Below are 143827 nucleotides of genomic sequence, written 5' to 3'. Positions count from 1 at the left end.
TGATTCTTCCAATCCAATAACATGATATATTTCTCCATCTGTCTGTGTCATCTTCGATTTCTTTCATCAGTGTTTTATACTTTTCTGAGTACATGTCTTTTGCCTCCTTAGGTACGCTTATTCCTAGGTAGTTTATTCTTTTTGTTGTGGTGGTAAATGGGATTATTTCCTTAATTTCTCCTTCTGATCTTTCATTGTTAGTTTATAGGAATGCAAGAGATTTCTGTGTAGTACTTTTGTATCCTGCAACTTTACCAAATTCATTGATTAGTTCCAGTAGTTTTCTGGTAGCATCTTTAGGATTTTCTATGTATAGTATCATGTCATCTGCAAACAGTGACAATTTTACTTATTCTTTCCAATTTGTAGTCCTTTTATTTCTTTTTCTTCTCTGATTGCCTTGGTTAGGACTTCCATAAATATGTTGAATAAGAGTGGTGAGATGGATATCGTTGTCTTGTGCCTGACCTTAGAGGAAATGCTTTCAGTTTTTCACCATTGAGAATGATGTTTGCTGTGGGTTTGTTGTATATGGCCTTTATTATGTTGAGGTGGGTTCCCTCTGTGCTTACTTTCTGGAGAATTTTTATCATAAGTGGGTGTTGAATTTTGTCAAAAGCTTTTTCTGCATCTATTTAGATGATCATATGGTTTTTATTCTTTGATTTCTTAATATGGTGTATCACATTGATTGACTTGCATATCCTGAAGAATCCTTGCATTCCTGGGATAAATCCCACTTGGTCATGGTGTATGATCCTTTTAACGTGTTGTTGGATTCTGTTTGCTAACATTTTGTTGAGGATTTTTGCATCTATGTTCATCAGAGAAATTGACCCATAGTTTTCTTTCTTTCTTTTATTTTTTTCTGATATCTTTGTATGGTTTTGGTATTGGGTGATAGTGGCCTCGTAGAATGAGTTTGGGATTGTTCCATCCTCTGCATTTTTTTGGAAGAGTTTGAGAAGGATAGGTTTTAGCTCTTCTCTCAATGTTTGATAGAATTCACATGTGAAGCCGTCTGGTCCTGGACTTCTGTTTGTTGGAAGATCTTTAATTTCAGTTTCAATTTCATTGCTTGTGATTGGTCTGTTTATATTTTCTAATTCTTCCTGTTTCAATCTTGGAAAGTTGTACCTTTCCAAGAATGTGTCCATTTCTTCAGGGTTGTCCATTTACTGACATATAGTTGGTTGTAGTAGTGTCTTATGATCCTTTGTATTTCTGCAGTGTCAGTTGTAATTTCTCCTTTTTCATTTCTAATTTTATTGTTTTGAGTCCTCTCCCTTTATTTCTTGATGAGTCTGGCTAAAGGTTTATTAAATTTGTTTATCTTCTCAAAGAACCATCTTCAAGTTTTATTGATCTTTGTTATTCTTTTCTTCATTTCTATTTATTTCTGCTCTGATCCTTATCATTTCTTTCCTTCAGCTAACTTTGGGTTTTCTTTGTTCTTCTTTCTCTAGTTGCTTTAGGTGTAAGCTTAGCTTGTTTATTTGAGATTTTACTTGTTTCTTGACATGAGATTGAATTGCTATAAACTTCCCTCTTAGAACTGCTTTTGTGTCCCATAGGTTTTGGTTCATCGTGTTTTCATTGTCATTTGTTTCTATGTATATTTTTATGTCCTCTTTGATTTCTTCAGTGATTTGTTGGTTATTTAGCAGTGCACTGTTTAGCTTCCATGTATTTGTGTTTTTTACAGTTTTTTTCCCCCTGTAATTGATTTCCAATCTCATAGCATTGTGGTCAGAAAAGATGCTTGATACAACTTCAGTTTTCTTAAATTTTCCGATGCTTGATTTGTGACCTAAGATGTGATCTATCCTGGAGAATGTTCCCTGTGCACTTGAGAAGAAAGTGTATTCTACCGCATTTGGGTGGAATGTCCTGTAAATGTCAAGTAAATCTATCTGGTTTATTGGGTCATTTAAAGCTTGTGTTTCCTTATATATTTTCTGTCTGGATGATCTGTCCATTAGTGTAAATGGGGTGTTAAAGTCCCCCACTATAATTGTGTTATTGTTGATTTCCCATTTTATGGCTGTTAGCCTTTGCCTTATGTATTGAGGTGCTCCTATGTGGGGTGCATAAATATTTATAACTGGTATATTTTCTTCTTGGATTGATTCCCTAATCATTATATAGTGTCCTTCCTTATCTCTTGTAACAGTCTTTATTTCAAAGTCTGTTTTATCTGATACGAGTATTGCTACTTCAGCTTTCTTGTGATATACATTTGTATAGAATAACTTTTTCCAACCCCTCACTTTCAGTCTGTATGTGTCCTTAGGTCTGAAGTGGGTCTCTTGTAGACAGCATATATAAGGGTCTTGTTTTTGTATCAGCCAGTCTGTGTCTTTTGGTTGGAGCATTTAATCCATTTACATTCAAGGTAATTATCAACATGTATGTTCCTATTAACATTTTCTTAATTGTTTGGACTTGTTTTTGTGGGTCTTTTTCTTCTCTTGTGTTTCCTGCCTAGTGAAGTTCCTTTAGCATTTGTTGTAAAGCTGGTTTGGTGGTGCTGAATTCTCTTAGCTTTTGCTTTTCTGTAAAGGTTTTAATTTCTCCATCAAGTCTGAATGAGATCCTTGCTGGATAGAGTAATCTTGGTTGTCGGTTTTTCCCTTTCATCACTTTAAATATATCCTGCTACTCCCTTCTAGCTTGCAGGGTTTCTGTTGAAAAATCAGCTGATAACCTTATAGGGATTCCCTAGTATGTTATTTGCTGCTTTTCCTTTGCTGCTTTTAATATTTTTCTTTGAATTTAATTTTTGTTGATTTAATTAATATGTGTCTTGGCGTGTTTCTCCTAGGGTTTATCCTGTATGGGACTCTCTACGCTTCCTGGACTTGGCTGACTATTTCCATTCCCATGTTAGGGAACTTTTGAAATATAACCTTTTCAAATATTTTCTCAGACCCTTTCTTTCTTTTCTTCTTCGGAGACCCCTATAATTCAAATGTTGGTGCACTTAGTGTTGTCCCAGAGGTCTCTGAGACTGTCCTCAATTCTTTTCATCCTTTTTTCTTTATTCTGCTCCATGGCAGTTATTTCCACCATTCTAACTTCCAGCTCACTTATTTGTTCTGCCTCAGTTGTTCTGCTATTGATTCCTTCTAGTATATTTTTCATTTCAGTTATTGTGTTGTTCATCACTGTTTGCTCTTTAGTTCTCTTCTAGGTCTTTGTTAAACATTTTTTATATTATCACGATCCCTGCCTCCATTCTATTTCTGAAAGTTTCTGTCATCTTTACTATCATTGCTCTGAATTCTTTTTCAGGTAGGTTGCCTATTTCCTCTTCATTTATTTGATCTTGTAGGTTTTTACCTTGCTCCTTCATCTGTAACAATTTTTTTGGTCGTCTCATTTTTTTTTTGATGGGTGAAGCTGTGTTCCTGTCTTCCTGGTTGTTTGCCCTGAGGCATCCAGCACTGGAGTTTGCAGTCAGTTGGATAGAGCCGAGTCTTGGTGCTGAGATGAGGATCTCTGGGAGACCTCACTCTGATGAATATGCCCTGTGGTCTGAGTTTCTCTGTTAGTCCAGTAGTTTGGACTTGGCACTCCCATCACATGAGTCAGACCTGACCCCCGGCCTGGGAACCAAGATCCCACGAACCACGTGGCACGTCAAAAGAAAAACAAAAGGAACAGTACAGTAACAAAGAATAAGAAAATAAAATAAAATTAGAAAAATTAAAAATTCATTAGAAAAAATAAAAATATAAGTGAAACAACAAAAGAAAGGTAAAACAGAACCAAACAGCCAAAAAAAAAAAAAAAAAAAACGGGCGGGGGGGGGGACAAACCAAAAGGAGCAGAATGATAACAAAGAATAAAAAATAAAATAAGAAAAATTAAAAATTTATTAGAAAAAATTAAAATATAAATGAAATAACAATGAGGTAAAACAGAACCACAACCTCAAAAAAGAAAAAAATAGAAAAAAAAGGGCCAGAAAAGTCCTTGGCTGTGGAGGGTGGGGCTTAGGTGGGGGTGGGGTTTAGGGTGGGGGCGAGGCCTAGGCTCAGGACCCACACAGCCTGGAAAAGGCAGCATGGCTGGAGAGGGCCTCAGAGTGTGCAGTGCAGAGATAAGGCCCTAGGCGGGGATGCAGAGGTAGGGCTTAGGCCCAGCGCAGGTGGAGGGGGACTTGGAGGGCAGGGGATCTGGCCCAGGAGCTCAGCAGGCTCTTGGGGGCCCGAGTGGGCAGGGGAAATGCTGGCCTAGTTCCCTTCTGATCCTCCAGTCCCCCAAGGGTTTCTCCCTGTCCCTGCTGATCCCCTCATTGTGGGTGGGCCCCTCCTGAGCAAGGGAGTAGCTTCCTCTGCTGCTCTTCTTACCTGCAAAACAAAGCAGGTTAAGTTGCAGAACCACAGTCTCCTTGTCAGAGTGCAGTTGTGATAGTGGAACAGTCACATTGCCGAATTCCAGTTTCAGTGGGAATGTCCCTGCCTCCCTGACTTATATAGGGCTTTAAGGTCACGTGATCTCCTTGAGTATTTCTCACCCAAGGAATTTTCTCTCTCACCTTTTTTCACACCTTACATCAAAAGGTGTGAGTGCAAGTTGTGCTGTAGTGTTTTCATGCATTTTAGGCTTATCTGGACATTTGTGTCTATTTTTAGCAGTATATTTATTTTTGGAAAGAACAACTAATTTTTCTTTTTCTAGTGTGCCTATGTTTTTCTAAATTCCACAACGCTTATCATGGTAAAATATAGAGAACATAATATTTACTATTTGAATATCACTTGGAGTGTATTTCCTAGGGCCTCCCTTATCTTCGTATATTAGTGCAAACAGCAACATCACCGAAGTACTAAGCTCTAACGGCCACACATACTCTCCATAGAGAAGAGAAAATGAAATAGAATTTTTATTCAGTAAAATGGCAATCATACAAACATGGGATGCCTTCATTTAATACTTTCATACACGCATTTGAACATCAAAGCAAGTGTGCCTACTTCTGAAAAAATAGGCTTTCCCATATGACAAAAGATGAGTCTACCTTTGTTTACAGGTTTACCTGGAGAATCTTTTCTGATCCGGTAGACTGGTAGCTTCATAGCTGGGTATTTGAATTCTTTTCTTTTAGCTTTTATCTTGGTGTGGGGTTTCATTTTCTTTATCATACGGTCAAATGAAGAGGTTTCAGGTAGGAAGGAACGAATAATGATTTGGCCTATCCAAGCCTATGGAAAGATAGCTACCACTTTGCTTCACAGCACTTGCGTTGGGATTTTATGAATCCCAGTGGTTATGTCCATGTCACTGCATGGCCATCTTCATGAAATATATAGCATGCAGAATGATTTATCAGTCTGTTTCAGAATTTCTTATAAAGGATCTCTCAATTGCAATCTGGCATGCTAACCCAAACTAAACTCAAGAAATGCCATGAGTGGAATACAGAATTAGAAATTTTACTATTTCTAGAGGAAAAGACAGGCTATACAATGCTTCATATCATTCCTAATCCGTGAATCACTGGGTCATGAAGAATGGATAATGCCTAGACAGAATGTGCAATTTCCCCCCTTAAGACCTCAGATGTTATTTATCATTTCTATTCCCCATTCTTTGGGAGGCAGAGACTCATCTCTGAGCTAAGTTTCTTGCATTTCATAGGACCATGACCCTGGCAGAAAAATGGGTGGAGGTGGGGAGAGAAATTGCTTTAACATAACACATTGTAAAATATCAATCATCTTTGTATGAATATATGTATGTGAGTATGAATGTCTATCTTTGTATCTATACATCTCTCTATTGACCTACCAAAATTTTTTTTCTCATTCCCTACAATTCATGGGTTCTATTTCACTCCCCTTTAGAAGCCATATAAGTTACAAATAAATTTGTGATTCATTCAAATGGCGCCCCATCATTTTTGATAGTTTCTAAATATGTTGAAATTTCATTTTCCAGTATCTTTGTTCATTGGGCTGTTTAAAATATCATTTCAAAAATAGGCTAGCCAGTAAAGCAACCATATGCCAATAAAATTAATTTAAAATATGGGTTAACCAATTTTTTCTTACCGTCTGGGAATTTTCTATCAAGTGTGAAGAAAGAGTTTCCTGACTTGCCCTGGGTAGATTAAACAAACAAACAAAAAATACCTTGCCTTCACTGACATCACTTGATTTCAGTGAGCCTCACATCAATGCTGAATTACTAAAACGTAACATTCATGTGTCCTGGGACCATGCTCCCTGTGTTGGCAGCTCAAAGTTCTTGTACCCATCCCTTCATTCCAATCTCAAATGGCTTCTCTAACAGACACCTATTCTTTACTTCAGTGAAGCTTAGAAGATTCTGGAAAGTAGAGTCAGTGCCTACTCAAACCCTATGCAATGATAGAAGGAAAGAGTAGAGCTATTTGTTTTTTGTGGGTTTTTTTACATCTTTATTGGAGTATAATTGCTTTACAATGGTGTGTTAGATTCTGCTTTATAACAAAGTGAATCAGCTATACATATACATATGTTCCTATATCTCTTCCCTCTTGCGTCTCCCTCCCTCCCACCCTCCCCATCCCTCCCCTCCAGGTGGTCACAAAGCACCAAACTGATCTCCCTGTGCTATGCGGCTGCTTCGCACGAGCTATCCACTTTATGTTCGGTAGTGTATATATGTCCATGCCACTCTCTCACTTTGTCACAGCTTACCCTTCCCCTCCCCATATCCTCAAGTCCATTCTCTAGTAGGTCTGTGTCTTTATTCCTGTCTTACTCCTAGGTTCTTCATGACATTTTCCCCCCTAAAATTCCATATATATGTGTTAGCATACAGTATTTGGCTTTCTCTTTCTGACTTACTTCACTCTGTATGACAGACTCTAGGTCCATCCACCTCATTACAAATAGCTCAATTTCGTTTCTTTCTATGTCTGAGTAATATTCCATTGTATATATGTGCCACATCTTTTTATCCATTCATCCGATGATGGACACTTAGGTTGTTTCCATCTCTGGGCTATTGTGAATAGAGCTGCAATGAACATTTTGGTACATGACGCTTTTTGTGTGTTTTTTTTTTTCATTTTAACATCTTTATTGGAGTATAATTGCTTTACAATGGTATGTTAGTTTCAGCTTCACAACAAAATGAATCAGTTATATATATACATATGTTCCCATATCTCTTCCCGCTTGCGTCTCCCTCCCTCCCACCCTCCCTATCCCACCCCTCAAGGCAGTCACAAAGAACCGAGCTGATCTCCCTGTGCTATGCGGCTGCTTCCCACTAGCTATCTACCTTATGTTTGGAAGTGTATATATGTCCATGCCTCTATCTCGCTTTGTCACCGTTTACCCTTCCCCCTTCCCATACCCTCAAGTCCATTCTCTAGTAAGTCTGTGTCTTTATTCCTGTTTCACCCCTAGGTTTTTCATGACATTCTTTTTTCTTAAATTCCATATATATGTGTTAGCATACGGTATTTGTCTCTCTCTTTCTGAACATTTTGGTACATGACTCTTTTTGAATTATGGTTTTCTCAGGGTATATGCCCAGTAGTGGGATTGCTGGGTCATATGGTAGTTCTATTTGTAGTTTTTTAGGGAACCTCCATACTGTTCTCCATAGTGGCTGTACCAATTCACATTCCCACCAGCAGTGCAAGAGTATTCCCTTTTCTCCACACCCTCTCCAGCATTTATTGTTTCTAGATTTTTTGATGATGGCCATTCTGACTGGTGTGAGATGATATCTCATTATAGTTTCGATTTGCATTTCTCTAATGATTAATGATGCTGAGCATTCTTTCATGTGTTTGTTGGCAGTCTGTATATCTTCTTTGGAGAAATGTCTGTTTAGGTCGTCTGCCCATTTTGGGATTGGGTTGTTTGTTTTTTTGTTATTGAGCTGCATGAGCTGCTTGTAAATTTTGGAGATTAATCCTTTGTCAGTTGCTTCATTTGCAAACATTTTCTCCCATGCTGAGGGTTGTTTTGGGTCTTGTTTATGGTTTCCTTTGCTGTGCAAAAGCTTTGAAGTTTCATTAGGTCCCATTTGTTTATTTTGTTTTTATTTCCATTTCTCTAGGAGGTGGGTCAAAAAGGATCTTGCTGTGATTTATGTCATAGAGTGTTCTGCCTATGTTTTCCTCTAAGAGTTTGATACTTTCTGGCCTTACATTTAGGTCTTTAATCCATTTTGAGCTTATTTTTGTGTATGGTGTTAGGGAGTGATCTAATCTCATACTTTTACATGTACCTGTCCAATTTTCCCAGCACCATTTATTGAAGAGTCTGTCTTTTCTCCATTGTATATCCTTGCCTCCTTTGTCATTAGTTGACCATAGGTGCATGAATTTATCTCTGGGCTTTCTATCCTGTTCCATTGATCTATATTTCGGTTTCTGTGCCAGTATCATACTGTCTTGATTACTGTAGCTTTGTAGTATCGTCTGAAGTCAGGGAGCCTGATTCCTCCAGCTCCGTTTTTCGTTCTCAAGATTGCTTTCGCTATTCGGGGTCTTTTGTGTTTCCATACAAATGGTGAAATGTTTTGTTCTAGTTCTGTGAAAAATACCAGTGGTAGTTTGATAGGGATTGCATTGAATCTGTAGATTGCTTTGGGTAGTAGTCATTTTCACAATGTTGATTCTTCCAATCCAAGAACATGGTATATCTCTCCATCTATTTGTGTCATCTTTAATTTCTTTCATAAGTGTCTTATAATTTTCTGCATACAAGTCTTTTGTCTCCTTAGGTAGGTTTATTCCTAGATATTTTATTCTTCTTGTTGCAATGGTAAATGGGGTGTTTTCTTGATTTCACTTTCAGATTTTTCATCATTAGTGTATAGGAATGCCAGAGATTTCTGTGCATTAATTTTGTATCCTGCTACATTACCAAATTCATTGATTAGCTCTCGTAGTTTTCTGGTAGCATCTTTAGGATTCTCTATGTAGAGTATCATGTCATCTGCAAACAGTGACACCTTTACTTCTTCTCTTCCGATTTGAATTCCTTTTATTTCCTTTTCTTCTCTGACTGCTGTGGCTAAAACTTCCAAAACTATGTTGAATAAGAGTGGTGAGAGTGAGCAACCTTCTTTTGTTCCTGATCTTAGTGAAAATGATTTCAGGTTTTCACCATTGAGGACGATGTTGGCTGTGGGTTTGTCATATATGGCCTTTATTATGTTGAGGAAAGTTCCCTCTATGCCTACTTTCTGCAGGGTTTTTATCATAAATGGGTGTTGAATTTTGTCAAAAGCTTTCTCTGCATCTATTGAGATGATCATATGGTTTTTCTCCTTCAATTTGTTAATATGGTGTATCATGTTGATTGATTTGCGTATATTGAAGAATCCTTGCATTCCTGGAATAAACCCCACTTGATCATGGTGTATGATCCTTTTAATGTGCTGTTGGATTCTGTTTGCTAGTATTTTGTTGAGGATTTTTGCATCTATGTTCATCACTGATATTGGCTTGTAGTTTTCCTTCTTTGTGACATCCTTGTCTGGTTTTGGTATCAGGGTGATGGTGGCCTCGTAGAATGAGTTTGGGCGTTTTCCTCCCTCTGCTATATTTTGGAAGAGTTTGAGAAGGATAGGTGTTAGCTCTTCTCTAAATGTTTGATAGAATTCGCCTGTGAACCCATCTGGTCCTGGGCTTTTGTTTGTTGGAACATTTTTAATCACAGTTTCAATTTCAGTGCTTGTGATTGGTCTGTTCATATTTTCTATTTCTTCCTGATTCAGTCTTAGCAGGTTGTGCATTTCTAAGAATTTGTCCATTTCTTCCAGGTTGCCCATTTTATTGGCATAGAGTTGCTTGTAGTAATTTCTCATGATCTTTTGTATTTCTGCCATGTCAGTTGTTACTTCTTTTTCATTTCTAATTCTATTGATTTGAGTCTTCTCCCTTTTTTTCTTGATGAGTCTGGCTAATGGTTTACCAATTTTGTTTATCTTCTCAAAGACCCAGCTTTCAGTTTTATTGATCTTTGCTATCGTTTCCTTCATTTCTTTTTCATTTATTTCTGATCTGATCTTTATGATTTCTTTCCTTCTGCTAACTTTGGGGTTCTTTTGTTCTTCTTTCTCTAATTGCTTTAGGTGCAAGGTTAGGTTGTTTATTCGAAATGATTCCTGTTTCTTAAGGTAGGATTGTATTGCTATAAACTTCCCTCTTTGAACTGCTTTTGCTGCATCCCATAGGTTTTGGGCCATCGTGTCTCCACTGTCATTTGTTTCTAGGTATTTTTTTGATTTCCTCTTTGATTTCTTCAGTGATCACTTCGTTATTAAGTAGTGTATTGTTTAGCCTCCATGTGTTTGTAGTTTTTGCAGATCTTTTCCTGTAATGGATATCTAGTCTCATAGCGTTGTGGTCAGAAAAGATACTTGAAACAATTTCAGTTTTCTTAAACTTATCAATTCTTGACTTGTGACCCAAGATTATGATCCATCCTGGAGTATGTTCCATGAACACTTGAGAAAAATGTGTATTCTGTTGGTTTTCGATGGAATGTCCTATAAATATCAATTAAATCCATCTTGTTTAATGTACCATTTAAAGCTTATGTTTCCTCATTTATTTTCATTTTGGATGATCTCTCCATTGGTGAAAGTGGGGTGTTAAAGTCCCCTACTATGAATGTGTTACTGTCGATTTCCCCTTTTATGGCTGTTAGTATTTGCCTTATGTATTGAGGGGCTCCTATGTTGGGTGAATAAATATTTATAATTGTTATATCTTCTTCTTGGATCGATCCCTTGATCTTTATGTAGTGCCCTTCTTTTTCTCTTCTAATAGTCTTTATTTTAAAGTCTGTTTTGTCTAATATGAGAATTGCTACTCCAGCTTTCTTTTGGTTTCGACTTGCATGGAATATCTTTTTCCATCCCCTTACTTTCAGTCTGTATGTGTCTCTAGGTGTGAAGTGGGTCTCTTGTAGACAGCATATATAAGGGTCTTGTTTTCGTATCCATTCAGCCAATCTGTGTCTTTTGGTGGGAGCATTTAGTCCATTTACATTTAAGGTAATTATCGATATGTATGTTCCTATTCTCATTTTCTAAATTGTTTTGGGTTCGTTATTTTAGATCTTTTCCTTCTCTTGTGTTTCTTGCCTAGAGAAGTTCCTTTAGCATTTGTTGTAAAGCTGGTTTGGTGGTGCTGAACTCTCACCTTTTGCTTGTCTGTAAAAGTTTTAATTTCTCCAGAGTTTCTGCTGAAAGATCAGCTGTTAACTTTATGGGGATTCCGTTTTGTGTTATTTGTTGTTTTTCCCTTGCTGCTTTTAATATGTTTTCTTTGTATTTAATTTTTGACAGTTTGATTAATATGTGTCTTGGCTATTTCTCCTTGGTTTTATCCTGTATGGGACTCTCTGTGCTTCCTGGACTTGATTAACTATTTCCTTTCCCATAATTAGGGAGGTTTTCAACTATAATCTCTTCAAATATTTTCTCAGTCCCTTTCTTTTTCTCTTCTTCTGGAACCCCTATAATTCGAATGTTGGTGCATTTAATGTTGTCCCAGAGGTCTCTGAGACTGTCCTCAGTTCTTTTCATTCTTTTGTCTTTATTCTGCTCTGCAGTAGTTATTTCCACTATTTTATTTTCCAGGTCACTTATCCGTTCTTCTGGCTCAGTTATTCTGCTATTGATCCCATCTAGAGTATTTTTCATTTCATTTATTGTGTTGTTCATCATCGTTTGTTTCATCTTTAGTTCTTCTAGGTCCTTGTTAAATGTTTCTTCCATTTTGTCTATTCTGTTTCCAAGATTTTGGATCATCTTTACTATCATTATTCTGAATTCTTTTTCAGGTAGACTGCCTATTTCCTCTTCATTTGTTAGGTCTGGTGGGTTTTTATCTTGCTCCTTCATCTGCTCTGTGTTTTTCTGTCTTCTCATTTTGCTTATCTTACTGTGTTTGGGGTCTCCTTTTTGCAGGCTGCAGGTTCGTAGTTCCTGTTGTTTTTGGTGTCTGTCCCCAGTGGGTAAAGTTTCTTCAGTGGGTTGTGTAGACTTCCTGGTGGAGGGGACTAGTGCCTGTATTCTGGTGGATGAGGTTGGATCTTGTCTCTCTGGTGAGCAGGTCCACGTCTGGTGGTGTGTTTTGTGTTGTCTATGGCCTTATTATGATTTTAGGCAGCTTCTCTACTAATGGGTGGGGTTGTGTTCCTGTGTTGCTAGTTGTTTGGCATAGGGTGTCCAGCACTGTAGCTTGCTGGTAGTTGACTGAAGCTGGGTGCTGGTGTTGTGGGAGATTTTCGCCATTTGAAATTATGTGGAGCTGGGAGGTCTCTTGTGGACCAGTGTCCTGAAGTTGGCTCTCCCACCTCAGAGGCACAGCACTGACTCCTGGCTGCATCACCAAGAGTCTTTCATCCACACGGCTCAGAATAAAAGGGAGAAAAAGTAGAAAGAAAGAAAGAGAAAGGAAGGAAGGGAGGAAGGAAGGTAAAATAAAGTTATTAAAATAAAAAATAATTATTAAGAAAAAAATTTTTTCAAGAAAAAAAAAAAGACGGACGGATAGAACCCTAGGAGAAATGGGGAAAGCAAAGCTATACAGACAGAATCTCACACAGAAGCATATACATACACACTCACAAAAAGAGGAAAAGGGGAAAAAATAATATATCATGCTCTCAAAGTCCACCTCCTCAATTTGGAATGATTCGTTGCCTATTCATGTATTACACAGATGCAGGGTACATCAAGTTGATTGTGGAGCTTTAATCCGCTGCTCCGGAGGCTTCTGGGAGAGATTTCCCTTTCTCTTCTTTGTTCGCACAGCTCCCGGGGCTCAGCTTTGGATTTGGCCCTGCCTCTTTGTGTAGGTCGCTGGAGGGCGTCTGTTCTTTGCTCAGACAGGATGGGGTTAAAGGAGCAGCTGCTTGGGGGCTCTGGCTCACTCAGGCTGGGGGGAGGGAGGGGTGCGGTTGTGGGATGAGCCTGCGGCGGCAGAGGTCGGCGGGACGTTGCACCAGCCTGAGGTGCGCCATGCGTTCTCCAGGTGAAGTTGTCCCTGGATCCCGGGACCCTGGCAGTGGCGGGGTGTACAGGCTCTGGGGAGGGGAGGTGTGGATAGTGACCTGTGCTTGCACACAGGCTTCTTTGTGGCGGCAGCAGCAGCCTTAGTGTCTCATGCCCGTCTCTGGGGTCCGCACTGCTAGTCACGGGTCGCGCCCATCTCTGGAGCTCCTTTAAACAGCGCTCTTAATCCCCTCTCCTCACGCACCTGGAAACAAAGAGGGAAGAAAGAGTCTCTTGCCTCTTCGGCAGGTCCAGACTTTTCCCCGGACTCCCTCCCGGCTAGCCGTGGTGCACTAACCCCCTGTAGGCTGTGTTCACACCGCCAACCCCAGTCCTCTCCCTGTGCTCCGACCGAAGCCTGAGCCTCAGCTCCCAGCCCCGCCCGCCCTGGCGGGTAAGCAGACAAGCCTCTCAGCCTGGTGAGTGCCGGTCGGCACCGATCCTCTGTGCGGGAATCCCTCCGCGTTGCCCTCCGCACCCGTTGCTGTGCTCTCCTCCGCAGCACCGAAGCTTCCCCCCTCCGCCACCCGCAGTTTCCGCCCGTGAAGGGGCTTCCTAGTCTGTGGAAACCTTTCCTCCTTCACAGCTCCCTCCCACTGGTGCAGATCCCGTCCCTATTCTTATGTCTCTGTTTATTTTTTCTTTTGCCCTACCCAGGTATGTGGGGAGTTTCTTGCCTTTTGGGAGGTCTGAGGTCTTCTGCCAGCGTTCAGTAGGTGTTCTGTAGGAGTTTTTCCACGTGTATATATATTTCTGGTGTATCTGTGGGGAGGAAGCAGATCTCCACATTTTACTCTTCCGCCGTCTTCCTGCCTCTCTCCGCTATTTGGGTTTTGTCAGAGTCCATCATTCAGTGAAAGGCCGGATTTGGTCAGAAGACAAGGGAGGAAAAGGCATAAACTGTGACGTAGGTCACTGGCAACAGGTTCATATGCACAGTTGTAGCAGGCTCTGGGTGTAGCCCAAAGGGGAGCCTATTTCCTACATATTTAAAAGACCTTTTGGTTTCCTCCAACCACAGTGGCTTTTCTGTCCTGGAGGTACAGAGTTCTGCAGAAGGAAGACGTACTCCCCAAACAGGTGTTCTCTAGGATGGAGGGAGCAGCCATTGGCTCCTCCCAGGAAGTTCCCTCTATAAAGCTACATAGTTTTCCTTGGTCCTAGTCAAACTGTGTCCTATGTTAGAAAAAGAAGATGACATGGGACTTAGGGGATATCCTGGCACACCACCTCCAGTGGGTCTCAAACATTGCCGCCTAATCCACTCATCTGGAGAGCAGGTGAAATCCCAATACCCGGGCCTCAAAACAGACAACCAAAACATGGGATCCTTTGAAGTAAGATTGAGGCATATGTAGCTATTAAAATTCACCCTCAGAGTGGCATGTGGGCCTCAGTGAGAACAAGTCAGCTTACAGTGCTTTATCACATTCTCCATGCCTGACATTGACAAGGGCACACTGTGTATGTGCATATACTGACCAGTGAGTGGTCTTGGGGGCAGGGGTGCCTGAGAGTCTATATTTCTGAATAGCCTCAGTCCTTCCAAGCTCCTCTGTCCTCCCAGTTCCATAAGCTTTGAGGATAAAAAATGTCAAGGGGATCTTCAAGGCTGAAAAATAAAAACCATGTATGTCATGACTTGTTTTGCCTAGAATTTTATTGGTATTGAAAGAAAAATTTTAAACAAAGCTTTAGAATAATGTTTACTAAGGAAATAATAATAATTAACAAAGCCACAGGAGCAGTCCCCTGTATGATTTACATGGAAAGAAGTCTGCAGAATCCACAAATCTCATCTTAACTCAGGGCCCTGCTGTCATTCTGTAAAGCAGAGTTAGGCCCTTTAGTCAGGTGCAATACTTTCAGACATTTGCCACCAATTCCAGATTCTCACCACAGCTATTTACACCACAGTTAAAACTTTCTCATGGAATTGTCTCAAAGTTGTCTACAAAGGATTGAGTTTGCAAAAGAATTGACATTCCAGTTTGATAAGCACAATTTCCATGTTGACTCTAATTCCATCAGAAGAAAATGCAGTGCTTTTCTCATGTGTTTCCCTAAGCAAAACCTGGGTTTCCACTACTGTTTCACCCCCCCACCCCCCAGAGGTGAAGAATCACTGATTCACCAGGGACAGGCCACTCCTTGGGACTTCCCCTCCTCTGTTCCACAGACACCTCCAGGGTACCTGGGGCTGAAGGACATGTCTTAGTGGTCATTGGTGTCTCCCTCTCACTCACTCTCTTCAGAGGAAGAAGAAATCTGAAGGTCACCATAGAGGACACTCCAGGGGCCTGGGGCACAGTGCTCCTCAGACTTCTTGCCCATGGCTGGGCTCTGAGCAGGAGGGGTTGGCTTCTCAGCAGGAGACAAAGAGGGAGATGTCATGTATGTGCAGCTCCACCAAGCTTTGCCTACTCTCCTGAAGAGCATCCTGAGAGGCTGGCCTGGAACATGTCTGATGGCTGGAGGCTGGACTCTGGTGTAGGCCTGGAGAGTATTCAGGTAAGATGGGTTGTGTGGAGGCTGGAGGTTAATGCTTTGCACCTGTGCAGGTGTCTTCCTGGTCACTTGGGGTGCCACGGTTGGCCCAGGTCTGGTAGTACTGGGTGGAGGCTGCAGATTCTGGAAAACCCCCGGATCTGGTCTCAGGGTGCTCTTCTTGGGAAATTGGATGGGACTCAGTCGGGGTTTCTTTGGTGGGTTCAGACAAGCCAGGGTGGAGATCTGAGCAGATCTCTTGCCTGGTGCCTGGATGCTGCTTATGAAGTCCTGGACCAAACTTCTTGATGGGACGCCCTGAGGGCCAGGTGGATTTCAGGTCATCAATCCTGATCAGTGAGCTAATTGGGCGATCCATCTCCAGGACAGATTTCCTCTGGGATGCCTGGATGAGTATTAGCCATTGTGGAGGCTGTAGGAGAGCACCAAAAAGAGAAAGACAAAATGTTAGAATTTCCTCATTGTCCCGTAAAAATTAAAATTAACCAAACAACATCTCCTATATTAAATTTCACAGTAAGAGACAGATGAGGAGTCAACTTAAATGTAATGAGTTACTCAACCTCTGGGGTGGTCACCAAAAACCAAACAGCCATATCCTGTTGATACATTTTAAACATCAGCTCGAAAAAGAGGAAGATTGTAATCAACGTCTGTTGTTTAACTAATGGAGACAAGGTTTTTATACACTCTTCTTGGCACTGTACACTGCTTAGTGTCTTGCAGGCCCTGTGATGGTGAAATGAGTTTTGATGGCCAATTTTGGAGGATGCCTCGCAATTGAAAACTGGCTCTTCTAACTTCAAGGATTCAGCTTATGGCATGGTATGGCTAAAATGACTTTCATTCCCCCTGCCAAGAACATACTCTATTCTTCCCAGAGAGGCAAGGAAGAATGCAGAATGAAAGAAATGGAGGAAAATGGCATCTGAAAGCTCCACTAAATGACCCCATTGGTCAGAGGGAATGGGAACAATTTCCTCACACAAAAGGGGATGGGGAGACCAGGGTTACCCAGGAGGGAAAGAGTGTAGGAACCAGGAGGGACTCACCCTCACAGAGTTGCAGGATTCTGTCACTTCTTTTCATTGGCTGCTGCCCACCTTGGGGTCTCCTGGGAAATCTCCACCCCTCCCCTCCCCAAGCTACCCCTCAGGGGCACTGGTCCCCCCCCATGCCCTCAGGACCCACGTGACCAGAGGGGACCTAGGAAGGCAGAGGATAAGGCCCAGGACCTCAGCAGGCTCCCCAGGGCCCAAGTGGGTGGGGAACATGCTAGCTGCTTTCCCTTTCATTCCTCTGATCTCCTGAGGGTCTCTTCCTGTCCCCGTTGCTCCCCTCACTGAGGGTGGGCCCCTCCAGGTATGGGTACCCCTCCCCTCCCCCAGCTTCCCTTCATGAGTGCTGGTCCCATCCTGCCTCCACTTCTCCTTTCCCCTCTCTTCCCCCACATGTCCTACCTGGTCACTCTGGGGTTCCTCCCATCCCATTAGGTGTCTGTGGTTCCCCACCAGTGCTTGGTAGGTGCCCTAATTGTTGTGTAACATGAACTCTGTGTCCTCCTACCCTGCCATCTTGACTCCGCTCCTATATCACATTGTTTTCATTCCTGTAGCTTTGTAGTAGTATCTAAAGTCTGGAAGGGTTTATGGTTCCCGCTTTATTCTTTTTCCTCAGGTTGCTTTGTCAACTCTCGGTCTTTTATGGTTCTGTATAAATTTTAGGATTATTTATTCTTGTTCTGTAAAAAATGTCACGGATAATTTGATGGGGATCACATTATATCTGCAGGTTGCTTTGGGTATTATGGCCATTTTAACAATATTAATTCTTCAAGAGCATGGAATATCCCTTTCTTTGAATCATCTTCAATTTCCTTTATTAATATTTTGTAGTTCTCAGCATGTAAGTCTTTCACCTACTTGGTGAGGTTTACTCCTAAGTATTTTATTTTTTGATATGATTTTAAAAGGAATTGTTTGTTTACATTGCTTTTTAAATATTTCATTGTAAATGTAAACAAATGAAACCAATTTCTGTATGTTAATCTTGTATCCTGCTACCTTCCTGAATCTGTTTATCAGTTCTAGTAGTTTTTTTATGGACTCTTTAGAGTTCTGTACATAGTACTATGTCATCTGCATAGAATGAAAATTTTACCTCTTCTCTTCCAATCTGGATACCTTTTCTTTTTCTTGTCTTATTGCTGTCACCGGGACTACGCTGAAGAGAAGTGGTGAGACTGGGCATCCTTGTCATGTTCCAGATTTTAGTGGTAAGGCTTTCTGCTTTTTACTATTGAGTAGTATATTGGCTGTGGGTTTGTCATAAATAGCTTTTATTATGTTGGGATATGTTCCCTTTATGCCCACTTTTGCAAGGGTTTTTATCATGAATGGATGTTGAATTTTAGGAAATGCTTTTTCTGCATCTCTTTAGATGATCATGTGGATCTTGTCTTTTTTTGTTGTTGTTGATATGGTGTATCACATTGATTTGTGTATGTTGAATCATCCTTTTAACCCTTAGATAAATCCAATGTGGTCATGGTATATGACTTTTTATGTTATTTGATTCAGTTTGCTAATATTTTATTGATAGTTTTTGCATCTATATTCATCAGAGATATTGGCTTGTAATTTTTTTTTGGTAGCATCTTTGTCTGGTTTTGGGATCAGGGTGATGGTGGCTTCATAGAATGTCTTTGGGAGTATTCCTTCCTGTTCAACCTTTTGGAAGAGGCTGAAAACAATTGGTATAAGTTCTTTTTTGTATGTTTGGTAGAATTTGCCTGTGAAGCCATCTGGTCCTGGACTTTTGTTGGTAGGGAATTTTTTAGTTTACAGATTCTATTTCACTTCTATTGATAGGTCTGTTCAAATTGTCTGTTTCTTCTTGATTCAGTTTTTTTTTGCAGTACGCGGGCCTCTCACTGTTGTGGCCTCTCCCGTTGCGGAGCACAGGCTCCGGACACGCAGGCTCAGCGGCCATGGCTCACAGGCCCAGCTGCTTCGCGGCACGTGGGATCTTCCTGGACCGGGGACCCGTGTCCCCTGCATCAGCAGGCGGACTCTCAACCACTGCGCCACCAGGGAAGCCTGGTCTGTACTTTTTAAGCTAAGCCTTTACTGAAACTAGAATTTTTGTCTCTGAGAGAAAGTTGTACTGATAACCAAAATGGACGATATTGTCTTCATTTTACATGTTTTATTAAAAATTACTTGAAATCATATTTGGTTAGTTTCTTCATGATAATGAGATCCTCCCAATGTGTTATATTGTACAAATATCCTCACTTCCAGTCATCTATAATAAGTTTTTATTCTTGTCACCAAGTTTTATTTACTTGAGTGTAAAACAGGACCTTAATAGTGTAGTCTCTGTCCCTGAATTGTGTTCAGATTTCAATCTTTTAGGCATAACTCAGGCCTCCTCGTCAGAAAGTGCATTTTAACAGTATTTTCATGTGACTCACACGTGCTTTTTTTTTTTTAACTAAGTAGGGCAGGTGTACTTATTCTCAATTTGATAGCATTTTGAATAAGCTGATGATCTTTTAAAACTAATGATGCCCAGAAATACTAATTTACTGAATCCTTTTAAGTTCTGGACATGGGAATTTTTAAATGTTTTCTAAATAATAATGATGTAAAGCAAAGAGAACTCCTGGAGGTGAAGAAAAAGGGTAACAGCTCCCTGATTTCTTCTTGTCTTTTTACAGCATGGGAAGAAACTCTGACCTGGGTCAAGAAAGTGTGGGTGGTTTTATAGAGAGTGGGGTTCTATTAGGAGGGACAAAGGACCTAATCATTTTTCCATGTGAGAATCTATCACATGGAATTGTCTCTCTCTCTCTTTCTCTCTCTAGGACTTCTTCCCTTAATAAATGAAGAATGGGAGACTCCAGGTGGCCTCATGGTTGAGGTTTCAAGACGAGTGAAGAAAGATAAAAGCAAAGTAAAAGAAGCTCAGGTTGAATTACTCACTTTGACTTGAATATACTTCTGTGAGGAGTTATATCAGCATTATGATTGAATAAGGTGTGTTTCATCATACCCCCCTTTAATAACAACTTGGCTTCATTCACAGACCAAAGTGTCTTTGTGGGAGCTGTGGGATCCAGCAAAATATGTCAAGGGGAACAGGAGGAGTCTCACCCACCTGTGCACAGGGTATTAGGCATAGAGACCTCAATCCCAGCTCTGGACATTGCAGTCATCTGTTAACTGGCTCCATACCCTCTTGGCTACAGCCTGGGGGTACCTGGAAAATCCTGTTTTAATCCATCACTTAAGAACGAAAGAGCTTTTGTGGATATTCAGGTTTCTTGTAGAGAAGTACTGGCATAATGTTGGGGCAAAAAAAAAAAATATTTATGAGTTTGCATGAATTGATCAAAGTAAAAGGAATGGTTTCACGAACATCAAGCCTCCCCCAAGATTGAACAACTAAAGGCCAAGAGGGCTCTTCTGGCCCATGATTTCCCCTGCAGGGGCAAGTAAGAGCATGTGAATTAACATGTAGCTTCTCCAACTATGTGGGATATTGCCAAAAAGCCCATTGATTTCTTGCCCCATTTAGAGTGCTGAATTATGAGATGAATGACTGGGGTGGGAAGAGGTAGCAGATAGGATTCTTAGAAGAAATTGATGTGGTGCAGATTCTACCTGCTGTATCACAGACTCTATCAAGAAGCCCATCCATGAGCGAATAGGGATGCCTCACCCATGGATCCTCCCAACTGGCCAGTGGGCAGCCTCAGTGCTCTGAACACATTATACAAATAAATATCCACACTGTGGCTAGTTTACCATGGGTGCTCACAACCAAGGCAGTGAGGGAAGGCTTTGGCTGACAGCTTGAGAACACACAAAGGAAGCTGGCTCACATCTGCAGGCCAGAGACAGACCATAAATTTCTGCATTAGCACCACCCTTAGGAGAAGAAAAGGGGCTCTATCAGCCCCCAGCCTATTGTGTTGCTAGATAAAAATAGAGCATATAAGCTCAAGAATTCTGCCAAAAGATGAAATAAAAAGCATGAAACACTTTTATTCATAGAAGGTCTGAGAAAGCCTCTGAATCTCTAAGTCTAGAGGGCCAACAGAAGGTGTTTTTCTCCTGAAGACAATTAGCAAACACTGGAGTAGGTGGCTGCTACTTCAAAAGTGAAGACAGAAGCACAAAACGCCAGGAACATTTTTTTTTCTAAATCAAAGTAACCTAACACAACTAAAGGATTACAAAGTCTTCCAGTTATTAATCCCAAAGACTTTGAAATCTGCAATCTACCTAATAAATAATTCAAAAACAAACACTGTTATAAGAAACCTCAGTGAGCTACAAGGAAAGACTGAAAGACAATTCAGTGAAATCAGAAAAAACATGAAGAAAACAAAAGTAGACAAAAACTGTAAAAAAATAAAAGGAACCAAAAACATGGTGGGGATGAAATGAAAAATGCAATAGAAAAGTCTATAGCTACAATAGCTTTTTAAAAAATGTGCAGAATAAAGTGAAGTGTATTGTGACATTAAAAATATAAAAGAATTAAAAATGGAACATTTACAGGCCTACAAAGATAAGTTTCTATCAACATAAGATGGACTGTTTTAACTATGAGTTATTTTATGTATACCTCATGGTAACCCCAAAGCAAATATTTTTAGTAGAATCACAAACACTAAAAAAGAGCATACCAACATGGTAAACCACCCATTATAAAGGTAGACAGAACCAGAGAGAAAAAAGAAACAGTGGAAATATAAAACAGGGGTCCCTAACCCCCAGACCATGGACTGGTACTGGTCCGTGGCCTATTAGGAACTGGGCCGCACAGCAGGAGACAAGAGAAGTTTCATCTGTATTTACAGCAGCTCCCCCATCACTTGCATTACCACCTGAGCTCTGCCTCCTTTCAGATTATCAGCAGCATTAGATTCCATAGGAGCGCGAACCCTACTGTGAACTGGGCATGTGAGGGATCTAGGCTGCATGCTTCATATGAGAATCTAATGCCTGATGATCTGAGGTGGAGCTGAAGCGGTGATGCTAGTGCTGGGGAGTGGCTGCAAATACAGATTATCATTAGCAGAGAGGTTGGACTGCACAGAGATCATAACAAATCAATTGCTTGCAGACTCATATCAAAACCCTATCACGGGCTTCCCTGGTGGCGCAGTGGTTGAGACTCCACCTGCTGATGCAAGGGATATGGGTTCGTGCCCCAGTCCAGGAAGATCCCACATGCTGTGAAGCAGCTGGGCCCGTGAGCCATGGCCGCTGAGCCTGCGCATCCAGAGCCTGTGCTCCGCAATGGGAGAGGCCACAACAGTGAGAGGCCCGCGTTCCGCAAAAAAAAAAAAAAAAAAAAACCCTATCAGTGAGTGGCAAGTGAAAGCAAGCTCAGGGCTCCCACTGATGCTGCATTATGGTGAGTTGTATAATTATTTCATTATATATTACAAATAATAATAATAGAAATGAAGTGGACTATAAATGTAATGCACTTGAATTATCCCGAAACCATCCCCACCACCCACTCTGGAAAAATTATCTTCCATGAAACTGGTCCCTGGTGCAAAAAAGGATGGGGAACACCGGTATAAAACATTCAGAAAGCAATTAATAATATGGCAGTAATAAGTCCTTACGTATCAAAATTCACTCTAAATATAAGTGGACTTAATTCACAAAGCCATAGAATGGCTGGATGTATAAAAAATATATAAGGTACAATTAAATTCTGCATATAAGACACTCATTTCAGTTTTAAGACACACATATACTCAAAATAAAGAGATGGAATATTATATTCCATGCAAGTAGAAGCCAAATAATGTGGGGAAAGCCATACTTATATCAGACAAAACAGACTTTAACAAGAACAATATCAAGACACAAAGTCATTATATTCAATATAATGATACAAAGGTCAACCTATCAAGAATATGTAACAATTGTAAATAGATACACACCCAACATCAGAGCACCTAAATATATTAAGCAAATGCTAACAGATCTGAAGGGAGAAACAGACAATACAATAATAGTAGGGAACTTCAATACTCCACTCTCAGCAGTGGATAGATCATCCATATACTGGATGAGCAATGATTTATGTATATAGACCAGTGTATATACACTGGTCTATACATTATACCAAATGGACTGAACAGGCATATATAGAACATTCCATCCAGCAACTTGTTCTCAAGTGCACATGGAACATACTCCAGGATAGATTATATGAAAAACGATGTCTTAGCAAATTTAAGAAGATCAGAATCGTACCAGCTATCTGAACACAATGATATAAAACTAGAAAGCAACAAGAGAATATCTGGAAAATCTACAAAGAAGGGAAAACTACACAGTGCACTTCCAAAAAAGTCTATGAGTCAAAAAAGAAATCAAAAGGAAAAATTTTTAAAAACTTTAAAGCAAATGATAATGGAGACACAACTTACCAAATCCTATGAGATGCTGCAAAAGCATTCCAGAAAGGAAAGTGTATAGTGGTAAGTGCAAATGGCAAGAAATTAGAAAGTGCCTAAGTAATCTATCTCTACATATCAAGGAACTAGAAAAATAAGAAATTTTTCCTAAAGTTAGCAGAGGGAAGAATATAATAAAGACTAGCGTGGAGGGGCTTCCCTGGTGGCGCAGTGGTTGAGAATCTGCCTGCTAATACAGGGGACACGGGTTCGAGCCCTCGTCTGGGAGGATCCCACATGCCGCAGAGCAACTAGGCCCGTGAGCCACAACTACTGAGCCTGCGCATCTGGAGCATGTGCTCCGCAACAAGAGAGGCCATGATAGTGAGAGGCCCGCGCACCGCGATGAAGAGTGACCCCGCTTGCCGCAACTTAGAGAAAGCTCTCGCATAGAAACGAAGACCCAACACAGCAAAAATAAAATTAATTAATAAACTCTTACCCCCAACATCTTAAAAAAAAAAAAAAAAGACTAGAGTGGAAATAAATAAAATAGATACAAGAAAATCAACGGAAAGGATCAACAAGCGAAAAGCTGGATTTTCAAAAATATATAATTCACAGACTTTTAGCTAGACTAGGAAAAAAGAGAGAAGACAAAATTAGAAATGAAAGAGGAGACATTACCACTGATACTACAGAAATACATAGGATCATAAGAGACTACTATGGACAGTACATATAGTACTGCAAGTATTGGTATTAGCTGAAGCAATTAGGCAAGACAAAGAAAGGCATCCAATTAAGAAAGTAAGAACTAAAATTGTCATTATTTGAAGACATAATTTTCTATATAAAAAATCGTAATGGGGACTTCCCTGGTGGTCCAGCGGATAAGACTCCGCGCTCCCAATGCAGGGGACACGGGTTTGATCCCTGGTCAGGGAACTAAGATCCCACATCCCACATGCCACACGGCGCGGGCAAAAAAAAAAAAAAAAAAAATCCTAATGAAGCAACCAAAAAGTTGTAACTAATCAACAAAGTATGTAAAATTGCACTGTATAAAATCAACATACATAATCAGTTGTATTTCTATACACAAACAGTGAAACATCTCTCTGAAAAAATAAAGAAGACTTTCTAATTTACAATACCATCAAAAAAAAACACTTAGGAGTAAATTTAACAAAGTTGGTGAAATGTCTCTAGATTGAATTTAACAAGGCATTGATAAAATAAATTGAAGACACTAACAAATGGGAAGATATCCTATGCTCATAGGTTGGAGGAATTTCTAAGATTTAGAAGTCCTTAATTCAACACCATCTGCAGATTCAAAGAAACCTCTCTCAAAAATCCAATGACATTCTCTACAGAAATAGAAAAATCAATTCTAACCTTTCTATCAAACCAGAAAAGAACTGAATAGCCAAAACAATTCTGAGAAAGAAGAAGAAAACCAGAATCATCACACTTCCTAATTTCAAACTCTACTACAATCTATACTATTTAAAACAGTATGGTGCTAGCATCAAAATAGACACCCAGACCAGAGGGACAGGATAAAGAGCCCAGAATTAAACCCCCACATAGAAGGTTAACTAACTTTTGACAAGGTAGCCAAGAACAACCATGGGGAAATAATAGTGTCTTCAATAAATGGTGCTGGAAAACCTGGATAAACACAAGCAAAAAGTAAATCTGGACCCCTATCTTAAACCACTCAAAAGAATGAACTTGGGATTCCCTGGTGGCGCAGTGGTTGAGAGTCCGCCTGCCGAGGCAGGGGACACGCATTTGTGCCCCGGTCTGGGAAGATCCCACATGCCGAGGAGCGGCAGGGTCCGTGAGCCATGGCCGCTGAGCCTGCACGTCCGGAGCCTGTGCTCCGCAACAGAAGAGGCCACAACGGTGAGAGGCCCACGTACCGCGCAAAAAAACAAAAAAAAACTGAACTCAAGATGGGTGAAAGACTTGAACCTAACACCTGATACCATAAAAGTCCTAAAAGAAACATAAGAAACTCCTCTACATTTGTTTTGATGACTTTTTGAATATGACACCAAAAGAACAAAAAACAAAGGCAGAAGTCAACAAAGGAGAATAAATCAAACTTCAAAGCTTCTGTACAACAAATTAAAAAATCAGCAAAATGAAAAGTCAACCAACTAAATGGGAAAAAATGTGGACCATATATTGGATAAAAGGCACATAATTAAAATACCTAAAAAAAAGCCTCATAAAATACACATGAAACCAAACAATCCAATGTATGAATGGGCAGGAAATAATTTTTTTTCAAAAAGACATATAGATGACCGAAGGTATATAAAAATGTCATCCTGGCTAATCATAAGAACAATGCAAATCAAAACCACAACACAATATTATCTTGCACCGGTTAGAATGGTTATCATTAAATAACGAGATAATGAGCGTTGGTGAGGATGTGGACAAAATGGAACACTTGTGAACTGTTAGTGGGGATATATGTTTTGCAGCAACTATGTAAAACAATATGAAGGTTTCTCAAAACTTTAAAAATACGGGGCTTGCCTGGTGACGCAGTGGTTGGGAGTCCGCCTGCCAGTGCGGGGGGCGTGGGCTCGTGCCCTGGTCTGGGAGGATCCCACGTGGCAGCGGAGCGGCTGGGCCCGTGGGCCATGGCCGCTGAGCCTGCGCGTCCAGAGCCTGTGCTCTGCAACGGGAGGGGCCACAGCAATGAAAGGCCCACGTACCGTAAAAAATATATATATTATATATATATATATATACACACACACATACACACTATATGATCCACCAATTCCACTTCTGGGTATTTATCCAAAGAAAATAAAAGCACTAACTTGAAAAGATATATGCACCCCCATATTCACTGCAGCATTATCCACAATAGCCAAGATATGGAATAAACCTAAATTCCTATCAACTGATGAATGGATAAGACAGATGTGATATTTATATTTATATATTTATCTGTATTTACATACACACAATGAATATTATCAGTCATTAGAAAGAAGAAAATTCTACCATTTTCAACATTAAGTACCTTGGGTAAGTTATGTTGAGATAAGTCGAAAAGAGAATGAAAAATACTATGTGATATCATCTATTTGTAAAATAAAAAAAAAAAGCCAAACTCACAAAAACAACCAGGAGAATGTTGGTTGCCAGGGGCTGGGGTGGGGGGAACAGGAGAGATGTTATTTAAAGGTACAAACTTTTAACTAAGAGTAAATAATTCCTAAAGATCTGATGCACAGTATAGAGAATCTAGACAGTGGTATTTTATTATAATCGATAAACTTGCTAAGAGACTAGAACTTAATTTTTCTAAACACAATAAGAAATAGTAATGATAACTACTGCTACAATGGCAATCATAGTATAATACGTAAATGTATCAAATCGCCATGTTGTGCACCTTAAATTCAAATATTATATGTTAAATATATTGTAAGGAAAAAAAGAAATGCTAAAAAGTACCATCAATATTAAAACAGGTCAAGCAGAAGAAATTTTCTGTGAGTTAGAAGACAGAAGTTGAAAATATCCACTCAGAGGAAAACAAAGAGAAAAAGAGTGAAGAATAACTATGTGATCTATAGGATAAACTCAAAAGCAATATTCTGTGAATTATGGAGACTTAGAAGAAAAAACAGAGACAGAAAGCTTCTTTAAAGAAATAGTGGCTGAGGTGGCCCTGGGGCAGCCGGCGCCAGGGACATGCGCTGATTCGATCCCTCTGGAGAAGTGTTGAAGTTCCTGGGAGAGGGCAACTTTAATTTATAAAGAGTTGTTAACATTCACTTCCTCTAACAAAAGCCTTTAAAGTCCAGGCGGAGGGGAAGATGGCGGAAGAGTAAGACACGGAGAACACCTTCCTCCCCACAGATAAACCAGAAATACATCTACACGTGGAACAACTCCTACAGAACACCTACTGAATGCTGGCAGAAGACCTCAGACCTCCCAAAAGGCAAGAAACTCCCCACGTACCTGGGTAGGGCAAAAGAAAAAAACAGAGAGAAAAGAATAGGGATGGGACCTGCACCAGTGGGAGGGAGCTGTGAAGGAGGAAAGGTTTCCACACACTAGGAAGCCCCTTCGCGGGCAGAGACTGTGGGTGGCGGAGGGGAGAGCTTCGGAGAGCCACGGAGGAGAGCACAGCAACAGGGGTGCGGAGGGCAAAGCGGGGAGGTTCCCACACAGAGGATCGGTGCCGACCGGCACTCACCAGCCCAAGAGGCTTGTCTGCTCACCCGCCGGGGTGGACGGGGCTGCGAGCTGAGGCTCGGGCTTTGGTCGGAGTGCAGGGAGAGTACTGGGGTTGGCTGCGTGAACACGGCTTGAAGGGGTTAGTGCACCACGGCTAGACGGGAGGGAGTCCGGGAAAAGGTCTAGAGCTGCCAAGGAGGCAAGAGACGTTTTCTCCCCTCTTTGTTTCCTGGTGCGCGAGGAGAGGGGATTAAGAGCGCTGCTTAAAGGAACTCCAGAGACGGACGCGAGCCGCGGCTAAAAGCGTGGACGCCAGAGACAGGCGGGAGATGCTAAGGCTGCTGCTGCCGCCACCAAGGGGCCTGTGTGCGAGCACAGGTCACTATCCACACCCCTCTTCCGGGGAGCTTGTGCAGCCCGCCACTGCCAAGTCCCCGGGATCCAGGGACAACTTCCCCGGGAGAACGCACGGCAGGCCTCAGGCTGGTGCAACGTCACGCTGGCCTCTGCCGCCGCAGGCTCGCCCCGCACTCCGTGCCCCTCCCTCCCCCCGGCATGAGTGAGCCAGAGCCCCTGAATCAGTGGCTCCTTTAACCCTGTCCTGTCTGAGCAAAACAACAGACGCCCTCCAGCGACCTACACGCAGAGGCGGGGCCAAATCCAAAGCTGAGCCCCTGGGAGCTGTGAGAACAAAGAATAGAAAGGGAAATCTCTCCCAGCAGCCTCAGAAGCAGGGGATTAAAGTTCCACAATCAACTTGATGTACCATGCACCTGTGGAATACATGAATAGACAACGAATCATCCCAAATTGAGGAGCCGTGTGGATGAAAGGCTCTTGGTGCTGCAGCCAGGAGTCAGTGCTGTGCCTCTGAGGTGGGAGAGCCAACTTCAGGACACTGGTCCACAAGAGACCTCCCAGCTCCACATAATTTCAAATGGCGAAAATCTCCCACAGATCTCCATCTCAACACCAGCACCCAGCTTCACTCAACGACCAGCAAGCTACAGTGCCGGACACCCTATGGCAAACAACTAGCAAGACAGGAACACAACCCCACCCATTAGCAGAGAGGCTGCCTAAATTCTTAATAAGGCCACAGACACCCCAAAGCACACCACCAGACATGGACCTGCCCACCAGAGAGACAAGATCCAGCCTCATCCACCAGAACACAGGCACTGGTCCCCTCCACCAGGAAGCCTACACAACCCACTGAACCAACCTTAGCCACTGGGGACAGACACCAAAAACAACAGGAACTACGAACCTGCAGCCTGCAAAAAGGAGACCCCAAACACAGTAAGATAAGCAAAATGAGAAGACAGAAAAACACAGAGCAGATGAAGGAGCAAGATAAAAACCCACCAGACCTAACAAATGAAGAGGAAATAGGCAGTCTACCTGAAAAAGAATTCAGAATAATGATAGTAAAGATGATCCAAAATCTTGGAAACAGAATAGACAAAATGGAAGAAACATTTAACAAGGACCTAGAAGAACTAAAGATGAAACAAACGATGATGAACAACACAATAAATGAAATGAAAAATACTCTAGATGGGATCAATAGCAGAATAACTGAGCCAGAAGAACGGATAAGTAACCTGGAAGATAAAATAGTGGAAATAACTACTGCAGAGCAGAATAAAGACAAAAGAATGAAAAGAACTGAGGACAGTCTCAGAGACCACTGGGACAACATTAAACGCACCAACATTTAAATTATAGGGGTTCCAGAAGAAGAAGAGAAAAAGAAAGGGGCTGAGAAAATATTTGAAGAGATTATAGTTGAAAACCTCCCTAATTATGGGAAAGGAAATAGTTAATCAAGTCCAGGAAGCACAGAGAGTCCCATACAGGATAAATCCAAGGAGAAATATGCCAAGACACATATTAATCAAACTGTCAAATATTAAATACAAAGAAAGCATATTAAAAGCAGCAAGGGAAAAACAACCAATAACACACAAGAGAATCCCCGTAAGGTTAACAGCTGATCTCTCAGCAGAAACTCTGCAAGCCAGAAAGGAGTGGCAGGACATACTGAAAGTGGTGAAGGAGAAAAACCTGCTACCAAGATTACTCTACTCAGCAAGGATCTCATTCAGATTAGATGGAGAAATTAAAACCTTTACAGACAAGCAAAAGCTGAGAGAGTTCAGCACCACCAAACCAGCTTTACAACAAATGCTAAAGGAACTTCTCTAGGCAAGAAACACAAGAGAAGGAAAAGACCTACAATAATGAGTCCAAAACAATTTAGAAACTGGGAATAGGAACATACATATCAATAATTACCTTAAATGTAAATGGACTAAATGCTCGAACCAAAAGACACAGATTGGCTGAATGGATACAAAAACAAGACCCATATATATGCTGTCTACAAAGCGACCCACTTCAGACCTAGAGACACATACAGACTGAAAGTAAGGGTATGAAAAAAGACATTCCATGCAAATGGAAACCAAAAGAAAGCTGGAGTAGCAATTCTCATATCAGACAAAATAGACTTTAAAATAAAGACTATTACAAGAGACAAAGAAGGACACTACATAATGATCAAGGGATCGATCCAAAAAGAAGATATAACAATTGTAAATATTTATGCACCCAACATAGGAGCACCTCAATACATAAGGCAAATACAGCCATAAAAGGGGAAATCGACAGTAACACGTTCATAGTAGGGGACTTTAACACCCCACTTTCACCAATGGACAGATGATCCAAAATGAAAATAAATAAGGAAACACAAGCTTTAAATGATACATTAAACAAGATGGACTTAATTGATATTTATAGGACACTCCATCCAAAACCAACAGAATACACATAATTGTATCAAGTATCTTTTCCGACCACAATGCCATGAGACTAGATATCAATTACAGGAAAAGATCTGTAAAAAATACAAACACATGGAGGCTAAGCAATAAACTACTTAATAACCAAGTGATCACTGAAGAAATCAAAGAGGAAATTTAAAAATACCTAGAAACAAATGACAATGGAGACACGACGACCCAAAACCTATGGGATGCAGCAAAAGCAGTTCTAAGGGGGAAGTTTATAGCAATACAAGCCCACCTTAAGAAACAGGAAACATCTCGAATAAACAACCTAACCTTGCACCTAAAGCAATTAGAGAAAGAAGAAGAAAAAAACCCCAAAGTTAGCAGAAGGAAAGAAATCATAAAAATCAGATCAGAAATAAATGAAAAAGAAATGAAGGAAACGATAGCAAAGATCAATAAAACTAAAAGCTAGTTCTTTGAGAAGATAAACAAAATTGATAAACCATTAGCCAGACTCATCAAGAAAAAAGGGAGAAGACTCAAATCAATAGAATTAGAAATGAAAAAGGAGAAGTAACAACTGACACTGCAGAAATACTGAAGATCATGAGAGATTACTACAAGCAACTCTATGCCAATAAAATGGACAACCTGGAAGAAATGGACAAATTCTTAGAAATGCACAACTTGCCAAGACTGATTCAGGAAGAAAGAGAAAATACGAACAGACCAATCACAAGGCCTGAAATTGAAACTGTGATTAAAAATGTTCCAACAAACAAAAGCCCAGGACCAGATGGCTTCACAGGCGAATTCTATCAAATATCTAGAGAAGAGCTAACACCTATCCTTCTCAAACTCTTCCAAAATATAGCAGAGGGAGGAACACTCCCAAATTCATTCTACGATGCCACCATCACCTTGATACCAAAACCAGACAAGGATGTCACAAAGAAAGAAAACTACAGGCCAATATCACTGATGAACATAGATGCAAAAATCCCCAACAAAATGCTAGCAAACAGAATCCAAGAGCACATTAAAAGGATCATACACCATGATCAAGTGGGGTTTATTCCAGGAATGCAAGGATTCTTCAATATATGCAAATCAATCAATGTGATAAACCATATTAATAAACTGAAGGAGAAAAACCATATGATCATCTCAATAGATGCAGAGAAGGCTTTCGACAAAATTCAACACCCATTTATGATAAAAACCCTGCAGAAAGTAGGCAGATAGGGAACTTTCCTCAACATAATAAAGGCCATATATGACAAACCCACAGCCAACATCGTCCTCAATGGTGAAAAACTGAAAGCATTTCCACTAAGATCAGGAACAAGACAAGGTTGCCCACGCTCACCACTCTTATTCAATATAGTTTTCGAAGTTTTAGCCACAGCAATCAGAGAAGAAAAGGAAATAAAAGGAATCCAAATCGGAAAAGAAGTAGTAAAGCTGTCACTGTTTGCAGATGACATGATACTATACATAGAGAATCCTAAAGATGCTACCAGAAAACTACTAGAGCTAATCAATGAATTTGGTAGAGTTGCAGGATACAAAATTAATGCACAGAAATCTCTGGCATTCCTATACACTAATGATGAAAAATCTGAAAGTGAAATCAAGAAAACACTCCCATTTACCACTGCAACAAAAAGAATAAAATATCTAGGAATAAACCTACCTAAGGAGACAAAAGACCTGTATGCAGAAAATTATAAGACACTGATGAAAGAAATTAAAGATGATACAAATAGATGGAGAGATATATCATGTTCTTGGATTGGAAGAATCAACATTGTGAAAATGACTATACTACCCAAAGCAATCTACAGATTCTATGCAATCCCTATCAAACTACCACTGGTATTTTTCACAGAACTAGAACAAAAAATTTCACCATTTGTATGGCAACACCAAAGACCCCGAATAGCCAAAGCAATCTTGAGAACGAAAAACGGAGCTGGAGGAATCAGGCTCTGTGACTTCAGACTATAGTACAAAGCTACAGTAATCAAGACAGTATGGTACTAGCACAAAAACAGAAATATAGATCAATGGAACAGGATAGAAAGCCCAGAGATAAACCCACACACATATGGTCACCTTATCTTTGATAAAGGAGGCAGGAGTGTACAGTGGAGAAAGGAGAGCCTCTTCAATAAGTGATGCTGGGAAAACTGGACAGGTACATGTGAAAGTATGAGATTAGATCACTCCCTAACACCATACACAAAAATAAGCTCAAAATGGATTAAAGACCTAAATGTAAGGCCAGAAACTATCAAACTCTTACAGTAAAACATAGGCAGAACACTCTATGACATAAATCACAGCAAGATCCTTTTTGACCCACCTCCTAGAGAAATGGAAATAAAAACAAAAATAAACAAATGGGACCTAATGAAACTTCAAAGCTTTTGCACAGCAAAGGAAACCATAAACAAGACCAAAAGACAACCCTCAGCATGGGAGAAAATATTTGCAAATGAAGCAACTGACAAAGGATTAATCTCCAAAATTTACAAGCAGCTCATGCAGCTCAATAAAAAACAAACAAACAACCCAATCCCAAAATGGGCAGAAAACCTAAATAGACATTTCTCCAAAGATATACAGACTGCCAACAAACACATGAAAGAATGCTCAACATCATTAATCATTAGAGAAATGCAAATCAAAACTACAATGAGATATCATCTCACACCAGTCAGGATGGCCATCATCAAAAAATCTAGAAACAATAAATGCTGGAGAGGGTGTGGAGAAAAGGGAACACTCCTGCACTGCTGGTGGGAATGTGAATTGGTACAGCCACTATGGAGAACAGTATGGAGGTTCCTTAAAAAACTACAAATAGAACTACCATATGACCCAGCAATCCCACTACTGGGCATATACCCTGAGAAAACCATAATTCAAAAAGAGTCATGTACCAAAATGTTCATTGCAGCTTTGTTTACAATAGCCCGGAGATGGAAACAACCTAAGTGCCCATCATCGGATGAATGGATAAAGAAGATGTGGCACATATATACAATGGAATATTACTCAGCCATAAAAAGAAATGAAATTGAGCTATTTGTAATGAGGTGGATGAACCTAGAGTTTGTCATACAGAGTGAAGTAAGTCAGAAAAAGAAAGACAAATACCGTATGCTAACACATATATATGGAATTTAAGAAAAAAAAATGTCATGAAGAACCTAGGGGTAAGACAGGAATAAAGATACAGACCTACTAGAGAATGGACTTGAGGATATGGGGAGGGGGAAGGGTGAGCTGTGACAAAGGGAGAGAGAGGCATGGACATATATACACTACCAAACGTAAGGTAGATAGCTAGTGGGAAGTAGCCGCATAGCACAGGGAGATCAGCTCAGTGCTTTGTGACTGCCTGGAGGGGTGGGATAGGGAGGATGGGAGGGAGGGAGATGGAAGAGGGAGGAGATGGGAACATATGTATATGTATAACTGATTCACTTTGTTATAAAGCAGAAACTAACTCACCATTGTAAAGCAATTATATCCCAATAAAGATGTTAAAAAAAAAAAAAGAAATAGTGGCTAAGAACTTTCCAAATCAGGGGAGAGATTTGGATATCCAAGTTCATGAAGCTCATAGGCACCAGACAAACTCAACTCAAAAAAAAATCTTCTCCAAAACACATCAGAGTAAAACTGTCAACTATCAAAAACAAAATCTTAAAAACAACAGTAGGAGAGGAACTTGTAACTTATAAGAGAACCCTCATAAGGTTATCCACTGATTTCTCAACAGAAACCTCACAGGTCAGGAGAGAGTGGGATAATAGATTCAAATTGTTCAAATAAAAAAAAAAGTCAACCAGGATAATTGTCTCCAACATAATTGTCCCTCTTAAATGGAGAGATTAAAAACTCTTTCAAAAAAAAAAAAAAAAGCCGAGAGAGTGCATCGTCACTAGTTCTGTCTTAAAAGAAATTCTAAAAGAGTTTCTCAAGCTAAAACTAAATAGTACCATGAAAACATATGCGAATACACAATAGACTTGTAAACATAGGTATATAGTTAAGGTAGGAATACTTTAATAATGTGATATGGTGGTGTGTTAACCAGTTAACAAGGTTAAAGTATGTGATGATTAAAATAACTGCAGCTATAATCACTTTAATGTATAAACAATATACAAAGAGCTAAACTCCACAAAATTTTATGGAGGGGAGTAAAAGAGTAGATTTTTTTGTATGTGATGGAAGTTAAATTGTTATCAACATAAAATAGAGTGTTATATCTATAAGATGTTTTCTGTGAGCCTCATGGAACCACAAAGCAAAAGCCTAGAGTAGATTCACAAAATAAAGAGAAGGAAATCATAATATACCACTACACAGTATCACTAATTCATAAAAAAAAGCAGAAGAGGAAGAAAGGAACAAGAAACAACAAAACATCCAGAAAACAATAAGATGGCATTGGTTAGTCCTTACCTGCCAATAATCACTATAAACATAAATATATTAAATTCGTTAGTCAAAAGTCATAGCGTGGCTAGACAGATAAAAATTCATGATGAAACTATAAGCAGCCTATCAGAGACTCACTTCAATGTTAAAAACACAAATAGGCTCAAAGTGAAGCATTGGAACAAGATATTCCATAAAAGTGGAAACCAACCGAAAGCAGAGGTAGCTACAGTTACACAAGACAAAAAAAAAAATCTGCCAAAAGCTGCAACAACAACAAAAATAAGGTCATTATATAATGATAACATTGTCAATTCATCAAGAATACAATCATAAATAAATACGCCTTAACAGTGGGGGACTTTAATATGTTAAGCAAATACTAACAGATTTGAAGATAGAAATAGACAATACAAAAAAAAATTGTAGGGATCTTTCATACCCAACTTTCAACAATGAATCCAGAAAGAAAATCAATGAGGAAATACTGAACTTGAATTATACATTAGACCAAATGGATTTAAGAGACAAAAACAGAGCAGTCCATCAAACAGGGGCAGAATACATATTCTCCTCCAGTGCACACTGAATATTCTCTAGGACAGATCATGTGATGGGTCACTAAACAAGTCTTAGCAAATTTAAGAAGACTGATATTATACTAAGTATTTTTTCAACTACAATGGTAAGAAACCAGAAATGAACAACAGGAAGAATCTGGAAAATTTACAGATATGTGGAAATTAAACAACACGATCCTAAAGAATCAATGGGCTAAATAAAGAAAAAATTTAAAAATAAAAAGACTGAATCATGAAGAAATAAAACAATCTCAACAGGCCAAATTACTATTAAGGAGATTGAATCAGTTCTCAAAAACCTCCCAGCAAAAATTTGTATTTTATAAATACACTAGGGGAGACACACACAATGATATAAAGTAAGGTAGAGCTATTGGTTCTGAATCCCTGATTTCTTAGCAAATATTTATCATTTGAGTTGAGCTATATTTCAGAAATTTAACACAATTGAGCATACATTAACAATACGATTCTTGTAAACTTTTTTGAAAATACAAAGTGATAAAGAAGACTATGTCTGTTACATGAGTGTGGAGTATAATGGAAACTTAGAAGAACAAGGCTTGACTGATTCCACTTTACAACTTCCACTTCTTTAATAAAGAAAGGTGAAAATGTTCATTTTTGAAAAACAAAGTACAAACAAAGGAAAACTAAGAAGACACAGGAATTTCCAGATTTACTGTGATGGTTTATACACACTTCTTGAATCACACAAAACCCTTATTAAAGATAAAAGAACTATTTGAACATCATGGAGGAATCTGCAGAAAGCACCTAAACCAGTGAACATCAGGTGTATTGGGACAAATGATTATTAGGTGACTGAAGCACGCAAGACATTATCACTGCTGTTGTATTCTCGGTGAAAATACATAAGAAAATCATAATCTGAAACGATCATGAAAAAAATGTAAGTTTATGCAAATTTCAGTCCACATATACTTCTCATGTTCCCTAACTCTAATTGTGTATTTAAATAGTAAGTCTTTCTTATAAATATAGAGAGCAAGTCTCTCCTACTTTTTTTTTTTCAGAACTTTGTGTTATCTAGATCACTAATGCTATCCCATTTAAAAGTGCATTTTCTGGGACTTCCCTGGTGGTGCAGTGGTTAAGAATCCACCTGCCAATGCAGGGGACACGGGTTTGAGCCCTGGCCTGGGAAGATCCCACATGCCACAGAGCAAGGAAGCCCATGTGCCACAACTACTGAAGCCTGTGCGCCTAGAGCCCGTGCTCTGCAACAAGAGAAGCCACTGCAACAAGAAGCCCACACACCGCAACGAAGAGTAGCCCCCGCTCACCGCAACTAGAGAAAGCCCGCAGGCAGCAACGAAGACCCAACGCAGCCAAAAATAAATAAATAAATTTATTTTTAAAAATTAAGAAAAAAGAAAAGTGCATTTTCTCTTTTTTTTTTTTTTGCAGTACGCAGGCCCCTCACTGCTGTGGCCTCTCCCGTTGCGGAGCACAGGCTCCGGACGCGCAGGCTCAGCGGCCATGGCTCACGGGCCCAGCCGCTCCGCGGTTTGTGGGATTTTCCTGGACCGGGGCACAAACCCGTGTCCCCTGCATCGGCAGGCGGACTCTCAACCACTACGCCACCAGGGAAGACCAAAAGTGCATTTACTTAATCCTGGTGTGATAAACTGTTGCATTCAGATGTACATTAATCATTTCACTTTCCCCTTTTTTTTTTTTTTGCGGTACGTGGGCCTCTCACTGTTGTGGCCTCCCCTGTTGCGGAGCACAGGCTCCGGACGCGCAGGCTCAGCAGCCACGGCTCACGGGCCCAGCCGCTCCGCGGCATGTGGGATCCTCCCGGAACGGGGCACGAAGCCGTGTCCCCTGCATCAGCAGGCGGACTCTCAACCACTGCGCCACCAGGGAAGCCCCCCTTCTTCACTAATAGCTCATCATCCAAAATTATCTCTTAGGGAATTTTGGATATTAATGCCTTCCCATGTAGATCTTCCACAAAGGGAATCATTTCAATAGTTGGATGTCATTCTCCATGCTCTGTAGGGAGCCTGGATGCAGACAGTGGGGTAAGGGCTCTGGAACGCAGGGTAGAAGTATTCTAAAGTGCTGACTTTGACTATCACAAGAAGGAAAAAAGTAAGTAGTTGAAAATGACCTTGCTAGGCACATAAGAAGTAGAGAGTTAAAGATTTGTAGGTTCTTAATCCATGACATTTCAGAAGGAAAAGCAGACAGAGCCTCTGACCCAGGACAGGACAGTTACCTGAGAAGCTGCCATTTCCTCCTCTCCTTCCTCCTGCTCTGGGTCGTTTTCTCATCGATATGATGTTGAGGAATCACATTGGGATCTTGAAAATATGCCTCAGTGCCGTCAGCACAGCTCCTTCACCTCTTCCCACAACACCAACAGGCTATAGGACCTTGAAATGCTGAAACAGCAACCTGAAAAAGAGATTCAGGAACAATGAGCTCCTGCATGGAGACCAAACTGTGAGCTTTTTCTTTCCTGCCGACACATGCTCTCCCCTCATACAGATGCCCCAAAACTTCTGCTACAGCACAGAGTAAGTTGGCTACACTGACCTGCCCTTTCCAATCTCATGTAGAGGAGACACCAATGTCTCCCCAAAGGCAAAAGGACTGAAGACTGCAAACAACTATCACCAGGTACCAGTAGCCCTTGGGCTTGGGCTTAAACCGGGCCTAACCTTAGAATCACCTGGAGTTAAAACACTCGGATGCTCCCACCCAGATCAATAGACAGACTCTGTGGGGAGGACACAGGTGATGTTATTTCTAAATACTCATCACGTAATACTAATGGGAAATTGCATGGGAACCACATAGCAAATGTTTCTTCTGAAGCTTTAAAGTGTGTACAAATTTGCGGGGAACCAGGCCCCACTCTAAGTTATGAAACTCCTGTAGGGCTCAAAAAACGACATCTTTTACGAGTTTTCTTGTTCATGCAGATGTTACTCCCTCAGACCCATGTTCAGTAGCACTGAGATAAGAGATCAGGCGTAGCACACCTGAGACCACTGAGTAGTGTGAAGGCTTCAGAGAATTTCCAGAAGTGCAGGTTCCCTGGGCCTGATTCCTAGGGGCCGAGTTCCTCCTGAAATAGGTGTTGTCTTGTTGTTGCCTATGGTAGATGCTGCTTGGTTGGTGGAAATCATGTGGTGGGTTTAGGGATGTGTGAGAGGTCACCCTTAGAAATCTTCCCAAAGGTACCCTTAGTCCTCAGGTCCTTTAGCCCCCTCTCCTCTCAGGGCCCACTTGACAGACAGGACTACCCAGGGACAGGGCAGGACCACCTGTCCTCAGGTGAGCTGAGACTCCATACCCCAAAAGATGCAGAGCACAAAGTTGTTTACATCACAGATCTGTTTGAAAATAAACGAAAGGCAGCAATGAAGGGTGGGTTAACATTTTGGGTTGGGAATGACAAAAGACTTTGAAAATGATGCCATGAATGCATATTTAATGATTAACAAAGGAAGTTGTGATCTATGTTAAGTAATAAAGCACATTATACCTGAATTAACAGATAAGATTTTTCATTCATTGTATGTTTGTCTATGTGTGTGTGTTATAAATTGTGGCGCCGCAGTTTGTTCTCCCCATCTTCCCTTACGTGTTTATACTTTCTCACATCTTTAATATATTTTTATTTATTTATTTTGGCTGCACTGGAGCTTAGTTGAGGCACGCAGGATCTTCGCTGCGGCATGTTTAGTTGCAGCATGCAGGATTTTTTTTTTTTTTTTTTTTTTTTTAGTTGCGTCATGTGGGCTTCTTAGTTGTGGCATGCATGTGGGATCTAGTTCCCCCACCAGGGATCAAACCCGGGCCCCCTGCATTGGGAGTGTGGAGTCTTACCCACTGGACCACCAGGGAAGTCCCTATACTTTCTCACATTTTAAAAAGCGCATTGATTAAGGTAAAAATTAGAGAAAAGCACATCCACTTTTTCAAATATTCTGAGAATTCTGAATCTTTTTAAAATTTTATTTAAAATTTTTTTAATTTTTATACAACTTTAAAGGTTACTTTTCATTTACAGTTACTATAAAATATTGGTTATTTTCCCCAATATGTATGTTGTACAATATGTCTTTCAGCTATCTTACAACGAATTGTTTGTACTTTCCACTCCCCAACTCCTATATTGCCCCTCCCCTCTCCTCACTGGTAACAAGTAGTTTGTTCGATATATCTCTGAGTTTGCTTCTTTTTTGTTATATTTACTAATTTGTTTTATTTTTTAGATTCTACATATAAGTGATATCATACAGTATTTGACTTTCTCTGACTTATTTCGCTTAGCATAATGCCCTCCAAGTCCATCTATGTTGCTACAAATGGCAAAATTTCATTTTTTCGTGGCTGAATAGTATTGCATTGTACATATATACCACATCTGCTTTTTTAAATTTTTATTTTATATTGGAGTATAATTGATTTACAATGTTGTGTTAGTTTCAGGTGTACAGCCAAGTAATATATATATATATATATTTTTTTTCAAATTATTTACCTGTTTAGATTATTACAGAATATTGAGCAGAGTTCTCTGTGCTATACAGTAGGTCCCTGTTGGTTATCTATGTAGGTATGTCAATCCCAAACTCTCAATTTATCCCCCCACACACACACCTTTCCCCTTTGGTAACCGAACAACTATATATGCCAATAAAATGAACAAAGTAGAAGAAATGGACAAATTCCTAGAACTGTACCATCTCCCAGGACTGAACCCAGAAGAAATAGAAAATATGAACAGAGCAATAGCCAGTAATGAAATAGAATCAGTACTAATTAAAAACAAAAACTCAACAAACAAAAGTGAAGGATCAGATGGCTTCAGAGTTGAATTCTACCAAACATTTAGAAAAAAGTTAACACATAACCTCAAACTATTCCAAAATATTGCAGAGGATTAGGTCAGCATCATCCTGATACCAAAATCAGACAAAAATATCACATAAAAAAAGAAAATTACTAGGCAATGTCACTGATGAACATACATGCAAAAATCCTCAAAAAGTATCAGCAAAATGAGTCCAATATATTAAAAGTATCATACACCATGGTCAAGTGGGATTAATCCCAGGAAGTCAAGGGTGGTTCAGTATCTTCATACCAATCCATGTGATAAACCACAGTAACAAATTGAAGAATAAAAATCATATGATAAAAAAAAAAAACATGATCATCTCAATAGATGCATAAAAAGCTTTGAAAAAATTCAACATCAATTCATGATTAAAAGCTCTCCAGACACTGGGTATAGAGGATATATACCTCAGCATAATAAAGGCCATTTGGAGAAGGCAACAGCTAACATCATACTCAGTGGTGAAAAACTGAAAGCATTTCCTCAAGGTCTGGGTCAAGACAGAAATGCCCACTCTTGCCACTTTAATTCAACATAGTATTGGAAATCCAGGCACACCAAATCAGACAAGAAAAAGAAATAAAAGCAAACCAAATTGGAAAGGAAGAAGTTCAACTGTCACTGTCTGCAGATGACATAACACTGTACATAGAAAATCCTAAAGACGCCACCAAAAAACCACTAGAGCATATCAATAAATTCAGAAAATTTGCAAGATACAAAATTAATATACAGATCTGTTGCATTTCTATACACTGACAATGAACTATCAGAAAGAGAAATTAAAGAAACTGTACCATATGCAATAACATCACAAAGAATAAAATACCTAGGAATAAACATACCTAAGCAGGTAAAAGACACATACTCAAAAAACTATCAGACATTGATAAAAGAAGTTAAAGGCAACACAAAAAGATGAAAAAATATACCATGCTCATGGTTTGGAAGAATTAATACTTTTAAAATGACCATACTACCATATATATATGGTATATCTCACATGCTCTTTCATTTCATGTAGCTATTCCTACAACTCCAGGCTGTTTGTTTCCAGGAAAATATATTATTTCAGATACCTATCTGCACACTCAAGACTCCTCTGTAATCCCAGACTATTTAAGAGACTTCTGCTTGACACTGCCTAGATTCTGAAGCTCCACTACAAGCATTAATAAAATTATATTTACATAGGTATTTATATGATAACCAAACAATAATGCATTTACGGGCTTCCCTGGTGGCGCAGTGGTTGAGAGTCCGCCTACCGATGCAGGGAACGCAGGTTCGTGCCCTGGTCTTGGAAGATCCCACATGCCGCGGAGTGGCTGGGCCCATGAGCCATGGCTGCTGAGCCTGCGCGTCCGGAGCCTGTGCTCCGCAACGAGAGAGGCCACAACAGTGAGAGGCCCGTGTACCGCAAAAAACAAAAAAAAGCATTTACAATTGTACTATGATTTATTGCTTCTTTTGGAGCATAAAATTGTCTTATTTGCCACTCTCTTGTAAATGACTTTGTAAATTATACTTAGGACTTAGAGAGGAATGAATATACAAAAAACTGATCAATGTGCAAATATCATCAATTTACATATATCTCACAAGATTAGGAAATTCTCCCATTATTATCAAAGAAAAACAAAGCCTGGATACTCTGCAGTCATGAATCAAGAGAATGCAGGGGACTAGAGGTAAGAAACAGACAGTAACCAACGCAGCAGAGTTCACCATTCACCAGCTGGGATTACTAAAAGGAGCCAAACAAATGTGAAATATGGAAGAGAGGGTTACAAAGACACAAAAGTGCTCACCAAGACAAGGATGCTTTGGGTGGCTCTAGATTCAGGGGAGGATCTAGAGGAGTTAATAGTCCTAGGGATGTGTTGAATCTGCTGCCTGTGCCTATTCAAGATGAAAACCATAGAGACATGGATCAGATCATGAGCAGCAAACATGAAACATCAGGGAATACGTAATAAGAGTCCTACAGTCAGTAAGATGGTGATTCTGCTATGAAATAAATTATAACCGAATCCCAAATCCTTTTTCTGTTGACAAACCTAGCGTACTTAATTACTATGATATACTTACAGATCTAGTTAGCTGTGTTTTTCCAATAGTTTAGATATATGTTTATCTGTTTTCCTAACTTGTTATTATAGTTTAAGTTGGTGGTAATTACTGTTTTAGTACTGACAAGTTTCCAGTTCAGTATAAAGATTTATTAATAGGCCAATATCAATTATGCAAAGGATGTAGTGATCTTAATATAGATACTCTCATTGTAATACTACAGAAACCTGCAATATGACAACGTTGGATTTAATACATGCAAGACAGGCTCAATATTAGGACGGCAACAGAGAGAGTCATATGTTTCTGTGCCTGAACAAAATGGAATACCACCCATCACAGGAATTGTTGAATAGCATCATAGTGTGCCTTAAAGTAGGTGTTATGAATCACTAATATTAATAAAATTGTGTAGGTTAAAAAAATTTTACGAATTTCACATCATATTATCATCAATTTATTAATATGTAAGTGAAGTAAAACTATTAGCAGTGAAGATAGATACACCTTTTATGTTATTTTAACATACAAGATAGTTATGTAAAAATGGAATCTCTCATGTGTGAAATCTTGTGCATTTTATTAAATTTAAATCATACATTTTTATTGATAGAATATTTTTGAAACAGAGGAAATATCACAAGATACATTTGAGACTGACTTCTGTTCTCTAAAACGCATTATTATACATTTATATTTCCTTAAGGACGAATTCCTTTTCTTCAAGAGGGAAGACCATCTCATCAAAACACACAAACCACTGACGATGGCAGCAGAAAAAAGTTTCTGTCTCCATTAAGTACTTCATACACCCTGAGTTAGAGAACATATTTCTCTTCCAGCAACTACCATTTGGATACAACATTCTGTGCAGGACTAAATGACTTACATACATTTCTCTTAGTCTTTATTATCAGCATGTGGCGTTACAGGCTCATACCTGCAGTAATCCTGAACATTTAGTCTCTGATTCCAGTCATTAATATGAACAACAGATTGGTTTCTGCACTTGGTTTCTGCACTTAAAGAGTATATTAAAAGTCAGGTTGCAGTATTACTTGGATTCAGCACCAAGAATCAAGGTCATTGTGAATTACACTAAATTACATTAGAAGCCGTAACAGATTGATGGAGGAACTATAATCCCAGTCTCTCTTTACTAGTTCAGCTCAAGCTTCAGAATTATTTCAACTTCCTGTATGGCTTTGGCACTGGACCAGAATCAAACCCTGAAGAATCACTTTTTCTGGAATAAATATTTACTTAAATACCTGATACCCTCCCATAGACAGTCATCCTTTCAGATTGAAAGAAAAAATTGTCACCTGACTCCTTTCTGCTGTCAGGGTGGTGGGCTCAGTGTGATTGTCAAGACAGCCAGTACCCATATTGGAGGGAAGCAGTCATAAACCTAGGTGTAGGTTTGTGATTCTCTGGCCTCATCTCCCCTCACAACTGCAAGTATCTTTTCACCTGTAGGTGCAATAAGAGATCAATTTTGGGGAACAGAGGATATTTGTGAAAAACTTTATCCCAGTGGTTAATTACCAAAAAACCCCCTACAAACTACTAGTTATTTCCAAGGAGATCATTGAAGAGTTTTGAGAGACTGCTTGTTGTTTTGTTTTATGTTATCCCAAACGTAAAAGTCAGACAGAGTCTCATGTGAAAGAAGCAGGAAATACTGAGTAGGCTGTGGAAACTGGGAATACACAAGTGCCTGAAAGATCTTACAGAGCCTATAAATAATGCTTGAATCAAAAGTTTGGTGGCAGGCTTCCCTGGTGGCGCAGTGGTTAAGAATCCGCCTGCCAATGCAGGGGACATGGGTTCGAGCCCCTGTCCGGGAAGATCCCACATGCCACAGGGCAGCTAAGCCCGGTGCCACAACTACTGAGCCTGCGCACCTATAGCCCATGCTCCGCAACAACAGAAGCCACTGCAATAAGAAGCCTGTGCACCACAATGAAGAGTAGCCCCCGCTCACCGCAACTAGAGAAAGCCCATGCACAGCAATGAAGCCCCAATGCAGCCATAAATAAATAAATAAATTTATTAAAAAAGAAAAGTTTGGTTGCACATCACGGGGAAACAGAACCAACCTGAAAAAGCTCCCAATGGTCAAATGTAGATGAACTTGAACAACAAAATAAAGAGCATGGAACTGAATGATAATAACAAAATATTCAATAAATACATAGGATTCCATATCAATGTTAAAAATATAATTATAGAAATAAATGGAGAAAAGGAATATATTCTGTACATAAGGATAATGAATAATATAAGGAGTTATTCCTCTTTTAAAGTGGGGAAGATTATTTTATCCCCTCAGCCCCTCCTTGCATATGAGATGCACTTAGTGATTGCCCTACAAAAAAACAGAGTATGGAAAAGAAAAACACAGTAACTTCACAATGGAGAAAACTCGCAAATACTTTAAACAAGTGATGGACCACCTTAATAAACCATGTCAATTACCAAATGATATGACATGATGAGATGTGGAATCTTTCTCGAAAATTACTCATTTATTCTAATCATGAGGAGCACATAACACAAACTCAGCTTTAGGGATAGTCTAAGCAGTGTCTCATCAGTATTCCTCAAACTCATGAAGGTCATGAAAAATAAGGGAAGACTAAGAGGGTCATAGAGCACAAGAGACAGGGAACATATGATGACTATATGTACCTAATGTGCTTGACTGGGTCCTGGAAGAGAAGAATGACATAGGGTCAAAACTGGTGAGATGCAAATAAAGTCTGGAATTCAGCCAACAGTAATGTACCAGTGGAGATTTCCTAGTTTTCACAAATGCAGCATGGCAATGTACAACGGTAACTATAGAGAAAACTGGATGAAAACATATTTGAGACCTCTCTGTATTATCTTTGAAGATTTTCTACAATTCTAAAATTATTTCATAACAAAATATTGACTTATAATTATATAAAAGTTTATAATTGAATTACAAATAGTTATGTTAACTGATTACCTCTTTGAGTTTATACCCTTTTTTATTTTCTAAGGAAGGCATTTTAACTCTTCTTGATTTCGAAAATAATCAAACTATTAAACAAAGTAGATTCATATATTTTGCCTTCTATGTTGTTCCAAATTTAATGAAAAGATCCTCTATAAATGTGTTTTCTAAGGTCAGAAATGCAGGAGTTCCTCTTGAAACCTTTCTTTGTCAATAAAGGGGGTATCACAGGAAAGTCTTCTTTGTGCAGATTATAAGAGCTCATTTTTCATGTACACCAAATCTCTAATCAGTTGTTGCCTCCCACATGCTGTTTCCTTAAAATCCAGTTGAAACATCTTCCTCTGTTCTTTGTAGTGATGCTACAGCTCATTATTCCAGTGTTTACTGGAAATTTTTCAGTAAATTAATCTATCTCAACGAGCATGGTATTTCAAAGGTCGACAGTTTATGACAGCCAGAAGACATAAACCTAGGCCCCCCAAAATAATTTTCATTGAAGCAGAGCTTCCCAGACCACATTTTAAAGCCAAGCTTCCTCCTTCACCTTTGGACATCACACCTGTGCCATCTTTATTCATTCCCTACCAGAGGGTATGACTGTTATCTCCTTTTCTTCACATCCCCGCTCTTTCCTTTGCTCAAAAAAGGTGACCAGGTTCAGCTTAGAGACAGCAAGACCTGTTTATTTAGAAAAGGAACATGACTCCTGCCGGGGATTCTACAATTTCCAATCCAGTACTGTGTTCAGCAGAGAAGAGAGGACACTATATGTTATAGAAAATGATTTCACCAAATAGTATTTCCTGACAGCCCCTTTAAAATACATAGGAAGAATTTCTAATTTGCAGATTTTGGGGCCAAAATGTGATGTTCTCCTTCCCTGTTTTCACCTGCCCTTCCACCTCACAGTCAACCACTAATTCTGCTATAGCAATGGGGAATGTGGTTTGCAAGGACCTGACCCGACCACACAGACTCAATTACCTTTTCTTGAACCAAAGGTTGGACTCAACTCTCACACCACAAATATACCTGAGAGCCCTCTTGCTTAACTCTGGTTTCACCCTGGAATTGCCTGAAGCATGCAGTTTAAAAAAATTTATTGTAATCTATATAAATTATGCTGTTCACCTGAAACTATGTTGTACACCTGAATCAAATATAATATTGTAGGTCAATTATACTTTTGTTTTTTTTTAACGTGCTCTCAGGCAGAACCTGTGAAGGAGGACTTCCCAGGTGGCTCAGTGGTTACAAATCCGCCTGCCAATGCAGGGGACATGGGTTTGAGCCCTGGTCCGGGAAGATCCTACATGATGTGGAGCAACTAAGCCTGGGCACCACAACTACTGAGCCTGTGCTCTAGAACCCGTGAGCCACAACTACTGAGCCCACGTGCCACAACTACTGAAGCCTGCACACCTAGACCCCAAGCTCTGCAACAAGAGAAGCCACCGCACTGAGAACCCCGCACACCACAACGAAGTATAGCCCCCGCTCACCGCCAACTAGAGAAAGCCTACACACAGCAACAAAGACCCAAATGCAGCCAAAAATCTAATTAATTAATTAACTAATTTAAAAAAAAAGAATCTGTGAAGGAGGTCACAGGGGATACTGGTTATTATAACTCACCATGTCATCTTTATCGTAAGCCTAGAGTGATAAGCATTTATGTAAATTCTACCTCTCAAATTTAAATATGCATACAAAGTATTCCAGGACCCATGGAAGAAACTGTCATTCTGCAGGTTTGGAGTGGGGCCCAGGAACTGGCATCTTTATCAAGTTTCTTCTTTGTGCCAATGCTGCTCCCCCAGACCAGTTTTTAGTAGCACTACACTTGCAGTACTTAATAACCATGAGGATGCAGATACTGGGACTCACCTTTCTGTCTCTTGTTCTGTTTCCCTATCATTGATTTAAAAAAGCGTTTGCATGCAATAGAAGCTAACTATAGATGGTGGAGGAATACAGAATGGAAGAGTATCTTAGAAGTTCAGAGATGTCTCATTGTTTTGTGCTTACTTTCACTTTTTTTTCCTAATAGGGTAAAGGTTTATGTTTATTAGTAAAAGTCAATCAGTTTTCCTAACTGGATATATTTTTAATTCTCCAATCAGCAATACAGGAGATTAACTGCTCTTCCTTCTCACTAAAATGTGATGATCCCAATTTGTGTTTTATTTATTTATTTAATTTAGGCATCTAGAAATTTGAGGTGCCATCTATTGCTTCCCTGGTGTCCAGCATAGATAAAGAAATGTGATATATGACTGTGGGGCGACCATACCAGGGTTATGAGAGAACAGAAATGTGTAAAGTGCCTGCATGTGGCCAACACCAGAGAGAAGAAGTGAAAAAAGTAAAGGTAACTCATAAATATTCTCAGCCATTTTTTCAGCTATGAACATCTACCTATGCACTGTGTACATAACACCAAATGTACATCTTTTCTATGCATATGCATAAGTCCGTTCTTGGTATAACTGAAAGCAAACCACTAGCTACAGAAAAACACACATGATTATATTTTACTTGTACCAAGGTTAAAAGTGAGCATAAACTGCTACCCAAGTCCATTGTATCAATTAGCACAACTGAAAAAAGTCCTCTTCCCATTCCAGGCAAGATTGGTAAAAAGACAGTATGGGCTATGAAAAAAATCAGAACTTCTAGCCTAAAAACCAAATAAACTGTTTGAAAAAGAAATGCTCACTGCCTGTGACTGATAAACTTTTCCCCAAACTAAGTGACACCTGGTACAGATCCCAGAGCACATGACAAGGCCATCACTCTGTTGAGAGGAAGTGAGGATGCTCCCTGCCATCTGTGGGTCAGCTTCCCTGGAAGGTCACTCATTTACAGTAGATATATTTTATGTTGCTGGTATATACCTGGCACCTAGGTTTCTGTGAAACCACAGCACATGCCATGCTGACCTGCCTATTACAGTGTCCGGAAGTCTTCCTCACCTCCACATCTAGTCTGCCACGGGACATTTCAAGCTATGTTCACAAAGATTGTTTCATTCCACACCCCATCTCCATCAAACTGCCACTGATCTAAGCCTGGAAAAATGTAATAATCTCTGTCTACTAATAGCATCCAGTCCTTAGTACTGCCCAGGAAATATTTTAAATCACTAGGACAGAATTAGATTTCCTGGATTCTCAGAAACCCAGCACACTTGCCAAGTCTCCATCTCTGTCATTTGTACATCCGAACACACCACCACCAGCTAGCTGCCTAAGACCTTGGGGTGAATATGTGGAGCTTCCTTGCTACATTCCTTTCCTCCCTACATTTCCAAGGAACTCTCCATATGTACTTTCAACAAGTCTTATGTAACTCTCTCTAAAAAAAAACCCAACCAACCAAACAAAAAAACACCACTGTCCTACTTTATCAGTCTTTACAAGTCTCCTAGTGCTAACTGCCCGAGTTAAAACTCTGGTCCATTGAAGCTGCTCCACTCTTGTCACGATTAGGTGATCATAATGCTGTATTTGAATCGTATAAGTGACCTCAAATTGATCACTTAAATTTCTCATTGCTTTCGAAATGTTTAAAGTACACATCAAAAACTACCAGGGCTTGCATGGATGACTGGGGGTGAGGAGAGCAGCGGGAACCCTGTGTCCATAATGAAAGCAAAGGAGGACAGTGACTGTGATTCATATGTAGCAAGGATGACAATGATAAAAAACAAACTGGAAATAATCAGGAAATGAAACAAGTAGATTTTTCTCCTAAATTTAGGGTGTGTCAGTTGTGCAGTCAGAGAACAGTTGTCCTCTCACCACATGCGAAATCATGCAATTCTTCATCTTGTACATTTTCTTTTACATCATGCTACAGCATCATTCAAATTGGAATATTTTTCTCCTAATTTTACAAAATCTATTAAACACCCATCACAGTCACGTGTGTTTGTTCATGCCTAAACAACCCCATGACTTATGAATTCTCCAAATTTTCACCTGATCTAATTTTTACAGTAAAGTGATTAACTTTGATAATGTTACATATAAGAGGTGGAAGAAACAATAACTGAAGAAAAGCCATCTTAGTGTTCCTCTCCAATTGAGAAGTAATAAACTGTATTAATTAAACAAAATCAACTTAATATGCTCACTGAAGAATTACTCTCATCTTTAATTTCTGAACATGAAAAATTTAATGAAAACCATCCTAAAAATGCCCCAGCATAAAATAAAAGCAATAGTCATGACTTTTGGATCAAAAAAAACTCATAAACTAGATTTTTCATGACTAAAGGCAAGTAAAAAAGATGGTTTTGTAAAGGGAAGAGCTAAATTGGACTCCACGTTCCATCTGTTTCTTTGACTTTAATCTTTGCTTTTCATTGCTTTTGTTATTATAATCATACATAATGGCCTGCCTCAAGGAACCCTGCCCTTCTGCCAGAATGTTAAAGTGCCTCGGTTCAGCTTACAGGTAGACAATCTGACCCTGTCCACCTGTGGATGGCTGCAAGAAAGAAGAAATTAACACATCCCCTCCCCAAGGCTGGCCATTCCAGGGGATATTTGCAAAGCTTATGGCCTTTTTACTTTACTTCCTCATCTCCTCTCCCTCTCTGTGCTATAAAAGAAACGGGCATGCAAACCCCGCCCCTCCAGTTAAGATGGTTTTTCAGAGACACTAATCTGCCATCTTCTCGGTCAGCTGGCTTTCCGAATAAAGTCGTATTCCTTTGCCTCAACACCTCGTCTCCGATTCACTGGCCTGTCATGCGGCAAGCAGAGCGAGCTTGAGCTTGGTAAAAAATTTGGCTTAGCCAGCCAGGAGCCTTGCTGCTCGTGGCTAGCCGCCCTGACCAGGGAATACTGGGGCAAGGCCCTAGCAGCTGCCGGGACCATTAGTCCTGAGGATCTTCCCTTCAAAGTTCCCTGAAGCGACACCGGCTACCCCAGCACTTGGCAGTTGAGGCAAGGAACCGACCAACTTCAGTTTGGTGCTACGAGTTGATGGACTCGATTCGATTCTGGAACTTCGGTTCCAATTTGGGGAACTTCGGTTTCATTTAGGGCTGAGTCGACAGACTCTGATTCTGGAGGGTAAGTCGCTCCGGCGTGCACACCAGGAACATATTCCCCCCTCAGTCTGGGCGTTTCCTTTACGGGACAAGCCAATCTGGCTGGAATACCCTGTTAGCGGGGGCAATTGTTGTTGAACTCTACCTGATTCTGGGAATCGGGTCAGTGGGAAAAAGTTCTTTGGTTTTGTACGGTTAAGTCTACCTGATCTGGGAACTAGTTCATTGGTTTTGTCGTGGTTTTGTGTGCATCGATGCTAGAATTTGTGCCTTTTGTATTGGAATTTGCGTCTTTTGTGTCTTGGTGTTATCAAACTTTTAAAAGTGGAAAACACTCCATCTATCCCAAAGGAGAGCACTTTAGGGAATATATTAGATAAATGGGCAAAACATAGCGGTGATTCTATGACTAAAAAAGACATGATAGATATACTATTGTAATAGGATGTGGACCCAGTATATCTTAGGATCAGAAGAATGATGGCCTCTGAATGGCTCACTCACAGTTAGAAATGTTCTGCAAAAGAGCAGGGAATTATGGTTTTCTCAGGGTATATGCCCAGTAGTGGGATTGCTGGGCCATATGGTAGTTCTATTTTTAGTTTTTTAAGGAACTGCCATATTGTTCTCCAGTGACATGTATACACCACCAAATGTAAAATAGATAGCTAGTGGGAAGCAGCCGCATAGCACAGGGAGATCATCTTGGTGCTTTGTGACCACCTAGAAGGGTGGGATAGGGAGGGTGGGAGGGAAATGCAAGAGGGAGGGCACATGGGGATATATGTATACGTATAGCTGATTCACTGTCACACAGCAGCAACTAACACAACAATGTAAAGCAATTATACCTCAATAAAGATGTTTAAAAAAGAGCAGGGAAAAGAGATGAGATTCCATATGTAGGAGCGTTTATGCTATTGCATCAGGAGGAAAAGGAGTCAGAGGGCTGCCATCTTATGGTGCAGCAGTCTGAAGGGAAACCCAAATGGAAATCTGTTCTACAAAGGAAGAGGAAAAAAATGAGGGTGGGGACATGTTATTTCAAAACTTACACCCCCCTCCAGCCTATCCAGCTCCTTCAATGGCCAAGCAGGCTGCACCAGCAGTAGTTCCAACTGCTCCCCTCCCATGCCGCCAACATACACTGCCTCCTGTTTCCCCTACCCATGGGGATCAAATAGAAGTTTCTATGGTAAACCCCAGGGCACAGGGACCTGGTTTAGTATCACCATCTAAGACCCAACCGGGCACCCAATTTGGACCGGGAGCCACTTCTAGAGCAGAGCAATTTCCCTCACCCCGATATCCTGTAAGAGGCCAGGACTCAAGTTCAATTTCCCTTGTACTTGAGGCGTCTGATTCTGATTTCCCCACAGGAGCCCCAGGTACCATTGACAGTGGGGAGGAAGTTGATTGATTTTCTAATAAATACGGGTGATCTTAAGAGGCTTGTAAATATTAAACAAAGGGAAAACAAAAGTCATCTTAGGAGAAACTTGCCTGTATCTTTGAGATACAAATGTCCTTATCTGGTCTTCTCAAAAACCCTTATCTCTGTCATCTTTTTAAAATGCAAATTTTGAAAAAGAGGGTACAGCAATTTAGAACTTGACTTGTTTTCCATAATTATTAGTAGAAAGGGTTTAGCCATCTAGACAAGAGCTTGATTTGTTCCATCTGCCAGAAACCCAACTTTAATCCAAACTCTTTTGTAAACTGATGGGTTTTACATTGCTGTACCTGACTCAGGGCTGAACTTTTGAAATGAGAACTATGATGTCTCTGTTTGTACGTGTATTTGTCTTTGGATAACATTGCTGAGGTTAATCTGTAAATTAGCTCTATTTAATTGGCTTAAAGAAAAGTAATTGCTTACAAACCAAACAATTCTACCTACAAGAGAAATTAAGCTAAATGAGTTTCAGGTACACGTGAACTGGGAAATATCTAGTATTAAGTAAATGCCTGGTATTAATGTTTAAGTTTGTTGATCTAATTAATATAGACATGTCTTTAGAGCCACCAACATTAAGTATAGTACTTTCACTGCACCTAGATTTAAAAAAAGTTAAATGAAATCTTGTTATATCTGTTGCAAATTTGTCAACAAGAAACATAACTTGATATGATGAAATTTTAAATGTAAATGACATAAGAGCTTTTAGGTAAACTATAAAAATAATTATGTTCTAAAAATCATCTAAATAGTTTCTCCAGATTCTGGTAACTATTACTTGCCTCTTGGTTGTCACTAGAAATTAAGGTTTTTAAGAGTCAGGGATTCTAATTTAAATATATAATTAAAGCAACTGAAAATAATAAAACATTTCAGTATGGTAAAATGTGTGTTTTCAGTAAAGATGGTATGAGGAATGGAATTACATTTTACTGGAAAGTTTTATACATGGTCAGGATTAACTAAATTTAGATTGAAGTTAACTAAGTAAATCAATTTTGTTAAGTAAGCTAATACAAGACTGGAATTTGATCTGTTAGAAGTGCTCCTTTTGATAACAGATTATAAGTTTCTATGCCCTTAGGTGATCCATATTTGTTTTCTTTTAATAATTTTGTGACTTCGGTTAAATGAATAAGTATTCTTTCATAGTGACCTACGATCCTGTTGTGTTTTAAAACATTTTTGATATTTTTAACAAACTTCCCAAATATCAAAAATCTGACCAAAGTTTTTTAGCCTCCAGCTGGCTCTGGGGCACTTCGAAAGAACATCTCAGTGCGAAATGTCAAACTACGTTTATTTGGTATGTTAAAATTACTTTAAAAACTTTGTCAAGTGATTGGAGATGAACCTTAGGTTATAGTGTATGGGTAAATGCCATTTATATAGATAAACCAAAATTTATATGGAATCCTTAACATCTGATATGTCCTGATATGTTATCAATCATAATACTAGCTATCCTAAAATGGTATATCCAAGTTTCCTGCTAATTACATTGTACGCAAATCTTTAGCCATGCTGTTTTAAGTTTTGTCCTGATGCTTTTACAAAATGAGGATTTTCAAGAAGACTGATAAAGAGGAACTTTTTAACAGATATAACTTTCTGGTAGCCTTTAGAAAATATCACTGGACTGGGTAACAAAGGACAAAACTAATGGGAAACATGATTATTTCATCCAGATGAACGGGAATTAATTACATGGGACTGAATGACCTGGTAAATATGATTTATAACTTTATGACTTTGGGAAATATACTGGCTTTGTTGCTGAAATCTCGGCTTCTCTGTGCACCGATGCTGAACAGAAATACAGAGACACAGATTTTGGAGGAAGAGAGAGATGGCTGTTTCTACCAGGCAGAGGGGAAGACACAGCAGGCTAGCACCTCAAGAACCGTGCGCTCCTTTGGGGATCAGAGAAGATTTTATATGTGGGGCTCGCAGTCCAGGGTATATGATAAGGATCAAAGTAGTAAAGGTCTTGCATTCTTCTTCTTCCTGCATTATTTCAAAACAGTCACAGCTGGCGTCAAGCAGCCTGGTAACTGGGTCCGTTTGTCTCTGGGTTATCAGCCTGTGACTGTAAGGCCAACTGGCCCGAGGCAGGGGAACACAATCGGATTCACAGGTTGCATCAGACCGAAATTCTCCGGACCACCCAGTTCCAGGAACTGACCTGGGGACTTTGAACCCAGCCCCGCCTTTCGAGGGGCGGGATTAACGGTCCCCCAGGATACCCGAAAAGACCACCAAATAAGGAATACCCTGCGCCCTCCCAGATTCACCACACCCCTTTCCCTTCTTCCCCTATAAAGTCTTGCCCAACCCTCGCCCGGGTGCGACTTCTCGGGCCCCTTTCTCTCGGACCAGTGAACCTCGCCCGGGAGCGCTCCCTAATAAAGCTCACTTGAAGCTTTCCTCTGTTTCGCGGTGCCGTTTGTTAAGATCCGACCTTACAGTGACTTTTTTCTGAAATGCAAATACTACAAGGGGTGATTTGCTACAAGGGAGTGAAGGATGTAAACTCACATAGTGTTAAAGAGTAATAGGTTAGCTTTGTGAAGTACAAATCTAGTTGCAGATAGTAACAGTTAAAAAAAAAAAATGTAGGAGTGATTAACTCTTTCAGGCCAGGCTATGTCTCTTCTCTAGCCTGTTCACTGTTAGCTTTATTTTCCTTGTTCTCAGGAGAGGGAAAACTTCATTTCTATTATTGCTGCAACAGCTTTAATCTTTGTTTTTAGGAAAAACCTTTTCTCTTATGCTATGACCTACAACAAGTTGATAAAGTATGCCTTTGTAAACAAAGGAAACATCTTTTTCTACCTGATCCTGCCAGAATTTGTTGTCTCCAGCTGACTCTCCTGTGAACTTGATATTATGTTAACCACTGTTTTAATTTGTTCTTTGTTTCAAAATTGCTTGTGCTTTGTGTCTCCCTGCTGTACTATGTCTTTGTCAAGGTTACTATCTACATTACTTATATCTTGTCTATTTTATAAGATTGTTGTCTCTTGCAGTACCCAGTGTATAACCAAGCCTCCAACAAAACTTCTATAGCTAACTATCTTACAGAAATAGATCACATTTATAGCATAAAGTAATTGTAATAATGTGATTCTAGGTATGGGAAGAAACAACAAGGGAAAATGTCTCCTGGATCATAATTAGAGGATCCAGAGAATCTTTAAATATCGATAGGGCCTAATCCGAAAATTAGCACCTGGAGTGGTATATCAAGATTTTTCACCTGACCTGGGATGAGCCTCCCAGCATCATGGGACAAAATTTGCTCATAAAATGTCTCTCAAATATTGGTCAAATTCCTGACCAAGAGGAGAGGCTCAATCATCCGCGACTGCAGCTCTCCAACATGAGCCAGTGAACCTTGAGAAAACTCAGGGAGGAGAAGAATACCTGCCGTCAGCAGCCATCAGACTGCAGCCACTCCCTGCGGTAAGCCCTGAGGAAACTCAGGATGTGAAAATACAGCATACAGGCCACAGATAGGTGTGGTGCATATCAAAGGAATTATTTCAGCGAGCCCTGACCCTTGCACTAAATTCCTTAACTTGAGATGCGGTCTCCAGGCTTGAAGCCCTCAAAATTCCTGATAAATCTCAACTTTAAGGTTGTAAATATTTTTTCAGTCTACAGATGTAAAGTAGACACTTCCAAAGTGGAACAAAAGAAAAATCTCAACATTTGGAACACTGAACCGATGGCAGAAACTCCCAGAAAGATCCATCTGACGGAACAGTTAAAACGTTGTCACCCCTTTTTCCACAAGATTGTGGCATGTGACAGTGGGGAATTGTAACAGGGAAGCGCTAAATCGGACTCCATGTTCTATCTGTTTCTTTGATTTTAACCTTTGTTTTTTGTTGCTTTTGTTATAATAATCATACATAATGGTCTACCTCAGGGAATACTGCCCCTCTGCCTGAATGTTAAAGTGCCTCTGTTCAGCTCACAGGGAGACCATCTGACCCTGTCTACCTGTGGATGGCTGCAAGAAAGAAGAAATTAACACATCCCCTCCCTGAGGCTGGCCATTCCAGGGAATATTGCAAAATTTAAGGCCTTTTTACTTTACTGCCTCAATTCCTCCCACTCTCTGTGCTGTAAAAGAAACTGGCATCCAAACCCTGATAAGATGGTTTTTCGAGACACAGGGCTGCCATCGCTATCATGTTGGTCTGCCGGCTGTCCAAATAAAGTCGTATTCTTTGCCTCAACACCTCGTCTCCGATTCATTGGCCTGTTGTGCGGCGAAAGTAGTGAAATTGGACTCCGTAAAAATAGCAATTAGCAGAGACATGGAAATCAAACAACAAGGAGGGAACACATTGCACTGGTCTCAAAGGCCATCATAAAAATCACAATGAATAAATGGTTGAGGGCTTTGAGAAAAGGAAACCCTTTTACGGTGATGGTAAGATGTAAATGTGGAACAGCCACTATAGAGAACATCATGGAAATGCCTTTAAAAGGTAAAAAGACATCTAACATATGATCCAGCAGTGCTACCACAAAGAGTATATGCAGAGAAAACCAGAATTCGAAAGACACATGAACCCAAGCTTGCACTGCAGCACCATTTACAATACTCAAGATGTGGAAACATAAAAAATGTCCATGGACAGATGAAGAGATAAAAAAAAAGTGATACATGTACACAGTGGTATATGACTCCGCCATGTAAAAGAATGAAATAATGCCATTTGCAGGAACGTAGATAAACCCAGAGATAATCATACTAAGTAAAGTAAGTATCAGAAAGACACATATAATATGATATAACGTATAGCTGGAATCTAAAAATGCACATGATTGAAATAATTGAGGAAACGAGCAGACACAGGAACCTAGAAAAAAAAATATGGTTACCAACTGGACAGAAGGGGTCAAGGGATAAATTAGGAGAATTAACAAATACATACTATTTCATATAAAATAGATATTCAACAGGGATTTACGTATACCAAGGAAGGGCTATCAACACTCTCTAATAAACTAAATGGGAAAAGAAGCCAAACATGCAGAGATATGTATATATGTATAACTGAAAATGGTTCTGTATCCCTACAACATAAACAACATTGTATATCAATGTCACTCCAAAAAAAAGAAATTAATTTATTAAAAAGTGGTAATGAGACACAAGATTTGAGTGTTTCTTCTGGCACATTCCTCGTTTTTTACAAGCCCCAAACAGGATTTCCCCTAAGGCTCTGGTTGCTGGCATAAGCAGAATTGGGCCTAAAGAAATGCTGGCCTTATGACCATTTGCCACAAAAGCAACCTCAAAAAGACTGCTTATGGGCACTTAATATTCACAAGGACTTCTGGACTCTAAATGATGCCTGACATCACAAAATGTCCAGGGCTAAGTGTTCAAAAATCATTGAAAAGAGGGCAGACTTTCAAGAAGGCAATTTCAACAGGTAAATTCTACTCACACTGTTTATGAATTAAAATAGCCCATAAGAACATGTTCAACAGAGCAATTAGCAGAGACATGCAAATCTAAATCAAAATGAGGATTCACCTTCACCAGTTGGTAAGGCGATCATCAAAAATTGAAAATGAATAAATGACGTAGAGGGCATGGAGAAATGCAAACCCATTTATTGTACTGGTGAGATAGATACAAATTGTAACAGCCACTATAGACAACATTATGGAAGTGCCTTCAAACCTAAAAGGAGAGTTACCATATGATCCACCATTGCTACCCTTAGGAGTATATGCAGAGAAAACCAGAATTCAAAAAGACCCACGCACTCAGAGTGCACTGCAGCACCATTTACACGAGCCAAAACATGGAGGCATAAAAAATGTCCATGGCCAGGGGCTTCCCTGGTGGCGCAGTGGTTGAGAGTCCACCTGCCGATGCAGGGGACATGGGTTCGTGCCCCGGTCCGGGAAGATCCCACATGCCGCGGAGCGGCTGGGCCCGTGAGCCATGGCAGCTGAGTCTGCGCATCGTAGCCTGTGCTCCGCAACGGGAGAGGCCACAACAGTGAGAGGCCCGCGTACCAAAAAAAAAAAAAAAAAGTCCATGGCCAGGTGAACAGAAAAAGAAGAACTAATATATGTACACAACAAAATATGACTCAGACATCTTTTTTAATTAATTAATTAATTATTTTTGGCTGCATTGGGTCTTCATTGCTGTCCGTGGGCTTTCTCTAGTTATGACGAGCAGGGGCTACTCTTTGTTGTGGTGCGTGGGCTTCTCATTGTGGTGGCTTCTCTTTGCTGTGGAGCACGGGCTCTAGGCTTGTGGGCTCTAGAGCACAGGCTCAGTAGTTGTGGAGCACGGGCTTAGTTGCTCCACGGCATGTGGGATCTTCCTGGACCAGGGCTCAAACCCGTGTCCCCTGCATTGGCAGGCGGATTCTTAACTACTGCGCCACCAGGGAAGCCCCAGACATTTAAAAAATACATTTATTTATTTATTTTTGGCTGCACTGGGTCTTTGTTGCTATGCACGAGCTCTCTCTAGTTGCGATGAGCTGGGGCTACTCTTTGTTGTGGAGCGCAGGCTTCTCATTGCAGTGGCTTCTCTTGTCACAGAGCACGGGCTCTAGGTGTGGAAGCTTCAATACTTGTGGCACCTGGGTTCAGTAGTTGTGGCTCGCGGGCTCCAGAGCACAGGCTCAATAGTTGTAGCACATGGGCTTAATTGCTCCTCAGCATGTGGGATCTTCCCGGACCAGGGCTCGAACCCGTGTCCCCTGCATTGGCAGGCGGATTCTTAACAACTGCACCACCAGGGAAGTCCCTCAGACATTTAAATAAATGAAATTATGCCATTTGCAGGAACATAGAAAACCTAGAGATAATCATACTAAATAAAGTAAGTCAGAATCAGAAAGACTAATACCATATGATATCACTTATAGGTGGAATCTAAAAATACACACCATTGAACAAATAAGAGAACACATAAACTCAGGGACTCATGGACTTAGAAATCACACATATGGTTAAAAAAAGGACAAAAGGGGGTCAAAGGATAAATTAGGACAATGGAAATAATAAATATGCAATTTTCCAATAAAAGAGATAATCAACAAGGACCTATGTATACCAGGGAGTTCTATCAACAGTCTCTAGTAACCTATATGGGAAAAGAAGCCAAAGATGCATAGAATATATGGATATGTATAAGGGAAAACGATTCACTATAGCTACAACATACTCCACACTGTACATCAAAGTTCCACCAAGAAAAAGTAAAAATTATTCTAATTAAAAATGTGGCAATGAGACACAAGATTTGGGTGTTTGTACTGTCACATTCCACTCTAAGTTAGAAGCCCCAAGCGGAATTTCCCCTTAGTGTCTGGTTGCCGGCGTAACCAGAGTAGGTCCCGAGGAAATACTGACGCCTGGTGGCCATTTCCCGCAAAAGCAACCTCAAAACGCTTGCTTAGGGGCACTTTGTATTCATAACGACTTCAGGGCCCAACATGATACCTGACATCAACAAATGTCCAGGCGAAAGTGTTTGAAAATCATTGAAAAGGGGGCAGACATTCAAGAAGGCAACTGAATCATGTAAATTCTACTCACACGGGTATATGAAGAAAAAAAGCCTGTAAAAACACATGCAGCGTACCAGTTAGCAGAGACATGCAAATCAAAACTACAATTAGAGATCACCTTGCACCGCACTAAAATGCCATCACCAAACTTTACAGTGAATAAATGGTGGAGAGGGCATGGAGCAAAGGAAATTCTTTTATGGACCTGGTGGTAAATAAATGGTAACAGCCACTAGAGAGAACATTAAAGATGAGCCTTTAAAAGCTAAAAAGAGTGCTACCCTATGATTCTGCAGAGTTTCCCCTAAGATTATAGGCCAACAAGTCCAGAATTCGAACAAACACATGCACCCAAGTGTGCACGGCACCACCATTTACAATACCCAAGATGAGGAGACATACAAAATGTCCACGGACAGAAGAACAGATAAAACAGAAGTGTACACAATGGTATACAATTCCTCCATGCAAAAGCATGAAATAATGCCAATTGCAGGATCATAGATAAACCTAAAGATAATCATACTAAGTGAACTAAGTGAGATTCAGAAAGACAAATATTATATGATCTCACTTATACCTGGAATCTATACATATACATCATTGAAATAATTGAAAAACATAAACAGTCTCAGGGACTTAAGAAAAATCCAAACTTATGGTTACCTAATGCGACAGATGGGGGTCAAGGGATACATTAGGACGATGACATTCAAAATACAAAATATTTCGTATAAACTGGATTTTCCATAAGAATCTTTGTATACCTAGGAATGGCTATCAACACTCTCTAATAACCTAAATGGGAAAAGAAACCGAACATGTATAGATATATGTATATGTATAACTGAAAATGGCTCTGTATTCCTCTGACATAAATAATACTGTATATGAATGTTATTACAAAAAAGAGAAATTAATCTAATTAATTAAACTGTTATAATGAGACATAAGATTTGAATGCTGGTTCTGCACGTTCGTCTCTAACTTACAAGCTCCAAACAAGATGTCCCCTAAGGCTCAGGTTGCTGGCTTAGGGAGAATTGGGTCGGAAGAAATCTTGTGCCTTAAGTACGTTTCCTGCAAAAGCAACCTCAAAAAGATGCTTCTGGGCACTTAATATTCCCAAGGACTGCTGGGCTCTAAATGGTATCTGAGATCACAAAATATCCAGGCTTAAGTGTTTCATAATCAATGAAAACAGCACCGGCTGTTGAGCGCCGGCTGTTGGTGGCGCAGTGGTTGAGAGTCTGCCTGCCGATGCAGGGGACATGGGTTCGTGCCCCGGTCCGGGAAGACCGCACATGCCACGGAGTGGCTGGGCCCGTGAGCCATGGCCGCTGAGCCTGTGCGTCCGGAGCCTGTGCTCCGCAACAGGAGAGGCCACAACAGTGAGAGGCCCACGTACCGCAAAAAAAAAAAAAACAGGGCCGACTTTCAGTGAAAGCATTTTCAACAGGTAAATTCTACTCACGCAGAATATGAATAAAAACAGCCCATAAGCACGTGCTCAACATAGTAATTTGCAGACACGTGCAAATCAAGCTCACCACCCAGGCGTCACCTTGCACCTGTCAGAAGGCCATCATCAAAAATCGACAATGAATAAATGATGTAGAGGGCATAGAGAAGTGCAAACCCTTTTATTGTGCTGTTAGGTTGCAAATTCTAACAGCCAATTTAGAGAACATTATGGAAGTGCCTTCAAACTTAAAATTAGAGCTACCATAAGACTCGCCATTGGTAACCTAAGTGTATATGCGGAGATAACCAGAATTCGAAAAGATATATGCACCCAAGTGGGCACTGCAGCACCATTTACACGAGCCAAAACATGGAGGCGCACAAAATGTCTATGGCCAGATGGACAGCTAAAGAAGAAGTGACCCATGTTTGCAATGCAATATGACTCAGACATTTAAATAAGTGAAATTTTGCCATTTGCAGGAACACGGAAAACCTAGAGATAATCATACTAAATAAGGTAAATCAGAATCTTAAAATCTAATATCGTATGATATCACTTCTAGCTGGAATTGAAAAACACACACCATTGAACCAATTAGAGAACACTGAAACAGACTAAGGGACTTGGAAATCAAACAAGTGGTTACTACAAAGGACAGGAAGGGTGACGGGATTAATTAGGACGATGGAAATAACAAATACGCAGTATTTCCAATAAAAGAGGTAATCAGCAAGGACCTATGTATAACAGGCAGTTCTGTCAACACTCTCTAGTAATCTATAAGGGAAAAGAAGCCAAAGATGCATACATATATGTCTATGTATAAGGGAAAAATATTTTCTATACCTACAACATACACAACATTGCCCGTCAATGTTCCTTCAAGAAAAAATAAAAATTAATCTAATTAAAAATGTGGTAATGACACACAAGATTTGGGTGTTTGTACTGTCACATTCCACTCTATGTGAGAAGCCCGAAACAGAATTTCCCCTTAGTGTCTGGTTGCCGGGGTAACCAGAGTTGGGTCCGAGGACATACTGCAGCCTAGTGGCCATTTCCCGCAAAAGCAACCTCAAAACGTTTGCTTAGGAGCACTTTGTATTGACAAGGACTGCAGGGCCCTAAATGATACCTGACATCAAAAAATGTCCATGCGAAAGTGTTCGAATGTCACTGAAAAGGATAAGACGTTCAAGAAAGCAATTGAATCAGGTAAATTCTACTTGCACGGGTATATGAAGAAAAACAGCATATAAAACATACTCAACACAGCAATTAGCATAGACATGCAAATCAAAACTACAGTGAGAGATCACCTTGCACCGAAGTAAAAGGCCATCACCAAAATTAAAAATGAATGAATGGTGGAAAGGGCATGGAGAAAAGGAAATCCTTTTATGGAGCTGGTGGGAAATAAATTGTAACAGCCACTACAGAGAACATTTAAATATGTGCCTTTAAAAGCTAAAAAGAGTGCTACCCTATGATCCTGAAGAGTTTCCCCTAAAATTATAGGCTGACAAGTCCAGAAATTGAAAAAACACATGCACCCAAGTGGGCACAGCAGCATCATTTACAGTAACCAAGATGTGGAGACATACAAAATGTCCATGGACAGATGAACAGATAAAAAAGAAATGATCCACGTACACAGTGGTATACAATTCCTCCATGCAAAAGAATGAAATAATGCCAATTGCAGGAACATAGATAAACTTACAGATAATCATACGAAGTGAAGTAAGTGAGAATCAGTAAGACAAATATATGAACTCACTTATAGTTGGAATCTATAAAGACACAGCACTGAAATAACTGAAAAACATAAACAGTCTCAGAGAGTTAAAAAAAACCCAAACTTATGGTTACCTAATGGGACAGAAGGGGTTAAGGGATACATTACGACGATGGGATTAAAAATACAAAATATTTCGTATAACTAAATATGAACAAGAATCTATGTATACCTAGGAATGACTATCAACACTCTCTAATAACCTAAATGGGCAAAGAAGCCAAACATGTATACATATGTGTATATGTATAACTGAAAATGGTTCTGTATCCCTACAATATACATAATACTGTATATCAATGTTATTCCAAAAAAATAAAAAAGAAATTATTCTAATTAATTAAACTGTCATAATGAGGCAGAAGATTTGAGTGTTTGTTCTGCACATTCCTTTCTAATTTATAAACCCCAAAGAGGATTTCCCGTAAGGCTCTGGCTGCTGGCCTAAGCAGAGTTCAGTCTGAGGAAATCCTGCGCCTCATGAACGTTTCTCGCAAAGGAACCTCAAAAAGATTTCTCATGAGCACTTAATATTCCCAAGGACTCCTGGGCTCTAAATGATACCTGACATCACAAAATGTCCAGGCTTTAGTGTTCCAAAATCATTGAAAACAGGGCCAACTTTCAAAGGAGACATTTTCAACAGGTAAATTCTACTCACACTAATTATGAGTAAAAATAGCCCATAAGCACATGCTCAACATAGCAGTTAGCAGAGACATTCAAATCATAATCACAATGAGGGATCTCCTTGCACCAGTTGGAAAGGCGATCATTGAAAATGTACAATGAATAAATGATGTAGAGGGCACGGAGAAATGCAAACCCTTTTACTGTGCTGGTGGGTTGCAAATTTTAACAGCCAATTTAGAGAACAACATGGAAGTGCTTTCAAACTTAAAATCTGAGCTACCATATGATCCGCCATTGCCACCCCTAAGAGTATATGTGCAGAAAACCAGAATTTGAAAAGACATATGCACTGAAGTGTGCACCGTAGCACCATTTACACGAGCCAAAACATGTAGGCACACAAATGTCTAGGCTGGATGAACAGATAAAGAACTGACACATGTAAGCAATGCAATAACACTCAGACATTTAAATAAATGATATTATGCCATTTGCAGGCACATTGAAAACCTAGAGATAATCATACTAAAGAAATTACATCAGATTTTTAAAATCTAATATATTGCTTATAGGTGGAATAAAAAAATACACAACATTGAACTAATTAGAGAACACTGAAACAGGCTCATTGAATTGGAAAACAAACATATGGTTGCCAAAAAGGACAGAAGGGGTCAAGTGATAGATTAGGAGGATAGAATTAACAAATACACTGTATTCCAATAAAAGAGATAATCAAAAAGGACCTATGTATACCAGGGAGTTCTATCACCACTCTCTAGTAACCTACATTTGTTCTCTAAGTCTGAGTTTTTCTGTTTTTTTGCTGGGTCCTCAGCATGAGAGATCTTAGTTCCCCAACCAGGAATCGAATCCACACTCCTTTAGAGTCTTAACCATTGGACTGTCAGAAAAGTGGTTTGGTCATACTGAGTGAAGTAAGTCAGACAGGGAAAGAGAAATATTGTATGATATCGCTTATATGCTCAATCTTAAAATAATAATAGAAATGAACTTATTTACAAAACAGAAAAACTCACAGACTTAGAGAACAAATTTAGGGTTCTGGGAGGGATGGGTGAGTGGGAGGGTTAGTTAGGGAGCTTGGGATTGACATGTACCCACTGCTATATTTATTTATTTATATTTAAAAAAATTTTTTTTTAATTTTTCACATGAGAACATGGTTTATTTTATTTATTTATTTATTTTTGGCTATGTTGGGTCTTCGTTTCTGTGCGAGGGCTTTCTCTAGTTGCAGCAAGCGGGGGCCGCTCTTCATCGGGGTGCGCGGGCCTCTCACTATTGCGGCCTCTCGTTACGGAGCACAGGCTCCAGACGCGCAGGCTCAGTAGTTGTGGCTCACGGGCCTAGTTGCTCCGTGGCACGTGGGATCTTCCCAGACCAGGGCTCGAACCCATGTCCCCTGCATTGGGAGGCAGATTCTCAACCACTGTGCCACCAGGGAAGCCCCCCCACTGCTATATTTAAAATGAATAACAAACAAGGACCTACTGTATAGCACAGGGAACTCTGCTCAATATTATGTAACAACCTAAATGGAAAAGAATTTGAAAAAGAATAAATACATGTATATATATAACTGAATCACTTGTCTGTACACCTGAAACTAACACAATATTGTTAATCAACTATACTCCAATATAAAATAAAACTTAAGAATAAGTTTATGTTAATTGTTGACAAGGACTTACTCTTTCATTATTTTCTGTTGGTTTTTGTTGTTGTAGTTCCTTTGTTTTTGTTTTTGTTTTTTTGAGTTTTTTTGATGTGGTATGAATTCACTCTTTTTTTTTTTTTTTTTTTGCGGTACGTGGGCCTCTCACCGCTGCGGCCTCTCGCGTTGCGGAGCAAGGCTCCGGATGCGCAGGCCCAGCGGCCATGGCTCACGGGCCCAGCCGCTTCGCGGCACGTGGGATCCTCCCGGACCGGGGCACAAATCCGTGTCCCCTGCATCGGCAGGCGGACTCTCAACCACTGCGCCACCAGGGAAGCCCTGAATTCACTCTTTTTCTGTATCTTTTGTATAACTACAGCAGAGTTTTTCTTAGTAGTTTCCATGAAATGTACATAAAGTATACTTAAGTTAATAATAACTAATCTTTAATTTTATAAAATAACAATTTTAGGTACATTTTATATATATTTCCTCATTATTTTATGTAAACAATATATTATCAATCTCTAGAAAAATATTTGTGTATACACATACAAATATACACATATCTATATCTCTCTATATATATCTCTACACACAAATATACATATGTATACATATACACACGTGTACTGGAATTTTTTAATTGATATAAAACATTCGCTATTATATTTAAGGAAATAGCTTGATTTTCTTCTTCAAATCTGTATTATCTATATAAGGAGCTCATAGTAATTTTTTTATATAGGCTTTTCTCATGTGTTGTTAGATTTATTTTTATTTATTTTATTTTATACTTGTAAAATTAGAGGCTTCCTTTTTATGTACTTTGTAACTGCTTGGAATGTGTCTGTATGAATTGTGTACTATATGCTTATGTTATACTCTTTACAATATTTTGTCGTCTTATTTTCTGTAACAAATTTCCATTGATTCCTTGGGCTTACTAAATATACATCCATATGCTCTGCAATTGGAGATGATTTTAATCCTTTTCCAATGGTATTTTTTTTACTGATACCTCAAAGTGTTAAGTAAGTTGGGGGTTCATGTCTCCTAGTGATCTCTCTGACAATGAGAGGAAATTATTTATTATTTCTCTGTAGGTGAACTAGTGTTGAGGGTCTGTAATAATTCTTTGAGTACATATGCATGAATATCTTTTTTATTTTATTTCAAGATACTTTATTTTAAACAGGTCACAACACTAAGCTTCTGGCCCATTCTGCCAATGCACAAGCTACAAATGCTTGCTCAGCAGTTGAGGGGCATGCTTTAGTAGCATGTTTGAAAAGTGAATAAAAATCCATATAAAACAAATATTCAAATAGTTTCCATAGGAACACAGATAAGTGTGACCCCATCGCCTAGTCTTCCACATTGTTGCATCTGTGCCAACCCTATTCATATAGACATCTCAAAACTCACAGTAATTAAGTTAAATGGTCCCCCCCAAACCCTTAAATCAAGCTAAACTCGCAGTTAACAGCTACAGGAATGGTATCTACACATTAATAGGAGCTGAAGCACAGGCTGCTGGGTGCCATTTCATTCCACTCTCCCAAGCACATGACACAGGCACAGTGCCAACATCTTGCTCCTCTATGCTGGGTGGGAAATCGTGGTTCTGGATTTGCTGCATCAGATGCCATGTTGGCCCTGACATCACATAGTAGATGGTCGGTCTCTGGAATCCACTGAAAGTGTTAGCAGCAGCGACAGTGTAAGCACCCATGTTCTCAAAGAGCATCCAATTGCCCACATGCATCTCGGGCAAGTTACAGTGCTCAACCAGGCAATCCAGGCCATCACAGGTCTGTCCCGAGATGCTGGATGAATAATACTTCTCATCTGGTTTGGGTCTCTTCTGCAGAAGAGGCTTCACATGTGCGTTTTCGTAGAGGATGCAGTTGAATAATCCATATACTCCATCATTCACATAATACACAAATGTCTGTTCACTTGACTCATCTTCATCATCAGAGCCTGTCTGTTCCTTTAATACGAGTTTTTTGGCAATGATATTAACTGATAGCATGAAAGCTGATTCAACATAGTATTTGCCTGGCTCAGCTATGATTCTCACTCCAGAGTCTGATGGAAAATACTTGTCCAACGCTGGGTTGATTACACTGGTGATCTCTTCAAATTTAAGCTTTACATCCTCAGATTCAGGAAAGCCACCACCAATATCAAGCAGATACATGTCGAAACCAACCTCAGCTCCCATGTCAAAGACACAGTGGGCATCAGAGATGGCCTTCACAAAGATCTCCAGATCAGTACAACCACCTCCCACGTGGAAGCTGACACCAATGACATCAATATCTAGCTCTTTCGCCCATTCCAAAAGAAGCCTGCTGGTTTTGAGTGTGGCATCAAATTTGACACTGAGGCGACAGACTGCTTTGGAATCATCAGTGGCAATCCGCAAAACCAACTTGGCCTTTGGATGTGCCCTGGCAACTTTCATCAACTCAACTTCACTACCAAAAGTCATCATCTCGGGCTTCCCTGGTGGCACAGAGGTTAAGAACCCGCCTGCCAATGCAGAGGACATGGGTTTGAGCCCTGGTCCGGGAAGATCCCACATGCTGCAGAGTAACTAAGCCTGTGAGCCACAACTATTGAACCTGCGTGCCACACTACTGAAGCCTGGGTGCCTAGAGCCCGTGCTCCACAACAAGAGAAGTCACTGCAATGAGAAGCCCGCACACCGCAATGAAGAGCAGCCCGCATGCAGCAACGAAGACCCAATGCAGCAAAAAATAAATAAATACATATACACATACATACATAAATTAATTAATTTAAAAAACCCAAACAAACAACAAAAATGTCATCATCTGGACTCCATTATTGGCAGCGTATTTAATCTGAGACACTTGTTCACAAGGATTTGCATAGATAATCCTCTTTGGAGGCACCCCGAAACTCTGCACCAACTGGATTTCAGTCTTGCTGGCATAGTCAAATCCTGTCCCTGTGGCAGCTAGGGTCTTCACTATGGTTCTGCTATCACTGCATTTGACTACATAAAAGGGGTGACCCGAGGAAGAGCTTTAAACCGTCTCAGATGTTTCTTTAGAATGTCTCCCAGGTCTGCAACATAGAAGGTATCCTTACCGTCAAAAGAAGAAACTTCATTTTTTGGTCCCGGATGTCCTTGGCAGTAAAGCCTTCATCCAAGAAATGGCAGTCAAACTCTTCATTACTAAAGTTGTTCATGGTTTCTTGATATCTTTCTGAAACAACTAAATGGGAAACTAAGAGATGAAATTTAAAGAAATTATGCCAGCTTTCACAAAGGCAATTGAATTCTCCAGGAATTCCAAGTCCCGCTGAAGATACGTGTGCCCTCGGTGCAGCAGTGAAAATGTTCTAACAAACGCACAATCTGCTGTACACCTTAAAGTGTCGGGTACCAAGGGCAGACCCCATGGAGATTAGACGCCGTTGCTGCCGAGTGTGCAGGACTGCCGGCCGCCCTGCCGCTGTCCCCGCTGCCTGTCAGCCGCCCGCCCAGCCACCCACCACCTCGCTCCCTCCCATGGAGAACCACCGTCCCGAGGTGGTGCCGGAGCGCTGGCAAAGGGGCGGTAGCAGCGGAGGCTGAGGGGACTGACCTCTTCTTTAATTTTATAATTATTACCTGTAGAATTCTACCATGCTCCTTTGTCTGTATCTGTCACTTTGATTACATGCCTTTCCTAAATTTATAAGCTGATTATATTAATATATTTCCTAACAACCAAAACATTGGAGTTTTGGTGTAGAATTCACTTTATCTTGCTATAATTTTTTTCTGAAGTTAGGTTTATTAAGGTATTATTTATATTTTTTAGTAGGTTGCCTTTTTATTTTGTTGATGTTTCCTTTGATGTATATAAACTTTTGAGTTTGATGTCCTCCATTTTGTTATTTTGCTTTTGTTGGTTTTGATTTTTTTGTCCATTTCAAAATATCATATCCAAGACCTAGGTCAAGGAACTTACTTGCCTTTATGTGTTCTTCTATGAGTTTTATGGTTTTCCATCTTCCATTCAAGTCTTTAACCCTTTTAAAGTTATTTTTTCTGTATGGTGTAAGATAGTGGTCCAGTTTCATTCTTTTGCATGTGGCTTCCCAGTTTTCCCAACAACATTTAATAAAAGAATTATCATATTTCTCAATTGTATATTCTTGGCTTCAGTGTCATAAATTAATTACCATATATGCTTAGATTTGTTTCTGTGCTATTGTTTCCATTGATCTATGTGGGGTTTTTTTATGCCAATGCCATACTGTTTTTATGACCATAGATTTGTAATAGAATTTGAAATCTTGAAGCATGAAGCCTCCAGTGTTTTTCTTCTTTCTCATGATTTCTTTTGCTATTTGGATTCTTTTGTGGTTCCGTGCAAATTTTTAAATTGTTGCTTCTATTTCTGTGAAAAACTGTTATAGAAATTGTGATAGGGATTGCATTACACCTGTATATTACTTTGAGAAGTATGTACATTTTAATAATATTTATTCTTTTAATTAATGAGCAAATACTATCTTGACATTTATTTTGTTGTCTTCAATTTCTTTCCTTAATGTCTTGTAGTTTCCAGGACACAGGTCTTTCACTCTCTCAGTGAAATTTATTCCTAGGTTTTCTTCTCATGCCATTGTAAATGGAATTCTTTTCTTTTTTTCTTTCAGATATTTTGTTGTTACTGTACAGAAAAGCAATAGATTTTTGTATGTTGATTTGGTATCTTCCAACTTTATTGAGTTTATTTATTCTACCATTTTGGGTGTTAGTCATATATAAGATCATGTTTTCTAAAAAGAGAGAAAGCTTTACTTCTTCATTTTGGATGCATTTTTATTTCTTGATTTTGTTTCAGATTGCTCTGGCTAGGACTTCAGTACTGTATTTAATAAGAGTAGTGAGCATGGATACCGTTATCTTGTTCCTAATGATAAAAAAAAGCTTTCAGTTTTTTTTACCAATGTGTACAAATTTAGTTGTGGGTATTATACGGTTTTATTTTGAGGTATGCTCCTTCTGTTCCCAACTTGTTGAGACTTTTTGTCACAAAAGGTGTTGAAGATCAGTGTCTTTTTCTGCATATACTGAAAGGATGATATATTTATTCTTCACTTTATTAACACTGTATATCACAATTATCGATTTATATATATATATAATTTTAACTGATTTGTATATTATACTATATGTAGATTAAATATAATATAGTGTGCCATTCTCCCGTGGCAAGAATAAATTCCATTTAATCATGGTGTATGATCTTGTTAACTTGCTGCTGAATTTGTTTAGACTTTTGTATTTATAGTCATCAGACCTATCTGCCTGTAAATTTATATTCTTTTTTTTTTTTTTTTTTTTTTACGGTACGCGGGCCTCTCACCGCTGCGGCCTCTCCCATCGCGGAGCACAGGCTCCGGACGCGCAGGCTCCGGACGCGCAGGCTCAGCGGCCATGGCCCACGGGCCCAGCCGCCCCGCGGCATGCGGGATCCCCCCGGACCAGGGCACGAACCCGCGTCCCCTGCATCGGCAGGCGGACCCCCAACCACTGCGCCACCAGGGAGGCCCATGTAAATGTATATTCTTATAGTGTTCTTTATCTGGCTTTGGTGTCAGAGTAACACTGTCCTCAGAAGGAGCTTGTGATTCACTCCTCAATTTTTTGGGAAGAGTTTGAGAATGATTGGAGTTAATTATCTTTTTAATGTTTGGTAGGATTCACCAGTGAAACCATCTGGTCTTGGGTTTTGTCAGGAGGTTTGTGTTCATTGTTTCAATGTCCTCATTTATTATTTGTCTGTTCTGACTTTCTATTTTTGATTCAGTCTTGGTAGTTTCCACACTTCTGGGATTTTATTTATTTATTATAATTTATCAAATTTGTTGGTATATAATTCTTAATGATATGATCTTATGGTCCTTTGTATTTCTTTTATGTCTCCTCTTTCATTTGTCATATTTTTTGACTTCTTTTTCTTTTTTCCTTGGTTAGTCTAGCTAAAATTTCATCAATTTCCTTTATTTTTAAAAACACCAATCTTTAGTTGCATTAAACTGTAAATCTACCACAGAAGAAGAAATGAGAAAAAAATGATTACATGGAGAATAAACAACATATTTCTAAAAAACGAATGGGTCAATGATGAAATCAAAGAGGAAACTGAAAAATACCTTGAGACAAATGACAATGAAAACACAACCATACAAAATCTATGGGATACAGCAGAGGCAGTTCTTAGAGGGAAGTCCATAGCAATACATGCTTTCCTCATAAAATGACAGAAATCTCAAACAACCTAACCCACCGCCTAAAAGAATTAGAAAAAGAAGAACAAACAAAACCTAGAGTCAGCAGAAGGAAGGAAATAATAAAATCAGAGAGGAAATAAATAAAACAGATTTTAAAAATAGAAAAAAAATCTGTAAAACTGAGAGCTGATCCTTTGAAAGGGTAAACAGAATTGCTAAACCTCTTGCCAGGCTCACAAAGAAGAAAAGAGAGAGGACCCAGATAAAATAAGAAATGAAAGAGGAGAAATTACAAGGGACTTCACAGAAATTTTAAAAATATGTATTATGAACAATTACAAGCCAAACAATCTGGAAAACCTAGAAGAAATAGATGAGTTTCTAGAAACATAAAGCCACCAAAACTAAATCAAGAAGAAATAGACAATTTGAACAGACTGATAACTAGAAGTGAAATAGAACCTGTAAAACAACAAAAACAAACAACAGATTTCCTACAACCAAAAGTCCAGGAACACATGACTTCACAGACAAAATTCTACCAAACATACAAAGAAGAACTTATACCAATTCTTCTCAAACTTCTCCAAAAGACTGAAGAGGAGGGAACACTCCCAAAGACATTCTATGAGACCACCATCACCCTGATACTAAAACCAGACAAAGACACTACCAAAAAAGAAAATTACAGGCCAATATCTGTGATAAATATAGATCCAAAAATTATCAACCAAATATCAGCAAACTTAATCCAACAGCACATAAATAAAACATACACCATGACCACGCTGGATTCATTCCAGGGTCACGAGGATGGTTCAACATATGCAAAACAATCAGTGTGATACACCACATCAACAACAACAACAAAAAAAGAAAAAATCCACATGATGTCAATAAATATAGAAAAAGCATTTGATACAATTAAACATCCATTCATGATAAAACTCTTATGAAAGTGGGTATAGAGGGAACATCTCAAAATTATAAAACCTATTTATGATAAAACCATAGCCAATATAATACTCAACAGGAAAAAGCTGAAAGACTTCCCACTGAAGTCTGGAACAAAACATAGATGCCCACTCTTACCACTTCTATTCAGCATAGTGTTGGAAGTCCTAGCCACAGCAATCAGAAAAGAAAAAATAATAAATAAAATGTATCCAAATAGTAAGGGACAGGTAAAATTGTTATTATATGCAGATGACATGACACGATATATAGAAAACTCTAATGACTTCACACACAGAAAAATCCTACTAGAACTGATAAATTCAGCAAGGTAGCAAGATAAAAGTTTAACATATGGAAATCGGTTGCATTTCTTTACATTAACAATGAAATATCAGAAAGGGAATATAAAAGAACAATACCTTTTAAACTTGCATCAAAAAATAATAAAACACTTAAGAATAAACTCGTCCAAGGAGATGACTTATATGCCAACAACTATAAAATATTAGTATTGAAGATGATTTAAAAAATGAAAAGATATCCCATGCTCTTGGATTGAAAGAATTAATATTGTTAAAATGGCCATATTACCCAAAGCAATGTACAGATTTAATATGATCCCTATCAATTTACCCATGACAATTTTCACAAAACTAGAACAAATAATTCTAAAATTTTTATGAAACCACATAAGACCCAGAATTGCCGAAGCAATGCTGAGGAAAAAGAACAAAGCAGGAAGCATAACACTCCTAGAACTCAGAAAATGCTACACATCTACAGTAATCAAAACAGTGTGGTATTGGCACAGATACAGACATATGGATCAATGGAACATAATAGAGAGCTCAAAAATAAACCCACACACCTAAGATCAATTAATCTTCAACAATAATCAATTAATCTTCAACAAAGGAGGCAAGAGTATGCCATGGGGAAAAGACAGTCTCTTCAGCAAATGGTGCTGGGAAAGTTGGACAGCTGCAAGCAAATCAGTGAAGTTAGAACACACCGTCACACTATACACAAAAATAAACTCAAAATGGTTTAAGTATTAAATATAAGACAACACCATAAAACTCCTAGAAAAGAACATAGGCAAAATATTCTGACGTAAGTTGTACCAATGTCTTCCTAAGTCAGTCTCCCAAGGCAATAAAAATAAAAACAAAAATAAACAAATGGGACCTATTCAAAGTTATAAGCTTTTGCGCAGCAAAGGAAACTATAAATACAACTAAAAGACAACCTAGGGAATGTGAGAAAATATTTACAAATGATGTGCTGACAAGGGATTAATTTCCAAAATATGCAAACAGCTCATAGAACAACAACAAAACAACCCAATCGAAAATTTGGGCAGAAGATCTAAATAGACATTTCTCCAAAGAAGACATACAGATGGCCAATAGGAACAATGGAAAGATGCTCATTGTTGCTAATTATTAGAGAACTACAAATCAAAATTCAATGAGGTACCACTTCACACTGGTCAAATGGCCAATATTAAAAAGTCTACAAATAAGAAATGCTGGAGAAGGTGTGGAGAAAGGGGAACTCTTCTACATTGTTGGTGGGAATGTAAATTGGTGCAGACGCTACAGAAAACAGTATGGAGGTTCCTCAAAAAACTAGAGTTGCCATATGATTCCGCAATCCCACTCCTCAGCATATATCCAGACAAAACTCTAATTCAAAAAGATACCTGCACCTCTATGTTCATAGTAACACTATTTACAATAGTCAACACGTGGAAATGACCTAAATGTCCATCCACAGATGAATGGATAAAGCAGATGTGGTGTGTGTGTGTGTGTGTATAATGAAATCCTACTCAACCATATAAAACAAAGAAATAATGCCTTTTGCAGCTACATGAATGGACCTAGAGATTGTCATACCAAGTGAAGTCAAAAAGAGAAAGAAAATACCATATGGTATCACTTATATGTGGAATGTAAAATATGACACAAATGAACTTATCTATGAAACAGAAGCAGAATGAAAGACATAGAAAACAGACTTGTGGTTGCCCCAGGGAGGAAGAGTAAGGGAGGAATGAATTGGGAGTTTGGGTGGGATTAGCAGATGCTAGCTATTATATATAGAATGCATAAACAAGAAGGCCCTAATGTATAGCACAGGGAACTATATTCAATATCATGTAGTTGGGCTTCCCTGGTGGCTCAGTGGTTAAGAATCCGCCTGCCAATGCAGGGAACATGGGTTCGAGCCCTGGTCCAGGAATATCCCACATGCCGCGGGGCAACTAAGCCCGGGTGCCACAACTACTGAACCTGCACACCTACAGCCCGTGCTCCACAAGAGAAGCCACTGCATTGAGAAGCCCATGCACCACAACGAAGAGTAGCCCCCACTGGCCGCAACTAGAGGAAGCCTGCGCACAGCAATGAAGACCCAAAACAGCCAAAAATAAAATAAAATAAAAACAATATCGTGTAGTAAACCATAATGGAAAAGAAGATGAAAAAAGGATACGTGTGTGTGTATACGCACGCACACACACACACACACACACACACACACACTTCCTCCGTGGGGCAACCACAAGTCTGTTCTCTATGTCTGTCATTCTGCTTATGTTTCATAGATAAGTTCATTTGTGTCATATTTTAGATTCCACATATAAGTGATACCATATAAATCTATATTCTTCCCATTAAAAAGTCATATAGACTCAGAGGAAAAGTTCTTCATGTACTTATTTCTCCATCTGGTGTTGAGATGGAGTACTACTTAACCACTAAACAACACCCCACAACCTTCTACTCTTCCCCCCAATTAATGCTCTGTTTGTGCACATGTCAATACACCATCTGTTTAAATCTGAATGTTTTGTTTACAGTCAAATATTTGTTTCTGAAAAGTTACCATCTTCACACATTGGCTTTTATTGTTGTTTATTTACATAGATACAGTGGTGAATATTTCCCTTTCACTAGTGATACTGCTATGAATAACTTTGGGCACATCTCTTTGTTGTTATAAATAGAATGTTAGGAATGGAATTCCTGCTGCATCATTTTGTGCACTTTGGGTGTACTCCATCGAACCAGTTTGTCTGTCTTCCAAAATGGTTAAATCCATCTCACTACTACTATCCTGGAGGAGGCTCTCTATTTTCCCACATCACCACTCCTCTGGTTAATGTCAAAATTTATTAATTATATGTGTATGATATGTTATTATTGACTTAATTTGCATTTCTTTGATAATTACTAATGACGCTGTTTATAGTGCAGTACTTGCCCACCACCTGAAGTTACATCTCTGTAAGTTGCCTGGTCATAGCCGTAATTCTATTATTTGTGAGTTATTTTCAGTTGTTTATAAAATTGTATTGTTTTTTAAAAAATCTATCCTGGACCTTATTTTGTTCCAGATGATGGACATTTACAACATATCCTTCCATTTTAAAGATTAAACTATTTTGAGACAGCATTTACTATTTTTAAAATCTCAGAGTATTAATCTACTCCTTTGTAGTTTGTATTTATCTTCCTAAATAAACCTTCCTATGCTTGTAAATCATAAAGTGTTTATTTTCAATTTTCATTGGATGTTTTCAGGTTTTCAAATTTCGTTCTTTTCATTTCATTCATCTAACATTGATTTATGTAAATAACTTAACGTAGAAATATGTTAAAGTTTTATCCATTGATGATTATTTACTATTCCATTATTTCCTTACTGACTAGAACCACCTCATACATTTCAGTGTTCATTATATACGAATCTCCCTTTAAGGGCTACGTATTCTGTTTAATGAATCTTAGGATTAATATTCCGTCACCACCTTCTTTGCATTACCGTTTTGTTGCAACAGATTACGGTATATGGTAGGGTAAGTTCCTTATACTGTTGTTTCTTTCCTATTTTTAGCCCTATGTTTGTTAATTTTTTCAACAATCTGGTCATTTTATATAAAAATCCATTGGTATGTTGATTGGAACTGATGGAATCACATATTGGTTTTGAGAGAATTATTTATCACTTTTTTGTAAATATGGATTTGGATCACTCTCTACTTTTTTAATGTTTAAGTCTTCCAGAAACATAATGTTCTTCATAATGCTTTGCACAGTTTTCTGAGGTTTATTTTCAAAACATCTAAATATGACTGGTAAATAATACATTTTTAAAATTTTTATTGGAGTATAATTCATTTCCAATGTTCTGTTAGTTGCAGGTGTACAGCGAAGTGTATCAGTTATACATATACATATATCCACTCTGTTTTAGATTCTTTTCCCATATAGGCCATTATAGAGTATTGAGTAGAGTTCCCTGTGCTATATAGTAGGTCCTTATTAGTTACCCATTTTATATATAGTAGTGTGTATATGTCAATCCCAATCTACCAATTTATCCCTCCCCCCCCACACCCTGGTAACCATAAGTTTGTTTCTACATCTGTAACTTTATTTCTGTCTTGTAGAAAAGTTCATTTGTACTCTTTTTTTTTAGCTTCCACATATAAGCGATATCATGATATTTCTTTCTGACTTACTTCACCCAGTACAACATTCTGTAGGTCCATCTGTGTTGCTGCAAATGACATTATTTCATTCATTTTATGGCTGAGAAATATTCCATTGTATACATATACCACATCTTCTTTATCCATTCCTCCACTGGTGGACATTTACATTGCTTCCATGCCCTGGCTGCTGTAAATAGTGCTGCAATGAACTATTGCAGTGCATGTAATTGGGGTGCATGTATCTTTTCAAATTATGGCTTTCTCTAGATATATACCAAGGAGTGGGATTGTGGGGTCATGTGGTAGCTCTATTTTTAGTGTTTTTTTTTGTTTGTTTGTTTGTTTTATTTTTAGTTTTTAAAGGAACCTCCATACTGTTCTCCATAGAGGTTGTACCAATGTACATTCCCACCAACCATGTAGGAGGGTTCTCTTTTCTCCACACCCTCTGTAGCTAAGATATGACCTTTCCTGGAGAATTTTCCATGAGCACTTGAGAAGAAAGTGTATTCTGTTGCTTCTGGATGGAATGCCCTATAACAATTAAGTCCATCTTGTTTAATGTATCATTTAAAGCTTGTGTTTTCTTATTTATTTTCATTTTGGATGATCTGTTCACTGGTGAAAGTGGGGTGTTAAAGTCCCCTACTATGACTGCATTACTGTCGACTTCCTCTTTTATGGCTGTATTAGCATTTGCCTTATGTATTGAGGTGCTCCTGTGTTGCGTGCATAAATATTTACAATTGTTATATCTTCTTCTTGGATTGATCCCTTAATCATTATGTACTGTCCTTCTTTGTCTCTTGTAATAGTCTTTATTTTAAAGTCTATTTTGTCTGATATGAGAATTGCTACTCCAGCTTTCATTTTATTTCCATTTGCATGAGGTATCTTTTCCATCCCCTCACTTTCAGTCTGTACGTGTCCCTAGGTCTGAAGTGGGTCTCTTGTAGACAGCATATGTATGGGTCTTGTTTTTGTACCCATTCAGCCAGTCTACGTCTTTTGGTTGGAGCATTTAATCCATTTACATTTAAGTTAGTTACCGATATGTATGTTCCTATTACCATCCTCTTAATTGTTTTGGGTTTGTTTTTGTAGGTCTTTTCTTTCTCTTGTGTTTCCTGCCTAGAGAAGTTCTTTTAGCATTTGTTGTAAAGCTAGTTTGGTGGTGCTGAATTCTCTTAACTTTTGTTTGTCTGTAAAGGTTTCAATTTCTCTGTCGAATCTGAGTGAGATCCTTGCTGGGTAGAGTCATCTTGGTTGTAGGTTTTTCCCTACAGTAGCCCCCTTCAGGCTGTGTTCACGCAGCCAACCCCAGTCCTCTCCCTGGGATCTGATCTCTGAAGCCCGAGCCTCAGTTCCCAGCCCCCACCCATCCCAGCGGGTGAGCAGATAAGCCTCTCAGGCTGGTGAGTGCTGGTCAGCACCGATCCTCTATGCGGGAATCTCTCTGCTTTTCCCTCTGCACCCCTGGTGGTGTGCTCTCCTCTGTGACCCCGGAGCTTCCCCCACCCCCATCTCCACCAGTGAAGGCGTTTCCTAGTGTGTGGAAACTTTTCCTCCTTCACAGCTCACTCCCAGAGGTGCAGGTCCCATCCCTATTTTTTGTCTCTGTTTTTTCTTTTTCCTTACCCAGGTACGTGGGGAGTTTCTTGCCTTTTGGGAAGTCTGAGGTGTTCTGCCAGCATTCAGTAGGTGTTCTGTAGGAGTTGTTCCACATGTACATGTATTTCTGATGTATTTGTGGGGAGGAAGGTGATCTCTATGTCTTACTCCTCAGCCATCTTGAAGGTTTCCCCCCACCAATTTTTTAATTAGATTAATTTTTAGTTTTTATTGGAATAACACTGATACATAATGTTTGTATTTGGTAGGTGTACAGAATCATTTTCAGTTTTACATATACATATATCTATGCATGTTTGGCATCTTTTCCCATATAGGTTATTAGAGAGTGTTGATAGCCTTCCTTGTTATACACAGAACCTTGCTGAATATCTGTTTATTATGAGATAGTTTGAATTTGTTATTCCCATCCTCCTAATTTATCCCTTGTCCCTATCTTCCCCTTTCATAACCATATTTGCTTTTTAAGTCCCTGAGTCTGTTTATTTTTTCTAAATTATTTCAATGCTGTGTATTTTTAGATTCCAATTATAAGTGATATCATATAATATTTGTCTTTGTGATTCTGACTTACTCTACTTAGTATGATTATCTCTAGTGTTCTCTATGTTCCTGCAAATGGCATTATTTCATTCTTTTACATGGAGGAATCATATACTACTGTGTACATGTATCACATCTTTTTTACCCGTTCATCTGTCCATGGACATTTTGTATATCTCCACATCTTGGGTATTGTAAATGGTGCTGCAGCACACGCTTAGGTGCATGTGTCTTTTCGAATTCTGGTTTTCTCCACATATACTCTTTGGTGTAGCACTGCCAGATTAATGGTAGAACTTTTTACCCTTTAAAGACACTTCCATAACGTTCTCTATAGTGGCTCTTACCATTTTCATCCCACAAGCAGCATAAACATTTCCTTTCTCCATGCTCTCTCCACAATTTTTTCATTTTAATTTTGGGTGATGACATTTTAAACCAGTGCAAGCTGATTTCTCGTAGTTTTGAGTTGCATGTGTCTGCTAACTGCTTGTTATGTTGATCATGATTTTGGAGCTGTTATTCCTCATAAACACTGTGAGTAGAATTTACCTGTTGAAATTGCCTTCTTGAAAGTGCCGTGTTTGAATTATTTTCCAATAGTTAAGCCTGGCCATCTTTTGAGGGCAAGTATCATTTAGAGCCCAGCAGTCCTTCTGAATATTAAGTCCCCATAAGCAATCGTTTTGAGTTTGCTTTTGCGGGGAAAAGGACTCAAGGTGGCAGAATTTGCTCGAGCACAATTCTGGTTGCCCCAGCAACCAGAGCATTAGGGGAAATCCTGTTTGGGTCTTATAAATTATAGCGGAATGTGCCAGAACAAACACCCACATCTTCTTTCTCATCACCAATTTTTAATGAGATTATTTTTTATTTTTCATTGGACTAAAATTTATATACAATGTTGTGTTTGTTGTTGGTATAGAGAATCTTTTTCCCTTATACATGTACACATATCTATGCATCTTTGGCTACTTTTCCCATATAGGTTATTAGTGTGTTGATAGCCCTTTCTTAGTATACATAGATCCTTGCTGAATATCTGATTTATATGAAAGAGTTTGTATTTGTTAAACCCATCTTCCTAATTTATCCCTTGACCCCTTCTGTCACCTTTGGTAACCATATGTTTGTTTTCTATTTCCCTGAGTCTGTTTATGTGTTCTCCATTTGTTCATTTTTTAGATTCCAACTATAAGTGATATCATAGGATATTTGTCTTTCTGATTCTGACCTATTTTACTTAGCATGATTATATGTAGGTTTATCGATGTTCCTGCAAATGGCATTATTTCATTCTTTTACATGGTGGAGTCATATATCATTGTGTACATGTATCGCATTTTTCTATCTGTTCATCTATCCATGGATATTTTGTATATCTCCACATCTTGGGTATTGTAAACAGTGCTGCAGTGTACGCTTGGGTGCATGTCTTTTTGAGTTCTGGTATTCTCTGCATGTAGTCTTAAGGGTAGCACTGTAGGATCATGTGGTACTTGATTTTTACCTTTTAAACGCACTTCCATAATGTTCTCTGTAGTGGCTGTTACCATTTACATCCTACAATCACCATAAAAGGGTTTCCTTTTCTCCATGCTCTCTACACTTTTTATTAATTGTCGATTTTTGATGATGGTTATTCACACCGGTCCCAGGAGACTCCTCATTGTAGTTTTGATTTGCATGTCTCTGCTAATTGCTATGTAGAGCATGTTCTTATGGGCTGTTTTTATTCAGAATCAGTACTGAGTAGAATTTAGCTATTGCAATTGCCTTCTAGAAAATGTGCCGTGTTTTCAATTATTTTCGAACACTTAGGCCTGGACATTTTTTGAGGGAAAGTATCATTTAGAGCCTAGCAGTCCTTGTGAATACTAAGTGCCCATAACTCATTTTTTTGAGGTTGCTTTTGTGGGAAACCGCCACAAGGCGGCAGATTTTCCTCTTCCCAACTCTGGTTGCCCTGGCAACCAGAGCCTTAGGGGAAATCCTATTTGCGCTTGTAAATTAGAGTGGATTGTGCCAGAACAAACACCCAAATCTTGTGTCTCACTGTCAATTTTTAATTAGATTAATTTTTTTTCCTGGAGTAACATTGATATGCAGTGTTGGTGTTGGTTGTAGGTATAGAGAATCTTTTTCCATTAAACATATACATATATCTAAGCATCTCTGGCTTCTTTTCCCATATAGTTAATTAGGGAGTGTTGATAGTCCTTCCTTGGTATACATAGATCCTTGTGGAATATCTGTTTTATATGAAATAATTTGAATTCATTAATCCCATCCTCCTAACTAATCCCATGACCCCTTCTGTCACCTTTTGAAACCATGTTTCCTTTATAAGTCCCTGAGTCCATTTATGTTTTCTGAATTATTTCAATGGTGTTTATTTTTAGACTCCACTATAAGTGATATCCTATAATATTTATCTTTGTGATTCTGACTTACTTCACTTAGCGTTATTACCTCTAGGTTTATCTATGTTCCTGTAAATGGCATTATTTCTTTTTTTAACAAGGTGCAGTCATATACCGTTGTGTACATGTATCACTTCTTTTTTATCTGTTCTTCCGTCCATGGATATTTTGTGTGTCTCCACATCTTGGGTATGGTAAATGGTGCTGCAGTGCACGCTTGAGTGCATGTGTCTTTCCAAATTCTGGTTTTCTCTGCATATACTCTTGGGGGTAGCACTGCTGGATCATATGGTAGAGCCCTTTTTACCTTTTAAAGTCACTTCCATAATGTTCTCTATAGTGGCTCTTCCCATTTACATCCCACAAGCAACATAAAAACATTTCCTTTCTCCGTGCTCTCTCCACCATTTATTCACTGTAAATTTGGGTAATGACGTTTTAGACCAGTGCAAGCTGATCCCTGATTGTGAGGCAGAAGATAGATGGGCTCCAGCCTAGACATTTACAACTGGCCTCCTATTCACACTTCCTGGTGTGAGAAGAAGATGGGCTCCAGGCTGGACCTTGATTGCAATCCCCCTGTTTACATTTCCTGAAGCAAGAGACAAACAGACTCCAGGACTATATATTTAAGACCAGACTCCTGTCTATATTTCGAGATCTGCACCTCGATTAAAAACCTGTAACAGAAATAGGATAAATAACCAGACACTGGACATTTTTATGGCTGGGACAGAGGGGGACTAAACCCTGTTAAAAGATCAAGAGGTCATACACTTCCCATCCTTGGGGCAAGGGAAACATTGCACATGTGCAGAAAGGCTCCTTGGGGGTAAAAGGATGGGGTACCACCCCATAATATGTGATGCTAAGGCCATCCCATAGGCCTCTGGGCTGTAATCCATCTTGGAAAAAAGTTGGGCATGCATGTTGGGGAAGGTTCTAGGGCAGGGAAGGTGTGGAAGAAGAAACCAGATAATTGGCCAAAGGTAAACAAAGACCTGGAAGAACTGCCCTATATAAAGGACTTAACCGCCTCTTTACTGCCTCTGCATTAGGGAGATCACCCACACCCTTTTTCTCCAGATGTGCATCTCTGCCTTGCTTCTATCCTAACTAACTAAACAAACTGTTTCTCTGTGTGCTCTCCTACTTGTTGTTTTGCTATGTCTCTAATAATAAACTTTACACCTGTTTTTAGTTTTTGCCTCCGTGAGAAATGCATTTTTCACTGGGGGCAAGAGCCAGGGGCTGTGGTGGCTAGGGTTCCTAATTTTCATCCAGGCTACCCAGGTTCAATTCCTGGGCAGAGAATTAAGACCTCGCTTCATGTCACCACTTTCTGCTGCCTCTCCGAGATCAGATGGTGCTGAAACCTGGCAGTCAAGGTAAAACTACATATCTCGCCCAAACTGCTTGCTGGAGACATCTGGCTTTTACTCTGTCTCCCATGAGAACTTACTTGCTCTCAAGTCTCCCCTTTGTTCTCTCTCCAAGACCCACAGGGCTTAATCTTGGCCCTCTCAGTGCAGGCACCCAAGGGGTCTCTCTCTCTCTGTCTCCCCTCTCCCTCTTTCTCTCGCTCTGCCTAAACTACAACCCTCAGCATGCCCTGCATCCAAGCAGCGCATCTTCATCAGCTTCGTGAGCCACATGCCAGGAGTCAGAGCTGGGTGCCAGCCGCAGCCCCCAGCAAATTGAACCCTGCTACGCACCACACTTTATTTCCCAGGGTAGAAAAATTACCTCCCCCAATCCCCACTGTCTTCCATTGTCTTTGTCCCAGAGCAAGCGGGCCAGGAGCATACTGCACCCTGCTGGGGCGCGCAACGCCCTTCCCTTTATTTCCTGCAATTTTCTTACCTACTCTACTCAGGAAGCAAGGTTTCTTTTTCACCTAAGCCTTATGTCCCCTTCAATTTTGCCTTAGATGCCAAACAAACAGGGCCATAGACTTCCGGTTGCGCCTTGTGCAAGGCTTCAATGGGGACCAGAGACGTCTGGTCAGGATTCGGTGGGAAAGTAACCCCACCAGGTTTGAAGGGAATTAGGGGGACGTCCTGAACTCTTTCAGGTAAAAGCCTCCTAGTAAGTGTTTCTGGGATACTGGATTCCATTCTAGGGGTGCTCTCTTGTTCTCGGTTGCCAGTTGCTCAACATGGGAAGATCCCCTTTCTAAGCCAGACCGCCAGACCGGCTGAGAAAAAGAAAAACCTTGATTCTATTGTAGCAGTGCCTAGCCTTTATTTAAGTTGGGGGATTAAAAAAAAAAAGGCTTGAAAATGGATCTCTTACAGTTAGATCTTCATTGTCACAGGATGGGAAAATGGACTGAGGTTCCCTTATGTCCAGGACTTTCTCCTATAATCAAAAGCCTGAGGAATCAGGAAAACTCTCCTAACATTCTAAGCCATCCCCTTCTAACTTCTCCCAGCTCTCAGGGAGGAGGGGGGGACCAAGCTTCCCCTGCTCCTACAACTTCCCTTACTCCTTCAGATTCTTCTCATCAAACAAAGATCCCACCTCCCCAGAGGGACAGTCCCTGCTGGGACACCATTTTATCAGCTAGGCTGCCCCTGTTATCAGAGCCAATTTAAGCACTATCTGGTTTAAGTTTAGAAGGATGACTTTTGACATTGTAGCCACAATATTCTTTAGATTCTGGAGAAAACAGGTTAAGATAAAAATTTTTTTGAAATTGCAAAACCGGTTTTTTTGCATATGCAATTAGAGAAAGCTAGCTTGTCGAAATATCTTTTTCAGAATTCTGACCCTGAGAGAACAAAAATATGCCTAGGCAAAATCTTGAAATTAACTCTTATCATGTTCTTGAGATACACAGCCCACTTTGCCTGAAACTTCAGCTTTGGGTTAATCAGTAGAACTTCAAGCCAAGGAAAAAAAGGGGGGGAGGCCAAGAGACACTTTAAATCTCAAGTGGAAACTGAGATCTCTGTCTGTCTGGATACATGTGTGAGTCTCAGTGTGTGTCTTTCTCTTTGGATAATAATGCTAAGGTTAATTGTAAATGAGCTCTATTTAATTGGCTTAAAAGAAAAGTAAGCACTTACAAATCAAATAATTCTAAATACAAGTGAAACTAAGCTAAATGAATTTCAGGTTTATGTGAACTGGGAAATATTCAATATTAAATTAATACCTGGTATTAATGTCTGTTTGTTGATCTAATTAATATAGATATGTCTTAATAGTCATCAACATTATGTGTAATACTTTTATTGTGCCGAGGTATAACATAAGCTAAATAAGGGGCTTCCCTGGTGACGCAGTGGTTAAGAATCCGCCTGCCAACGCAGGGGACACAGGTTCGAGCCCTGGTCCAGGAAGATCCCACATGCCGCAGAGCAACTAAGCCCAGGTGCCACAGGCTACGGAGTCTGCACTCTAGAGCCCGTGAGCCACAACTACTGAGTCCACGTGCCACAACTACTGAAGCCCACATGCCTAGAGCCCGTGCTCCACAACAGGAGAAGCCACCGCAATGAGAAGCTTGCACACCGCAACGAAAAGTAGCCCCCACTCTCCACAATCAAAGTCCATGCGCAGCAACGAAGACCCAATGCAACCAAAAATAATAAATAAATAAAATAAATAAATTAAAAATATATATATATATAAGCTAAATAAGATCTTATTATATCTGTTATAAATTTGTCAACAAGGTAACTCGATGTAAAGAAACTTTTAAGAAAAGAAAATACAAATGAGATAAGAGCTTTGGGTGAACTTTTTAGGAACAATCATGTTTTAAAAATATCTACTTAAGAATATTGTTTCACAGTGACCTATGATCCTATCTGACTGAGTGTTCTAAACCCTTTTCATATTTTTTGGACAAAACTTCCTAAACCAAATTCTAACAAAGTCCTTTTGACCTCTAGCTAACTTTGGGATGCTTCAAAGGGCCCTTGGTTTCCACGTAATGAAACATCCAAGAAAAATATTAAACGAATTAGGTTAATTTTGTACGATAAAAGTACATGGGAAGTATTTTCAAATGAGTAATAAATCGTCTTAGGTTAAATTGTATGGTAACTGTTTACTAATATAGATATTCTAGAAATTATATGCAGTTCCTAAAATTCTGAAATGTCCTGGTAAAACGTTATCAGTCATAGTTCTAGTTATTATCTGAAAGTGTTGTATGTCACAGCAGTAACCAAGTTACTTTATCAATTGCATTGTAATCAGATTTTAAACGTGCCTTCTTAAGTCTTTGTCATTATAGACAGCTATAGTTTCACTCTGATGCCTTTGCAAAAATACTGCCTCTTCAAGATTTATAGAAAGGACTTTCTAAGATTAAATTAAAATCAATTAGGTAAATAAATTTTGTTATTAACAGTAAGCTGGTACCAGACTGGAATTTGGTTTTCTCTCTCTGTTAAGAGAACAAAGTTTTCTTGGAATGCTGTTCTGATAACAGACTATGTGAATTACCTTGCCTTTAAGTGATTTATATTTGCTTTTAAGATCTTTTGTTACTTTGGTTAAGTGAATAAGTAGTATTTCACAATGATCTATGAAGACTATGGCACGTGTAGATAAAGTTCATTCCGCTTCTACAAAAATTAACCCCTCATGGTTAGACTTTTGCCATCCTGATGTCCTTAAAGCATGGCAACAGCCTACTCCTAAATCAGGGAATTTAAAATGGGTAAACAATGGCTGTAAATTAAACAGTCAGGGCCATGGGAAATCCAAGACAGCCACTTGGCTTTTCCCAGCTCCCTGGCAAACCTCATTTTTTATTTTTGATGGGTTAACGCCTTCCTGGCTGCAGGGCTGATGCCCTCACAATGAAAAGAAAGTGGTTAAAATTGTGTCTTCCCCTTGGGGTATGCCTTCTACAATATCCAGTGATCAAGGTACTCACTTCACTGGACTCAAACAAAACAAAAGTTAATTACATAGGATTAAACAAACTGCTAAATATGATGATAATTTTTATGACTTTTGTCTGACATATTGGTTGTTTTTAATCTTTGTTTTTTCAGCTATTTACAAGCTCTTCTCCTCAAGCTACTTATGGTTTACAACAGTTTGGTAATTTACACCTGTGGGTAAAATTAAAACATTTATCATTCTCTCTACCTGCTCCTCTTGAGATTGGAAACTCTTAGGTTCCCAGCAGCATTATCAGCTCCTCTATGCTGGCAACAATTAAATAATACTAAGGATAATCAGTCTAGTTACAATTTAAAAACTGGGGCAAATGCCTTATGAGCAATGCCAATATATAATTTCCTTGAAAGATAAGGATTGGTACAGAACAGACTAAGTCAGATAAACTGGGTATACACTGGGCTACACCTAATGGAAGCTATTGACTTAAATTCTTACTTATGACCTTACTAATACTGCTGGCTATTCTGTTTTCTACATTACCTGTTTTACAACATTGTTGCTTATTACATTACCAAATGTGTGAATGAGCCTCTGACAAAATGATGATATATAGTTCCATATGAGATCAATGATTGTAATAGTATAACTCTAGATATGGGAAGAAACAAGAGGGAGTATTTTCCTGGACCATAAGAGACTAGGAAGACAGGTGGTCCAGAGGTTTTTGGCTACTGTTAACAGGGCCTAGTCCAGTAACAGCACATTGAGTGGCCTATCAACAAAATCTTCGCCACACCTGGGAACGAGGATTCCTAGCACTGTGGGACGAAGTGGTGATGAAATGCCCCCCAAAACATGGTTAAACTTATGACCATGAAGGGGCCCTGCTGACTGGAAACTGACACTTGCCACCTACCTCTATAAGGACTAAATCATGGCGACTGCAGCTACTGACCTTCAACTGTTCCTAAAAGGAGTTCAGGGTGGAGATCAGAAATGAGGCACTCTGTGCTCTGGGAAAAACTGGCACGACAGGCCTTCAGATAGTTAGCTATTTTCAGAAAAAGATTTTATGAGCCCAGTTTCTTGCATCTCCTCATACCTAGAAAAATACTAACATCATTAATGGTAACGTCTGCTTTGGCTATTAAGGAAAAAAATTTCAGACCAATCACCTATTATCTATGTGTTAATACCACATTAAAAGTTAAAACCTACTTAAATGAAACTAGACAACTAGCTACCTGGCTACAAGTCACCCCAAAGCACCAGGTTCAGACTGGGTTTCCGGCTTTATCTCCTGAAAAGAAATGAGATCTATTTTGCCTGCAGGTTGTAACTCCTCCAACTACTTCTAATTAGGTCTGTCACACCTACATCAATAACACTGGGTTAGTAGAAAAAAGACATCAAAAAGTTATATGAAAAAAAAAAAAAGTTATATGATCGTGCTCAATGGCTTCATTCCATTTGACAGGGTAACCCAAGGGCTGACACTACTTGGACTACAGTTAAAGTAATGGTATCAGATGTAACCTGGTTCTTACTCTTGCTTGGGCCCCTGGTTACAATAATTCTTTTACTGATCTTTGGCCCCTGCCTTTTAATCTACTTGTTAAGTTTGTCTCTTCCAGATTACAATAGTTTCACTTCAAGATAATGGTGATGCAGAGATTCCAGCCACTCATAATAACAACAGAAGTCACCATGGGCCCCTTAATGACACCAGGACAAGAGCTCTCTAACCCCAGCTAGGTAGGGTCTACGAGCCCCATGCCAGCATGAAGAAGCTGCAGAAGACAGACCTTTACCCTTCATCCACCCAATAAAGATTTATTGGGGTTCACATCTCTCAGGGGGGATTTGAGGCAGGAAATAGATGGGCTCCAGGCTAGACATTTACAACTGGCCTCCTCTTTACACTTCCATGGGTGAGAAGAAGATGGGTTCTAGGCCGGACATTCATTACCAGCCCCCTATTTACATTTCCTGAAGCAAGAGACAGACTCCAGGACTACATATTTATGACCAGACTCCTCTCTATATTTGGAGATCTGCATGCACCTCGATATAAAAACCTGCAACAGAAATAGGATAAATAACCAGATACTGGACATTTTTATGGCTGGGACAGAGTGGGACTAAACCCTGTTAAAAGATCAAAAGGTCATACATTTCCCATCCTTGGGGCAAGGGAAACATTGCACATGCACAGAAAGGCTCCTTGGGGGTAAAAAGGAAGGGGCATCACCCCATAATATGTGATGCTAAGGCCATCCCATAGGCCTCTGGGCTGTAATCCATCTTGGAAAAAAGTTGGGCATGCATGTTAGGGATGGTCCTAAGGCAGGTCAGGTGTGGAAAAGAAACCAGATAACTGGCCAAAGGTAAACAAATACCCCGAAGAACTGCCCTATACAAAGGACTTAACCGCCTCTTTACTGTGTTCCTCCCGCATTAGGGAGGATGCCCACACCCTTTGTCTCCCAATGCCCACACCCTTTCTCTCCCAGTATGCATCTCTGCCTTGCTTCTGTCTTAACTAAACAAACTGTTTTCTCTGTGTGCTCTCCCACTTGTTGTTTTGCTATGTCTCTAATAATAAATTTTGTATCTATTTTTACAATTTTTGCCTCCATGAGAAATGCATTTTTCACTGGGGCCAAAAGCCAGGGGGTGTGGTGGCTAGGATTCCTAGTTTTCATGCAGGTTACCCAGGTACAATTCCTGGGCAGGGAATTAAGATCTCACTCACGACACCACTCACTGCTGCCTCTGTGAGATCAGTTGTAGTATTGATTTGCATGCGTCTGCTAAATGATTTATTGAGAATGTTTTTATGGGCTGTTATTCTTCATAAACAGTATGAGTAGAATTTACCTGTTGAAATTGCCTTCTTAAAACTCTTCCCTGTCCGCAGTTATTTTTGAACAGTTAGGCTTGGATGGCTTTTGAGGGCAAGTATCATTTAAGGCCCAGCAGTCCTTGTGAATATTAAGTGCCCATAGGCAATGTTTTGAGGTTGCTTTTGAGGGAAAATGCCACAAGGCAGCAGAATTTCCTGGGGTGCAATTCTGGTTACCGAGCACCCACAGCCTTAGGGGGAATCCTGTTTGTGGCTTGTAAATTAGAGTAGAATGTGCCATAACAAACACCCAAATCTTCTGTCTCATTACCACTTTTATGGTTATATAAATTTTTATCTTTTATTGCAGTAACACTGATATACAATGTTGTCTTTGATATAGGTATAGAGAATCCTTTTCCCTTCTACATATACATATATCTATGCATCTTTGGCTACTTTTCCCATGTAGGTTATTAGAGAGTTTTGACAGTTTTTCCTTGGTATACATAGCAACTTGTTGAATATCTGTTTTATATAAAATACTTTGAATTGGTAAACTCCTCTTCCTAATTAATCCCTGACCCCTTCTGTCCCCTTAGGTAAACATATGTATGCTTATTAAGTCCCTCAGTTTCTCTATGTTTTCTCAGTTATTTCAATGGTGTTTATTTTTAGATTCTACCTATAAGTGATATCATATAATATTTGCCTTTCTGCTTCTGATTACTTTACTTCATATGGTTATCTCCAGGTTTCTCTATGTACCTGCAAATGGCATTATTTCATTCTTTTACATGGCGGAGTCATATACCATTGTGTACATGTATCACTTTTTTTTATCTGTTTATCTGTCCATGGACACTTCGTATGTCTCCACATGTTGGGTATTGTAAACGGTGCTGCACTGCATGCTTGGGTGCACGTGTCTATTCTAATTCTGGTATTCTCTGCATATGGTCTTAGGGGTACCACTGTCAGATCATATGGGAGCTCTATTTTTACCTTTTAAACACACTTCCATAATGTCCTCTCTAGTGGCTCTTACCATTTACATCCCACCATCACCAAAAAAGGATTTACTTTTCTCCATTCCCTCTATACCATTATTCATCGTCGATTTTTTTTTTTGCGGTACGCGGGCCTCTCACTGTTGTGGCCTCTCCTGTTGCAGGGTCCGGATGCACAGGCCCAGCGGCCATGGCTCACGGGCCTAGCCACTCCGCGGCATGTGGGATCTTCCCGTACTGGGGCACGAACCCGTGTCCCCTGCATCGGCAGGCGGACTCTCAACCACTGCGCCACCAGGGAAGCCCCCCCATTGTCGATTTTTGATGATGGTTATTCACACCAGTGCCAGGTGAGGCCTCGTTGTCATTTGGATTTGCGTTATCTGTGCTAAACGCTATGTAGAGCATGTTCTTATGGGCTGTTTTTATTCATAATCAGTGTTGAGTAGAATTCATCTGTTGCAATTGCTTTCTGGAAAGTGTGTCATGTCTTCAATTATTTTAGAACACTTAGGCCTGGACCTCTTTTTTTTTTTTTTTTTTTTGCGGTACGCGGGCCTCTCCCGTTGCGGAGCACAGGCTCCGAACGCGCAGGCTCAGCGACCATGGCTCACGGGCCCAGCCACTCCGCGGCATGTAGGATCCTCCCGGATCGAGGCATGAACCCGTGTCCCCTGCATCATCAGGCGGACTTTCAACCACTGCGCCACCAGGGAAGCCCAGCCTGTACCTCTTTTGAAGGCAAGTATCATTTAGAGCCCGGCAGTCCTTGTCAGTATTAACTGCCCATAAGGAATCATTTTGAGGTAGCTTTTGTGGGAAACGGCCAAAGGGAGCAGAATTTCCTCAGGCACAACTCTGGTTGCCCCGGCAACCAGAGACTTAGGGGAAAGACTGTTAGGGGCTAGTAAGTTAGAGTGGAATGTATACCAGAACAGACACCCAAATCTTCTGTCTCATTACCACTTTTTAAATTACATTAATTTTTATTTTTTATTGCTGTAACATTGATATATAAGGATGTGCTGGTTGTAGATTTAGCGAATCTTTTTCTGTTAAACATATACCTATATCTACGCATCTTCGGCTTCTATTCCCATATAGGTTATTAGAGCGTTCTGACAGCCTTTCCTTGGTATATATAGATCCTTGCTGAATATCTGTTTCATATGAAATAGTTTGAATTGGTAAATCCCAACTTCCTAATTATTCCCTTGACCCCTTCAGTCCCCTTATGTAAACATATGTTTGCTTATTAAGTCCCTGAGTCTCAATTTTTTTTCTCAATTATTTCAATGGTGTTTATTTTTAGATTCCACCTATAAGTGATATTGTATAATATTGGCCTTTCTGTTTCTGATTACTTCATATGGTTATCTCCAGGTTTCTCTATGTACCTGCAAATGGCATTATTTCATTCCTTTACATGGTGGAGTCATATACCATTGTGTACATGTATTACTTCATTTTTATCTGTTCTTCTGCCCATGGACATTTCCATGGGTCCACATCTTGGATGTTGTAAATGATGCAGCTGTGCACACTTTGGTGCATGTGTCTTTCCCAATTCTGGTTTTCTCCTCATATACTCTTGGGGGTAGGACTACTGGATCATATGGTAGATATTTTTTGACATTTTAAAGGCATTTCCATAATGTTCTCTATAGGGGCTGTTACCATTTATACCACACTAGCACCATAAAAGGATGTGCCTTTCCCCGTGCATCTACCACTTTTATTCATTGTCGATTTTTCATGAAAGCCTTAGAGACAGGTGCAAGGTGACCCCTTGTTGTATTTCTGATTTGCATGTCTCTGATAATTGCTATGTTAAAAATCTCCTTATGGGCTGTTTTTCTTCATAATCAGTGTGACTAGAATTGACCTGTTGAAATTGCCTTCTTGAAAGTCTGCCCTGCTTTCAATTGTTTACGGACACTTAGGGCTGGACATTTTTTGAGGGCACGTATCATTTAGAGCCCAGCACTTCTTGTGAATATTAAGTGCCCATTATCAATCCCTAGAGGTTGCCTTTGGGGAAACGGCCACAAGGCCGCAAGGTTTCCTCGGGCCCATCTCTTTGCCCCGGCATCCAGAGCCTTATGAGAAACACTTTTTGTGGCTTATAAATTGGAGAGGAATGTGCCAGAACAAAACACCCAAATCATGTGTCTCATTACCAATTTTTAAATTAGATTAATTTTTAGTTTTTATTGGAGTAACATTGATACCATGTTGTGTATACTGTCAGTATAAAAAAATCATTTTCATTTATACATATGGATATATCTATGCATGTTTGTCTTCTTTTCCCTTATAGGTCATTACAGAGTTATGATAGCCCTTCCTTGGTATACAGAGATCCTTGCTGAATATCTGTTTTATATGAAATAGCTTGTAATTGTTAATCCATCCTCCTAATTGATCCCTTGGTCCTTTTTGTCCCTTTAGGAACCATACATTTGCTTTTTAAGTCCCTGAGTCTGTTTATGCTTTGTAAATTATTTCAATGTGTGTATATTTAAATTCCAACTATAAGTGATGTCGTATAATATTTGTCTTCATGATTCTGACTCACTATACTTAGTGTGTTTATCTTTAATTCTCTCTATGGTCGTGCGAATGGCATTATTTCATTCTTTTACATGTCAGAGTCATATACCCTTTTGTACATGTATCACATCTTTTTGATCTGTTCATCTGTCCCTGGGCATTTTGTATGTCTCCACATCTTGGGTATTGTAAATGGTGCTGCAGTGCACGCTTGGGTGCAGGGGTCTTTTCGAATTCTGGTTTTCTCCGCATATACCCTTAAGGGTAGCGCTGCTGGATCATATGTTAGATTCCTCTTTACCTTTTAAAGACACTTCCGTAACGTTCTCTATAGTGGCTCTTACCATTTACATCCCACAAGCAACATAAAAATATTTCCTTTCTCCATGCTCTCTCCACCATGTATTCCTTGTAAATTTGTGTGATGGCGTTTTAGACCAGTGCAAGCAGATCCCTCATTGGAGTTTTGATTTGTATGTGTCTGCTAACTGCTATGTTGAGCATGTTTTTATGGGCTGTTCTTCTTCAAAAACAGTGTTGAGTAGAATTGACCTGTTGAAATTGCCTTCTTGAAAGTCTAACCTTTTTTCAGTTATTTTCGAACAGTTGGCCTGGACATTTTTTGAGAGCAAGTATCATTTAGAGCCCCGCAGTCCTTGTGAATACGAAGTGCCCTTAAGCAAGCGTTTTGAGGTGCCTTCTGCCGGAAATGACCACTAGGCGGCAGTATTTCCTCGGGCCAACTCTGGTTCCCCCGGCAACCAGACACTAAAGGGAAATTCCGTTTGGGCCTTCTAAATTAGAATGGAATGTGACAGTACAAACACCCAAATTTTGTGTCTTATTATCACATTTTAATTAGATTAATTTTTATTTTTTATTGGAGTAGCACTAATACACAATGTTGTGTATTTTGTAGGTATAGATAATCTTTTCCATTATACATACACAAGTATCTATGCATCTTTGTCTTCTTTTCCCATATAGCTTTTTAGAGAGTGTTGTTAGACCTCCCCGATGTACATCGGTCTTTTTTGAATAATTGTTCTATGGTGTGTATTTTTAGATTCCAACTATAAGTGGTATTAGTCTTTCTCATTCTGTCTTACTCTATTCCATATGATTATCTTTAGGTTTATCTGTGTTCCTGCAAGTGGCATTATTTCATTTTTTACATGGAGGACTCATATTTCGTTGCGTACATATATTACTTCTACTTTATCTGTTAATCTGGCTATGGACATTTTGTTTGTCTCCATGTCTTTGTCATCAAATTTACTGTGATAAAAATGCAAATTAAATTTTAAAAAATACAAATGAGAAATAATGAAACATAAACTATTGGGGATTTGTCCTGGCATATTAAACTCTAACTTACAACCTAGGAACATGACTTCCAGGAAGGCTCTGTTGCCCTAGCATCCAGAGTTGGAAATTTAGAAATCATGCCAACTGTGGCCGTTTCCCACAACAGCAGCTTTAAAACCAGTGTTATTAAAAAAAAAAAAAAAAAAAAAAACCCAGTGTTATGGGCCCCTTAATATTCACAACGACAGCAGGGCAGTAAATAACACCTGCCCACCCAAACTGTCCTGGGTCGGGAATTGACAAAAAATTACAAAACATGGCAAATTTTCAAGACAATAAATTAAAGAGGTCACTTTTACTCACTTTTTTTTTAAGAAAGAAAGGAAATGAAGGAATGCTCAACATCATAATTTAAAAGAGACAATCAAATCCAAAGTACAAAAAAATTATCACCTCACACCAGTCAGAAAAGCCATGAGATAAACTTTACAAACAATAAATGCTGTAGGGGGTGTGGAGAAATGAGTACCCTTTAAGATGTTGGTGGGATATAGACTGGTATCAGCTACTAATGAGAACAGAATGGAGTTTGGTTGAAAGTTAAATACTGAGCTGCCATATGACCCGGCTGTCTCACTCCTGGGCATGTAACATGAGAAAACCAGAATCAAAAAGACACAGGCACCCAAACGTCCACTTTAGGAAGATTTACAATAGCCAAAACATGGAGCAAACAAAATGTCCATCAACAGATGAATGGATAAAGAACAAGTGGTACATGTAACCAATGGAAACTTAGCCACAAAAAAGAATGAAAGACTGCCGTTTGCAGCACCACAGATGAGTACAGATAATTATACTAACTGAAATAAGTCAGAAAGAAAAAGAAAAATATCCTATGATATCATTTGTAGGTGTTATCTGAAAATTGATACCACTAAACGTATTTCCACAGAGAAAGACACTCAAAGACTTAGGAAACAAACGTATGGTTACCCAAATGAAAAGGTGGGAAGAATGGATAAATTAGGATATTGGGGTTAAAATACATATACTAATAAATATAAAATATATATATCAAAACGACCTACCATACACTAAGTGAGGTCTACTAAACACCCTCTAATAACCTGCATGGGAACAGGCTCCGAAGATGAATAGGTAGATGTATATGTGTAAATAAACCAGACTCTGTAACCCTAGAACAAACACAGCATTGTAATTTGTGTTTTGGAATTTGTATTGGAATAAACTTATTCCAATACAAAGGAAAAATTAAATTAAGAAAACAAGCTTTTGGGTTTGTCCTGGCACATTCCACTCTAATTTACAACCTAGGAACTCGACTTCGAGGAAGGTTCTGTTTCCTTAGTAACCAGAGTTGGGAATGGGGAAATCTTGCCACCTTGTGGACATTTCCCACAAAAGCAGATTTAATTCCAGTGCTAATGGTCACTTAATATTCATGAGGACTGCAAAGCTATAAATGACACCTGACCTCAAAAAATGTCCTGGTGTCGAAAATTGACAAAAAGTTTCAAAACAGGGCAAACTTTCAAGAAGATAATTTCATGAGGAAAATTTTTCTCACTGTATTTTTAAAGGAAACAAAAGGGACATAGTTAATTGCTCAACATCATGATAATTAGAGACATGTAAATCCAAACAAAATAGAGGTATCAACTCACAACATGCAGAACAGCAATCAGCCAAAAGGTTACAAACAATAAATCCTGATGGGGTTGTGGAGAAATGCATACCCTCCCCTATGATATTGGAGATGTGAAAACTGCTAACAACCACTAATGAGAACAGAATGGAGGTGCCTTTAACAGGTAAAAATTCAGCTACGATATGATCCAGCAGACCCACTACTGGGCCTGTAAACCGAGAAGACCCGAATGGATAAGGCAGAAGACCCAAAAGAACACTGCAGCAATATTTACAATAGCCAAGAGATGGAAGCAATCAGAATGACCATCGACACATGAATGAACAAAGAATAAGTGGAACATGTACACGGTGGAATATTAGCAAGAAAAAAGAATGAAACATTGCCCTTTGCAGCACCATAGACGAAACCAAGACAATCATACTCTGTGAAGTAAGTCAGAAAGAGAAAGACAAATATCCTATGATATCATTTGTAGGTATCTAAAAATTGATATGAATGAACAAATTTCCACAGAAAAAGACACAGTTAGAAGACAAACATGTTTAACCAAAAGGAAAGGTGGGAGGAATGAATAAATTAGGATACTGGAGTTAACAAACATATACTAATACATGTAAAATATATAATCACAAAGACCACCGTGTACCAAGGAAGGTCTACTCAACACGCTGTAATAGCCTACATTGGAAATAGATCTGAGGATGAATAGATATATGTATGTGGATAAATGAACCAGATTCTGTACACCTAGAACAACCGCAACATTGTAATCAAATTTACTCCGATAGAAAATACAAATTAAATTTAAGAAACAAACGAGAAGTAATGAGACATAAGCTTTTTTGTATTTCTCCCAGCACATTCCACTCTATTTGATATCCTAGGAACACAACTTCAGGAAGGCTCTCTTGGCCTTGTAACCAGAGTTGGGAACGTAGAAATCCTGTCGCCTGGTGGCCATTTCCTGCAGCAGAAGCTTTAAAACCAGTGCTAAGGGCCCCTTAATATTCACAAAGATTACAGTGCTGTAAAAGACACCTGTCCTCTAAAAATGTCCTCCGGTCTACAGTTGACAAAAAAATCAAAACGGGACAAATTTTCAAGAGGAAAATATCACAGGGTAAAAGCTACTCACTATTTTTTTATTTTTTTAAAAAAAGGACATGGGGCTTCCCTGGTGGCGCAGCGGTTGAGAGTCCGCCTGCTGATGTAGGGGACACGGGTTCGTGCCCCAGTCCGGGAAGATCCCACATGCCGCGGAGCAGCTGGGCCCGTGAGCCATGGCCGCTGAGCCTGTGCGTCCGGAGCCTGTGCTCCGCAACGGGAGAGGCCACAACAGTGAGAGGCCCGCGTACCGCAAAAAAAAAAAAAAAAAAAAAGGACATGGAAAAATGTAAATATCACAAATAATTAGAGACAGGCAAATCCAAACAACAAAGAGGTACCACCTCAAATCAGGCATAATGCCACTAGAAAAATGGCTACAAACAATAAATGGTGATGGGGTTGTGAAGAAATGTAAACTGGTAACAGCCACTAATGAGAACAGAATGGAGATGCCTTTAAAAGGTAAAAATTGAGCTACCATCTGATCCGGCAGACCCACTACTGGGCTTATAACCTGAGAAGACCAGAATGGAAAAGGCAGAGGAACCCAAACTAGCACTGCAACAGTACTTATAATAGCCAAGACATGGAAGAAACCAAAATGTCCATCGAAACATGAATGGACAAAAAATAAGTGGTACATGTACGAAGTGGAATAGTAGCATGAAAAAGAAATTAAACATTGCCCTTTGCAGCAACATAGATGAACCTAGAGATAATCCTACTACGTTAAGTCAGAAAGACAAATATCCTATGATATCATTTGTAGATGTTATCTAAAAATTGGTAACAATCAACATATTTCCACAGAGAAAGACACTCACAGACTTAGAAGACAAACTTATGGTTAACCAAAAGGAAAGGTGGGAGGAATGGATAGATTAGGATACTGGAGTTAACATACAGATACTAATACGTGTAAAATATATAATCACCAAAGACCACCGTGTACCAAGGAAGGTCTACTCAATACTCTGTAGTAACCTACATGGCAACAGGATCTGAAGAAGAATAGATGTATGTATAAATGAACTAGAGATTCTGTACACCTAGAACAAACGCAACACTGTTATCAAATTTACTCTGATAGAAAATTCAGATTAAATTTAAAAAAAAACGAGAAGTAATGAGCCTTAAGCTTTTGGGGGTTTGCCCTGGCATATTCCACTCCAATTTACCAACTACGACACCATTTGCAGGAAGGAAGGCTCTCTTGCCCTAGTAACCAAAGTTGGGAATGTAGAAACCCTCCGCCTTGTGGCCATTCCCCACAACAGCATCTGTAAATCCAGTGCTAATAGTCACCTAATATTCAAAGGACTGCAGGGCTGTATATGACACCTGCCTTCAAAAACTGTCCTGGGGTCGGGAATTGACAAAACATTTCAAAACAGGGAAAACTCTCAAGAAAATAATTTCAAGAGGAAAATTTTTCTATTTTTTAAAGAAAAAAAAAAGGACATGGAAAAATTCTCAACATCAGTCATAATTAGAGCCATGCAAATCTACACTAGAAAAAATATCACCTCACATCAGACAAAATGGCCACCAGCAAAAAGTCTACAAACATTAAATACTGAACTTTTTCTGGAGAAATGTGTACCCTCTTTACAGTTGGTGGGATGTATGTAGTGTATTAACAGCCACTAATGAGAAAGAATGGAGGTGTTGTTAAAAGGTAAAAATTGAGCTACCATATGATCTGACCAACCCACTAGTGGTCCTATCAACAGAGAAGACCACAGTCGAAAAGACACAGGCACCTGAAAGTCCACTGCAGCAAGATATACACTAACCAAGACATGGAAACAACCACAATGTCCATCAACACATGAATGGACAAAGAATAAGTGGTACATGTACACAGTGGAATAGTAGCAAGAAAAAAGAATGAAACACTGCCCTTTGCAGCACCATAGATGAGCCTTTAGATAATCATACTACGTGAAAGAAGCCAGAAAGAGAAAGACAAATATCCTGTGACATCAATTATAGGTGTTATCTAGAAATTGATACCAATGAACAAATTTCCACAGTTTTATTGTTAAATAAAAATTAAATTAAAAAAAAAAAAAACAGGGCTTCCCTGGTGGCACAGTGGTTGAGAGTCCGCCTGCCGATGCAGGGGACGCAGGTTCGTGCCCCGGTCTGGGAAGGTCCCACATGCCGCGGAGCGTCTGGGCCCGTAAGCCATGGCCACTAAGCCTGCGCGTCCGGAGCCTGTGCTCCGCAGCGGGAGAGGCCACAACAGTGAGAGGCCCGCATACCGAAAAAAAAAAAAAAACAAGCAAGAAGTAATGAGACATAAGCTTTTGGGGGTTTGTCCTGGCACTTTCCACTCTAATTTACAACCTAGGAACACAACTTCCAGGAAAGCTTCTGTTTCCCTAATAACTTTAGAGTTGTGAATGTAGTAACCCTGCCGCCTTGTGGCCATTTCCTGCAACAGCAGCTTTAAACCTAGTGCTAATAGTCACTTCATATTCACAAGGACTGGTGGGCTGTAAATCACACCTGACCTCAAAATATGTCCTGAGGGGCTTCCCTGGTAATGCAGTGGTTAAGAATCCGCCTGCCAATGCAGGGGACACGGGTTCGAGCCCTGGTCCAGGAAGATCCCACATGCCGCGGAGCAAATAAGCCCGTGCGCCACAACTACTAAGCCTGCTCTCTAGAGCCCGGGAGCCACAACTACTGAGCCCACGCGCCACAACTACTCAAGCCCGCGTGCCTAGAGCCCGTTCTCCGCAACAAGAAAGCCACCGCAATGAGAAGCCCACACACCTCAACGAAGAGTAGCCCCCGCTGGCCGCAACTAGAGAAAGCCCGCGAGCAGCAACGAAGACCCAGTGCAGCCAAAAATAAATAAATAAAAATTTTTAAAAATGTCGTGAGGTCGGTAACTGACACAAAAATTCAAAACTGGGCAAATTTTCAATAAGACAATTTCAAGACATAAATTTTACTCACACTGAAAAAAAAAAGGACATGGCAAAATGCTCAATATCACAAATTATTAGAGACAAGCAAATCCTAACTACAAAAAGTAGGGGAGAAGGAAGGAGACACAAGCCCTTGGGTGTTTGTCCAGGCACATTCCACTCTAATTTCCAATCAGGAAAAGGACTTTCCCTAAGGCTCAGTTTGCCCCAATTACCAGAGTGGGGCATGCAACAACAACATGAAAACTGGTGCTTGGGGGCCCTGCATATTCACAAGGCCCTCGAGGCTGTAAATGACACCTGTGTCTCAGTGTTAGTTATGGAAAACAAATTCAAAAGGAGGCAGGATTTCAGGAACCAGATATCAAGATGTAAATTTCCCACACAGTGATTTTATATATTTTTTAAAAAGTGCACCAGAAGCTACTCAACATCGGAAATTGTAGGCTAATGCAAAAAAGGTATACCTAATTGTAGGCTAATGCAAAAAAGGATACCTAGAATGAGGTATCACCTCTCACCAGTCAGAATGACCATCACCACAAAGTCTCAGAAGAAGAAATGCTGGAGAGAGGTGAAGAAAAGGGAACCTTGTTACACTGTTGCTGGGAATGAAATTTGCTAACAGGCACTCTGGAGAACATTATGAAGGTTCCTTAAAAATAGAAAAATAGAGCTACCTTAGGATCCAGCAAATCCACTCCTGGGTGTAAATCCGGGGAAAACCAGAAATTGACAAGACACATGCACCACAACATTCACTGTAGCACTGTTTACAAGAGCCTAGACTTGAAAGCAACAAAAGTGTCCACCAACGGATGAATGGATAAAAAACATGTTGTACATATATACAATGGAATATTACTCAACTATGAAATGAATGAAATAAGGTCATTTGCAGCAACTCGGATGGACCTTGATATACTAAGTGACATAAATCAGACAGAGAAAGGTAAATTTCATATGATATCACTTAGAGGTAGAATCTAAAATTTGATACAAATGAACTAACTTACAAAACAGAACAGTCACAGATTTAGAAAACAAACTTATGGCTACCAATGAGAAAGGTGGGGAGGAGGAAAAATTAGGTTTAAATTAGCATACATATTCTTATATAGAGAAAATAGATAATAAGGACCTATTATATAGCACAGGGAATATGACTCAACAGATTCTAATAACTGAAAAAGAATGTTATGAATCCAAAAAAGAATACCTGGACGTCTTTGTATAAGTGATTCCAGCTGCTGTACTCAAAAGAGGAACACAACTTTCTAAGTCAGCTATACTCCACTATACAATGAAAATTAAATTCAAAAGAGAGAGAGAGAGAGAGAGAGAGAATAGTTTCTAAATTGCTTCAGGCGCAGTGCCCCAAACTGGTGTCACATCCCTGGAGCCAGAACTGGTTTGGGTCCCAAGGCTGCACTGTCATTGGGCTGAGAGAGTTGGGGAGACAGTGCCAGCAAATGAGGGGCCCCTGGAATTGTACTGGCTGCCCCCACTACATAGATCCAAAATCTCCAAGGCCAGGCAAGCCGCCCTACTGCTAAAACATGGCTCAGACACCCAATGGATGGTGGATCCCCTGGGCTGGAAGAGATTTAAAAAGTCACCTGGTCTCCCCATCTGCTGGTGTTGGGGTTCACACCTCTAGCCTTTTTTTAGAGCCACCCCACCGGCTGAAGACAGTACCCTCAACAGCCAGTTTTGCACGGCTTGGAATTTGTCCGGGGGGGGATGCAGGGTAAGGTGGGGAAGGAATGAGACACAAGCCCTAGGGTCTTGGACAGGCACATTCCACTCTAATTTCCAATCAGGGAAAGAACTTTCCCTAAGGCTCAGGTTGCCCCAATTACCAGAGTGGGGTATGAAGAAATCCTGCCGCTTTGTGGCCAACTCCTGAAACGACAAATTGAAAACCGGTGCTTGGGGGCACTGCATAGTCACAAGGCCCTCGAGGCTGTAAATGCCACCTGCATCTTGGGGTTAGTTATCGAAAATGACTTCAAAACAGGGCAGAATTTCGAGAAGCAGATATCGATGTAAATTTCATTCACAGTTGGTTTTTTTTTGTTTTTTTTTAAAAAGGCCACCAAAACCTGCTCAACATCGCAAATTCTAGGGAAATGCAAAAACACTACAAGGAGGTATTACCATTGAGGCAGGACGACCATCAGCACAAAAGTCTAAAGTCAGAAATGCTAGAGAGTACGGGGAGAATATGGAACTGTGGCACACTGCTGCTGAGAATGTAAATTGCTAACTGCCACTCTGAAGAACAGTATGAGATTCCTTAAAAATCGAAAAAGAGAGCTACCAGAGGGTCTGGCAATTCCACTCCTGGGTGTAAATCAGGGAAAATCAGATTTCGAAAAGACACATGCACCCCAACATTCACGGTAGCACTGTTTCCAAGAGGCTAGACTAGGAAGCAAGGAAAGTGTCCATTGAAGGATGAGTGGATAAAGAAGATGTGGTACTTATGTACAATGGAGTATTACACAACCATGGATATGAATGAAATAAGGCCAGTTGCAGCAACTCGGGTGGACCTATATACGATCATACTAAGTGACACAGACAGAGAAAGAGACTTATAATATGACTTAGGTGGAATCTAAAAATGGATGCAAATGAACTAACTTACAAAACAGAAACAGAGTCACAGATTTAGAAAACAAGTTTATGGCTACCAAAAGGGAAAGGTGAGAGGCGGGGAGGCATAAACCAGGACGTTGAAGTTAGCATACATACACTTCCATAGCGAAGAGATAATCGATAAGAACCTACTGTATAGCACATAGAACTCGACTCAACACACTGTAATCACCAGAAAAGAATACATAAGACTGTTAAGAATCTGAAAAAGAATATATAGATGTCTCTCTGTAAGTGAATCAAGTGGATGTACATCAGAAATAAACACAGCATTGTAAGCCAGCTATACTCCACTATAAAAATAGAGATAAATTACAAAAAGAGAGAGACAAATTCTTACTAAATTCATTCAGGGGCGGTGACCCAACCTGGTGTCACATCATCTAGACCCAGAGCTGGCTAGGGTTGTAAGGCTGGACACTCCTGGGGCTGAGCAACCTATGAGGATGTGCCAGTGAATGCAGCCCCATTGAAGTTGTACCGCCTGGTCCCCACTCCATGGGTCCCAAATCTCCAGGTGCAGGGGAGCCAACCTACAGCCAAACATGCCTGTGACCCCAAGGATGGTGAGCTGTCTGGTTGGGAAGAGTCTGGAAAAGCCGCCTCATCTCCGCATCTCCTGGTGGTGGGGTTCCCCCCCACCAAACTCTTTCCTTAAAGTCTCCTCACCTGGGGAAGATAGCACCCTCAACAGCCGGTTTTGCACGGCTTGGAATTTGCCCGGGGAATGGGGGGAAGGAATGAGACACAAGCCCCAGGTGTTTGGACAGGCACATGCCACTCTAATTTCCAATCAGGAAGAGGGCTTTCCCAAAGGCTCAGGTTGCCCCAGTAACCAGAATGGGGCTTGAAACAATCCTGCTGCACTGTGGCAGGTTCCCAAAACAAGTTGAAAACCGGTGCTCAGGGACACTGCAATTCACAAAGCCTACAGGGTTATAAATGACACCTATCCTCCACAAACGTCTTGGGGTAAGTAATCGAAAAGGACTTGAAAACAAGGCAGAATTGCAGGAACCAGATTGCAAGAGGTAGATTGGACTCGCCTTTAAAGCACATGAAAAGCTGCTCACCATCGCCAATGATTCAGCTGGGCAAAAAGGGTGAACTGGTTTTTCCTTAATATACTAAGGAATTAAATGACAAACTGATGTTTTCTCTAAATAACAAACTGACACTGACCCTACTAAGGCCTTGATGCTGTCCCTAACTGAGGCCTTAACGCTGAGCCTAAATCCCTGAGCTGTCCTTCATCATCCTCAGCCTAACCCTAGGTAACGACCTGATGCTCTTCCCTAGCTTTCACCCTGACTCTGTCCCTAACTAATGAACTGACACTCTTCCTAAGGCTCAGATGCCATCCCTAACTAACATTCTGGTGCTGACATTAACTAAGGCCCTGACACTGTCCCTAACTAAGGCCCTGACAGTGCCCCTAACTATCACCCTGAACTGGTCCCTAACTAATGGCCTGCTGCTGCCTGAAGGTAATGTCCTGACACTGTCCCAAACTATTACCTTGATGCTCTCCCTAACTAAGGCCCTAACACAGTCCTTATCTAAGGCCCTGATGCTGTCCCTATCTCCCTGAATCTGTCCTTAACTAACGACTTGATGCTGTCTATAAGTAATGAGCTGACACTGTCCCTAACCATCACCCTGATGCTGTCTCTAACAAAAGCCCGACACTGACCTAAGTCCCTGATGCTGTCCACCAGTATCACCCTAATCCTGTCTCTAAGTAATGAGCTGATGCTGTCCCTAAATAAAGTACTGATGTTTTTCCCCAGCTCTAGCCCTGACGCTGTCCTTAATTAATGACCTGATGTTATCTGTAAGTAATGACCTGATGCTGTCCCTAACACCCGACACTGCTGCAAACTATTGCCCTGACGCTGTCCCTAACTAAAGCCTGATGCTAACCCTAAAAGTCCCTGACGCTGTCTCTATTGCCCTGAACCTGTCCCTAAATAACAAGCTGATGCTTCCTCTAAGTAACAAACTTCCTCTAAGTAACAAACTGATGTTGTCCCTAAATAAGGCCCTAACGCAGTCTGTAACTATCACCCTGGAACTGTCCCTAGGTAAAGACTTGAGGCTCTTCCCTAGCTATTGCCCTGACACGGTCCCTAACTAACACCCTAACTAACTAACGTTCTGATGCTGGTCCTAACTAGCACCTTACTCTGACCCTACCAAAGGCCCTGTTGCTGTCCCTAAGACCCTGACGCTGTCCCTAACTCAGACCCTGATGCTGTCGCTAACTAATGACCTGAAGCTGTCCATAATTAATGCATGACACTGTCCCTAACTGTCACCCTGAACCTGTCCCTAGGTAACACCTGATGCACTTCCCTAGCTATCGCCCTGCCACTGTTCCTAACTAATGCCCTGAACTGTTCCTAACTAAGTCCCTGATGCTGTCCCTAACTAATGTTCTGATGCTGGTCCTAACTAGCACCTTACTCTGACCCTACCAAAGGCCCTGTTGCTGTCCCTAAGACCCTGATGCTGTCCCTAGCTCAGACCCTGATGCTGTCCCTAACTAATGACCTGAAGCTGTCCGTAATTAATGCATGATGCTGAACCTAAGGTCCTGATGCTGTCCCTAACTATCTCCCTGAACCTTTCCCTAACTAACAACCTGAGGCTGTCTGTAAGTAATGACATAATGCCGTCCCTAACTAACACCGGACGCTGTTGCCAACTATTGCCCTGATTCTATCCCTAACTAAAGCTGACACTGACCCTAACAAAGTCCATGATGCGGTTTATAACTATCGCCCTAAACCTGTTCCTAAATAATGACCTGAGGCTGTCCTTGATGCCGAAAACTTGGCCTCTGTGCACTGGTGCTGAATCAAATCTCAGAGACAGAGATTGGGATGAAGTAGAAATGAATAGCCTTATTGCTTTACCAGGCAAAGGGGAACTTAGCAAGCTTGTGCCCCTCAAAACTGTGTTCCCAACCTGGGCAGATTTGGTGAGTTTAATAACACTGGTTCAAGGGCAGGGTTGCTGATAAGATTAGGGTGTGTGCAGGGCCTGTACTCCTTTAATCTGGCCTCAGGACGTCTCCTAATGAGCTTCTCTGGTTCCTTTAATCTGGTCTTCTGTGCAATGAAAAATGCTAACATCTTCCATTTGTTGGGTGTTTTAGTTCTGCAAAGAGCTCAAACATATTGTTATGTATATCCCTTGAAGAGGAACCAGGACCCTGCCCCAAGGCTACACTATTGTTTTTAGCTATTCCTCCTTTGTCTCTGCATCCCCTCCATTCCCTGATTAGTAACTGTTTGAATCTGCCCTTTGGAATTCAGGCAAGTTCATGGAGGCTGGAGTCTATTCTTTATAAGAATTGGGTGACACCGAAAGTCTTCTGGTGCCAAGGAGTCCAACAGGGTCCTGCTTGGTTTCACTCCCCCCTTTTCTTTGATACTCCTCAATCTTGAGAATAGATGTCCTTCAAGTAGAGGAATAATCGTTTCAGACAGAGACGTTAATCATGAACTCAGCAGGGTAACTCGGTTTTAAGGGGACACGTCTTTCATCCCCACTTTGGTTTTATCTTTCCCCAATTCTTACAGGGAATGGGGCGACAACCGCTCTGGCTACTTCCTGCTGAAATGGAGTGTAGGCCTGCCTAAATTTTGGGGCATGGATATCGAATTAGTAATATTTGAGTTCCAAGTCCTGGATCCGATTCTTGTATGATTAAGGTCTCAATCCCTTGGTCCGCTATTTTGGTGCAACAGACTCAGTTAGAAGTAGGAGGAGTGACAACTGGAACTTCCAGAATGGTCACTTAGTTTTACCTTGGATGTCTGAATCATGGTTATTCCATTTTGAATTGCAAATGCATTCCCCTTCTCAATGGCCAAAGCATATGTACAATGCATTTCAAAGGCCACAAAACAGGCTACTTTGGTCAGTAAAGTTTAAGTTAAACCATGTATAAGTCAAAGTGACTTCCTCATACCTCAATATGTGCAGGTTGTTTTTTTCATCATTTCCCATTTTGATTGCAAGTCTTTCAATAGAAAACATTGATAAAAATACCTATCCCTCAATGCCGGGATGACTCAGCAGTTTGCCCCAAGAGTAGATCATGTTCATCAGGGCTAGGCCTCCTTTCTATTTGCCTAGTTAATCCACATTGGGGAAAACTGATCAGGTGTCATGAACAAGCTCAGAGGTATGTTAATGAGGAAACGCTTCATAGGACATACATTTTATCATTTATACCCAATTGTCACACAAGCATCGTACATGTGCTTTGAGACCTAAAACAAGCAGTGATACATCGTAAGTACCTTACACTCTGAAAACTTCTCTAGGTAATTTCCATTTCCTCCTAAACATCAGGACAAAATTGTGCCTAACACAATAACTTTCAAAAATACAGACTTCAATTAACAGAGCCAGAATTTCCTATCTATTGAAGCATAATCTTTTTTTTCCTAAAATTACCCTCATCTCCATCAAACACTGCCAAATCAAGACATCTGTTTCCAAAATAAGTCTGGTCCATTGACCACAAAGGCTCCTCCATATTGTCTCTGGTGTAATTCCTCAGAAGGAGTCTCAGAATAAATTCCTGAAAGGCCTCTCAAGGCCAGGAAAGCCATGCCAAGGGCCAGCCATCAGATCCTGCCTTGGTGCATTTCTCTTTTCTAGAAGTCCCCAAAATATCGAGATTCCTGAACATGCCATGAGATAGTCTTTCCCATCCACCTGATAAGACTGCTCAGAACCCAAGTGTCTCCAATATCTGGAGAGACCAGGAAGAGAGAAAAGAAAAACATTTCAATTTCACCTATAGAAGTATAATTTACCCAACTGCTCTAAGTCATAAGTAGCTTGAGGGGAATGCTCCCCTATGTCTGGAAAACACAGATCAAAACCAGTAATAATAATAAAAAAACATTATGACCATATTCACCAGTTCATTCAGTAACTAATTCTTTTAACTTTTTATGAAGTCATCAAATTCTCCATTAAGATTTTTAATTTCTTACCCAGTTTGGTGGTATGATATGAAATTTACCACAGACCTGTGTATGTCAAAAGGTCCTTCGCATAAATCTTCTTGAAGATGGAGCACTTTTGCAAAAGTGTTAGAGCACAACAGTAACTGTCTATAAATCACGGAAGGACTTAAAAGGTCACAGTTAAACATTTGATCACAGTGTAATTGACAAAGAAACTTAAGTTATCGCTGTGACATGCAACATTTAAAAATAACTAGAATTATGAATGATAACATTTTACCAGGACATACTAGATTTTTAGGAATTCCTTGTAATTTAACATACTAATCAAACATTTCTCTGAGATGCCTCAGGGGCCTTCTAAAGCATCTCAAAGTTAGCTGATCAAAAGAACTGTCAGAATCTGCCAAACACATGAACAACAACTACTGAAGCCTGCGCACCTAGAGCCTGTGCTCTGCAACAAGAGAAGCCACCGCAACGAGAAGCCCACACACTGCAATGAAGAATAGCCCCCACTTGCCACAACCAGAGAAAGGCCACACGCAGAAACAAAGACCCAACACAGCCAAAAATAAATAAATTTATTAAAAAAAAAAAAACACCTGCCAAACAATACTTACTCACTTAACCAAAGTGAAGAGATTTCAAAGGCAAATACAGATCACCTAAAGGCAAAGGAGCTCACAAGCTGTTATCAAAAGGAGCGATCCAAGAAAACTTTGAAGGGAGAAACCAAATCCAGTCTTGCACTAACCCACTTCCAAGAAAATCTATTTACCCAGCTAAATTTAATCCAATGTTAGAAAATCCTGATCACACACAAAGCTTTTTTCAGTGTCCCCATTTCACAGACTTTCCATCATCTTCTGTATCCATCTTATTTTTTCCCCATTCAGAAACAACCAGCTCTAGGACAAAAGACTTTCTTTTCTCTTTGTACCATCAGCCTGTTACCTAGCTGCTCATTTTCTTTATTATGTAGTTTCATAAATGCTTGAACATATGGAACTTCTTTTGTCTTTTTCTTCCTGTGACAAAACAACTCTGGCTGAAGGATAGTATAGTAATTTAGGCTACCATTCAAAGACCACCTTTCCTCATTCTCAAGAATGTACATTGGCCAGACAAAATTACAATAGAATTTCATTCTTTTCTTAGTCATAGGTCTACAACTATAGGTAGACCAGTCTGCCAGGATTTTGCACAGGTGGCTATCAGGTGGAATTGAAGAAGCGCTTCCCATGTTTGATCGATAGAACACTCACGTGCGGACTAAGAACAAAACAAAATCCGCACCAGTAATGGAAGCCTCAAACCAAAGGAACCAAAACCCAAACAGTAACCAAAACCCAAAGAGCACAAGACTCAAATCGGCTTCCAAGTCTCAAAACTTAGCCTGTGACCTCTGTCCAAGTGGTGCACCTTCCAAATGAGATTTCCTGAAATGAAAAATCACCCAAATGGGAGTCAAGGTTCCCCCAAATGTACAGGGCTAAAAGGACCTCAGAGTGCATGCCAGGGGTGTTACTACACACTGGCCAAGGTGTTGCAACACCCCAAATGCTCCTTTTCTGGTTCCCCAAAATAATTCTTTGGAGTAGGACATTCAGGGTGGTCCAAGCAGGAGGAAGAGAGGAACGTCCTCGAGGCAAAGATGGCCTCGGCAGCTTCTAGGGTGGTCCCTCTTCTGCCATCTACTTCTGCGCCAGAGTTCCAACTGCTGGGATGGTGGATAGGGTATAACTGGGGCTCAGCCCTTCCAGGCAAGGGTCCCAGGAGATCTGGCCTCTAAAGGAATTCTCCAACCCTCCACTCTCTTGAAAGAGGCTAGCGTGGAGAAAATCTCGGAGCATCCGATCAAGTCAGGGGACGACCTGCAGGGGCCGTCCCCAAGTCAGCCCCATATTGGATGCCAAATTTGATGCAGAAAACTCGGCCTCTGTGCACCAGTGCCAAATCAAATCTCAGAGACAGGGTTTTGGATGAAGTAGAAAAAGCATAGTTTTACTGCTTTGCCAGCCAAAGGAGGACACAGAAAACTCACGCCCTTAAAAACTGTGTTTCCCAGTGTGGGAGGGTTCTGTGAGGAGTTTTATAGCAATGGTTTAAGGGCGGAGCTGCTTATAAGGTGATGGGGGTGGGGGGCCTGCACTTCTTTAATCTGGGGGGCGGTCTCAGGTGCTCTCTTGATGATCTTCTCAGGAATGAAGAATGCTAAAATCTTCCATGGGGGGGGTTAGTTTGGTAAAGAGCTCAAAGATATTGTTATGCTTATCCCTTGAGGCAGAACCAGGATCCTGCCCCAAGGCTAAACTATTGTTTCTTGACTGTTCCTCCCTTATCTCTGCATCCCCTCCCTTCCCTGATTAGCAACTGTTTGAATCTGCCCTTGGGAACTCAGGGAAGATCATGGGGCCTGGAGTCTTTTCCCAACAAACAAGAAACAGGAGACATGGGACAGGCTTCCATGCCCAGGTGCCCCACAGGGTCCTGCTCAATTTCACCACTAGGCCCTGACCCTGACACTAACTATGGCCCTGAGCTGTCTGTAATGGCCTGAGCTTTCCTTAACTATGGATTTAACTCTCTAACTAAGGTCCTAATGCTGTACCTAACTCAGGACTGAGGCTGTCCTAATTAAGGCCCAGACGATGTCCTTAACTAATGGCCTGAACTGTCTCTAAGGCCTTGACACAGACCCTAAGTAAGATCCTTATGCTGTCCCTAAGGCCCAGAGGCTGTCCCTAACAAAGGCCCTCATGTTATCTTTAACTGAGCCCCCCACTCTGTCCCTAAGGACTTGACTGTTTTTAACTAAGGCCCTGAGTCTGTCTTTAACTAATGGCCTCTTTCCCTAACTATGCCCTGATGCTGGCCCAAAATGTCTCTTACTAAGGTCTTAACCTTACTAAGGTGAGGCCCTAAATCTGTCCATAACTAAGTCCCTGACACTGTCCCTAAGACCCTCAAGTTATCTTTAACTGAGGTCCTGACATCACTAAGGACTTGATGCTCTAAGAACCTGAGACTCTCTTTAACTAACGGCCTCACTCTTTCCATAACTATACCCTGATGCTGGCCCTAAAAAAGGCCCTGACGCTGGCCCTAACAAATGCCGATGCCATCCTTAATGTAGGCCTTAATGCTGTCAATAACTAAGGCCCTGATGCTGTCCCTTATAGCCTAAGCTATCACTAAATAACGCCCTGATTCTGTCTGTAACTAAGGCCCTGAATATGTCCCTAAATAAGCCCCTGATGCTGTCCCTAACTAATGACCTGAACTATCTCTCATTAAGACCCTCAAGTTATCTCTAACAGAGGCCCTGAAGCTGGCCCTAACTAATGTCCTGACGCTGGCCCTAACTGAGGCCCTGAGGCTTTTCCTAACTAAGGACTTGACGATATATCTACTTGAAACCCTGACACTGTCAGTAACTAAGTATCTGACTCTTACCCTAACTAACACCCTAACTTTGTCCCTAACTAAAACTCTGACACTATTTATAACTATGGCCCTGACCTGGCCTGAACTAAGGCTCTGAAGATGTCCCTTAGTAACAGCCTAAACTGTGTCTAACTAAGGCCATCAAGTTATCTCTAACTGAAGCCTTGACGCTGTGCTTAACTAAGGCGTGTGGCTGTCTCTAACAAAGTCCCTGACGCTGTCCCTCACTAGCACCCTAATGCTGGCCCTAACTTAGACCCTGACAATGTCCCTAATAACTTTAAATGTCCCTCAGTTGTCCATGATCCTGTGTAGAACTAAGACCCTGAATATGTCCCTAAGTAAGTCTCTGACCCTCTCCCTAAGGTCCTGATACTGTCCCTACTCAAGTCACCAACGCTGCCTATAATAGTGGCCTGACTTTTTCCCTAACACACTTTTGTTGTCCCTAATGCCCTGACACTAGTCCTAACTATGGCTCTAATCCTGGCCCTAACTAAGACCCTGATGATGTCTCTAATAGCCTTAAATGTCCCTCAGTACCATCCTGATCCTGTCTATAACTAAGGCCTTGAATATGTCCCTAAGTAAGTCTCTTACGCTGTCCCTAAGGCCCTGAAGCTGTCTTTACCTAAGGCCTTGAGACGGTCTATAATAATGGCCTGAATCTTTCCCTAACCAACACCCTGATGCTGTCTTTAGCTAAGCCCACACACTGGCCATAACTACGGCCCTGACACTGCCCTTTCTAAGGCTCTGATGATGTCCCTAAGGAACAGCCTGAACTATGTCTAACGAAGGCCCTCAAGTTATCTATAACAGAGGCCCTGACACTGTCCCTAACTTAGGCCTTGACACTGTCCCTTAGGGCTTAAGCAGTCAATAACTAATGCCCTGATTCTATCTTTTTCTAAAGCCCTGAATATGTCCCTAAGCCCCTGACACTGGCCATAACTAATGTCTTTATGCTAGCCCTAACTGAGGCCCTGAAGCTCATCCTAACTAAGGACTTGACACTATATCTACTTTAAAGATTGACACTGTCCTTAATGAAGGACCTGACTGTTTCCCTAACTAACACTCTAATTTCGTCCCTAATTAATGCCCTGATACTGGTTCTAACTATGGCTCTGATCCTGTCTTTAACTAAGGCTCTGAAGATATCCCTAAGTAACAACCTGAACTGCATCTAACTAAGGCCCTGTTGCTATCCCGCACTAGCGCCCTGATGCTGGCCCTAAAGTAAGGCCCTGACACTGTTTTTTACTAATGGCCTGACTCTTAACTAACACCCTAATGCTGTCCCTAACTAATGCCCTGACACTGGTCCTACCTATGGCTCTGATGCTGGCCCCAACTAAGGCCCTGACAATGTCCCTAATAGCCTTAGATGTCCCTCAGTATTGCCCTGATCCTGTCCATAACCAAGGCACTGAATATATCCCTAAGTAAATCTCTGACACTCTCCTAACTAAGGCCCTGACACTGTCTCAATTATGACCTGAATCTTTCCTTAACACCCTGATGCTGTCCCTACTAACGACCTGACACTGGTCATAACTACAGCCCTGATGCTGCCCTATCTGAGGCCCTGAAAATGTCCCTAAGTAACAGCCTGAACTGTGTCTAAGGCCCTCAAGTTATCTCTAAATGAAGCCTTGACACTGTCCCTTATAACCTAAGCTGTAACTAACACTCTGATCCTATCCATAATTAAGGCCCTGGATATGTCCCTAAAGAAGTCTCTGGAGTGTCCCTAACTAATGGCCTGAAAAGTCTCTTACTAAAGCCCTCAAGATATCTCTGACTGAGGCCCTGACACTGTCCCTAGCTAAGGCCCTGATGCTGGACCTTACTGAATTCTGCTGCTGTCCCTGAGGCCTTGAAGATGTCCCTAACGAACAGCCTGAACTGTGTCTAACTAAGGCCCTCAAGTTATCTCTAACTGAAGAATTGACCTGTCCCTAACTAAGGACATGATGATGTCCCTAATACCCTTACATGTCTCTCAGCATCGCCCTGATCCTGTCCATAACTAAGGCCCTGGAATGTCCGTAAGTAATTCTCTAAGGCTGCCCCTAACTAAGGTGCTGAAGCTGTCTCTACCTAAGGCTCTGACACTCTGTCTTGACTCTTTCCCTAACATCCTGACACTGGTCCTAACTACAGACCTGACACTAACTCTATTAAGGCCCTGATGTTGTCCCTAAGTAACAGGCTGAACTATGTCTAACTAAGACCCTCAAGATATCTCTAACTGAAACACTGATACTGTCCTTCACTAAGCCCCTGACGCTGTCCCTAGCTAATGGCCTGAGCTATAACTTACTAAGGCCCTAACCATGTCCCTAAAGATCCTGACACTCTAACTTAGGCCTTGACAGTCACTTATAGCCTAAGCTGTCACTAAATATCACCCTGATCCTGTCCATAACTAAGGTCCTGAATATGTCTCTTAGTAAATCGCTGACAATCTCTCTAATGGCCTGAATTGTCTTACTAAGGCTCTCAAGTTTTCTCTAACAGAGGCCCTGATGCTGTCCCTAACTAAGGCCTGAAGATGGCCCTAGCTAACACCCTAACACTGGCCCTTGCTAACGCCCTAATGCTGGCCCTAATTAACACCATGAAACTGGTCCTAACTATGGCCCTGATCCTGTCCATAACTAAGGCCCTGAATATGTCCCTAAGTAAGTCTCTGCCACTATCCTTAACTAAGGCCCTGACCCTGTCTAAATAGTGGCCAGACTCTTTCCCTAACACACTGATACTCTCCCTCACTAACTCCCCAACAATGGTCATAACTATGGCCCTGATGCTGCCCTATCTAAGGCCCTGATGATGTCCCTAACTAACAGCCTGAACTGTCTCTTACTAAGGTCCTCAAGTTATCTCTGAGGTCCTGACACTGTCCCTAATTAAGGCCCTGACACTGGCCCTTACTAAGGCCTCACCCTGGGGTTGTTCCAGGCTGCTGGGCAGTTTTCTCTTGTCCACATCTCTGGCCAGATGCCTGCCATTGGCCAATCTAAGATTCTGTGATGCAGTGGTCCCATGTGGGATGTACCTTAGTAGGCTCACCTGCGGGAGGAGGGTCATGGCCACTCTGCCCTCCAAGGGACCACGGCTCAGGGTAGGAATCTCTCAGCCAGTGTCTGAACAAAGGGTTCTATGTCCTTGTTTGTTCTAAAACCCTTGGAGTTACCTCTAACATTTTTTTTTTTTTTTTTTTGCGGTACATGGGCCTCTCACTGTTGCGGCCTCTCCCGTTGCGGAGCACAGGCTCTGGACGCACAGGCTCAGCGGCCATGGCTCACGGGCCCAGCCGCTCTGTGGCATGTGGGATCTTCCCGGACCGGGACACAAACCCGTGTCCCCTGCATCGGCAGGCGGACTCTCAACCACTGCGCCACCAGGGAAGCCCCTAACATTTTTTAAATGGATCTCCCCCTTGGCATATTTACAATATAAATTATTTACGGCATTAAAATTCAGGAATGACATTATTAGAATGAGCAGGAAGACACAGGATGCCCCACCACCACCAATGATCTATTACTTGGAGGATCTTAAAATTCTGATAAGAAGGAGATTCGAGAGCGGGACGTTCGGCTTGCAAGCGGGAACTTCTTAGTTGTAAACGGAGAAAGAATGATTTAAAAATGGGTTTTGGAGCTTCCCTGGTGGCGTAAATAAATCAGGTAAATCTGAGCCTGAAACGCAAGAGAGAGGGGAGGAGATGAGAATTGGTGATGGGGAGAAGCAGGGGGAGTCCACATTCAATCTCAGGCTGAGAGTCTGGGTTAATCTCCAACGAAGGTAAGGACCACCAGGAGCTAGCCCCACTGGCTTTGTCACCTGGTGTGGGGATTGGGGAGAGCCAAACCACCATGGCCACTCTCAGAGAAGTAAAGAAGGTGAGAGGGCACCCCTGGCAGCCAGATTGAAAGTGGTCACTGCTATGAAATAAGATGCCCTTTTCAGAAAAGTGAAGGATGTTCTCTTCATTCTCAAAGACTTGCAAATACTCTGTGTTTTTCTGGAGGCATGCTGAAGCCTTCAGCGTTTGAGGGCAGTAATGGAAGGAATCTGGGCTCAAAACAATCCAGCACTCACTCCTTGAGGGTGCTGAGGATGACCAGTGTCCACCCCTTGGGTGCTGTGGGGCCTGAAATCCCCATATCACCTAGGATGGGAGGGGCCACACACACACTCCCCTGGACCAGCACGGGGCTGGGCTGGTGGGCTACAGACCTTTATCAGAGACATGATTTACAAACATCTTGTGCAATTTTGGATGGTGGATTATCTTTTTCCTTGCTCCTTTTATTCACAACAGTTTTTCGTTTTGAGGAAGTCCAATTCATCTATTTTGTCTTTTGTTGCTTGTGCTTTTGGTAGCAGATCTAAGAAATCATGGCCAAATCCAAGGTCATGAAGATTTACTCTCATGTTTTATTCTCCGAGTTTTATAATTTTGGTTCTTACATCTAGGCCTTTGATCCGTTTTGAGTTGATTTTGTATACAGGGGGAGGTAAGGGTCCAACTTTATTCTTTTGCATGTGGGTATCCTGTTGTCCCAGTACCTGTGCTAACTGTTTGGGAGAAAATATTTGCAAATGATGCAACCGACAAGGGCCTAATTTCCAAAATATACAAACAGCTCATACAACTCAAAAAAAAAAATCCAAAAATGGGCAGAAGCTCTAATTAGACCTTTCTCCAAAGAAAACATACAGATGGACAACAGGCACAAGAAAAGATGCTCCACATCGCTAATTATTAGAGCAATGCAAATCAAAACTACGATGAGGTACCACCTCACACACTGGTCAGAATGGCCATCATTAAAACGTCTACAAATAACAAACGCTGGAGGGGGTGTGGAGAAAAGAAAACCCTCCTACACTGTTGGTGGGAATGTGAATTGGTGCAGTCACTATGAAAAACAATATGGAGGTTCCTCAAAAAACTAAAAATAGAGTTGCCATATGAACCAGCAATCCTACTCCTGGGCATATATCCAGACAAAACTATAATTCAAAAAGATACACACCACTGTGTTCATAGCAGCACTATTCACAATACCCAAGACATGAAAACAACCTGAATGTCCATCAACAGAAGAATGGATAAAGAAGATGTGGTATATATATATATATATATATATATATATATATATATATATATATATATATATATATATATATACACACATATACACACACACACACAATGGAATGCTACTCAGCTATAAAAAGAGTGAAATAATGCCATTTGCAGCAACATGGATGGACCTAGAGATTATCATACTAAGTGAAGTAAGTCAGACAGAGAAAGACAAATACCATATGATATTACTTATATGTGGAATCTAAAATGACACACAAATGAACATATCTACCAAACAGAAACAGATTCATAGATATAGAAAACAGACTTGTGGTTGCCAAGGGGAAGAAGCCGGGAGGGATGGATTGGGAGTTTGGGATTAGCAGATGCAAACTATTATATATAGGATGGATAAACAACAAGCTCTTACTGTATAGCATAGGGAACTATATTCAATATCCTGTAGTAAACCATAATGAAAGAGTATATATATTTATATATCTGAATCACTTTGCTGTACAACAGAAATTAACACAACATTGTAAATCAACTATACTTGAATAAAATAAATTTTTTAAAAATTAAGTTGAGGGCTTCCCTGGTGGCGCAGTGGTTAAGAACCCACCTGCCAATGCAGGGGACACGGGTTCGAGCCCTGGTCCGGGAAGATCCCACATGCCGTGGAGCAGCTAAGCCTGTGCACCACAACTACTGAGCCTGTGCTCAAGTCTGTGAGCCACAACTACTGAGCCGCGTGTCACAACTACTGAAGCCTGCACAGCTAGAGCCCGTGCTCCACAACAAGAGAAGCTATCTCATTGAGAAGCCCATGCACCACAACAAAGACCCAATGGAACCAAAAAAAAATAATAAATAAATTAAAAAAAAAATAAGTTGAGATCATAAAAGTGCCTTCAAACTAACTGGTATAAAGTAGGCCTTATTCCTCTTGTCCTTTCATACTGGGACAAATGTATAAATAGACAGAAACTAAACCAGGATTACTCCAGTCTGAACTCATATCACACAGAACTTTAATTGTTGAACAAACCATTAACACCAGTTATACCATTGGGATGTCCTGATGCAGTATCAAGGTTGTAAAGGTTGTATCAAAGTTGTATCAAGCCTGCAGAATCCACTATCCACTATATATGGAAATTCAAACCGAAATGAAGCCAAATATCCCATGACTTCTCCAAAACTAGTTATACGACAATCAACTGGAAACCATATACAATCAAATGAATGTAGACAGAAACAACTATACCCTTCCTTTTTTCTCTTTTTAGATGAGGATGATATTTAAGGTGATGTCTTGGGCCATTTCAGGGAGTTACTCAATTTCCTGGGTATCTTCCATGCACACAGGAGGTACACATGTCATTTAACTTGTTTGTGCAACTATGTGAAGGTAGTTAATACCACAAAACTGTATACTTAAAATGAATTAAATGCTAATGTCATGTTTTGTATTTTTAATAACAATGAAAAAAAAAAGCGTAGTGCTGATATTTGTTACAACATAAATGAACATTAAAAACATCCTTAGTGGGAAAAAGCCATACAGAAAAGGCCACCCAGATCCCATATTTATCTTGTCTGCTTTAAATCCATCAAGGTTGTCCAAATGAGAGAAAAACTCAGTAATGGTTCCAGAAAAAGAAAACTAGATCAGGATGGAAAAAGACATTTTCATACAGTTGGGATAGCAGGTGAAAGTTGATGTGGGCCTGTGTATTAAATTATAATGTGGAAATCATGATTTCCTCATTTAGGGGTTATGTGTTAGTTCCTCAGGAGAATGTCCCTGTTCTGGGCAAAACACACTGAGCATTTTGTGTGAAGTGGCAGATGTGAGTACTTTTTGCCATTATTGAAAGTTTTCCGTACACTTTAAATTACTGGAAAGTGAATTACTTTTCAAAACAACCATGTCAATACCATACCAGAAAATCCGATAAGACAGCCATCAAACTTTATTATAGAGGCCAAGACTTAACCAGACCAAGTTCAACCAAAGTTGTGATACTTATTTCCCTTGTAGGAGTACACACATGATATTAAGAGGCACCATGGGAAGAGTATATTAGTAGCTACCATGTCTTTGGTCCTGTGGATTACCTGGGATGCAGTAGAAACAGTGAGCTTTTAGCATTACAATTTTTCACATTACTTCAAAAAGCATGTTAAAAAAATAAATTCAGTAAAGTTGCAAAGTATGGAATCAATACGCATAAATCAGTTTTGTTTCTATACACTAATAACAAACAATCAGAAAAATTAAGAAAAGAATCCCATTTACAATTCCATCGGAAAGAACAAACTGTTTAGGAATAAATTTAACCAAGGATATGAAAGACCTATACTCAGAAAACTATAGGACACTGATAAAGAAATTGAAGACACAATAGAAAACAATATTCCATGCTCATGCATCAGAAAAATTACCATCATTAAAATGTTTATTCTGCCCAAAGCCATCAACAAACAGTGCCAGGAAAACTAGACACCAGACTCCAAAGAACGACACTGGTCACCATCTACACTGCACAAAAACTGACTAAAAGCCCAAAAGGTTCCATATTAAACCCTTTCTCTCCTGGGTCCCCTGAAGATGCACCCCCCCCACCCAGCAGTCAGCTGCACTGGAAGTTTCTGCCCACCTGCTCATTTCTTCCTCTTGTGGCATCTCCTCACCAGTGGGTCCTGAGAAAATCCAGCTCCTGTCAGTGTGGACACTGCCCAATGGTCCAGAAACCTAAGCCCTGATGGGAGACAAAGCTCCTTGTCCATTTGTCATGGAGCAAAGTCTGTGGGCAGGCTGCACCTGTGCCCGCAGGGTCAGAGAGGTGGGTTCAGCGCCCCCTGTGGGACATCAGAGAAGTGCCGGGAGCACCACACAAACCCAGAGGCCTCATCCCAAATGCAGTTCTGCTTGCTGTATGTACTAAAATTGAAAATCCAAACTAAAATGGAGCCAAGTATCTCACCATATCTTCTCAAAAGATAGTTAAGGAACAATTAATTAGAAACTATATGTAATGAAATGAATGTAGACACAAACTTTACAACTTAAACCAAAATTCACTCAAAATTCCCATAGACAAATTTAAATTAACAAACTATAAAAATTCTAGAATCTGAGAACAGAAGAAAATCTACATGACCTTGGGTCTGGTGATCCATTTTAAAACACACACCAAAAGTCTATCAACAAAAGAAAAATAATTAATAATGTAGACTTTATAAAATTAAAAATTTCTACTCTATGAAAGACCCTATTAGGAAAACCACAAACTGGAAGAAACTATTTCCAAAACACATATCTGATAAAGGATTTGTACGCAATTAAAACTTGGTAAAGATTGAAACACACACCTGGCCAAAGAAGATAAACAGTAAATAAGCATACAACAATATACTCAAGATGCTGGTGGAATGCATGTACAACCTACTTTAGAAGACAGTTTGGCAGTTTTTTCCAAATCTAAACAGTCTCACCTTAGGATCCAAGAAGAATACCTCTTGTATTTAGACAACTGTTTTGAAAAACTGTGTTCAAACAAAAACTAGCATTAAGTAATGCACAGCATCTCTATTCATAATGGCTAAAAACTTAAAGATATCAGGATGTCCTTCTGTAAATGAATTCGTAAGCAAATTAGAGGACATACATCTCAAGGGGAGCAGAATACACCACCCTAAAATATGCCCATTTGACAAAAAGATTATTTTGGACTGATTAAACAAAAAAATAGTAGACCCAGGAGAATCCTTGAAAACCCAGTAGAAAATGCCCTTTTGTGAAGTAAATTTACATTTACTAAGGATATCTCCATTTGTAAGGGTGTGTCCCTCTCTGGACCAGGAATTGAATGATGACTAAATATCAAGAAAAACTTGTCGAAGGAATAGGCCTGGATGTAAATCTGCATAACAACCATACCCTTGTTTACTGTGCTTTGCCTAATAATCTCCCTTAAATGGCTTCCTCCATTCCCTAACATCTTTCTTTTGTTCTCAGCTGAAGGTAGCATTTAAGGTAATGGCTTGGGCCATTTCAGAGAGTGACTCAGTTTTCCTGGGTATCTTTCAAGTATACAGGAGGTATGCATGGTGTATATTAAACTTCCTATTGTTTTTCTCCAGTTCATCTCCCTTTCATTACAAGGGGGGGGGTTCCCAATGAAGAACATAGAAGAGTAGAGGGAAAATTATTTTCCCTCTCATAAAATGCAATGCAACAGCATTCGGAGATATAAAGGAATGAACCATCAACCCGTGCAAAAGAAAAAGGATAAATCTAACACATTGCTAAGTGAAAGAATCCAGTCTGAAGTGCTACACACTGTATGACCTCATTTATATGACATTCTAGAAAAGGCAAAACAGACATGGTAAACAGTTTATGGAATATGTGGTTGAAATAGTCCATATGATACTTTAGTGGTGAATACCTGTCATTATGCATTTGTCTACATCCACAGATTTTTACAACCCAACAAGTAAATTATAATCTATTCAAATTTAGTTACTTAGGATATGGGAGTGTCAAAGACTGGAGTACAGAATATAACAAAGAATCTAACTGATTTACAAATGTATGAAAAAACTCACTGTTGGTGGTGGAGTTACAGACAAAGGGAGAAGGTTACAATATCCATGTCATAACAGATCAGGTTGGAGACATCAGTATAAACTATCTTTAGCCTAATAGAGATACACATAGTTCCACATGGAAATCTTTATAATTATATGTATATGTATAGGCTGGGATACGTGCATATATTTCCATGCATTATCAACTGAGCCTATTTAGCTCCCACATGTAAGTTTTTAATACTGTTCTCTAATAAAAGGAACAGGGCTCTTTGAAGAAAGGGCTGATACTAGGACTGAGACAGTAAATATGTGAAGCAGGATAATCTTAAAATATCAGAAAGTGAAAAAGTACCAAAAAAAAAAAAAACCCCACTTAAGAAAAATTATGTAAAATGAGAACAGGAGCAAATGGAAAAAGCTCTCAATAGCCAAAGCAAGAATGAACTAAACAGTCTAATAATGCAGTACTGGATTATAACCAGAAGTTTACAATAATTGTTCACATGTCCAAAAATAAATTACACAGTTTTCTATGAATGGTGTTAAATAGAAATCTCCTTTGCAGAAAGATTCTAAACAATTCACATAGACACTCAGCTGTCCATCAAGGATGTGAAGCTAACTCCCCTCTCCTCAACTGTGGGTTCTGCATTATGACTTCCTCTTAAATAAGACACACAGGATGGACGTGGGAAAAAATTAACCTCACTGTGGGAAAACTTGACAAACACTACCTCACCGAGGTGACCAAATTTAAGAATATAAGTGATGAATTCCCTTGAGAGCCTGTCCTCTTGATATATTGTGAAGAGGAAGCACTTTATCTCTGTAATCTGCATTTTCAAAAGCCAAGTCTAATCACAACAAAAACACCAAGAAAACCCCAGTGCAGGGCAGTCTACAAAATACCTGACCAGTCCTCCTCCACACTGTCAAGGTCATAGAAACAAGTAGAGTCTGAGCAACTGTCAAGGCCCAGGAGAGACTAAACAGACATTATGACCACATGTCCTTTGTGATCCTGGAACAAGGAAAGGTATAACAAAGGGAACATGAATATAGACTTCAGTTAATAATAAAGTATCAATATTTGTTCATTATTTGTGATGATTCTGTAGAAAATTAGACAGGAAAAATTAAAAGTCACATAAGAGAAACCTATTGTAACAAACTGGAAATCTAGAGGAAACAGGTGATTTCTTTGTAAAAACACATTACCAAAATGGACCCTAAATTAAGGAAAATACAAAAAGACTAATTAAACACTGAGGAACCTCTTCCCCCTACTGGTTATCCTCTTATCACTGTTCCAGGGTTTCCCTCTCCCAGGACAGGGAGGGAACAGGCACAGAGCTGTTTGGCAGCTCCCCAAATATCTGACCCCACCCAGTATCTTCATCTCCCCCAGCCATGCCCCACCCAGTGAGGACACCTGAGGATGGATCAGGAATTTGATTCAGATGTGTCAACTAGGACTTTTTCTTATTCCCAGTTGTAATGCCAACTGGCCCGAGGCAGGGGAACACAATCAGATTCACAGGTTGCATCAGACCGAAACTCTCTGGACCACCCAGTTCCAGAAACTGACCTGGGGACTTTGCACCCGGCCCAGCCTTCCCGCCTTTCGAGGGGCGGGACTAACGGTCCCCCAGGATACCCGAAAAGACCACCAAATAAGGAATACCCTGCGCCCTCCCAGATTCACCACACCCCTTTCCCTTCTTCCCCTATAAAATCTTGCCCAACCCTCGCCCGGGTGCGACTTCTCGGGCCCCTTTCTCTCGGACCAGTGAACCTCACCCGGGAGCGCTCCCTAATAAAGCTCACTTGAAGCTTTCCTCTGTTTCGCGGTGCCGTTTGTTAAGATCCGACCTTACACCAGTGACTGGACACACTTACTGAAGTAAAATAAATTAGTATTTATTGTAAGGGTAGAAATAAATTAATACTGGCAAGTGGCAAGTTTAAGAATGGGTTTGGACCTGGCAGGTCCAGTGACTCATACTATCTCAGTGTGGTCTTGCTCCTTTCCAAAACTCTGTCCTGCTCAGTGCCTTTGGGTGACCCCATTCACAGGCACAGTCTCTCACTGCCCTTGGACCAACAGCAATTCTAGGCTGACAACCACTCACCATCCTTTTTCCAAGAAAGAGCTTCTCCTTTTCTTGGGTACCAAGAAAAGTCATGGTTTTAAATTCCTTTGGCCTGGCTTGGGTTACATTCTCACCCTTGACCCATCACAGGAACCAGAAGATGTAAAATGGGACTGGCTAGATGTGGGTTGTAAACCCATCTTCGAGCTGGGTGGAACATTCTTCTGGAACTGTTTGGACTGGAAGCAGGTGAGATGTAATTCCCAAAGGAAAACTGAGGCACTAGACTTGGGCATGAGAACAGATGCTGGCTGAGAGAAAGCAGCAGATTCTATGTCAATGACAGCTCACTGCACAGCACCCTTTATCCAAAAGGAAAAAAGGGGTTCACTTAGGGTCAGGGGCTGCAGCTACTCATCCAGTGTGCTCTTACTGCCCTCTCAAGACTGCAAGAAGTTCTTTCACTTGCTGAAAAGGCAGGATCGTTGGTGGTGGTAAACTCAAGCCTCCTGCCTTGGGCATCAGGTCCTCACATCTCAGGGTTTGGCCCATGATAGCCTATGTGCCCTCAGAAGACACACAGACCTCATTCCTGCCCCTGAGAGGTGGGAACCCTTGAGTCATGCCATCTCCCTGGCCATATTAATTACCCTGAAGAACAATGCTGCTCATTTTCCAGTTTCTTCTCTGTCCTTTACTAAGGGAAGAAACCAAATGCTAGGGTGGTAAGGAAACTCTTGTGCAACGAAGTAATGGGAGGTTCAAGAATTATTCCATGCTGGGCTTCTCTGGTGGCGCAGTGGTTGAGAGTCCGCCTGCCGATGCAGGGGACACGGGTTCGTGCCCCGGTCTGGGAAGATCCCACATGCCGCGGAGTGGCTGGGCCCGTGAGCCATGGCCGCTGAGCCTGCGCGTCCGGAGCCTGTGCTCCGCAACGGGAGAGGCCACAACAGTGAGAGGCCCGCGTACGGGGTGGGGGGGAAGAATTATTCCATGCCATGGAATCCATAATTGGCAGGCTTTCCAGAGGCCACATGGATGCATATGGCTCTCAAGACCATGCAGCCTCAGTATGAACCTCCCATTGGGAGGCCCAGTTACTCCCATATCTTTGATTCTTAATGAATATGAATGTCAAAATTTCTAACAACCGAAGGGACAAAGGATTGCAGGGCCATGGTCTGCTGTATGGTTGTTGTGTCAGGGACACACTCAAATGTTTAGCGTTATTACCTCTCTTGGCAGGCTATGAGACTGTGAAGGCTGTGAAGAGGAGGACCTTTTCTCAACCATATGGACACTGATAGTTGAAACATCTCAAAGGAATGTCTGCACTGCCCAGGTAGCTGTTCCATTGCCCAGCAGCATGGTCAGCTCAGTAATTGTCCATGGGGTCTTGACAGGGCCCAGGCTGGACTGAGCTAGAGGACCACAGATGCCTGCCTGGATGCTCAGAGGTCAAGGACTGTCCTGCCTGAGACTTGATTGTCTATTGATGCCCACTCAGATGGGACAAAGCATGCCTGCAGTCCCAGGAGGGTCCCACCAGCCCTCAAGTAGGCTGGGGGCTGGCAGGTTGCTACACCCAGTCCTGTATAAATCCACACATATCCATTGAGTACCCTCCTGTCTGGGCTCTGCTAGAACCTGGGGCTGCCCAGGCAGAGTGGAGCGAGCACCACCTTTCCCAGATGGGAGGGCAGGAAGAAACCTGAGTGACTTGACACCTTCCACAACCCTTGACTAACATCGAGTTTGATTTGAAACACTCGGAAACAGTACAGACATTTCATTCTTCTCTCAGAGCCCAGGACTGGGGGATAGAAAAACAGTGGTCCAGCTCAACTCCCTGACTCACGTGTGACCCTGGGCAAATCGTGTCCATCCTAGAGACCTCAGAGAGGAGAAGGGAAGAGCAAAGGGGGCCAGTTATGCTTAAACCTAACCCTAACCCTAAAGAAATCTAACCTCTAACCCTAACACCCTAAGCCCAGACCCCTAGACCCTCTACCCTGACTCTCCAACCCTGACCCCTGACCCCTAAACCCTGACACTGACTTAAACCCCAGACCTAAACCCTAGCCTAGTGGATACTGAGGGTATATACCCTGGAATAAACCAAGCGATTCATGACCTTGCATTTAGCAATAGTTTCTTATATCTCAAACTAAAGCTCAAGCAATGAAAGAAAAAAATAGATCAACTGGAGTTCCTCAAAATTACAAACCTTTGTACATCAAAAGAGGCTATCCAGAAAGTAAAAGACAGCCCAAAGAATGGAAGAAAATATTGGCACATTGTATCTGACGAGAGCCTTTATCCAGAATCTATCAAGAACTTTTACCACTCAACAAAAGAGCAACCCAATTTTTTAAATGGACAAAGGACTTGAATGGCCTGCTCTCCAGACAAGGCATACAAATGGTCAGCAAGCACATGAAGAGATGTCAAACATCAGTAGTCGTGATGGAAATGCAAATTAAAACCACAACTTCTCACACACATTAGAATGGTTATATTAAAAATAAATAAAAATAACAAATGTTGGCAACAATGTAGAGAAATTGGAACTCTTAAACTTTACTTGTGGAAATGTAAAATGGTGCAATCTATGTGTGCTAAATTTTGGCATTTTCTCAAAAATATAAAAATGTAATTATCATAGGTTTCAACAACTCCACTCCTAGATATATACCCAAAGAATTGAAAGCAGGTGTTCAAATAAAAACTTGTACACCAATATTCATAGTAGCACTATTCATAATAGCCCAAGGTAAAAACAATTAAAATGTCCACCAATGGGTGAATGGATAAGCAAAATAGGGTAGATCCATAAGATGCATTATTCTGCCATATAAAGGAATAAAGTAAAATGGTGCAAGCAGCTGTGGAAAACAGTAGGGGGGCTCCTCAAAAACTTAAACATAGAATTAACGTAGAATCCCTCAATTCCACCCCGGGGTATACACCCAAAATATTTAAAAGCAAGGACAGGAACAGGTATTTGTACACCATATTCATAGCAGCATTATTCACAGTAGCCAAGAGGTGGAAGCAACTGGAGTGTCCTTCAGCAGATGAATGGATAAACATAATGTAGTATATACACAATGGAATGCAATTCAACCTTTAAAACTAAGGTAATTCTCACACAGGCTACAATGTGGTTAAACCTTGAAGTCATTACGCTAAGTGAAACAAGCCAGACACAAAAGGACAGACATTCTGAGTCCACTAGTATGAGATATCCAGATAAGTCAAATTCAAAGACAAAAAGCAGAATAAGGTTGCCAGGAGTTGAAGGGAATGTGTTTAATGGTTACAATTTCACTTGGGGAAAATGAAAAAGTTCTGGAGATGGATGGTAAGGATATTTTTACAACAATGTGAATGACCATAACGCTATAGAAGTGTATACTTAAAATTATTTAAATGATGTTATATTTTTAAATCACAATGAAAAAAAAATGATACATGTTAACGGCATAGAAAAACACTGAAAACCTCCTAAGTGAAAGAAGCCATACATAAAAAGTCACACAGATCATACTCATCTTGTACACTTTAAATTCACGAAGGTTTTCAAAACGAGGGAAAGCCCCAGTGATGGTTCCAGAAAAGGAAAACTGGATTAGAATGGAAAAAGACATTTCCACAAAGGTGGGGCAGCTGCTGAAAGTTGAAGTGGTCCTGTGGATAGGATTGTAATGTGGAAACCATAATTATTCCTCATTTGGGGGCTATGTGCTGGTTCCCTGGGAGAACCCAGGGTGTTTGGTGTGAACGTCCTAGAAAACTTTGTACTGCTATTTAAAGTTTAAACATTTGAAATTTACTAGAAAATAAATTACTTTTCAATACAACCATGTCAGTAACATGCCAGAAAATCAGAGATGACATCAAACATTGCTATAGAGGCCAAGACTTACCCAGACCAAATTCAACCAAAGTGGTGATGCTAATCGCCCTTGTAGGAGTCCCCATGGTATTAAGAGGCACCGTGGTAAGATTATATTAGTAGCCACTATGTCTTGGGTGCTGTGGATGACCTGGATATAGTTGGAACAGTAGGATTTCTGAATTCTAGTTTTCTACGTAAAACCACCAAAAGACTGTCAGAACTAAAAAATGAGTTCAATAAAACTGCAGGATCATTTGTGATTCTATACACTAATAATCAACTATCAGAAAGAGAAATTAAGAAAACAATTCCATTTACCATTGCACCCCCCAAAAAGCTAGCAGTAAATTTAACCAAGGACTTGAAAGACCTGCACACTGAAAACTGTAAGACATTGATGAAAGAAACTGAACAGACACCAAAAACTGGAAAGATATCCCATGCTCATGGGCGAAAATATTGTTAAAATGTCCATTCTACCCAAAGCAACATACACAGTCACGACCAAAATTTCAATGACATTTTTCACAGAAACAAAAAACAATTTGTGTGGAGCCACAAAGGACGCAGAAGAGCCAAAGCGACGCTGAGAAAGGAAAACAGGCTGGAGGCATCTCCCTCCGTGACTTCAATCTACATTATGAAGCTAAAGGCACCAAAAAAGTGTGGAATTGGCACAGAAACAGGCACACTGGCCAGAGATCCCAGAAAGAAACCTACAGGTACGTGGTCAGTTAATTCACAAAAAAAGGAGCCGAGAACATACACCGCGGAAAGGACAGTTCCCTCAGTAAACGGTGCCGGGGAAAATGGACGACACACGCCAAGGAACAACACCGGCTAAAACCTGACTAAAACCCCACAACTTTCCACAACAAGCCATTCCAGTTCTGGGTCCTGTGAAGACAGACACCCCCCAAGAGTCGGCCGCACACAGGAACCTTCCCCCCTCTTCTCACTTCTCCTCACCTTTTCCGTCAGCCGCATCACCGCCCCGCCGGTCCTGAGGAGACGGGGCTCCCGTCAGCGTGAACTGGACTCCACAACGTCCCAAAGCCGAAGCCTCAGCAACTCCTGAGGAGACTTGGCTCCCATTAGCGTGGACTCGACCCTGTGTTGTCCCGAAGCCCCCGCGCTGTCAGCATGGACTCAGCCCCATGTGTTCCAGAAGCCAAAGCCCCCGCGGGTCCTGAGAAGACAAGATTCGCGTCAGCTGCCCGCGGAAGCCAGGTCCGCGGGCGGAACACGCGTTCCCAAGGGGGATCAGAGAGGCGGGCTCTGCGTTCCCTGCCAGCCAATGGGAAAGTGCAGACCAAGCCGCCCTCACAGTTTAGTGGAGACCCCACCCACTGAGGGCGGTTCTGCTAGATCCCTTAAACTGGAAATTCAAACTGAAATAGAGCCAATATCCCCTAATTTCTCCAAAACAGTTAAGGAACAATTAACTTGAAACAGTATGGAATGAAGTGAATGTAGACACAAACTTTAAAGCTGACACCAAAGTCACTGAAATTTATTAACAGTTAAAACGCGAAACTATCGAAATTACAGATATAAACATAGAAAATCTACATGACCTTGGGTTTGGTCTGTAGATAGTAAGTTTTGAGTTTTAACACACAGAAAGCCAATCCACAAAAGAAAAAAGTAATATTGTGGACTTTATAAAATTAAAGATTTCTACTCTGAAAGACCTTATTCAGAAAATCAAAAGACAAGCCACAAACTGGTAGAAAAATATTTGCAAAACTTGTATCTGATAAAGGATTTGGACTCAAAATAGACAAAGACCTGTAAAACAACCCCATTAAAAAAAAAAAAAAAGGGGTAAGGATCTGAACAGACACCCAGCCGAAAAGGATATACAGTAAAAATCATACAAAAACATGCTCAACATTATATAGCTTTAAGGAATTACAAATTAAAATCATGAGATAGCACACCTATTAGGACTGCTAAATTCAAAATATGACAATATCCACTGCTAGAGGGTGAGGAACAACAGGAACTCTCCCTCCTTGCTGGTGGGATGCACGTACAGCCACTTTCTAAGACAGTTTGGCAGTTTTTTCCAAACGTAAACAAGTCTCACCTTGGGATCCAACAATCACGCTCCAAGTATTTAGGCAACTGCTTTGAAAATCTATGTCCAAATGCAAACAAAGATGCAATTATGCACAGCAGCTCTACTCAAAACAGCTAAAAACTTGAAGAAATCAGAATGTCCTTCAATAGATGAATGCATAAGCAAATTGGGGTACATCCATGTCAAGGCGAGTAGAATATGCCACCCCAAAATATGCCTATCTGGCATAAGGATTATTTCAGTCTGCTAAAAACAAACAAACAAAAATTAAAAACTCTCAGAAAACTGAGAAGGACATTTACAGTAGAGAAATCTCCATTTATAAGGTCATGTCCCTCTTTGCACCAGAAATAGAAGGATAATTAAAACTCAAGTAACTCTTATCAATGGAGAAGTCCTGACTTAAATCTGCAAACAATCATACCCTAGTTTGCTGTGCTTTGCATGATAACCTGCCATGACTGGCTTCCCCCCTTCCCCAACATCATTCTTCTGTTTTTAGCTGAAGTAGGTATTTAAGGTGATGGCTTTGGTCATTTCAGGGAGTGACTCAGTTTTCCTTGGTATCTCCCCTGTATACAGCAGGTATACATGTTATTAAACTTCTGTTTTTCTCCTGGTAATCTATCTTTTATTACAGGGGTGGGGTGTCTCAATCAAGAACCTAGAAGGGTAGAGGGAAAATTGTTTTCCTCCCACGCACATGCAATGGAATACTACTCAACAGTAGAAAGGAATGAACCAACAACCTGTGGAAAGACGTGGATAAATCTTCAGTATATATTGCTAAGTGAAAGAACCCAGTCTCAGGAGGCTGCACACAGTATGACCCCATTTATGACATTCTAAGAAAGGCAAAGCTACGCTACATAAATGATAAGCAGATCATGGGGTGGGTGGTTTGAAGTATTCCATGTGATCCATTAGGATGGATACCTGTCACTATGCATTTGTCTAAGCCCATAGATTTGTATAGCCCAAGGGGTAAATCATAGTCTATTCAAATTTAGTTATTTAGAATGTAAGAGTGCCACAAGATGGAATACATAATGCAACAGAATCTAACTGTTGGAAATGTATTGAAAAAACTCACTGTAGGGAATGGGGTAAAAGGTGCTGACCTAAGTTAACTTTGGAAATGAATGGAATCTGTAGACTAAAGGCAAAATGGACCATACATAAACAGAGGACTTTATTTTATGAAGTTCTTTCCAGGCTGTAGTAGCTAACAATTCTGAAACCACTGTACATGTAATTTGAAAAGGAGAAATTGAGGCAGGAGACAGATGGGCTCCAGGCTAGACATTTACAACTGGCCTCCTGTTCACACTTCCTGGGGTGAGAAGAAGATGGGCTCCAGCCCGGACATTAATTACCAGCCCCTGGTTTACATCTCTTGAGACAAGAAACAAACAGGCTCCGGACTACATATTTATGACCGGACTCCTGTCTATATTTCAAGATCTGCACTTTGATATAAGAAACAACAACAGAGGACTTCCCTGGTGGTGCGGTGGTTAAGAATCTGCCTGCCAATGCAGGGGACATGGGTTCGAGCCCTGGTCCGGGAAGATCCCACATGCTGTGGAGCAACTAAGCCTGTGCGCCACAACTACTGAGCCTATGCCCTAGAGCCTGCAAGCCACAACTATTGAGCCCATGTGCCACAACTACTGAAGCCCGCGCACCTAGAGCCCATGCTTCACAACAAGAGAAGCCACCGCAATAAGAAGCCGGTGCACTGCAACAAAGAGTAGCCCCCACTTGCCGCAACTAGAAAAAAAGAGTAGCCCCCACTTGCCGTGCACAGCAACGAAGACCCAACGTAGCCAAAAATAATTAATTAATTAATTATTTTAAAAAGAAACAACAACAGGAATAGGGTAGATAACCGAACATTGGACACTTTTATGGCAGGGACAGAGAGGGGCTAAACCCTGTTAAAAGATCGAGGTCCTGCATTTCCCATCCTTGGGGAAAGGGAAACATTGCACATGCGCAGAAAGGCTCCTTGGGGGTCAAAAAGGAGGGGGCGACACCCCATAATATGTGATGTTAAGGCCGTCCCATAGGCCTCTGGGCTGTAATCCATCTTGGAAAAAAGTTGGGCATGCATGTTAAGGACAGTCCTAGGGCAGGGCAGGTGTGGAAAAAGAAACCAGATAATTGGCCAAAGGTAAACAAAGACCTGGAAGAACTGCCTTACATAAATGACTTAATTACTTCTTTACTGCGCTCAGCCTCATTAGGGAGGCTGCCCGCACCCTTTCTCTCCGGCTGTGTATCTCTGCCTTGCTTCTATCTTAACTAAACAAACTGTTTTTCTGTGTGCTCTCCCATGTGTTGTTGTGCTATGTCTCATAATAAAATTTGTACCTGTTTTTACAGTTTTTGCCTCCATGAGAAATGCATTTTCACTGGGGGCAAGGGCGAGGGGGTGTAGTGGCTAGGGTTCCTGGTCTTCATCCAGGCTACCCAGGTTCAATTCCTGGGCAGAGAACTAAGATCTCGCTTCACGCCACCACTCACCGCTGCCTCACTATCAAAATGAATTGATAAATGGCAGATGGTGGGAGCCAGACTCCTCACTGTGGGAGTGGGAATTTACAGATAAGCAAAGCAATAAGAGAATGAAGCTGATCCCCTGACAGCCACTCCTTTCTGGCTCTGAGTTGCTTCCAACAGGACCGCAGTCACCTGCTTGTAGTCTGCTGTGACCCATCTGCCATTTCCTCTTCCTCCCTGCCATGATTCCAGTGACATTTCCAGCCTGGACCCCTCTCCCAGGCCAGACGTATCTGTCCAGCCACTGCATCCCCATCTCACCCTGGGGGCTAACAGGCCCCTCAGAGGACTGTGATCCCGCTGCTCCCCAAACCCCAGGAGGCAGCCCCACCTTCCCTGGTTGCTGAGCCCAGACACCTGGTGTAACAGAGTAGGACCCTATGGGGCCTTCCCAGGACAGACCCTCCCCCCCATATCCTCTGCTGTAGCTCCTCTCTGAAGTACCTAGATAATAGTATCTGATGCACACTTCCTGAGTTGTTTTACAGATGCTAAAACCACCACCAAATGGAAGAAATTAACTACTTGATGATCATCAACACAGAGCTACTGGTGCATAATAATTTGTAATGTTAACTGCTGTGTTACCTCACCATCAACCAGAGAATTGGGCACCAGCTGATCACATACCCCGTGACCACTCTCCCTCACCTGACCTTTAAAACTGCTTTGCTGAAACCCTTCAGGGAGTTTGGTGTTGTAGAGCACAAGCCACCTGTCCTCCTTGTATTGACACTTTTACAATTCAAGCTTCACTTTTCTTCACCACAACTTGGTGTCAGTAGACTGGTTTTACTGCACTCTGACACATGGACCCAAGTTTGGTTCAGTAACACTGGAGCCTCCCAGGCTCCTACTTCCTTGTGCCCCAGTGACTGTCAGCTCCTCCTCCAGAGTCTAAGGCCAGTTCCCACGCTAATTCCCCTCTACACCGACAGCCCTGGCCCAAGCCCGATCTTGTGCCTGGTTCCTCCATCAGGCCCTGACAAAGCTCCCTACCCTCACCGTGCACCTCACGTCCCACCCCGAATTGGTCTTTCTGAAGCATAAACAAGACCATGATTCTCTCCCACCTGTAATCCCCCATATGTTTCCCCACTTTGCTGGGGTGACTTGTGGGAGAGACATGTGCCAAGGCTCTGAGAGTCCCGGCATCCCCACTAGGCTGCTGGCTCCTGGGTCCCCTGCCACTGAGCACCTCAGCAGTCCAGGTGACACGGCACAAAACCCCAGAACTTCTCACCTCAGGATGGGGCTGGCACTCCCGCTGCCTGATCAAAGAGAGCAGAGGAGGGTTCCCCAGCTGGGCACAAGGTCTGCACAAGTGGCCTTTCCCTGAGCCATCAGATGATCCCCGTGTGACTTGAGGGAAGGAGGGACCAAGGCACATATTAGTTCCTAAGCAGGATGGTGTGGACTCAGTCGTGTCCCCCAAAATTCACATGCTGAATCCCTAACTCCCAGGACCCTAGAATGTGGCTGTATTTGGAGATGGAGTTTTTAAAGAGGTGATCAAAGTAAAATGCAGTCACTAGGGTGGATCCTAATTCAATAGGACTGATGTCCTACAAGAAGAGATTAGGACACAGGCACAGGGGGAGACCATGTGAGGACACGGAGAGAAGATGGCTGTCTACACGCCAAGGAGAGAGGCCTCAGGAGAAACCAGCCTGCAGACATCTTGATCTCACACAGCATCCAGGACTGGGAGATGTCTGTTGTTTAAGCTGCCCTGTCTGTGGTATTTGTAATAGCAGCCCCTGAGCAGACTCACACACAGGGTAACTCAGGGCTCAAACTGGACAGAGCCCACTCTCCATTCCCCCATACGTGAGTTACAGGAGCCTCAGGAACTAAGGACAGGGTCCCCGAGGAGATGGACAAGATACAAGACCTTAGGCATAACACGACTGCATTCACGTTAAACGTGCCTGAACTACATTCACGTGAGATAGTTTTGTCCTGTATGTACACCCATATCAGCACCTGTCTGAACTGCAGACCTTTGGCTTCAACACCTCCACTGAGAGCATTAGCTTCACCTGCTGTAAACCACCTCCTATAGGATTTCCAGGACCACAAAACATCAAAGAGCTCATGCTGATGTGTAATCACATTTCGCAGGCCCCAGAGGCTGTGTGCTGGTGTCCGAGCCGACCCCCACAGCAGAGCCGCCCAGCTGCCCTCCAGAATCCATTTCCCTTTTTCCTGTTCACAGCTACCCTGCATCTTGCAGCTGGGGCACAGTGTCTCGTGTTTCCAAGAGGAAGCAGTGGAGGTGGTGAGGCCCTTGGCCAGCCTGCATCCTTGGACAGAGGGCTTGGTGCCCATGTGGTCACCTCACCCTGCTAGTTGGAGCCCTCACCTGGAAGCAGGGAGGAGAAACAAGGTAGACAGAGCCTGGACCCCTACACCCACCTGCCCTGGACTCTCACATGAAGGGGACAGAGACATCTTGAGCTTCAGCCCATTTTTGGGGGGACACTTTGTTCTAGTAACAAACCTTTGCCCTAAAAGCCAAGGTGCTTTACAAACCCCTCCCCCACTATAACAGAAAGTAAGGCTTAATCTCATCACACTTTTCTCAAACCACAGCTCATGTTGAGACCAGCGCTCAGGTGATGGTGCTTCAGAGCAGCCCCTTTAAAAGATCCCTGCAGTTCAACTCCCCCAGCCCTGCCTTCAGTTTAAGGGAGAAGTTTCCTTGACAACCTTGACAAACCTGCTCGGTTTCCTTGACAACCAAGCTTCGCAATCTCCCAAACTCTTCTCCTTCAAACATTCCTACTCTAGGCTTGATGAGCCTAAAGAGACAGTGCTGTCATCACGTGCCAGAAAGTGATTCCTCCAAGCCCGTAATTGTTGGTTACATGATGCTATTGATGGTGAAGTCCCGGAAGAGCCAGCTTTGCAAGGTAAACACTTCTGTACTTAACACTGTGTCCCTTTCAACAGACAGGATGGAGTGGCTGTTTTCATGGGTCCCATAGTGGAAGAGCTCACCTTCTGATGAAGCCAGGCCCTGATCATTTCCAGGTGATTCCAGGGTCTTAATTCTCCCCAGACCCCCACCCACATGGCTGCTGTCTGTGCCAGTCTATATGGGACCTTGGTAATCTCCTAAAATGAGGGTTATTTTATACACAGATAATGGGTTGAATGGTGAGCCCAAAAGATGTGTTCCCCCAGAACACGTGAACAGGACCATATCTGGGAAAAGGGTCTTTGTAGATGTAGTTAAGGATCTCGAGATGAGGTCATCTTGGGTCAGGGTGACCCTCAATCCAATGGTAGCATCCTTATAAGAGACAAAAGAGGAGAGACACAGACACAGAGGAGAAGCCACGTGAAGACGGAGGCAGAGATGGGAGGGATGCAGCCGCAAGCCTGGGGATGCCTGGAGCTCCCAGAAGCTGGAAAAGGCAGGAAGAACCCTATTCTGGAGCCTCTGGAGGGACTTCAGTCCTGCGACACCTTGATCTCAGATGTCTGGTCTCCAGGACTGGGGGAGGATGAATTCCTGTTTTAAACCACCCAGCTTGTGGTCATTTGTTAGAGAAGCCACAGAACAGTCCTCTCTGTGCAACCGACACAGAGTTGCTTAACGACTTCCCTGTGAGCAGTGCTGGGATAAAATGAGAACCAGGAGATGCTGCAGGCCCCCTGCATCCCTGCCTGGGCCCATCCAGAGTGATGAGGTCAGTAGGCGGATGCTGGCCACTGTGCTGCATGAGGGAGGCCCCATAGGTACCACTTGTTTCTTCCACCTGACACCACAGAGGCCTCCCCAGGACAGAGAAGACAGCCTGTCCCAGGCGGGTGGGAGCTCCTGGTGACACTGCAGGGGACATGAAAGGGAAGGACCAGGCAGGAGGGAGTGGGAACCCAGGCAGAGCCATGGGATTTGGGGCCCAAGGGGGCCTTTCTGGGTCTGAGCTGGGAGTGGGTGAACAGGTGGTGAGTGTGATTCAGGAAAGGTACTCTGGTGACGTGACACTGAACCTGCTTCTAGCCTTCCGGATGATCCCAAAAACAGGATAGTAAGACGGATCCAGTTAAAAGAAGGTAAGTGAATCCCTGTAAGAGGAGGCTCTGTGAGCTGGTCCCTGGAGGGGGGTGAAGGTAATGGACATGGAACCTGCTGGGAGTGGGCAGTCACCCTGGGCGGGCGGTGCAGACCCCACTCTGTGGCCGCACATCTGTGCTTCTGGCTGGGTTACTTGGCTTCTCAGAGCCTCAGCTTCCCAGTCCGCTTGTGGGGTGATGGTAGCATGGATTGGCTAGTAATTTTCTCAGAACAGGGTAGAAAGGGATCTAGTGGAAATTCCACAGAACACCGTCAGTATGGGAATCGCAGGCCCTGTTTCCCGCAGGTCTGTCTTCAGAATCAGGAGAGCAAATCCGAGCAGACTTGCAGCAGAGCCCAGGGATGGGCTCCGTTTGGTGGGTCCTCCTGTTTCCTTAATCTCGGAAGGAGCAGGCTCCAGTGCGCAGTGGCAGGTTCATCCCACACCAGGAAGCATCTGGACCTCAAGGCCCAGCAGCCCCTGAGTCCTGTGTCTGGGCCCCCAGGAGGCAGACGGGACATCCCAGCCTCCTCCTCAGCCCTCTTCCTGACCAGAACATTTGAAATCCAGGCCGTCATTAGGGAGAAGCAGGGATGGGGGTATCTCATGTGGGAAGAGGACATGGGGTAGCTTCTTGTGTATGTGGATGTCCACACCAGGAATGTGGGTCAGTGGGACACGGGCACTGGGAGGGGCAGACGGTGGGCCTGAGTAAGCAGGGCGGGGCCGGGGGTCCCAAGGAGGGGGCACGTTGAGCTTTGCCTGAGCCGGACCTCAGACTCCACTGGCCTTCCCTCTCCTGCTCACTGTGGGGGAGGAGCTGAGCAGCGTTGGTGGAATGACCACTCTCATCCCCAGGCCCTGCCAGCATTGGTCTTTCAGGCTCTGGGTTGGGGAGCCTGAGGAATGCAGGTCCAGTTCTGTGCACCAGGGAGGCCTGGAGGGGTCGGGCAGGAAGCTCTGGTGTGGTCATCAACTGTGAGGAAGCTTCCAAGCCTGTGTCCAGTAGGAGCTCTCACCTTGCACGGGGTTTCAAGTCCATAGCACAGATCACCTTCTAGCCACTTGGTTTGTTTTCTAGACACAAAGCAAAGTCCTAATATTTACTATGTTCACTGCCTGTAAGAAGGCACATCTGATCTGGCGCCAGGTGCTGCCTCTGGGTCCCTCCTGACTGGATGCCCGGCAGCCAGTGTCACCGCGTCAAACTGTCAGGTGGTATCAGGCGTGGGGGGACAAGAGCACACGGTCCAGGCCCACGAAGGGCCGTGCTGTCCACGGAGCCGGTGCTGTGGCTGTAGGTGTTCCCTCCACCCAGCCCACAGGCAGAGACCACTGTCTCCTTACAGATTGCTACCAAGTTAAGTCGTATGGACCCTGCTCGGGCCCTAGCCTGGCTGAGGCTCTCTGCCTGGATGGGGAAGATTTCCTTTTTCCATTCAGGTTCAAGTAGGTGAATAACGAAACCAGAGCTGCCACCGACACAGCACAGGCTTTATTCAGTGGCCAAAGAATGGAGAAGTGGGAGCTAAGTTCACAGATCAACTTCTCGCCCACCTGGAGAGAGGGTTTAATTTTAAAGAGTAAAGACAAAGGGAGGAGAAGGGAGGCTAATGATGGGAGGCATATGCGTTTGTCCACTGGGGAAGGGGCAGGGCTTTTTCCAAGGGAGCGGGGTATCACTTCCTTTTTACCCTTTTTTGGTCCTTCATGTCCAGTCATGGCCACGGGTAGATGTGTCACTTAACATGCTGATATGGTAAATTCAACATATAATGAGACTCAGGGTCTGTTGGAGGTCAGATTCATAGCCATCTTGGTCCCAGCTGGTTCCATCTGATTTTTTTGTTTGTAGCTTCCTTTCTTATCTCTGGACCCTTTAACTTAAAGACTTCTGTTAACTCCTGCTGAAGGTGGGGGGTGGAGGACAGCCCTATTAAAGGTGGGTTCATGGGTCTTGAGCAGGGCCTGGAGCAGCTCTGACCACAAGAGGAGGAGGCTGAGATGGGCAGTCGGTCTGACACCTGCACTGGGGCCTGTGGTCTGTATGTGGAGGCAGTCAGCAGGGGGCTTGTGTCAGGGAAGGTCCTCAGTGTTTACAAGGAAGATGTATCCAGATGCAGAGCTGCCTGCAGATGCTGCTACAGAAACCCCTGATTCCTTCCTAAGGATATTGGAGGTGGGGGGGCGGCATTCAGGCAACAGGGCAAACAGCTTGTTTTGGAGGCTCTTGTGGGGAAGCGGGGACCTAGCAACAGGGGCTCAGCCTGCAAAACCCCAGAACCCCTCCCAGAACAGCTCAAGAACCGCTCCTGGAATGGCAAGAAGTGCTTCTTCCCACCTACTAGACGGGGAGGGAAGGGGTGGGGTCTGCAGGGCCACCCTCACCTTCGGGGACTTGCTGGGAGGCTCACAGGACTCAGCACATGCTTGTGGCTTCTGTGCTCACAGCTGAGATGGGTCACAGCACGCAGTAAGGATGAATGGGTGGGAGGGACCCTGCTCCAGTCACCTCATGACCCTTCATGCCCCCTCCTTCCCTCGAGGGTCTCTAGGGTGTCTCTTTCCCCAGCGACGAAGGGCAGAACCATGACAGTTACCCCCGTCCCCGTCCCCCCAGGGAAGCTCATTAGAGACTTGGCACCTGGCTGGCACCCGCCACCCCTCGGCCCTGCCCCAGCCTTGGGATGGTGTTTCTCACCTACAGGCCTGCCCTGGGAAAGCGTTTTAACATTGTGTGAGAGTACAGTGTGGTTGTCCTGTGTGTCCCTGGAGGCTCAGGAAGCCACAGAGTTGGGGCATCTCCAGCACTGGGTGTCCCAGGTCATTTCACAAATCCAGAGACTGGGCTGAGGAGTGGAGGGAACTGGTCCTTTCCTGATCCACAGGGCTAGGATGCCCTATATGCAGGAGGGCCCTGGACTCAGCTTAACTATAACCTGGGGTCTCCTACACCTCCCCTGGTAGAGGCGCCCTGCAGATTCCAGGGCCTGGAGACCAGCCCCACTTTTGACCCCGACTGAGGGGTTGGGGGCCCTGAGACCACCCCAGGTTTTTTTTTTTTGTAGTCTCCCAGGACTCACTGAAACTCTATACTCAGTGTCAGAGTTTGTTATGGTAAAAGGATGCAGATACAATCAGCTGAGGGCAGAGGTCAGGAGTAGAGTTGGGGGTCCGTGAGGTGTGGCTGCCCATGGAAGTGCACCTGAGCCCTGGGGTACAGGTTTTCACTGGGGTCCATCTCGTCAATGTGGGGGACACGGTATGGCGGACCTTCAACTCCAGCCCCCGGGTGGGGGGGACTCAGGAAGCCCCACCACGTATCACGTGTCAGCACAGACCAGCCTGGAGCGAGGCCCACGTAGCACGGACACTCCAAGGTGACCTCCTGGAGCCAGGAGCAGAGGCCCGGCCTCTCTGTGGGCAGGTGAACCCACACTGCACAGGCCCTGGTGCAGTGCCTGTGCGCGGTCAGCACGGGCACACGCCGGTCAGCCAGTGTCCCTGTGCCTCACCCTGTGACCGCTGACCACACTGTCCCGCTCTGCTCCCAAGAGCGAGGACAGTGGAGGGACAACAGGGGTGGTGGGAAGGAGGCTGGGTCGTGGTCAGGCTGAGTGGGAAAGTGTCTGAGAAGGGAGAACACAGCTGCCCTTGCCTGGCGAGCCGGGACCTGACATGGTCAGTGATGCCTTGCCACCTCCGGGGGCAGGGCTGCCCCTTCCCGCGTCCTGCGGCAGGGTCACACATGTGTATACAGCAGGACGCACAGCACTGCGTGCAGCAGGCCTCATGCCTGCTCCTGCCATGCACTTGGGGGCTTGGTTATGGTGGAATATCCCGGTAGGACACGCCCCCGACTCCAGGAAGGATGTTGGAGTGAAGCGTGTGGGAGCATCTGGAAGGACCCCTCACCTGTCTGCTCAGGTAGATTGAGGACCCCGACCAAGGGTGGGCAGGCGGGGAGCCCCGGGAGGGTCCTGGGTCAGCCCTGAGGCTGGACAAGGGCTGTGGAGCTGGGGGTGAAGGCGGTGGAGATGAGGGGCGGACCCCACAGGAGACAGACCAGCCTAAGCAGCAGCATGGGGGTGGAGCTTGTGAAGACTGCAGCGGCGAGGGAGGCGGGGCCCGCAGCAGAAGGGCGGGGCCCGCGCGGGGCTGCGGGGAAGGGCGGGGCCTGCGGCTTAGGGTTGAGAGAGGGGCAGGTCGCCCTGACAGGTACGCACGGGATGGGGCATCCAGGGCCCCAGGTTTCTCCCAGAGGAGGCGCGGGGGTTATGCCCGGAGGGGAGGCGGCCAGTGACGGTCTTGGGTTTTAACAAGCACCGCGCCCAACCCCCCAAACCCCGGCCCGGGTGTGCGTTTCCTGCGGCCCCCAGCACAAAACGCCAGACGAGGGGCTGTAATATGACACACCTGCTCTCTGTCCTGGAGCCCGAGATCGAGGTGTCAGGGGCCGCTCCTCCTGCAGGCAGGTTCTGGGGACAGTCAGTCCCAGGCTTCTCCTAGCTCCTGGGGTTCCATTCTGGGCGTCCCGTGGCCCATCACCCCATCTCTGCCTCTGCCGTCCCATCACCTTCTCCTCCCGTGTCTGTGTCCAAACTTCCCCTCGTGAGGACCCCACACACACTGGTCAGCGCCAAATGAGTGGCTTCATCTCAACCTCGGCCGTTCTGCAGTGACCCCCCTGCACACGAGGTCCCATTCTGAGGTCTCAGGGAGTCGATTCATCTTCCCGGGAGCCTCTTGGGGTGACAAACACTTGGCGGTGACAAACAGCTCCTGGGGGTATGGGGGCAGGCGCTGCAAGGCAGGAATCCAGGAACTTCTTGGAGGAAGCTGTGTCCTGATTGGGGGAGGACAGACGGACAGGCAGAGGCAGAGGGAGGCGGAGGGGCTGTTGCCCCAGCCCTCTGAGAGTTAGGGATGTCTAGAGGGCCAGGCAGGGGCCAGCAGGATGGGGATGTCAGAAGCGGGCGGCCTCCTCTGCGATGTGCGCGGTCACTCAGGGGCCGAGGGCACGCCCTCTGTCTGCTCCCAGGAAGGTGCCGGCTGTGTGCTGCCTGCCAGTTTGGGCAAACATGGAAGGGTTTGAAGACACGTCCCTGGCCGCATGCAAGGAGACGTACCTTGGTCATGTCTGGGGACATAGAGCTGCCAGCCTGCTGGGGAGTGTGCGGGGTCAGTGGCACGTGGGGCTGCATCCAGGGCCCTGAGGAGCTGGACCTACCTCCTCCAGGCCTGGCCCCAACATGGACAGAGGGAGGCTGCCACTGTGGGCACTGCCTCTGGGCTGGGAGTGGCCAGCACCTCTGCTGACCTGTCACTGCAGCCAAGCCCAGGCTGCTGAGTGGCCGGGCTCCTGCTCAGTCCCTACGGGTGGGATGTGCGTGGACGTTGCAGGAAAGCTATGGGGCTCCTGCATCAACGGAGGCTGGTCATCCACTGGACTCAAGACAGGAATGAGCTGGATAGCAAGGCCGGCCGGAGGCACGGCCCGAGTGGGGAGGCCGCTGCATGTCCGTGTGTTCAGGACCCAGATGTGTTTGTAGAGACACTCGTCCAGATACCAAGGGGCTCTTTCCTCAGATGCCTTGTGTTTCATCATCTGGCAGGTGTGGGGATCCTGGGGCGACCGTGACAACATGCCACAACCCCGGGGGTCCCAACAGCAGAGATTTATCTCTCGCAGTTCTGGACGCTGGAAATACAAAATGAAGGTGTGGTTGGTTCCTTCTGGAAACTCAGGGAATCTGCCCCGGCCTCCCCCAGCTTCTCCGGTCTCCAGAAATCCTTGGTGCCCCATGGACTTGGGGCTGCATCTCCCCACCTCTGCCTCCGTGGTCATGTGGCTTCTCCTCTGTGTCTGGGTCCAGATTTCCCTCTTCTTATAGGACACCAGCTGTTGGATTTAGGGCTCTCCCTAATCCAGCATGACCTCATCTTAACCATATATGCAGAGACCCTGTTTCAAAAATAAGGCCTGATTCTGAGTTCAGAATGGATATAAATTTGGGGGGACGCTATTGAACCCCACAGCAGTAGGTGAGGTGTTGGAGGATGGAGGGAACGAGAAGTTCCCACTGAACTGACAGGGCATCGTGAGACCTAAAACCAAGGCAGGCAGCTCCGTGTAATCAATGGATCCGCTTATTATTGGGTAATTTACTCACAGGGTAGGATCAGGATATGGTGGACGACGATCGGAAGCATTTGCAGCTGTGCTCTGCATGGCCAAGGGGTCACCAGGACAATTTATGGTTAACATTGGGGGGTGCTTGGAAACAGGACGTGCATTCCTAAGTCAAGTTTCATGAATGGGTAACTGGTCACATGGGCGCCGGGAACACATCGCCAAAGGTCTTCATCGTTTGGGGAGTAACAAAGCATAGAGGCCACCTGGCCCTAATGATTATTAAACAGCCTCTGTTAACTAGAAAGGCCTTGAGGACAGAGAAGTGATTGACCACACAGTACAGTCCTGGGTAGGGTCAGTGGACGGACAGGAGGAGCTCTACTGGCCCAGGATGGCATCAGTTATGCTGACAGACAGCCTTACACGGTGCTGGGGTGGGGTGGGGGGAGTGGCAGAGGCAGGGCTGGGGAAGGTGTGGGCTTGAGCTCCGCAGAGAAAGGGACTTGGGCCCGGCAGTGGGGCGGGCCTGGCGCCTCAGGCGGGACAGGGTTGTGGCCCTAAAAAGTGACCTCACACTTGCTCGTAGGGACCCCTCTGTGCAGGGTGGACACGTCTGTGTCCAGGGTCACGTCCTGCTGCTTTGGGAGCTGACTGCTCAGACCTCTGTGTGATCTCTGCAGGCCAGCCTGAGCGGGAGCATATTGTGTCAGGAGCCTCAGGCAGGACACATCCTCAGGGTTCGGGGAGGACCCCAAGTGGGCCTTGGAGGCCAATTCTGCAGGGTGGCGGGGGGCAAGGGCTCAACTCCAACCATCGTGGGTAAGGTGAGCAGGGCAGGGGGCGTCCACACATGGCTGAGGTGGTGTTATCAGCTTACATAAGAAAATAACCTTTCACAGCTCCTGTGCGTTATGTAAAAATCATGTTTCTACCATGCGGGTTTTCAAGTAACTGGAGGTGCTCCATTCTTACTCTGCAGCTGTGCTTGTGGTCCAGCAGCAACCATGGACTGACTGCAGTGCTGTCCACTTCACCTGGCAGTTCCCAGCCTCGGAGTGAGAGGAATCAGGCCACAGCCCCTGGCGTGCAGGGCTGTGGTCAGTCGGTCACCAGTGCACAGCCACCAGCTGTTCACTGCTTGATGATAAAGCCGGCCAACCCTCCCAGTGGATTCTGTCCTGCGCTGTTGGGGATGCGTCTACACGTGTGCTGAGCACTGGATCTGCCTCTGGACCGTCCCTGTGTGGGGTCGTTCATGCCCTCATCTACACTCCACAGCCTCAACGTTGTCACCCAGGAAGCACCTGGGCAAGCAGACAGGGTCTTTCAGCAGAATTGGGAATTCCCTGTGCTGTCAAGTTGTTGATGTGATGAACAATGATTTTTCTTTAATTGTGGTAAGATATATGTAACATAAAACTCACCATTTACCGTTAAAGTGAACAACTCAGTGGCATTTATCAAGTTCACAATGTTGTGCAAGCACCACCTCTATCTGGTTCCCAAACATTCTCAGCCCCCCAAAGGAGACCCCATCCCCATGCCCATGAGCAGTCATTTCCCATTTTTCTTCCCTGCCCCCAGCACCTGGCACCACTAATCCACTTCCTGTCTCTGTGGATTTGCCTGTTCTAGATGTTTCCTATAAATGGAATCATACAGTTTGTGGTTATTCTTGGCTGAATGTTTGTGTCCCCCCCAAATTCACATGTTGAAATCCTAACCCCCAAGGTGATGTTATTAGGAGATGGGGCCTTGAGGAGGTGATGAGGTCATGAGAGTGGAGCCACTGTGAATGGAATCAGTGTCCTTATAAAAGAGACCCCAGAGAGTCCCCTTGACCCTTCCTCCATGTGAGGACACAGTGAGAAGACACCATCTGCAACCAAGAACAGAGCTTCACCAGAACCTGACCATCCTGACACCCTGATCTCAGACTTCTGGCCTCCAGAACTATAGGAAATATATTTCTGTTGTTTAAGCCCCCAGCCTGGTATTTTGCTACGGCAGCCCAAGCAGAATAAGACAGTGTCCTTCTGTGCCTGGCTTCTCTCACTGAGCATCTTGTTTTCAAGGTTCATCCATGTTGTAGCCTGTGTCAGAGCTTCACTCCTTTTCATGGCTGAGTAATGTTCCATCGTGTGGATGGACCACACAATGGACCACATTGTGTATCTGTTCTCTATTCACCTGTTGATGGTCATTTGGGTGGTTTCCACCTTTTTGGCTCTTGTGAATCATGCTGCTATGAACATGCATGTACAAGTGTTTGTGTGGACATGAGTTTTCCTTTCTCTTGTGTTTATATGTAGGAGTGGAATTGCTGAGTCATGTGGAGTGGAATTGCTGAGTCATGTGGTGACTCCATGTCTGACATTTTGAGGAACTGCCAGACTGTTTTCCAAAACAGCAGCATCATGTCACATTCCTGCCAGTGGTGTTTGAATGTTCCAATTTCTCCCCTTGTCATTGCCTGTCTTTTCGATTCTAGCACCTTAGCGGGAATGAAATGCTATGTCATGGGGCTTCTGTGAGCCCATCAGACCCTCACCCCTTTTGTAGCAAGTATTTTGTGACACTCCCCTCACTTTCTGAAATCAAATGCAGAGATAACGTAATCTCTCTACACATATAATTTAAATATAATTATATTTATGTATGTATCCATGCAGTTATAGTTACAATAGAGAGGAGCATTAAAGAGAAATATATTTTAATGAAATAATACATAATTTAATAGGTGAGTGCTTGGCTTCAACTACACTAAGTAATCAGATGTTTGCTTGAGATTTTCTTCAATTTAGATTTAAGAAAATGTAGATAACATTCAACTCGATTCAACCTTTATATTTAATGTTTTTAAATGAGGGCA

The 143827-nt window shown here is 41.7% G+C and overlaps 1 protein-coding gene and 1 long non-coding RNA gene across 3 annotated transcripts; both read right to left on the bottom strand.

The window, feature by feature from the left end:
- Positions 1-36821: 36821 nt before the first annotated feature.
- Positions 36822-127365, bottom strand: LOC125963432 (uncharacterized). The gene is made up of 3 exons (XR_007475418.1): positions 127071-127365; positions 67773-67891; positions 36822-37463 (listed from the first exon to the last, which is right to left on the bottom strand). It is a non-coding gene; the product is annotated as an uncharacterized LOC125963432 (long non-coding RNA).
- On the bottom strand, positions 65908-67726 carry LOC101272622 (ornithine decarboxylase-like). 2 transcript variants are annotated; one of them, XM_049705708.1, is made up of 2 exons: positions 67476-67726; positions 65908-67132 (listed from the first exon to the last, which is right to left on the bottom strand). In XM_049705708.1, exons 1-2 carry the CDS (start codon positions 67490-67492, stop codon positions 66151-66153), a joined length of 999 nt encoding a protein of 332 aa, XP_049561665.1. In that variant the 5' UTR covers positions 67493-67726; the 3' UTR covers positions 65908-66150. The 2 variants fall into 2 exon arrangements, with proteins under 2 accessions (XP_049561665.1, XP_033258938.2); XM_033403047.2 differs by lacking the exon at positions 67476-67726 and having other exon boundaries at positions 65908-67417.
- Positions 127366-143827: the final 16462 nt, after the last annotated feature.

This window comes from Orcinus orca, chromosome 2 (assembly GCF_937001465.1).
Source record: "Orcinus orca chromosome 2, mOrcOrc1.1, whole genome shotgun sequence".
Classification (NCBI taxonomy): Eukaryota; Metazoa; Chordata; class Mammalia; order Artiodactyla; family Delphinidae; genus Orcinus; species Orcinus orca.
Note: the sequence above shows the minus strand (reverse complement) of the source record. Positions and strands in the feature narration are given on the sequence as shown.

Excerpts from the sequence above, each read along its gene's own strand:
- LOC101272622 (XM_033403047.2), bottom strand. The coding sequence starts at position 67,239 with ATGTGGGATCTTCCCGGACCAGGGCTCAAACCCATGTCCTCTGCATTG.